The 123,673-nt window shown below is 35.0% G+C and overlaps 1 long non-coding RNA gene across 1 annotated transcript; it reads right to left on the bottom strand.

Annotated features, from left to right (window-relative positions):
• Positions 1–12,690: 12,690 nt before the first annotated feature.
• On the bottom strand, positions 12,691–81,692 carry LOC110127744 (uncharacterized). The gene is made up of 4 exons (XR_002310907.2): positions 81,486–81,692; positions 51,097–51,317; positions 35,422–35,525; positions 12,691–12,888 (listed from the first exon to the last, which is right to left on the bottom strand). It is a non-coding gene; the product is annotated as an uncharacterized lncRNA (long non-coding RNA).
• Positions 81,693–123,673: the final 41,981 nt, after the last annotated feature.

Raw genomic sequence — 123,673 nt, 5'->3', positions numbered from 1 at the left:
CCAGATGTTATTATACTCTGTTTCTTTTCTTTTGATATTTTCGAAGTAGACAATAACTAAATCTACCCCACATTTCATAGTACATCATTGTCTTTGGTCTGTGAAAGCCTAATCTTTGCTTTGTTGGAGGAGTATGTGTCAATGGTACTGGGGATAATGTTGGGAACAAAACCTTCATATTCCCTGGCCACACTCTAATGGTGGAGGCAGAAGAATGAAGATAGGTTTTTAATCTATGTCAGTAATAAATGCTACAGAGAAAAATAAACAAGACAAGTGATAAAAAATGCTGGGACAGGGCAAAAGTGGACTGTTGTCTGAAAATGATTCCCTGATAAACTAATACATGTAAGAAGAGTGGACAACTCATGAGGATATGAGCATTAAAAATAAGTAATAATAATAATATCAATAGTTTTAAAAAGGAGAAACTGATGTCTAGGAATGATAGAGTGTTAGAAGATGAAACCATAGAAATATGGGTGGGAAATCATATTGAAATATTAGACCAGTTAAGTACTTTGGCTTTCACTCTTTGAAATGGGAAAGCTTGCATGCATTCAAGCAGAGAAGAGACATGATCTGACCTTAGTCTTTCAGTAGATTATTGTGGTTGCATTGCAAAAAACAGACTAAAGGGAGGGAAAGACAGAAACAAGGACACCATTTGGATACATTTACTAAATTCCAAGTGTTGTACTGTGAAATCTGAACCAGGATTATAGGAATAGAGAAGAAGTTTCGGAGTTATTAAATACAAGGATCCTGGCCTCAGAGGACCTAGGTTCTAAACCCAATTTATAAACACAGTGTTAATATATTGGAAAAGTTACAGTCTCTCCTAGTTTCAGGATCCTTATCTATAAATGAAGTTTATATATGTAAAAATAAGTAATAGAGGTAAAGTGTAATACTCAATAGAATTAAGTTAAATAATGTATTACATTTTTTTAATAGTCGATATGGACAGGAGACAGGATGGAAAGAATGAGAAAATGAACTATGGTGGATATACTCAAAAGCACTGATTTGCACACTTTTAAATGAATGAATTTTATAGCATGTGAATTATGACTTGATAATAAAATAATAGAAAATAAATGATAATGGTTTTCTGAATATATATACTTATATGTACAGATCTTTTAGAACCATATTCATGTTTCACATACTGAAAAAAAAAAAAACCAAAAAGGAAAAGAAAACTAAAAATTGAACTCAAATAGAAGTAAATGAATCATTCAGTTATAAGTAAATAACATAACCATAACACATATAAACAGAAAGGAGAGACAAACTTAGATAAGTATGGAATAGATCATTCTGATCATCTATCTATGTGAAGCTGAAGCCAAAAAGAACAGTATGCAATTATTGTACTTCCATTAGTATATTTGTTACTCATAACTTGATTTAAGAATTGAAATTATTTTATGTATATTCTGTTGCTGCTGCTGCTGGTAAGTCACTTCAGTCGTGTCCGACTCTGTGCGACCCCATAGATGGCAGCCCACCAGGCTCTGCCATCCCTGGGATTCTCCAGGCAAGAACACTGAAGTGGGCCACCATTTCCTTCTCCATTATGTATATTCTAGGGTTTAGCAAATAAGTAAATATATTGTGTCTAAATATTTATCAAATATATTAGCGATATCAGCATGAACTCTTGTTTATACAGCTTTATATATAAAGACAGACAGCCCATGAGGTCACAGAGTCATACACAACTTAGCCACTGAACAACAATAGAGTGAAAGAGAGGTAGATTTCTGGATGTATGTTAAGAAGATTTTTAAATTAAGTAATAAATATTATTTTATATACACAATTATAATAAAAATATAGTATAATGAGAATATACTCACTAGAGGGGTAGCTCAAATGGTACAGAATCTGCCTGCAATGCAGGAGACCTGGGTTCAATCCCTGCATTGGGAAGATTCCCTGGAGAAGGATATGGCAACCACTCCAGTATTCTTGCCTGGAGAATTCCATGCACAGAGAAGCCTGGTGGGCTCCAGCCCGTGGGGATGCAATGAGTTGGACATAACTAAGCAACTAACATTCTCACACTTTCATAGCAAATATGAAGTAGATGTTACCTTTATATACAATTTGCAACATCAATAAATTATGATTTTGATGACCAACAAACATGAAAAAATGTTCAACATCACTCATTATTAGAGAAATATATATCAAAACTATAGTGAAGCATCACCTCACACCAGTCAGAATGGCCGTCAAAAAATCTACAAACAATAAATACTGGAGATGATGTGGAGAAAAGGGAACAGTTTTACACAGTTGCTGGAAATGTTAATTGATACAACCACTATGGAATACAATATGGAGATTTCTTTAAAAACTATGAATAAAACTACCATATGACCCAGAAATTCCACTACCGGGCATATACCCTGCGTACGTGAGTGCTAAGTCACTTCAGTCATGTCCAACTGTGTGTGACTCTATGGACTGTAGGCCACCAGGCTTCTCTGTGCTTGGGATTCTCCAGGCAAGAATACTGGAGCAGATTGCTGTGCCCTCTTCCAGGGAATCTTCCTGGCCCAGGGATCAAATACGAGTCTCTTGTGTCTCCTGCACTGGCAAGCAGGTTCTTTACCACCAGCATTACCTGGAAAGCCCATATGCCCTAAGAAAACCATAAATCAAAAAGACACATATACCCCAATGTTCATGGCCTCACTATTTACAATAAATAGGACATAGAAGCAACCTAGATGTCCATTGACAGATGAATGGATAAAGAAGTGTGGTACATTTATATGATGGAATATTACTCAGCCATAAAAAGGAGTGGATTGGGGTCAGTTCTACTGAGGTGGATGAACTTAGAGCCTGTTATACAGAGTGAAGTAAGTCACAAAGAGAAAAAAAAAATCATATAATAACACACATGCATGTATATGGAACCTAGAAAAATGATACTGATGAGTCTATCTGCAGGGCAGAAATAGAGAAACAGACACAGAGAACAGAGTTGTGGACACAGTGGGAGGAGAGGGTCGGGTGAATTGAGAGAGTAGCACTGAAAAATATCCATTTCCATATGTAAATTAGATAGCTCTTGGGAAGTTGCTGTGCTCAACCCAATACTCTGTTAACAACCTAGAGGGGTGGGATGGGGTGAGAGGGGTGGAAGGGAGATTCAAGAGTGGGGAAGCATATGTATACTTACACTGTTGGATGGCAGAAACCAACACAACCTTGTAATTTTCCTCCAATTAATTATGATCTAATGAAAAGCCACAAAATGTTTTCAAAGTAATGTCTATAGAATGTCATTTATTTTTATGAATATGTGGAGATCCAACTAGTCCATCCTAAAGGAAATCAGTCCTGAATATTCACTGGAAGGACTGATGCTGAAGCTGAAATCCAATACTTTGGCCGCCTGATACAGAGAACTGACTCATTTGAAAAGATCCTGATGCTGGGAAAGATTGAAGGCAGGAGGAAAAGGGGACAACAGAGAATGAGATGGTTGGATGGCATCACGGATTCAATGGACATGAGTTTGAGAAAACTCTGGGAGTTGGTGATGGACAGGGAAGCCTGGTGTGCTGCAATCCATGGGGTTGCGAAGAGTCGGACATGACTGAGCAACTGAACTGAACTGACTGGAAGAAAAGTGAAAGTGAAAATCACTCCGTCGTGTCCGACTCTTTGCGACCCCATGGACTATGGAGTCCTTGGAATTCTCCAGGCCAGATTACTGGAGTGGGTAAACTTTCCCTTCTCCAGGGGATCTTCCCAACCCAGGGATAGAACCCAGGTCTGCTCCATTGCAGGCAGATTCTTTACCACAGCTGAGCCACAAGGGAAGCCCATGAATACTGGAGTGGGTAGCCTATCCCTTCTCCAGAGGATCTTCCCAACGCAGAAATCAAATCAGGGTCTCCTGCATTGCAGGAAGATTCCTTAACAATTGAGCTATCAGGGAAGCCCCTATGTTGACATTGGTTGAAAATATGTTCTTTCCAGTTATTATTTTTTATTACTTTTAAAAATTATATAGTCAAATTTAGAATTTTAATTTTTTCCTACTGACTTTAGTTATAAAGAATCTTCATATATAAAACTTAAGAGTAAACTTTGCTTGTTTGTTTCCCTCTAGGACTTTTATAGTTTCACTTTTATATTGGATACTGGGATCTTATTACATTATTACTAATAATTCAGACCTCACGCTATTGGTGATAAGATACTAAATAAATGGAAGAAAGCAGCACAAGGAGAGAAAATGTTAATATCTTTGATCTACAGTTGAGAGCTAAAGGTGTTGTGAAAATGGATGAAGAAAAGTCAAGTGGGTAATGAGAGAAGAGTTGATATTATTTATTAATCTGAAGCAGGAAAGTATCTGCCTAGAAAACTTTTTCCTTTACTACCATCTATTGAAATTTATTTTAATCACTCATTTTCTCCAAATTTTTCTTCATTCAGTCTATTCATTCCCACTCAATAGCTGATTTTTCTCTAGAACTTTGAACCATTTGGAGGATAAAAACAACTTTTTCATTTGTTAAGTAACTACTTTCTGTACATAAAGTTTAATAGAAAGCAGACTTGTATTATAAGAAAGATGTTTTAAATACTTTGCAATTAGCTATCATATAATCATGGGGAAAAAAGACTATTACTCCAGCTATGATTGGACTCTCTGAAATTTCATCAAACTATGGCCATTGTGCCAATATCTGTGGTTCTCTTTGAATATATGCAATTACTGGTTTGTTTGATTTTTTTTTTCCCCAGAAGAGGCTAGTCTGGTTTCCTTAACAGAGGCTAGTCTGGTTTCCTGGAATCTCTACAGTCCCTTACATTAAATCCAATTACTCCACAATTGTTCTAGTGTTACCAGTGCTAAAAATAGTAAAATACAACAAAATAATTATGCAATATGTTCTAAGAAGAATAAACTATATTTTATGTATTATGTATTTTATGCTGACCACTGTGCTTCTAATAATTTAGACTAGGAACACATGAGCTATTTGGTGGTCCCATCAAAATATTAAGTCATTTTAGATTTGTGTCAACTAAACTCCCTAAGAATTTTTGATACAATCTGCTTCTTTGGCCATATGATACTTTGAAATCAATTTCATGGTTTTCATTTATAGTTATTAAATGTCACTTGTCAATGTGGTCTATCGTTCTGGTCTGTCAAAATCATTTTTGTAACAGAGCTTTGCAGTGTTTCATGTTAACAACAGCAAAAGGTTACAGTATCTAATATGCTATTAGTATGCTAAATCTAAGCCAATGATTAAAATATTCAGTATACTAAGATCAAGTTTAAAAGTCTGATCAATTTTGACTGCCTTTACAGTTTGAAAATTATCCTCATACTTCATTTTGATTGCATTACTACACACAAAACACCAGGATCACCAGGATGAATTAGGCAACATATCATTGATTTCTCATAAAGTTAAATACTCACTGAGAAAAAAAATATATATATTTATACTTTTATGTATAATTGTTGTTCTATTATCATTTATTGAAATAAATGTATTTTTCTGTATTGCCCCAATATGGTCTCAAAACATTACTGGTTTTATTCCATTAATTTCATGGTGGTTGTGATGGTTTAGTTTGTGTCTGACTCTTGCGACCCCATGGACTGTAGCCTGCCAGACTTTTCTGTACATGGGATTTCCCAGGCAAGAATACTGGAGTGGGTTGCCATTTCCTTTCTCCAGGGGATCTTGCTGACCCAAGGATTGAACACAAGACCCTTGCATCACAGGTGAATTCTTTACCTTTACCAACTGAGCCAGAAGGGAAGACACACTATTATTACAGTAACTCAAAACCTCATGAAGGTGACTAAAAAGACAGAAAAATTCTACCTAACTAAAATTAAAAACAATACAAAAACCAACCAGGAAAGAGAAAGAAATAACCTATGAAAGATAAATTGATATTGAAGATCTTAGATATCCAAATATGTCCATCAGAAATCATTAACAGTTAGCAATGTAAAACTGGACACCCTTTCTACATTATATATAATGTATTATTTCATGGATGTTGAAAGCATAACTTTAAAAAAATAAGTAGCACAATCAACTCAAAAATATAAATTTTGTTGATTATTTTAGTTCATAAATAATACTTTGTACACAGTCACATCCAATTCTTTGTCACCCTATGGACAGTAGCCCACCAGGCTCCTCTCTCCATGGGATTTTTCCAGCAAGAACACTGGAGTGGGTTACCATGCCCTCCTCCAGGGAATCTTTCCCACCCATAGATTGAACTCGAGTCTCATGCATTGCAGGCAGAATCTTTACCACTGAACCACTGGGGAAACCCAAAATACTTTATTTATCAGTTCTTTAAAATAACAGTAAAATCAGAAGGTGATACATGCAACATAAGTGCATATTACAGTTGTGGTAAATCACACTGTGACCAATTTGTATGTAATTTGATATGCTGAACATATAACACCAAGTTAGAACCAACACAGAGAACTAAGATCAAGTATAATAGTTATAATAAGATAAAATAATAAACCACCAAAAACTGACAAAAATTTCTATAGTGAAACTATAAAATCCAAATACATAGTGTACTTTTATTTTGTGGAAAATAAAATTGTTTTATTTTTATTTGTGGAAAAAATCAATAAAGTAGTAATTTCAGTATTAATATGAACAAAAAGATAATTCAAACAAGAAGATTTAAATGGAATTATGAGAGTTATAGTGAAGGGCAAAATTTACAATGAATATATGAATTCTAAGCTTTTGTAAATTTGAACAGATGGATCAAAATATATTCAATAAAATATAAATTCTAGGAATAAAGTAAATAAAACACTAAATCTTTCCTAGATAATTTTAAAAACACAGAACATGATAAAGTTTGAAGAATATATTTTAAAACATTGGTTTCATGTATATTATATAAAATTAAACATTTATACATGAACTATATAAAAATGTATATATGTAGGGGGGTTGAGGTAGAAATATTGCATTATCTAATTACAACGCAATACTATTAACTAATAACAAAAAATCAAAATCATCCCCCTAAAATAATACAACTGTACAAGCATGACCTTAAATAACTCTTGCATTAATCAAGAGCCATAGATCCAAAAAAGCAAACAGAATGTTCACAAAGCAGTATTCAGAGGAAAGTGTTTCTCATAAATTATTATTATTAAATAGAAAGTAAATTTAAATAAGTCATTGAACTATTGAAATTGAAACATAGTATAACTAATATTCTTTAGGAAGCAGATACTATATATATAAAGAATAAATTAAGTAAAAATCAGGACGAGCAAAGTAAATTTTAAAATCTAAGAAGTAATTCTATTAAAATACTTTTATTCTTTTCTTCTTAATTGAAATATAGGTGTTTTCCAACATTATATTTGCTTCAGGCATACAATGTAGTAAGGAAAAAAATACTTCTGATACGACTGAGCAACCGAAACTACAGAAATGACAAAACTATTAATATTAGGGATGGAAAATCAGTATAATAAAGTATATTCAAAGAGCAAAATGCTGTGTACATCAATATCCCATTATGTGTAGAACCTATATACCCAGACATACTTTGTAAATAAGTAAATATGTAAGATAAGTAAATAAATCTGCACCAGAGAGATTTAAAACAACTCAAGTTATTACCTCTTGAAAAACCATCCTCTTTTTATTACTTGTTATTATCCCACTACTACATTATATGCCTGAAAGTTAATATTGCCCTCAGAATTTTACTTGCCTCTGCTTTTCTTAGTCACTTTTTCTCATTTTATGTCACAGTCTATACAAATGTTAAGCTTCCTGTTTATTATTATCAATCCTCTTAGAGTTAGGGATATTCTCTCGGAGTCTTTTGTCATATATGATATATTTTATTAATGCCTATTCTATAATGCCTGACAGGTTGCATCCATACTTAATGTATTTTGTAGGTTCTACTTATATTTGAAATCTGATGGAATATTCATCATATATACCAGCACATCTTATGAATTTCATCTATTTGAAAGACTATTTTATCTTCTTCTATAGTATAATTAAACATACTCAAATAACTGAAGTCCACATTACAATGATGGTAAAGTAAAATGAGTCATGTTGTATAAGAATGGAAATAGGATGATAGGTGCAAATATATTTAATAATGTAGATTTGATAAATAATATAGTTCTTATAAAATCACTATTCAAAATTGGTGGTTGACTATAAACCTTTTTGGGGGGGGTGGGAAAGTCATCATTTCTAACTAGTGTTTCACGGGAAAATTTTTCATGTATTAAAGATCAGGTTATATAAAAAGAATAAAAGTCACCAAGCACACATTACTTTGTTATATTGTGGTTGGAAAAATTAAATCATCCTTTCTTTTCATTTAAAAAATGCTTTGCTAAGACAGTTTGATGACTGTTAAATAAAATTTGAGATTTTTGTTTATAAGCTAAAGTTAGTTAATTGCATTTATCATACTGTTTACAATTCTACTCAAGATATTGAAAAATGTTTGACTAATATGCATTGTAAAACATGACCTCAGCTAAAGTCAGTCATCCAATTGAGACATTTTTTCTTGAAATATATATATGCTATTTTAAGATCATCACATAAGCAAGCTGGCTGTTTTATCTTCTATTACAGCTTCATTTTGCCCTAGGGAATCCAGCTGCCAGAAAATATGTTATCATTACATGCATGTCAAAAAAGATAGTACACACTTCACTAAAATACACTCATTCAACACATTCATTTGGCAACCTCCAGCTGCTACATATTTAACACAAACTTGAAATTATCTGCTATACTGGGAATTGATAGCAAGATTTATTCAGTGGAAATACAAAACTAATTGGATAACATAGTTTGTAGCTTATTCCTTTAAACTCCTGTAAAAGCAACCCAATTTTCACTGGCTAAATTTTTTTTAATGAATTTATAGTACCCAATCAGAATGCTGTACTGTTAACTATAGTGATTTAAAGGCATGTGTAATTGGATTAGGAATAATACAAAAAATATTGATCCTTTCAGTTATATTTTAGGCATGGATTTAGGGGAATTTTTTATATGTAGAACCAATTTCCTTTTTATTGGTTCTTCTGGCATTCATAATTCACTCATTTTGACAAAATACTTCTTTGTGAACCTGCTCTAGAAAGCTTTTCCTTTTGTCAAGACATATTCAATTAGTTCTGGAAATTATCCTCTAGCCATGAAAATTTCAAGTCCAGTATGTCAACAATAAAATCATATCAGCAATAAAATCGTATCAACAATAAAATTATATCAACATACTTCTAAGTTCTCCTGGCTGGTCTTAACTTCAAAATAACACTACACATACCTAAAAATCTACCAGAATGACTGCTTTGTCATGAAATGGACCCTTTACAAATATGAGTGCTTTTTTAATAAAGATTTTACATATATAATATGAACATATACATGTATAAAAATTCTTTTATTTTAAAGCTGTTCAAACTATATATATATATGTATAATGTTATAATATTTTTCTAAAAAGATAGTTTTAATTTTAAAAGATTTTAATTTCCAAAGATAACTTTCAATACTGTTTGATATAGAAATCACCTGAACTCTATTCAAACTCTATAAATACCTCTAATGTCCAAAAACAATATATGGTTTTAGACCTTGTAGCATGCACGCTCAGTTGCTCAGCTGTTTCCATCTCTTTGCAACCCTATGGACTGTAGTCTGCCATGGGATTCTCCAGGCAAGATACTAGAGTGGGTTGCTATTTCCTCCTCCAGGAGATCTTCCTGACCCAGGAACTGAACCCAAATCTGTGTCTCCTTGCCCTTGGCAGGTGGATTCCTTACCACTGAGCCACCTTAGAATGTACAAAGAACTTTCATCTTTTTAGGATTTTAACTTTCACAAATATTAGTTACTAGAAACCAAACAACAATTTGGGCTTGCCAGTTGTGCACTGGTAAAGAATCCTCTTGCCAATACAGGAAACACAAGAGACACAGGTTCCATCCCGGAGTTGAGAAGATCCCCTGGGAGTCTACAAACAAAACCTTACAAAGACTCAAAAGGGAGAAATTATTTTTCTCCAAAAGTGTAATTCCATAAAAATTAAATAGAGAAATATACACAAACAAAAACTTACAAAGACTCAAAAGGGAGAAATTACTGTTCTCCAAAAGTGTAACTCCCTGAAAATTAAACAAAGTAGAGAAATATATCATCTGAATTTTTCTCTTCACAGTCAATATGTACATGATACTACAAATTGCAAATGACCTTGATGTTTTGGTTCAGGCACTCCAGGAATCATCTTGTGAAATCAGTCTTTATATTCAGAGCACATCACAATATTTGTTAAATAATCTATGTGAACAGATAAGATTATGCATACTCAAAGGTTTTATGTCATTTATATACTGCTTTCATGCTTTTAAAGGCATTAATGCCTGTCCTTTATTAAGTAAATATATCCATTTATGGTACATCTAAAAATGGAATTGGACTAAGGAGATAAACTTAGCTTGCAATATTTCTAGGTAAACTCAGAAAGGAATGCTATGTATGTTCCTTGGCAATTCTGCTTTCTGGCCCAGCTGATAAAATCCGTCCAGACTACTCTGCAGTGGATGGCTAAGGCTGAAATAACTTTATAGTACCAAACACTGGAAAGGCAGAGGTAAATCTTCATTATGGTAAAACTGAAAACTGAAACAATTTTGGAAAGTCATTTTTCTGTAGGACAGGATGATGATGTAGAAGATCATCACATAGGAAGGGTCTCCACAGCATGATGTTCTGAGAAATATCCTAATTGACATTAGTCTCCCTGAGGCAGGAGGTAGATGCCCCACCACACCCGTGGGGTAATATGATTGGAGATTCATTTCCTATGGACCAAACTTCAACAGGAGACTAGCAGGACAATGGAGGAAGAAGGCTGGGCCCTGACAAACCATACATTTCTTATTCTCAAAGTCAGGAGATCTCTCTAAGCACATATACACAGAAAAACTCCTTGGAGGTCAAAGGGGAGTGATGCTAACTAATGCCAGGCTACCCACAGACTTCTTCAGTAAAATCTATCTTGGCTGAGAGGTGTTTGCACACATGGGAGGATCCTGAGATACATCAAATATAGACCATGAACCAGGCAAATGATTGGCTGAAGGAAACACAGAAGAAGTGTCCCATAAAAGTAATTCAAATTGCCATGAGGGAGAGACTCAGCTACACTGAGTCTGCCTGTGTTTCTATCCACAGGTGCATGCTCAGTCACTTCAGTAATGTCCAACTCTTTGTGACCCTATGAACTCTAGCCCACCAGGCTCCTCTGTTCATGGAATTTTCCCAGCAGGAATACTGAAGTTGGTTGCCAATTCCTATTCCAGGGGATCTTCTCCACCAGGGATCCAAGCCACATCTACTGTGTCTTCTGCATTGCAGGCAGATAATCTTTATACTCTTAATAAATATTTGCTTCACTACTTTCCATGTTCATGGAAGTTTTTTTCTGCAAAGCTGAAGGGCCAGGGCCCTTGTCACTGACCACTGGCCAAGTGGCTAGGATCTGGTGCTTTAACCACTGCAACCTGGCCTTAATCTCTGGCTGGGAACCTAAGACACACTTCAAGAAATTGCAGGCCAAGTCCACCTAAGATTATCCCAGGCATCATTATCCAGCTGTGTGTAAAAACAACAGCAAGATTCACTTTTCAAAAAAGATATACCTGGAACATGTATTTAAAGTGAAAAGAAGAAATATGGAAAATGTAAATTATATTAATTAGATACGTTGATAGTACAAAACTTGTGTCTCCTCAGTCAACAGGAAATATTTTCAAGCAAAGTATAAATGAACTCATATGTTCTTTACTTAATCTATTATTGCAATGACTAGATATCTTGCTACTACTAAAATAATATGGTAATGTATAATACAATGGTGCAGTTTGAACTGATGACATTTTTAACATCCTGGAATCACAAATATATTCTACTCACTAAACACTGATACATGATGTTAGACATTATTGGGTGTAAATTAAAAACATCCTCACTACACATTGCTCAAACTTCATTCTGCTACATAAAAGTGGTAATATGGTATATTCATTTTTTTCTGATTTTTAAGCTTTCTACTATCCATGGAATTTAGATAATACAATAAAATCCAAAACACTATAATGTATGTTAATATTTTCTATTACTTGCGATTCACTGATAATGTCAGTGCTGTATAAACAGTTTTCTAAGAAATGATAGGATAAAGTCTCTGTCGTGCTGGGGCTCAGTTGTGTATGCCTCTTTTTAACCCTATGGACTATACCCCACCAGGCTCCTCTGTATATGGGATTCTCCAGGCCAGAATACTGGAGTGGGTTGTTGCTATTTCCTCCTCCAGGGGATCTTCCCAACCAAGGGATCAAACTCATGTTTCCTGCACTGGCAGGCAGATTCTTTACCACTAGTGCCTAAAGTCTTACTACAAGTTTCTTAAGTGCTTTCAGAATGGATGAATAAAAAAATATCACTGGGAAATATACTGCATTTATATATTTTCAAAAAATGATAGTGTAACAGTGAACTTTATGATTTTAAACAGTTTAACTTAAATTTAGAAAAGGTAACAATTGTAAAAATTTTATTAAATCCAGTTTTAAATGATGATTTGTCTCGTTGAAAAAAATGCACAGCCCAAAAGTTGAGATTTACCTTTCATTTGGCAGATAAAACTGAGGACTTAAGCTGGGACACAACCTCCCAGTTAGCTCTGAGAGATTAGTCTGAAGGGAGGAGCCAGGATAGACAGGAGCTTTTGCAACAAAGACCAGGTAGTTGAAACTTCAAAAGATTTCTGTTACAGAAAACCAGATTTGTCATGTTAATGAATTTAGCATTTCTGTATGTACCGGAGGATGGACACGTCTGGGCTCACTGACATCATTCCTTTGATGTGCACCTTCACTATCTAGGGCCAGTATCCCTTCTCATCCTGAGCCCCCTCTGGGCGGACAGTCCGGGGTGGCTGCTGTGGCTTAGGGCTTGGCTGAGGGCAGCTCTTTTGTCTCCACCCTGAATTCCCTCGGGGCTCACCACGGGGAGTGGGGGAGGGCTGTAGGGACTTGATGGCTGCAACATCCGTTTTGTTTACTGATAGAGTGCACAACATTTTTCATTCACAGTAGCCTACGACACTAACTAGAACATAATCATTTTTGCATTAACATTTCTTCATGTTACAAAATGTTCTTCACTAAACAATAAAACATATAATTAAGATTTCTCTACATAGAAAGAATAATTTTCAATTGAGCTAGTAATAATTAAGACACTCAAGGACATTTTTCTTTTCTTTTTTCAAAAAGGTAAATTTTGTTCTTCTCTCCCTATCCAGATGTAACCACATCCTCAGGCACGTATGTTCCTGTATACTAATTAGTTGCCCCAAGGTCTCTGTGAGACTTTTGACTCTATCTGCAGAGCTCTCAGACAAATTAACAACTGGGACTGCATTTTACATATAAAGGGCTGTAACCTACTTTTAAAAACTTAAGCATTCTGGTATTAATGCTGATGAACTACTTTAAAAATAATTTGTAGAAGTATCATTTACTGAAGAAACTTTTAGTTAGCTACTATGTAAAGATTTAAACACACTGGTCTGCATTTTGTTGTTTTAAGGACAGTGCAAGCCATTTGGTGAATATGTACATTTATTCTGTACAATCTTCTTTAAATATGCCTCTTATTATTATGTTTTATATTGATGAATTAGCAGATACAGATGTTTTAAAGAATCAGTTTCCTGGAACAGCATTATGAAGTGGCATAACTGGATGAAATCATCTTATATGGATTTTTAACTTGTCCTAGAATGTTATTAATCCATACTCTGTAAAGGATTCAAATATATTATGTGTAACATTACATAATCCAGGCATTGTAACATACCTTCAGTGTGTGTCCATAATATCTATAACGAAATATTATTGTGAAGCTTTAAAAATTTAATGATTTAGGATTTCCTATACTTTAAAATGTACATTAAATAATTTGAAAAACATAATTTGGCTCAGAGGGGAGAATCGGTAGTTCTTTATAAAAGTAAATATGAATAGTATAAGCAAAAGTACTGTGAGGAAAAAGCAAATGTGCACTGTATATTAGACACTATATAAACCTATTTAATGAAAAATTATTTTAGCAGAAATAGTGTTGGAGGTAAAAAAATAGGGCAATAAAAATCAAATAGGATAAACCACATGCTATTGAATTAGAGTTGGATTCATTACTATATTTAGTTATATTTACTATAAATAAACTATAAATAGTTATATATTTGTTTTCCCCCACTGTCCTAAAAATCTGTGCTTTGCCTATTTATTCCTCCTTCTCCTCTAACTCCTGAAAACTAATAATCTTTTTTACTGTCTCCATAATTGTACCTATTTTAGAATACTATATAGGAATACTGTTTGGAATCATACACTGTCTGGCATCAATTTGGGAAGGTTCTCTATCTTTACTGCTTCCATTTTTTGTGTGTGTTTCTCTTTTCCTTCCTGTTGTCTAGTTGCCCATTTTGTGTACATTACACCTTATTTGGGCTTCCCTGAGAGCTCAGTTGGTTAAGAATCTGCCTGCAATGCAGGAGACCCCGTTTCAATTCCTGGGTCAGGAAGATCTGTTGCAGAAGAGATAGGCTGCCCACTCCAGTAGTCTTGGGCTTCCCTTGTGGCCCAGCTGGTAAAGAATCCACTTGCAATGTAGGAGACCTGGGTTCGATCCCTGGGTTGGGAAGATCCCCTAGAGAAGGAAAAGGCTACCCACTCCAGTATTCTGGCCTGGAGAATTCCATGGACTATATAGTCCATGGGGTTGCAAACAATTGGATAGGACTGAGCAAATTTCACTTTCACTTTACACTTTATTTAGGTTTCTCATAGTTCTTTGTTATTCTGTTTTTTCCCAGTCTTTTTTTCTCTTTGCCTTTCATTTTGAAAGTTTCTTTTGCCATATCTTCAAGTCAATTATTCTTTCCTCAGTCTTGTGGAGTCCACTAATGAGCACATCAAAGGTATTATTCTGGAGATTCCCTGGTGTTTCAGTGGTTGAGAAACAGGACACGGGTTTGATCCCTGGTCTGGGACAATCTCACATGTGTTGGACCAACTAACCCCATGCTCTACAACTGAAGAGCCAATGCTCTAGAGCCCACAAGCTCCAACTACTTAGCCCACGTACTGTACTACTTAAGTCCGTGCACCCTAGCGCCCATGCTCTGCAGCAAGAGAAGCAACCAAAATGAGAAGCCCAGGCACCACAACTAGAGAGTAGCCCCACAGACATCAACTAGAGAAAGCACATATGCAGCAACTAAGACCAGTACAGCTAAAAATAAATGAATAAATAAATAAATCTTTTTTTAAAGTATCATTCATCTCTCTTGCAGAGATTTTGATTTCAGACATTTATTTTTGATTCTTCTGAAAAAATTTAATCACTCTTTTTACACTGATCATTTGTTCCTACATGCTGTCTGTTTTATCTATTAGACCTGTTACCATATTAATCATATATATTTTAAATTCTGAATCTCTCTTCAAACTGTGTGTTATTGCCTTTTAGTATTGTTGTTCAGTCATTAAGTCATGTCTCACTCTTTGCAACCCCATGGGCTATAACAGGGTAGTCTTTCCTGTCCTTCCCTATCTTCCAGAGTTTGCTCAAACTCATGTTCATTGAATCAGTGATGCCATCTAACTATCTTATCCTCTGCCACCCCCTTTTCCTCCTGTCTTCAATCTTTCCCAGCATCAGGGTCTTTTCCAATGAGTTGGCTCTTCATATCAGATGGCCAAATTATTGGAGCTTCAGCTTTAGCATCAGTCCTTCCAGTGAACATTCAGGGTTGATCTTCTTGAGGATTGACTGGTTTGATCTCCTTGCTGTCCAAGGGACTCTCAAGAGTCTTCTCCAACATGACATTTCAAAACCATTAATTTTTGGGTGCTCAGCTTTCTTTATGCTCCAACTATCACATTCGTAGTTGACTACTAAAAAAACCATAGTTTTGACTATACATACCTTTGTTGGCCAAGTGATATCTCTGCTTTTTAATATGCCATCTAGGTTTATCATAGCTTTTCTTTCTAGGTGCAAGTGTCTTTTTTAATTTCATGGATTCAGTCACTGTCTTCAGTGATTTTGGAGTTCAAGAAAATAAAATATACCATTGTTTCCACTTTTCCCCTATTTGCCATGAAATGATGGGTCAGGATGCCATGATCTTTGTTTTTTGATGTTGAATTTTAAGCCAGATTTTTCACTCTTCTCTTTCACCCTCATCAAGAGCTTCTTTAGCTCCTCTTCACTTGTTGCCATTTGGAGTGGTATCAACTGCGTATCTGAGGTTGTTGATTTTTCTCCCAGCAATCTTGATTCCAGTTTGTGATTCATTCAGCCCAGCATTTCACATGATGTACTCTGAATATAAGTTAAATAAGCAGGGTGATGATATATAGCCTTGACAAACTTCTTTCCCAATTTTGAACCAGTTTTTTGTTCCAGGTCCAGTTCTAACTGTTGCTTCTTGACCTGCATACAAGTTTCTGAGGAGGCAGGTAAGGTGTTCTGGTAATTCCATCTTGAAGAATTTTCCCCAGTATGTTGTGATCCACACAGTCAAAGGCTTTAACGTAGTCAATGAAGTAGATATTTTTCTGGAATTTCCTTGCTTTTTCTATGATCCAGTGGATGTCAGTAATTTGAGCTCTGGTTCCTCTGCCGCTTCTAAATCCAGCTTGTGCATCTACTAGTTGTCTGTTCACATGTTATTAAAGGAGCAGCTTGAAGGGCTGAGCACTATCCAGCGAGCATGTGCTATGAGCACAACTGTATGTTTGAACATTCTTTGGCATTGCCTTTCCTTGTGATTGGAATGAAAGTTACATTTTTCCAATCCCATGGCCATTGCTGAGTTTTCCAAATTTACTGTCATATTGCATGCAGCACTTTACCACCACCATCTTTTAGTTTTTGAAATAGGTCAGCTGGAATTCCATCACCTCCACCAGCTTTATTCATAGCAATGCTTCCCAAGGCCCACTTGACTTCACACTCCAGCATGTCTGCTCTAGGTGAGAGACAGGCCATCATGATTATCCAAGTCATTAAGACCTTTTCTGTATAGTTATTCTGTGTATTCTTGCACTTCTTCTTAATCTTTTCTGTTTCTGTTAGGACCTTGTGGTTTTTGTACTTTATTGTGCCCATCTTTGCATGAAATGTTCCCTTGATATCGCCACTTTTTTTGAAGAGATCGCTAGTCTTTCCCAATCTGTTGTTTTACTCTACTTCTTTGCATTTTTCACTTAAGAAGGCTTTCTTATCTCTCCTTACTATTCTTTGGAACTCTGTATTCAGTTGAATATAACTTTCCCTTTCTCCTTTGTCTTTTTTTCTCCTATTTTCTCAGCTATTTGTAAGGCCTCCTCAGAAAACCACTTTACCTTCTTGCATTTATTTTTATTTGGGACGGTTTTTGTCCCTGTCTTCTGTACAATGTTACAAACCTCTGTCCACTGTTCTTCAGGTATCTGCCTATCAGATCTAATCCTTTGAATCTATTTGTCACTTTCACTGTATAATCATAAGTGACTTGATTTTGGTCATACCTGAATGGCCTAGTGGTTTTCCTACTATCTTCAATACCAGAATTGAATTTTGCAATAAGGTGTTAATGATCTGAGTCACATCCAGCTCCATCCAGATCTTGTTTTTACTGACTGTATACAGCTTCTCCATCTTTGGCTGAAAAAAATATAATCAACCTGATTTTGATATTGACCATCTGGTGTCCATGTATAAAGTCATCTCTAGTGTTGTTGGAAGAGGGTATTTTCTATGACCAGTGTATTCTCTTGGCAAAACTCTGTTAGCCTCTGTTCTGCTTCACTTTGTACTCCAAGGCCAAACTTGCCTCTTACTCCAGATAGCTTCTGAGTTCCTACTTTTGATTTCCAATCTCCTATGATGAAAATGACATCTTTTTTGGTGTTCTAGAAGGTCTTTCAGGTATTCATAAAACTGTTTGACTTCAGCTTCTTCAGCATTAGTGGTGGAGCACAGACCTGGATTACTGTAATGACAAATGGTTTGCCTTGGAAATGAACCAAGATCATTCTTGGTTCATTTTTGATGTTGTACCCAAATACTTACAGTATTTTGGACTCTCGCTTACTCTAAGGGCTACTCCAGTTCTTCTAAGGGATTCTTGCCCACGATAGTAGATATGATGATCATCTGAACTGAATTCACCCATTCATGTCCATTTTAGTTCATTGATTTCTAAGATGTTGATGTTTCCTCTTGCCATCTCCTGCTTGACCACATCCAATTTACTTTGATTCATGGACCTAACATTCCAGGTTCCTTTGCAGTACTTGTTCTTTACAGAATGGGATTTTACTTTCACCACCAGACACATCAATACCTGAGCATCATTTCTGCTTTGGCCCATCCTCTTCATTCTTTCTGGAGTTATTTCTCCACTCTTCCCCGGTAGCATATTGAACACCTACCAACTTGTTGGTGTCATCTTCCAGTACTGTATCTTTTTGCCTTTTCATACTGTTCATAGGATTTTGAGGCAAAAATAATGGAGTGGCTTGCCACTCCCTTCTTCAGTGGACCACGTTTTGTCAGAACTTTCCACCATGACCATCTATCTTGAGTAGCCCTGAGTGGCATGGCTCATAGTCTCATTGAATTACACAAAGCTGTTATCCATGTGATCACTTTGGTTAGCTTCCTAGGATTGTGGTTTTTATTTTGGAGGTTGTGGGATTGTAGTTCTCGCTTCTTCTGTCTGCTCTCTGAGGAATAAGACTAAGAGGCTTGTGCAAGCTTTCTGATGGAAGAGACTAGCTGTGGGGAATATGGTTTTGCTCTGATGGGCAGGGCCATGATCAGTAAATCTTTAACCCAATTGTCTGCTGACAGGTTGGGCTGTGCTCCCTTTCTGTTAGTTGTTTGGCCTGAGGCAGCCCACTCATGAAGTCTACAGGCTTTATGGTAGGGCTAAAGGCAACCTCCAAGAGGATGTATGCCAACATGCCCCTCCCAGGACTGCTGTCTCCAGTGACCCTCTTCCTGCAGCAGGCCATTGCTGACCATGCCTCCACAGGAGACCCTAAAATACTCACAGGCAGGTCTGGCTCAGTCTCTTGTGAGGTCACTGCTCCTTTGCCCTGGGAACCAGTGCACACAAGGTTTTATCTGTGCCCTCCATTAGTCTCTGTTTCCCCTAGTCTGTGGAAGCTCTACAATCAAACCCCACTGAATATCAAAGTCAGATTCCCTGGGAATTCCCAGTCCTCTTGCAGGATCCCCAGGTTGGGAAGTCTGATGTGGGGCCTAGAACCTTTGCAAAGGTGTGGGACCTTCTTTGGTATTATTGTTCTCCAGTTTTTCAGTTATATACCTGGACAGTATGGCATTTTTATCTTAACATGATTGCACCACTCCAGTATTCTTGCCTGGAGAATCCCCATGGACAGAGATGCCTGGTGGGCTATAGCCCATGGGGTCACAAAGAGTCGTACATGACTGAATGGTTAAGTACGCGCACACACACACCCCTCCTACTGTCTCCTTGTGGCTTCTCCTTTGTCCTTGAATGTGGGATATCTTTTTATTTTTATTTTTTTCTGATGTTTTCCAACATCCGCCTGTCAATGATTGTTCATCAGCTAGATGCGATTTTGGTGTTTTAGCAGAAGATGAGCACACATCCTTCTACTCCACCATCTTGATTTCATCTATAACTGTTCCTCTTTCAATTTGGAAACCCTGGAAATTTGACTCAGCTACTTTTAAAACATTGCCAAAATCTTTTCATAGTATTCAACTTTAGTCTAACATTATTTGAAAAGCTCTCAGAAAAAAACAGTTTGGAATAATTGTAATATATTATAAAATAGCAGTTTCCAGTTTTAAGATATGCTATTATTTTAGTATTATAGTACTATACTTTTAATTATAAACTTTAATGTGTAGAAATCATGCACCTCTCACAAAAGCTATTTATCTACATAACACATAATTGTGATGTCTTTATTGCCACCATCTCTGTAAAATTTTGAGGTGACTTTGAGTGAATATTTGTAGTTGTACCATCTAAACACATAGCAGTGGAAAATGATTATACAACTAATCTTGGCTTTTGTTGCTAAATGTTTAAGTACCTCATTAAATTCTAAGCTCAAATGAGTTATGGACAAAATAAAAATGTGCTAGAATGTATGCATATCATTAATATGATAGTATTATTTTATCAAGAAATTAACCCCATTTATCTGAGAATTATATATGTATGTGTATTTCACACATTCTACAACAAAAAAGTTAAATACAATTGACTGAGTTTTTATAACTGGATAGTATAAAATGTACTGAAGCATTCAACTTGAGAGTATTTCATAGATCCTTGAGAAAAAAGCAAAGCCATTTTATGGAAAAAAAAGCTAGTTGTCACTCCTTAGGTACCTATACTGACAATCGGGAATATTATCTTCATGGTGGTAGGAAAAAAGACAGCAATGGTAGAAGAAATTAGTGATTAATATTTTGCAGCATGGCTATGTCTACAGTTATTTATAAGATTTTATTTTAAACACTACACATTTATTTTATGATGACAGCATTAAATGTGGCAGCAGAATGTTGGAGCCTACTTTTCATTCCACTTGAACATTGATCTGTGAAAAAGCTGTAGCAGCAATGTTAATCAATGCATAAAGCTAGGACTACCATTCCATAATTCACCAGGATAGAGACAAGAAATGGTGGACCCAGCGTTAATATGTGGCTGCACTCATCCAGATTGCAGTCAGTTTAATTTAAGCAGAAGCTGAGTAGATCATTTATCAGGATTGAATGTAGTTACTGTAATTCATTGCTGTGATTGTAGGGAAACAGCAGTAGTATAGATGTGTGGCTGTAACTCATTGTGACACAACCTGGCTGGATGCTTTCCATAGTTCTATTTTCAGCTAGAGCAGTCTTTTAAAATTTTCAGTGTACCATTGACTTATTTAAAAAATAAGGTCAGATAAACAAATCAGCATCTTTCAGAACATACTGAGAAGAACGAAAGTCTGTCAATTCCAATGAAAACAAAAAAATCACTTATGAAGTAAATATATTATGCTGATCATCAGTCATCCTCTTTCTTCATAAACCACTGCATTTTCATTTTAGGATAAAAAATACAAAACAAACTGTGCCCTCATGCATTCTTTGATATTTCATAGCTTCATGAAAAATTTAAACACTAATCCAGGTATGCCCATGGTATTTAATACTGAAATCCTGAACACTAAGAGTTACTTTGCTTACATCACACTGAGTTCCTTCCATCAGTTAGTGGAAGTAGTTCAAAATTATCAAATGTATATTTTCCTTCTATGCTTACTTGCTTAAATAGAAATAAAACAATGATATGATTTTGAACTGTGGGACTAATTTCAGAAACTCACTAGTACTGAATTAGTATATAAATACCCCCTTAAGAGGACTATTTTTTAAATCACCTTGGTAATCATATAAATAATAAATACAGGTACTTTGCTAGTTTAACATGCTTTGTGTGTTTTTCACATTCTGACTCATATATTCATAAAAGGGCTTATTAAGTTTCTCTTTGCAACCATAATTTTTAACTTGTATTTTAACACAAAACATAAAAATTAGAATCTTAATCATTTTAAGTGTCCAGTATCATTAGTGCAGTCACAGTCTCGTGTAATGGGATGCACATCTGAAAAGATTAAAATCATTTTCAAATCCATTTCATCTTTCTCATACATTTTAACTATTATCTTCTACATATGGACCCATAACTTTCTATCTCACTGGTCTAGATCCCTAGTCACTGTTAACTTGGATATTTATAATAGATTTCTTACAGTTTCCTCTGACTATAGCTTCACTCCTCTTCAGTTCTTCCTGTCAACAGAATATTTTTTTAAAAGAAAATCCAAGCACATACCAATTCTATTTTAAGCTCTCCATCGAGAGTTTCACTCTCCACAACCTAGACCATCTGAATTTCACCATGCTGTCTGCCTTTAGAATTCTGAATGGTTTTGCAGGCTCATTTCCAACCCTCTCCCATTCACATTTCACTTTCACCCTCACTGGTCTACCTGAGTTAGTGTGCCTTACTGTTTACAATAGTTGTCCTTAAATTTGCACAAGACTTTCACTCTGCTGGAATAGTTATTTACCCTCATTAAAACTATAGTGGTTTTCCTAACTTTTTTTTTTTTGAACACTTGACAAATCCTTCTCTCACTTAAGTACAATTTTATGTTATACAAACACATACTAGTGTATCTGCCATGTAAAATATTTGCAATTATGTCTTGGTATGACTTTGGATAGACAATTTTTTTTCTCTCATTTATTGAAAAAATACTTATTCGAAACCAGGTCCTGAGAATTCAGTTGTGCACACATTCTACTCATGCAGAGAGTTATTAAATAAACAATGAAAAGACAATGACAAATATTCTAATAGAACTTTAGGATGAACCCTGTAAAGATATTGAGGGAGGAAGTAGGTCTCTATGAGACATGTTAGATAATTTCACAGGAAAAGCAATTATATGAGTTAGAAAGATAAGTAAAACCTACATTGTTGGAGAGAAAGGGTGAAAGGAAAAAATGAATACATTTATAGAAGGGTAAACATATGGGCTTATTTGGGCACATTTGTAAATCTATAGAATGCTTGTTAACTTTGTACTCTACCCTACAAGATGGATTGTGCCATGCATACTCTGCAGAGAAAACCAGAAGTACAAGGACCATGTGAAGCTCCAGGCTCTTTTTAAGTTCAAGCTTATTGTTTTTGGACGGTTACTACTATCTGAAAACTTTATTAAGCTTCTTGTATTTGATTTGGTTGCTATTAATTCCATGTAAAAACAACTGCATATTTGCCTTGAAGGACTCCTCAGATAGAAACAGGAGGGAAAGGGTCAGGGCACAACCTTTAAAACAACGACACAGCCCTTGAGGACACAACATAAACTGGTTAGAACCAACTAAGCCCAAGATGGCAAAAGATCCCACTTCCAGAAGCTTGAGCCTCATTATACTATACTCATTGTAACACAGTAGCATGCTAAATAGCATGTCTACCAGCACCATGACCGTTCCCAGGCTGACTATAAAAGGTCAAAGAGTGGGCAGTGACCCAATTCCTAGAAATTGCCTCCCTGTCTCTAAAACAATTGGACTAATCCTCCCACTCATTAACCTATGAAATTACTCACCCCATAAAAACTAACCACTTCATATCGTGGGGCCACTCACCTTCTGAGATGGCCCACACTCTCTGTGAACTGTTTTCTCCCTTCACGGCTCTTGCCTTTTGAGACAGACTGCATTCTCTCTGTGGAATGTGTATTTAAATAAACTTACTTCTTACCTGTCATTTTTGTCTCTCACCGAATTCTTTCTGTGATGAGACAAAAAGAATCTGAGTGAGCTTCAATAAATCTTGAGACCAGGTGTGTGATCTCAATGAACAGATAGTGGGTACAAGTCTCAGTCTGGGTTCTGGCTGGGTTTAAGTCCTGGCCCATGGGAAGTCCCATCTGAGTGTGTAGTTTCAAGATGTTATATATTGTTCCTTTGACTCTTTTGAAAATATCTTTCAAAAGAATATACATATATTCATTCGAAATGAATATGTGCGTATCCTATATATAGAAAGAGAGGATATATGCATATATCCTCTCTCTCTATCTATATATATATATATATATATATATACACATAGGATATGTATCATGATTCTAATTCTAGCTAACCGTAACTCATATGGACTAGCTTTACAAAAGGAATTCAATAAATTAGAATTTTTAGAGTAGCTGCTTCATCTAAAGAAAAAAGTAATTTTCAAAGTATGTAACCTTAATCTTTTAATAGCTGAAATGTAACTGCTGATTCACATATTGATTCAAAAACTTTAATCTAACAGAGACCCAATATACAGATCCTATTCTATTTGTCAGCCTCTGATGTACTAAATAATACTGAAATTTCAGATAGTGCAAGGAAATTCTATAAATGTGGATATACAGTCAATTTGAATGGAAGGATAAAATGAACTATTTGGTGAGACTGAGGGGTTATAGAAGAAGTGTGTGGTAGTCAGTCAGTCATGTCTGACTCTTTGCGACCCCATGGACTGTAGCCCACCAGGCTTGTCAGTCTACAGAATTCTCCAGGCAAGAATACTGAAGCCGGTTGCCATTTCCTCCAGGAGTTATTCCTGACCCAGGATCAAACCTGGGTCTCCCACATTGCAGGCAGATTCTTTTACCACCTGAGCCTCCAGGCACTATAAAGTAATACTGAATGAGAAGAGAAATTAAAAAATATATAGATAACAGAAAGTGAATGATAAGAACCAATGGTAAATTGAAATGCATAAATTCTCTCAGACATTAATGCTGGAGGATCAGCATTAATGCTGAGTCCTTGTTTACCAAAGAAACCAAAGCACTGAAAAAGTCTATTTTGTATATTATGAAATGTATAACCAAAAAATAAAAAAGGAAATTGACATCAACTTAATGCCTACTATGTGCCTAAAATGTATGATTTGAAAGAAAGTACTGTAATACATTTGCATGAAACTAAAAAAATAATAGCATCTTGAAAGAAGATTCTAAAAGATTCTGTAAAATGTGTTTATGATACTTTGCCTCTAAATGAAATCATGAATGGAGCAAAAATGAAAGAAACTCTATATCTGCCACTTTAAATTTATCACTCCAAAATCTGATCATATACAAATTAATGTTTCTAATTACTTTCAAGCCCAGTTGAATTTGAAATATGCTTTTAACAAATTTATTAATCTGCTGAGACCAACTAAAATTCTTTATTGCCTTTACTTCTTAAACAAATTTATATCTTTGCTGTGAAATTAATAAATAGCCTACAGCAAGAAGAGTTTCACACTGATATCCTTGTTATATAAATTAATAATAATGAATCATCACACTAGAGTTGCTTTTCTTTTTTTTTTTTTTTAACATCTGAAGCTGAAGTGTTAACAAATGGAGCAGAACTGATAAACTTAGTGGGGAAAAGGCCCAACAAGTAGGTGTAAGCATCGGATATTTTCAAATCACCAAGAATATAGCTGGCATCAAAAGGAAATCCAATGGTTACTAAATCTTCTTACCAAGTTTTAAAAAAGTGCAGAAAGAGATGAAGTGTTCCAAGTAAAAATTTGCAGAAAATTATCCTGAGCTAACACTCTAAGAAGAAATGGAAAAGGAAGACTCTAGTTATATGTAAACTAAAACTCTTTGAAATGTTTAAGTATTCACATTACTATTTCAATATTTCACACAGCAGATCCAATAATCTAGAAACAAAATTTCAAATAGAATATATATATATATATATATATATATATATATATATATATATATATATTTAAGCCTTTTAGAGTAAAAACAAATGTGTAAAATGGTATATCAAGAAGAAATCGCCTTTCATCAGGGATGTCACTTTGACTTCTCCAGTAGAACAATTCTAGATGCAATACTAATATCCCTGGGCTATGGTAAATGAATTATCCTTAACAACATCAGATAGTATAACTCATTTAATCTATCTTATTCCACCTGACAGCCGTTCAGCCTAAATTAATCTTCATGCTAAAGAGACCCTCTGGAGTGGCAAGTTTTGCTCTCCTACAGAACCACCCATCTCTGTCTTCCATCTAGATTCATGTAGTATTTTCTTAGAGAAATGTTCAAAGTTGCTGATCCTTAAGAAAACATAATGCTGCTGGAATACGGAGAAAAAGTCAACCAGAAGATTGCAGCCTGCCTTCTCACTTTTTCCTATGCTAAGTATAAAAAAATGGACATTTTAGAGTGTCACAGAATGAAGAAATTTTGCTAATTTCCCTCCCCAGGAAGTCTTCCTGCTTGGCAAAGGACAGAGAAGAGATTATATGTGGCAGGAGGTTATTAGACCTAGAAAAGATAGAGCAGAAACATGTAACAGAAATGAACAATGTGATAATCACAACGTAATAAAAATTGTATTCTATGTACCCCATGGGTTGTCCATGACTCAAATCATGGTAGTCATAAGTCAGAGAAATAGTCATAGCTAACAGGCAACAAATTAATGAACAACATCTTCTAGTCATGTAATGAGACCTTATGTTTTTTCTCATCTCTTTTCTTAGTACCACTATTTTAAGAAAGATTTATCTAAGAACCAGATGACAACCCATCTTTTTCTGTCTCCTGGTCACAACTCTAGTTTTGATTAGGGCAAAGAAAAATAAGTTTGGAGTTAGATGTGAAATAGACATATTAAAAAGGCAAATAAGTGTATGCAAGTGTCATAAAGTAACCAGAAAATTATGGAATCTAGATAAGAAGTGGTAAACAGAACCGCTATCAAGAGGTGAAGTAAACACGGGCGTTTTAACAACAATCTTTGAAAAAGTTAGTTTTTTTCTTGTGTACATTATACGTCTCAACAATGTATCAATTTAAATAATACATATGCGTGGGTTCAGTCATGTCCGATTGTTTGCAGTCCCATGCAATGTGGCTCACCAGGCTCCTCAGTCCATGGAATTTTTCTCGAAAGAATATTGGAGTGGGTTGCCATTCCCTACTCCAGGGGATCTTCCTGATCCTGGGATGGGATCCGCATCTCATGCATCTCCTGCATTGGCGGGTGAATTCGTTACCACTAGCACCACCAAATATGTGTGTGTGTGTGTGTGTGTGTGTGTGTGTGTGTGTGTGTGTGTTTGTGCGCGCACGCGCACTTAGTCACTAAGTCACTCTTTCCCAACCTCATGGACTGTAGCACGGCCAGGCTCCTCTGTCCATGGGATTTTTCAGTCAAGAATATATGTATATACTATCAGTACTGGGAAAGCTCTTCCAGAAGTTTTGTTATGCTATATATACCGGTTTAAGGAGCTACTGGGCTTGACTTTTCACTATCCTAAAGAGAATGTAAATTGTAAATAAAACATAGCAACTAATTTGTGCAACATTATTTTTGTGGCAAACATAAAAGTTTTATTTTTAAAACCTCTAGTTATTCAGGTGAATAATACAAATCAGTAAACCTTTTACTAACTTACAGCACTATTCTTAAAGTGCAAAGATAATATGGTTGGGGCGGAAGATTTACTTTGTATGCACTGTTTTAGCCTTTTCAAATTCACCAAAACTGCATGCATCTCACAAAGTTTCATTTTGAATCATCTGGCAAATGTTTCTGAACCTCCCATATAATTGAATGATTCAGAAATTTCTCAGAGATTCTTAGCATGATTCATTATTCCACTTCTAACCTTCTTGGATTTAATATGGAGCTTAAGATAGCCATTTCTATTTTTTTTCCACATTTATTACCATAATAACCAGTGAAGAGGCAAGTATATGCTTTACCATCTAGTTTATCTATAGCAATAACTTACAAAAACATAAAAATGGTTTTTCTCATGATACTCACTCTTGCTTAAATAATATCTTGGATAAAAGATAAGAGTCAAATTAATGATAACCTGTGTCTTTGTTCACCTTTTTTTTCCAGTATTTTGGATAGTATAGAGTTTAGAGCAATTCCAAATAGGGATTTTAGACTGATTATAAAATGAGAACTTATGGAGTCTTAAAAATAAGTGATCTATGAAATAACAATCAACATTTTAATGAAGTGTTTGGCTTTTAATTTCTCTCTTTTGAGATACTAGGATTGAACATGCCATGAATTTATATCAGTGTAGTGCCGAAGTATGCTAGTTAGCTCTTCCTAGACAATTTGCCATTTTCACTTAGACAAAGAATATAAGCAAGGATGAAGCACAAGCTGGAATCAAGGTTGCCAGGAGAAATATCAATAACCTCAGATATGCAGATGACACCACCCTTATGGCAGAAAGTAAAGAACTAAAGAACCTCTTGATGAAAGTGAAAGAGGAGAGTGAAAATTTGGCTTAAAATTCAACATTCAAATAACTAAGATCATCACATTCAGTCCCATCACTTCGTGGTAAATAGATGGGGAAACAATGGAAACAATGACAGACTATTTTCTTGGGCTCCAAAATCACTGCAAATGGTGACTGCAGCCATGAAATTAAAAGACACTTTCTCTTTGGAAGAAAAATTATGACCAACATAGATAGCATTTTAAGAAGCAGAGACATTACTTTGAGTAACTAGTGGGCCTAATTTATCACCTTGCTTGAACAGTTTATACAGTTTGAAGGACTGCTAAGTACATTATTCTTAACTTCTTCAGCCAATGGAAATAGAAGATATAGTTGAGTACCATTCATTATTGTAAACACAGTGCCTACAGATGAGACACACAAACCATGTAGTCTTACTCTGTTTATTCTCCTTTCTGGCATAATCAGTATTCTGTACATGCAAATAAGAACCAGAAGCATATACTTTAACTCCAAGATCTGAGCTGCAGTGACAGCTGCAAGATTGTTCTTCTTATAGAAATACGTCCTAAATAGATTTAGAAGCAGATTGAACCTTAAGATAGGCATATGACTAATTAAATGAAAATACATAATTCTCTTTCCTTTGAAAATTTACATTAATTAGTAAAGAACTGCAAGATATTAGAAGAAAAACTCCAAATCACTCAAAGTACAAACAAGGAATCCTTATAGTATTAAGACTTAAAATTATTTACACAATTTTATTGATTTGAAATCAATAATGATCATGTGAATTCCACTCTAACAACTGAGAAATTTTATTGGTTGCATCCCTTGTTAAATAAGATAAAAAAAATTCACAATGAAAATAAGTCTTTCCAGTGGTGCAGGATGTACAAGCAAAGGTTTTATTTTAGGAAATATTTGCTCAAAGTAAATCAAGATATGTTAATATTCACTTTTCAACCAAGTAATTCAAATTATTCATATTTATAAATATCTGTATTTATTGATTTTTTTCCTTTTCGACTGATGCTTGCTTTTGTGGCCCAAACTTTTAAAAACTGTTTCAATATTATTCATGACAAATAACTCAAGATTGTTTAAACTTTAATTCTTTGTAATCATTATAATAAATAAATAATACATTTGTGTTTGAAGTGAGTCTAATACTGACATAGTTTTGTGTTTATTATAAATAAAATTGAGAATCTAAATATCTAATAAATCACTAAGGGAATGAGAAGTAAATAATCTTAGTATTATTGTTGTTCAATCACTACACCCTGTCAGACTCTTTGTGACCCTATGGACCTCAGCACACCAGGCTCCTGTGTCCTCCACTGTCACTGGAAATTTGCTCAAATTCATGTCCATTGAGTCAGTGATGCTATCTAACCATCTCATCCTCTGTTGCCTCCTTCTTCTTTTGCTTTCAGTCTTTCCCAGCATCAAGGTCTTTTCCAATGAGTCAGCTCTTTGCATCAGGTGGCCAGAGTATTGGACCCTCAGCATCAGTCCTTCCATGAATATTCAGGGTTGATTTCCTTTAGGATCGAATGATTTGATCTCCTTGCAGTCTAAGGGACTCAAAGTATATATAGTAACTTTTATTTAATATTTTGAAATACTTCAATTATATGTAGTGAATAGTTTTTCTAAAATACTGATTTTTATGTAAACTTAAGGACAATTTTTTGTAAATGAAAGAGAAATTTGTTGAAACAAATACAAGAGTATAAAGTTAAATGTTCTTGTAAACTCAATGGTTTTTCTGCTTTGGAATTTCTTTTTCTTGTAATTTGAATTGTTTCTGTCTTCAGACATGCTAAAATGCATCTAAAGAATTAATATATCACCCAACAATTTATTGGATACCTACTGCATTGATTTTGTTTTGTCACTATAACAAATTGCCAGAATTTTAGTGGCTCAAAGCAGCCACTAAAACAAATTTACTATCTAAAAATTTTGGAAGGAAGGTGCCTGAAAATGGATTTCACTCGGCTTAAATCACGAGTGGGCATGCTGTGTTTCTCTCTGGAGCATCTTGGAAAGAAAACACTCCTTCCTTTCCTTTGCTTCTAGAGGAGGGTCCCCTTCCAGCCATAGTAAATGATCCGTGCTTCCATCGTCAAATCTTCTCTGCCTGATGATCTGCTTCCCTTTTAAAAGGACCCTTGTGATTACACTGGGCCCATCCACATATTCCCAAATAATTGTTCCAGCTAAAGATCCTAAACTTAGTCAATGTTTCCCATATTAAAAATTCCTGAAGATTAGGATATAGATATCTTTGGAGAGTCATTAATCTATGCACCTACTGTAAAGAATACTTGATACATAAGTGAAAACAAAAGTGAAGTAGTCCATAGAACTTGAATGTCAGAGAACACTGCAAATATTGAAAGTGGAATATTAGTAATGAGAGTAAGATACATGGGTTAAATTTCCAAATATATTCAGAATTCAGATCTTGATGTTACTTTAAATCATTTTTAAATATTTTATCTTCAGAGCTATTTGTGATCTTAAGAAAGAACCCCAAGATTTGTGAATATTGCCCTCACCGTAAAGTGGAGAATGGGGTGAAGACATGGCAGAGCTAATACTGTTACAGCTATAGATGGTTGATTTAGTACATGCAAGTGTTCACTGTAAAATGAACAAGCTTGCTAATTTTTTAGAGGAAAAAAATTCAAGAAATGTTAAAAATGAAAGCATTATGTAATATACATTTTAGGGAGTGTGAAACTAAATAGCACAATTATCTGAAGAGGTGCCAGATATTATTAAGGGCCAGATAGTAGTCAATAGCATTACCTTGGATCATCACTTGTTATAAAGCTTTCTTTAATAGTATCTATCAGCTTGGGTTTAAGACAGGGTCAGGCATTGTCATGCAGCTATGTTAAAAATAATCTTGCAAAGAAATTTATAATGTATACATAAAAATGGCTGAAGTAAATAGACTCTGCAAACTTAGCTGAGTGCAAGGAAGCCAAGACAGATAGGTTCCTATGGATACAAAAAAAAAAAAAAAAAAAACAAGTAGAGAAGGAAGAGCATCAGTTCCAGTGAGACTTGAGATATTTGCATTAGGAATAATCACCAAGGAATCTGAATTAGTAGGAGCTGTCCTCACAGAACATAGTTTTCAACTCATATTCTGAATGGCATAAGATTGTCAATTTAAACATTATATTATGAGGTCAAAGAATGGGATAGAAAAGAGAGTGTAAAGAGTAAATAAAGATATTAAACTAAGAAGCTGGATGCTTAAAGTTTCAATATCTAGTGGAGAAATACGTTGCCATTTATATCACCCTCACTAGTTCTAGGCATAATACAATAAATAAAGCTTTTTTTTTATTACATCAACTTTTCTGGACTAACCTTCTTTCATTCTCATTCTGAATGCTCACTCAATCCCTTTCCCTGCCCACATTGAAAAATCTATTTTATGATTTGAAATATTTGCATTTATATTTATTTTTATATCTAAGATTTAAGAAATGCTTATACTCATAGTTAGATGCCTCCTTTTTCCCCAAGTAGCTAATTTAAGATATCTCTATTAAAGCATATTCAAGGAAGTAGTTGACCTTTTAGTAAAACATCTAAAACACACTTTGGCCTGTAGGTTCCCCTGCTTTTCTTTGATCTTTCACCCACAGATTTTCTCACTTATCCCTCTTTATTAGGAAAAATGGAAGACAAAAATAATAGGTGGATAAGTAGAAACTATTCAAAAAATGTCAGCAAATCTAGTTTTTTTACCGACCAGGAACACAGAGAAGGAGTACGTCTCCTGTAGAGGATAGGGTTATTGGATAAGGGAGAGGATTCATGGAGGTCAGTTAAGAATAGGCAGTAAATCCAAACAGATAGAGTTAAGGAGGTTTCATCAATCAGCATGTATAAAGTAAATGGAAGATGATTTGCTAGCACAATAAAGACTATAGGATGTCAGAGGAAGATTTGTTATTTTAGTTACAAAAATGTCACAGAGAAATAGGACCTGAGTGCTACATGGAAGGAAAGCTCCACTGAGTGGGTTTTGTGTGTCGGGAATGGCATGTACCATGATTATATCTTGGTATATGCTGCGTTATTTTTTATTTTCACTGATTGATACATTACAGAAGGTGAAAGATTAAAAACTTCTCCATCATAGTATATGAATCTACATTTTGAAATTGTTCATATATTTCACAATTTTGTGAGTATCTTCTCAAGTTATTATATTATTTTTACGTGAATTTTGCTTACTTTGTGCCAGAATATGATCTGTTACCAAAATCTATCTTACCTTTATATTTTATAAAAAAACACTTATTTAAAAATATATTTGGAAAATTTACAGGTATTATTTTGGTTTTATACCTTTAATTTCATGTAGGTCAGGTCATTGATGATTAATCATAATAAAATAAGATTAGGAAAGTATGATGATGATAAAGAACTTATCTGATGTTTCCTAGGTAGTTAAACCAAGAATAAGTACTAAAATCCTAGATCATTTGAAATTAATGTGGACATCTTCAGGATTAGAGTCATTTTTTTCCTACACGGAGTTATTCTTTTTTTTTTTTTTAAACAGTTACTCCTCACTATTGGAAGTATCTCTGAGCCCCAAGCCCCAAAGACTTTAGCTCAAGTTCTAGAGCTGTCATTTAGTAGTTTTCTAAGGTTAAATTAGTTATTTTCTCAGAGGCCCATTTTCTTTATTTATAAAAAATCAACAGTGATGATTTTTATAACAGTGATGATATTTATAAAAAATCAACAGCAGCCATCATGGAAGTGAAAAGCACAACCATCATACTTCACAATATATTAAAATAAGACATAAAACATCTAAGAAAATTGATATTCATATCTACACAAAATGCATGCTTTCTCTGGAGGCAAATAACTGGTAATCATGGGACTTGTTAGTGAGCAAAACATAACAAAACTGAAAGCTGGTTATAGAATTTTCTCAGTGTAACATATTTGTCTACAACAAATAGGATCATTTACCACTTTGACCAGATACATTATTTTATTCAGTTTATCTCTTCAGGTATGCAGATAGTTGATAAAAAACAAATCCACTATTTGGGTGAACTTAAATAATCTGTCTCTCTCAATATGTGTTTATATATATATATATATACACACACACACACACACACACACACACATATATACATAAATACATGTACATATATATTTTTTCATTTCCACAGTTACCTGAGGACTTGACAGTAATACTTGACACTTTCATATAAAAAAATGTGGGTAATTTTAAAATAGGAAATCCCTAGTTAAATTAATGGAGAGCCATAAAATATTAACAAAGTACACTTGAAAGAAAGGTCCAAACATGAAGTGCTAAATTTAGTACCTGGAAAGGGTTATAAAATGTTAGAAGTTTCAATATAAATATTTAGATATAAGACCACACTTAGGAACCAGATTCAGAGATCACCTAGTTCATAAATTCCAATTATAGAGCACAGATATAGCTTCTAGAGCATTATAGTACATTTCAGAACATCTTGATTTCTGAAGGCAGACTACTAATGTGTTTTGAGGAAAGAGGAAATAAAGGAAAAAATGTACATAGTAGCCTTTAGTTGCAAATAAGACAATAATATGAATGCATAGCTTGACATTAATAACAAGAACTAGACATCATTCAAGATTGAAATTTGGGTCAACTGAAAAATGCCCAAGGTATGGTTTTTCCCTTATCCAGCCAGGCTATTTCTATAAACACTCAGCATATGTCCCTAAGTTGCTTATAAATGATGACCATAAGATATAGTTAGTATATTCCAAACTGTAAGAGAATAAGGAGTTTCCAAGAGCATGGGGAAAAAATCTGTCTGTGAAAATTGAAGCCATCTCTGCAGCTGCTAAGTTGCTTCAGTCGTGTCCGACTCTGTGCGACCCCATAGAAGGCAGTCCACCAGGCTCCTCTGTCCATGGGTTTCTCTAGGCAAGAATACTAGAGTGGGTTGTCATTTCCTTCTCCAAAGCATGCATGCATGCTAAGGAAGTGATCTCTAATCTGATAGAATTGTTACTCTTTCAGCCTTGATTACCATACAGAGTAATAATTCTACATGGGTAATCTGTAAACCATAGATTCATAAAATTGTCATTATTTTCTATCTCCCTTGTCCTAGAAAACTAGGCTTCTTCTGACTGTATCTCTTGGCATCTTTCTGTCAAAATATCATTGTGACATCTGTGAAAATCAATGTGAGAACTAGAAATGAAATAAAATGTAATGAGCAAACAGATTTGCAGAGACATAACAAAAGATTAAAATAAATAGTAGCACCAGAATATATGAAGACAGAACAATGTTTTTTATTGGGCCTTCAGAATTTGGTGTTTGGTAATGGAAGAAGAAATTTTTTCACTGGAGCATTTTTCACTCTGATTTGAGTCACTAATCCTGATACTAACCTATATGATGTACTGTGAATTATGCAAACTTTGTTTCTCTGGTTATTTTTGTTGGTTCTATGAAAATAACAGGGATACTTACAGTCTTGCAGAAGAAAAATGAACAGAAAAATTAACATAGTATTTCCAAAAAATTGACTTTTGGAACATATTCTGCTTGACAATTATGAGTTAAAAATACAAAGATGCTAGTTATTAGTTTTATTATGATTTATGGCACAATTAACTGGCTATTAGAAATCTGGATCATTGGAATCCTGTGATACATGGCATCTGTCTTTAGGCTTTGTAAAAATTGGAATTTCACTCCAAATGTTATTGTGGCAAAAGATATAAAATGACAGAAGTCCTCATGTGTCTATCTAGTATGTTCTGTGACCGACCTATCCTAGCTCTTAGCTCAAGAGTGTTAAGCCAGATGGCAAGTGCTCTCACAGTTTTTTAAGTACTTGATCTGTGTCCACCAAATGTGCAGCTTTGGTTTCCAGGATTCCCTTTAGCAATAGATTGATAATTCCCTCCACAGATTTCCTTATAACATGGATGCCCTAGTGGCTTTTCATAGTCTGACCTGTGTCTACTTAAGTTTTCATTTTGATGATTAATATATCTACATTTTTCATCTTAATTTCACCGGGTATCCCATCAGTTTACGCAGCAGACTTATTGGAGGACTTATGAGTCCCCTAGCTGCTGCCCCTTGTTGTGGGCATCGGAATTCCTTCTTGAGTTCCTAAATGGCTGCCACTCACTGCAGAGTCTTGTTATGGCTACTTTGAAAATTCTCTGGGGCCCCAGCACCTTTCTGGGAACAATTTCTTTTAAACAACATTTGCTTGGATCGGAGAGCTGCACACAAAGGAGTGAAAGTCAAATCCAACAGTGACTTACCCAGAAAACAGTGAACTGAAAGGGTTCAGAAGGCACCTTGGCTGTGAGCATGCTCCTGCAGGCAATTAGCAGTTATCTTTGAATCCCATCTTCTTGACCAAAAGCTGTTAAGGAATAATTAATAAAGACAATTTAGTTAAATAAAACTTTATTAAATACTTCCTAAACAGTACTGCAAGTTAAGGCAGAAGACTTCCCATAGAATAAAGTGTATAGAAAAAGGAAGGGAGAAATAGAAAATATCTGATGGGTTCGGACTACATAATCAGCCTTGTTTAAGGTAAGAAACAAGGTTTCTTGGTGTTTGGAGGTTGACTGACTGAATATACTGTGTTTCTGGTCTAGCAGAGCATTTATTGAAACACAGAAGTTTGGTTTGCTGACATAGGATCCTGGGCAAGAGAAATTTATTTCAACACTAGTAAGTACATTTCATTTGAGAAAAAGTTTTCCATAGGGCATTTACTCTATGTGGAATCAAGCAGGTTATTCTTATGATGTATCCTAGAATTCCAGCCAAGGCTTTGCAACAATGTCAGGTCAATCCCTGCTACCAAAGCTAGTTACTTGATTAGAGTGTTGGAAAGGTGAGTCTGGGATTGTAGTGTTTATGCATATATGGCTCAGTATATCCTGGTTGACATGGAACAACACTGGTTCCAGATCAGGAAAGGAGAAGGTCAAGGCTGCATATTGTAACCTTCCTTATTTAACTTATATGTAGAGTACATCACATGAAATGAGGGGCTGGATGAAGCACAAGCTGGAATCAAGATTGCGGATAAAAATATCCATAACCTCAGATATGCAGATGACAACACCCTTATTGCACAAAGCGAAGAAGAACTAAACAGACTTTTAATGAAAGTACAGCAGTCAGGCCTCCCTATCCACCACCAACTTCTGGAGTTTACTCAAACTCATGTCCATTGCGTCAATCATGCCATCCATCCATCTCATCCTCTGTCACCCCCTTCTCCTCCTGCCTTCAATCTTTCCCAGCATTAGGGTCTTTTCAAATGAGTCAGTTCTTCACATCAGGTGGCCAAAGTATTGGAGTTTCAGCTTCAGCATCACTCCTTCCAATGAATATTCCGGACCGATTTCCTTTAGGATGGACTGGCTGGATCTCCTTGCAATCCAAGGGATTCTCAAGAGTCTTCTCCAACACCACAGTTCAAAAGTATTAATTCTTCATTGCTCAGTTTTCTTTATAGTTTGACCCCAGATAAATAACAGAGGGAACACAGCCCAACCCATCAACAGAAAATTGGATTCAAGATGTACTGAGCATGACCTCAGCTATCAAGACCCAGTTTTCCCCCTCAGTCTGTCTCTCTCATCAAGAAGCTTCCATAAACCTCTTATCCTTCTCAATCCAGGGCAGACAGACTGAACCACAATCACAAAAAACTAACCAGTCTGGTCACATGGAACACAGCTTTGTCTAATTCAGGGAAATGATGAGTCATGCTGTGTAGGGCTACCAAAGACAAGACAGGTCACGGTGACAAAACATGGTCCACTGGAGAAGGGAATGGCAAACCACTTTAGTATTCTTTCCTTGAGAACCCCATGAACAGTATGAAAAGGCAAGAAGATAAAACACTGAAAGATGAACTCCCCAGGTTGGTAGGTGGCCAATATGCTACAGGAGATCAGTGGAGAAATAACTCCAGAAAGAATTAAGAGATGGAGACAAAGCAACAACACCACCCAGGGGTGGGTGGGACTGGTGATAGAAGCAAGGTCGGATAATGTAAAGAGCAATATTGCATAGGAACCTGGAATGTTAGGTCCATGAATCAAGGCAAATTGGAAGTGGTCAAACAGGAGACTGTGAGAGTAAACATCAATATTTTAGGAATCAGCAAACTAAAATGGAATGGAATGGGTGAATTTAACTCATATGACCATTATATCTACTACTGTGGGCAAGAATCCCTTAGAAGAAATGGAGTAGCCATCATAGTCAACAAAAGAGTCTGAAATACAGTACTTGGATGCAATCTCAAAAACAAAAAAATGATCTCTGTTCATTTCCAAGGCAAATCATTAGATATCACAGTAATCCAAGTCTATGCCCAAACCAGTAATGCTGAAGAAGCTGAAGTTGAACAGTTCTATGAAGACCTACAAGGTCTTCTAGAACTAATACCCAAAAACATGTCCTTTTCATTACAGTGGATGGAATGCAAAAGTAGAAGTCGAGAAATGCCTGGAGTAACAGGCAAATTTGGCCTTGAAGTACAGAATGAAGCAGGGCAAAGGCTAATAGAGTTTAGCCAAGAGAATGCACTGATCACAGCAAACACCCTCTTCAAACAACACAAGAGAAGACTCTACACATGGACATCACCAGATGGTCAATACTGAAATCAGACTGGTTATATTCTGTGCAGTCAAACATGGAGAAGCTCTATATAGTCAACAAAAACAAGACTGGGAATTGACTGTGTGTGGCTGAGATCATGAACTCCTTATTTCAAAATTCAGACTTAAATTGAATAAAGTAGGAAAAACCACTAGACCATTCAGGTATGACCTAAATCAAACCCCTTATGATTATACAGTGGAAGTGACAAATAGATTCAAGGGATTAGATCTGATAAACAGAGTACCTGATGAACTATGGACAGAAGTTCCTGACATTTTACAGGAAGAAGGGATCAAGACCATCCCCAAGGAAAAGAAATGCTAATTATATATATATATATATATATATATATATTAGGAGTTTGTAATATGTATAAGATATTCTGCAAAATAAAGTAACTATAAAATTATCATTTGGTCATATATTATTTCATTTATTTCTAATCTGCTTTCATTTTTGTCCATCCCATCTACATTATTACAAAAGTGTTACGTTAAAAGATGGTTTGCATCTCCATATTACTTGGGAAGTGATTTCATTGCATGTTTTATTGTATTTAAAAAGCAGTTGAAAAACATTTAGTCACTTATAAGTACTAAAGATTATGTTCGAATTGACCCCAAAATAACTAGGTCCTTTCCTAAGTGAGCCATCTTCCTTTGTGATTACTTCTCATAATGATTTTGTCTAAATTATTCAAGTTTACCCTGTTTCTTCAACTATGTTTTTATTTATATGGCTGCATCATGACCCGACAAATCGGAGACCAGTCTTCTGGGTTACTGGTTAGTTCAGATAGCCTGATGTGGTATGATGGATTTTCTGAGAATCTAATGTCTTGGCATTTGACTGTGGTATAGATCAGAAGAATCTACTGAGTCCTTACATCATCAAGGAAAGTCTCTATTTCTTAAGAAAATTACCTCTGCTGTACTGTAATCTGAATAAAGTTATTGGACAGTGGATGGCAGAGATTGTTGGTTGTGTCTGAGAATGGTTTATAGACTGAACTATATGAGTTTAGCTCATAAAAGTGCAAATCCTAAGGAACAATTCACATGAACTTTGCAGAAACATGAAACATTGCCGTAAGAGACATACACTGCTCATTATTTGGCTTTATAGATAGGATGAGAGTAATCTCATGCTCCTTCCTATTGCAACTTTGTAAACATTATAGGGTTATTTATTTATTAGGTTATTTCTGTTTGAAGTCATTATGCACTCAATTTACAGTAAAGAAAAATTTTTTAGGCTATTTAAGGTTTGCCTTGGTCAAATGAGTTTTACTCCTATTTCTAATACTTTGAACAAAATACTAATACTAGTTTGATGAACATGGGGACAGTGTTAGTACTTTCTATATGGAAGACCAACAACATGTTTTACAAAATTTTTAGTAAAATATGTCAAACTAGAATTTTATATAAAATAATAATCATATTTTCAAAAGTCATGAGCTACTCTTTCAAAGAAGGAGACATTATGTAGATAGACTTATGTGTCAAATGATGACAAAGTTCCAAACCACAAAATATTATAATTGAAAATATTCACTAGTAAAACTGACAACTTTTGATCAGATACAGAGTGTATAAACACTTATTTCAAATCTGAATTGTGTATCATTGGTTAAAATACCAAGATCCAAGACAAATTCAGAAGAAAAAGGACATGAAGAAAATGAAATCTATTTTGCATAGATTTACTTGCTCTAGTAACTACCAAAAACTCAATTTTGTGACCTGCATTGGACAAAAAGGAATCATTTGGATTTAGAGATACAACTAAAGATAAATCTTATTCCAATAAACTTTCTAGTGCATTTCCCACAAGATCATTGCTGGATTTTGTAAAGGATATTTTATGAGGATTTCAAAATGTTAAAGATTTCCAGAGTCCTTGCTGATGAAAGTAATGATATATTTTGAAACAATCTGAAAACTGGTTATCCTTTTATCAGTTTGATTCATTTTGCTTCTTTGCTTGATAGTCTCCAATGTCCTCAGGTGTATGATGCTCTGGTTAATTACTTGAGACAGAATATTGAATTTGAAAGGCCATTAACTTTGATTTTCTCTCTTTCTATTTTGACATAGTGTTTTTCACAGCATGTAGTTATACTTTAGGCTTGATCAGGTAAAATTTCCTAAATAAGTAAAACTTTTAAAATGTTTGAAACTGGATAGAAACACAGCAGTTGAAACACAGAGCCTAGAATAAGACACACCTCAACTAACATTTGCCCTGATAATCAACATCTTAGAATTGTTTTGTGGTTAGCAGGTAACACTGATCCTCTTACACTTTTAGTACTACATGTAAAATCATGATATTTAAGAGATGACACAAAATATTCCTTCCTTCCCAAAGCTTAAGACACCACAGGCCAGTGGAAAGCTAAAGCTTTCTTTTAAAATTAAGCTTCCAAAATTCTGTTTCTAAAAATGTAAAGTTATTTAATCATTAAGTTTAAAAGGTCTTTGAAGAGTATTTAGTCCCACTTAAATATTGAGTTAATTAAATATCTTAAAATATTTAAAAATACTTTCACTAACTCAATTCCATTTTAGGTATTTTAGTTTTCTGACTTAATAACAACATTTCCTGAGTACTAAATACTGCTATAAATTTTGGTAAAATAACCTTACAAGTAAGAAAATCATTAAGCCTCTTCACATATTTCAATATGTTGAGAATAAACACTAAGATTTAAGGTTCAAATGATTTTACAACTATGAATCTACTATAAATTACAAATTACTTGTAATGCTTTTCACTCTAAGCAAGTCTAACTTCATAAACATAGTTTAGGTATACAATATACAAAATATGCACAAGCAATTTCCCCAGACATTACTAATTTTTTTATTATTTAAAAAGCTTCTGTGTCTTTAAGCCTCTCGAATTTTCTGTTTTTGCATATTCTACTACCAAAATTTTGACTGAGACATGGAGCTTTACATAGTCAGAGTCATTCTTCTGAACATAAAGGAAAGAGTGTATTAATTATAGTATTTCTAGTAACTTGGTAGACTTCCCTGCTGGGTTAGTGATAAGAATCTGCCTGCCAATGCAGGAGACGCTAGCTTGAAACCTAGGTCAGGAAGATGCTCTGGAGAAGGAAATGGCAATCCACTTCAGTATACTTGCCTGGGAAATACCTTGGACTGAGGAGCCTGGTGGGCTATGGTCCATAGGGTTGCAAAAGAGTCAGACATTACTTAGGAACTAAACAATAACAATAGTAATTTGGCAAAAGATACCCAACTGGATACCTACTCAGTCAAGCTCCTGCCAAATAGTTTACTCCAGGCTGTTGATTATATACCAACTAATGTGGCTATTTTGAAGTTTATAGCTTGCTAACACATGTCATTTCTCAATGCTTAGAATGTGCCAGTTCTCACTGTCGGGTCTGTCTTGGTGGCAACATTCAGTGACAAATAGATGGCCTTTTCCGACACTCTATTGGAGGCCAGGAAAAAGCTCTAGCAAGTCACTCACCAAACACTGTCTAAGTTTAATTTTTCCTGCACTTATCACTTATAGTAATGTAATGAATAATTATATGTGTAAGATTTATACTAAAATAGAGCCTCAGATGGTAAAGAATCTCCTGCACTGCAGGAGACATGGTTGGATCCCTGGTTAGGAAAGATACCCGGGAGAAGGAAATGGCAACCCACTCCAGTGTTCTTGTCTGGGAAATCCCTTGGACAGAGGAGCCTGGTGGGCTACAGTCCAAGGGGTCGCAAAGGATCAGATGCTACTGAGTGACTAACACTAACACTTGCATTAGACAAACCAGCCCTGTATTTCATTTATTAGTACTCAGACTTTTTTATCAATCCAAGTTATTTTGACTTTATTAAATCTTATCTTCCATTGGATTTAGTTGTTTTTTTTTACCCCCCAGTTTTCCTAAGGTGGAAGTTTTGGTTACTGACTTAAGACCTGTTTCCTTTTAACAAAGGCACTTTCAGCTATAATTTTCCCTCTGAGTACTGATTTTTCTGCATCCTATAAGTGTTGGTTTATTATTTTTTAATTAATTAAAAATTATTGTCTAATTTATATCATGATTTTGTATTAAAGTTTAGTTTGAGTTGAATCTTTGACATATCATTGCAGTAGCAGGAAAGATTCATTTTTCTGGTTACTGTATAAAATCACAGCCTATTGCTAACAGTATATCTCAATCTTTTTTATGCTTCCTTTTGTTCTCTACATAGTGATATTATGCTCACAGAGCAAAATAATAAAATCTGATTTCAAAATTGCATTCCATTAAACTCATTGTTTCCTTCATGTGTAATAAGTCCTTGACTTTAACTATAAATGTTTGTTGGTTGTTTGATTTTGTTTATAAAGGCAAATGTAATCATTACCATCACACTTAAAAGCAGGAGGAGATATATCTCCCAATAACAACAGTTACATGAACCTTTAGTCTGAATTTTTCTGATCAAGCAAAAATGTCTAATTAAAATTTCATTAGTATATATTCAAATTTGCCCTTATTAATAGACCAAAAAATTGAATGACATCTCAATTAAATTTATATTTTATGTTAATTCAAGATGATGTTCTAAAAGAAATAACTTCTGATTTTAATTTCCAGATGAAGTCTTTTCTTTCATAGTATAATAAGAGAAGCCTTTCCAGAAATGTATCCAGACAAAACCTAAAACATTGTAAACATAGTTATAGACTCTAGTGTGTTGTTTAAGGCTTGATTCAATTAGACTCTCAATATAATTTTTAAATGGGTGATTGAATTCCCTTCAATTGTCCTACATCTAGTATAGTTTTATAATTTTATTTTTATTTGTCTCTTTTCCCATGCATTATAGGAATAATCCCGTAGAGGGTAGGATCTAATTAATTAGAATCTTCAGGGAGTAATACGAACATTCTGTTTAAATTCTGCTTACTTAAAGACTAATTAGAAAGACCTTTTTTTGTTTTCATGCTCTGGGGGGAAAAAAAGCAAAACAGTAAGAGAATCCTTTAATGGCTACAGAAAATATAATTTATAAATTATGTATAATAATTGATTAAGCTATGTTTTCTTTCTGGGATCATTCTTAACATTACTTTTACAGAATGAATGAGCTTAAAATTCATATATATGAATGCATATAGTCAGTTTATTAATAATTAACAAATCCAATGTGATTGAATAGCATTTTCACACTAAAATAATAGTTGAAGCAAGAGCTGAGTTAGTGAATATTTTCACTTACATAAATATTTAATTTGAATTTTTAACTTTTCAAAAGTAATTATTTTAATGCCTACTATAATTTCTGATATATAACTGGTACTCTGTGAAAAGTGAGCTTTCAAATTTTAATTTTAATAGGTCTAAGGATCTTATGATCTAACATTTCAAATGGAGGTATGTGAAAATGCCAAAACATTTCAATCCCACTGCCACAAATTTGAAGCAAGGTGTTACTTCAGTCAGTATGGACCTATGGTTGTAAATAAATGGGTCAAGTTATAAAATCAATACACAAGAAAATAATTATATTTATTAAAAACATAATGAATGACAGGGTGCTCTGATTATATGTATAGAAAATCATTTATCAATGTCATAAATATTTAGAAGCTTAAGTAATTATCTGCTTCCATGTGTCTATGTAAATTTTGTATCATCACATATTATTAAATTGTCAGCAGTTTTTAATGCACTTAGTTTGTGTAAACCTTTGGCCTCTAAATAAAAGACCCATTTCGGTAACTGTTTTTAGTTTATCTGATTAGTTGTAAGTAGTTAACTCCATATTGACCTACAAGATGCAGTTCTCAGTGATAACAACCATATTCTCTAAAAATGACATATTTTTCTTAAACTTAACACATTTTTCAGCTGTTAAGTAACATTACAATTGTCAGGGGAGTGTGTAACTTCCTTGGTTCTGTCTCGTCACAGCGAAAACTTGAAGCGACGGATGTTGAAGCCGTCAGAGAGAACATGTCTCAGTCTCAGACAGACCGTGTCACAGCTCTCAGCTCTTGGACAGCCAGGTTACAGCTCTTGGACAGATCAGTGTTACAGCTCCGTGTTACAGCTCAGTTTTATTTAGAAAACAAAAGGAAAATACATCCTCAAGGCATGCTGAGGGCATGCCAACCCAAAAGACTCGAAGAGAAGAGAGAAAGCCCCAGCCCTTTGGCTCCTCTTTTTGTATGTTTTTTCCTCCCCCTGGGCCTGGCCTATGTAAATTGGGCTAGCCAGGAGTGCTGTTTGTTCTACCTGGGGTCCTACTCCAGTCCTTGGACTTTCCTTTGTTCTATTTTTGCAGGTTTTTCCCTTCCTTGTCTTTTAGCCACTGCCATTCTACACTCCTTTTTCCTGTTCTAACTACCTAACACAATGATATCCCTGGATGTGTAATCAGAGATAAAATTTTTAAAAATTAAGTCAAAAACTAAATAGCAGGGGCAGGGTAATTAACGAAGAGGAGTCTAAAGAACAGAATTTTTCTCTTTGTGCAGCTGACAGGAGGATCTATCGGGTTGCCCTCCAAACTTACGACTACAGTTAGGTATCTTTGTCCTGAATTGGACTTGGATTTCTCGTTTAAGAAATTATGGTACTGTTTTGATTTTCAATAAATTTTTTTGTGTAATTTACTACGTAACTATTGTACTCTGTTGTTGCTTATGACAGAAGTATAATTTGAGGGTATACATATATTACTTTTATTGCCATCAAATTTTCCCATATTTTATGAGTTTGTTATGCTTAATTCTGAATGAAATCACTAGGTAACTGAAACTGCAAGGTTTTTTAACAGGTGAATATAAATAAAAACACTTGAGACATCTTCTATCTTTTGCGTTAAAAGTAAAGCGATTATAGTGATGACAGCACTGTATTGAGAACAAATGATTAAATTTTCCATTTAAAATTCTCCAGACAGAGTTTAAAGAAATACTATTAGTATGATATCAAAAAGTATATGATCATATCAGACAATAAGAAAGAACTCTTATGATATGTATATAGAAATTATGCCATAGAAATGATTCTTTAGCTTTGGCCTCTCCATTAAGAAGGAATTTATTGTCAGTTTTTGTCATTCAACTGCATAAAATAGAACTGTGAGAAAGGTGCTGGTGTTTACCATTGGTCTGAAAAATGCTGAAATGTGGAAAAATCAGGAAGACAGAGAACTAAGCTGAGAGAGAAAGTCCTAGTGAAGCTGCTTGCATTGTAGATGTTTGGCTGATGAGCAATATATACTTTTCCTCAGAGTCATATGAACATATACCAGGTCAGGAGACCCTGAATTCCAAATGGAATGAAAGTGACCATGCATGTCTCTAAGTATTGTAGCTAAGCTCTGGACACACTTCCTACATTAGCATCTGTTTATGGAGACTTCCTAAGACCCTCCAAGAGTCAACAGTGCATCCTTATGAGAGACCTAGATTTTGTATGCCTATCATATAAAGAAAAGAAATCCCTGACCAGTGTTACATTAATACAAAGAAGCAACGAAGCAGCAAATCAATAGATGATTATAGGTAGCTGTGTTAGGAAAACAAACAACAATAAGCACTTTTTTTCCCCCAGAACACTGAGGATGAGAAGACCAAGGAACAATAATGCAGCACCATATGCTTCTTTTATCACACTCAGAGCTTTTGGGATCATGTATATCAATTCTTTATGGGAAGAATAATAGAGATTAGGATATTATGTTGACATTTTAGAAAACTGGTCAACCATGTGTATAAGAATGAAACTAGAACACTTTATAACACCATACACAAAAAAAACCTCAAAATGGATTAAAGATCTAAGTATAAGACCAGAAACTATAAAACTCATAGGAAACACAGGCAGAACACTCTCAAACATAAATCACAGCAAGAACTTCTATGACCCACCTCCTAGAGTAATGGAAACAAAAACAAAAATAAACAAATGGGACCTAATTAAACTTAAAAGCTTTTGCACAATGAAGGAAACTATAAGCAAGGTGAAAAGACAGCCCTCGGAATGGGAGAAAATAATATACCTATACACACACACACACACACACACACACACACACACACACATATATATATATATACATACATATACTATACATAGGCAGATAAATTTGCATCAATAACCTCAGATGTGCAGATGACACCACCCTTATGTCAGAAAGCAAAGGGGAACTGAAGAGCCTTTTAATGAAAGTGAAAGAGGAGAGTGAAAAATTTGGCTTAAAACTCAATATTCAAGAAACTAAGATCATGGCATCCAGTCCCATCAATTCATGGTAAATAGATGGGGAAATATGGAAACAGTGACAGACTTTATTTTGGGCATCTCCAAAATCACTGCAAATGGTGACTGGAGCCATGAAATTAAAAGACGTTTGCTTCTTTGAAGAAAAGCTATGACTAACCTAGACAGAATATTAAAAAGCAGAGATATTACTCTACCAACAAAGGCCATATAGTCAAAGCTTTGGTTTTTTCCATTAGTCATGTATGGAAATGAGAGTTGGACCATAAAGAAAGCTGAGCACCAAAGAATTGATGCTTTTGAACTGTGGTGTTCGAGAAGACTCTTGAGAGTCCCTTGGACTGCAAGGAGATCAAACCAGTCTATTTTAAAGGAAATCAATCCTGAATATTGGGAGGACTGATGCTGAAGCACCAACACTTTGGGCACCTGATGTGAAGAGCTGACTCATTGGAAAGACACTGATGCTGGCAAAGATTGAAGGCAGGAGGAGGAGACAACAGATGATGAGATGGTTAGATGGCATCACCAATCAAAGGATATGAGTTTGAGCAAGATCCAGGAGTTGGTAATGAACAGGGAAGCCCCACATGCTGCCGTCCATGGAGTCGCAGAGTTGGACAGAACTGAGCAGCTGAACTGACGCACATATATACATGTATTTATACATATATTAATATATACATACTCATATATATGTGTAAGTTAACCATTTTTCTACCTGCCTACTCCTTAAAAGTTTGCTACATTTATTAGACTATATACAACATTCTGATTTAATACACATAAAATTAATGATTTTATAAACTTTTACCAATATAAATTGTATAATATAAATTTACTATATTAAGATTTACATGATAAAATAGTCATAAGAATTGAAATTATGCTATCATTTCATTGTTACTTGGATGAGAATAGCAGAAGCAATGCTCTCTAATGTAGGACGTATTTAATCTTCATTCAAACCACAAGCAGATTTGTCATGGAGACATGCAGCCAGACCAAGGGTATAAAACTCTAAAAGCTTTAAATCCTTGTAGATTTTGTCTGGTTTATCATCATCTTCAAGGTCATAATTATTCAGAAACTTGAGAAATATATTACCCAAGGGATTGATAGAAATTATATAGTCTACTCGCTTTAATACTAAAAGGTTTACTTTCTTATGAAATTAAAAACTTTCACAAAGACTAAAACCAACAGAAGAGATGTATTCAAGCAAAGTTAATAAAAATGCCCTACAGCTACGATCTGTAAGATTGGATTCCAATGGGAATTGAATGTATCACTTTATACTCTATTGCAGTACTCACATCTTTTGAATTTTTAAAGTTAAAATAAAGGCTAGCCTGAAACTTTACATTTGAATGTCAGTAGAAGACATTTTAAATCTTTTATAATAATGTGTAATTTCAGATTTCTATCTAAAATGAGAGCTTTTAAATAAAATAATTTTCAAATTATTGTTTTAACCATAATTAATGAAGAATGATACACTACTGTCTTACATTAAATTATAATTAATCCTTAAAAAAATCTCCACCATGAATTTTCCCAATTATGATAGCATAGGAAAAAATAGTAATACAAATGTGTGATTTAGAAGTTTTGTCTTGTTGGTTCACTTATTCAATCTACAAATATTTTCTGTTTGTCCACTACTTGTAGGACTGCTTAAAGTGTTATGAATATGGCAATAGAAAAAGAAATATCTTTGGTCTCACAACTGGAGATAATAAATAACATAAATTACACAGTCTATGCCACTAGGGGATGTGAATCAGACTGAAATAAGAGGCTAAAAGAAAAAACTGGGATGCGGTGAGGGCACAGTCAGTCTCATGGCCATTGAACCTGCGTAGTTACCAAGGCCAGGCATTCAGAAGGACTCTGTGTTTGGCTTAATGCTCTCCATTTACTGTCTTGAAATTCTTAACCATTTTAAACAAGGGGCCACATATTACATTTTTGCTCAGAGCTCCACAAATCATGCAGCCAGTTCTAAGTGAGGTTATTTTAGACAGAATGGTTCAGGAAAGCATATCTGAGTAGACACTTTATAATACTGAACTGTTTCATACAGCAGGAACTTCCTTAACATCTTTGAGAACATTCCAGAGGGAATAGCAAGTGAAGCATGTTGTGGAAGTTGGAGGAAAAACAGAAAGGCTAGTATGGCTGAAGGAGGGAGAACAGTGTGGGAGGGTCTTGGGTGCAGGGAGTGGGGACAGATCATGTAGGGTCTTCTGGTTCAGTGTAAGCATTTTGTGTTTTCCTGTGACTGAAATAAAAGACTTTGAAGCATCTGGAGAATAACAGGATCCATAACACTTTAGGGAAGGATTGGATTAAATGTGTAAGGAGAGTATTGCATGAATCTAGACAGGAGTTGATATGTAGAGATAAACTCTAACAGGATGAATGTGGAACCAGAAAGATGAGAGACTAACTTCAACCCTAAGGAACATAAAAAGATAGGACAGGGGACAACTCAAAGCCCAGTTTGTGCAGTCAGTTTATGGAAAGTTCTAAAACTGCCCACAACACATCTGTATTTATGACTGTTTTAGCTGTGCTTGGGATGGAATGAAAGATAAAAGATAGTTGGAATAACCCACAAGGCATCTCATACTATTTTGACTAAACCTTAGTTTCTCTCCCTGACTTCCCCCTCCCCAAAAAAGGTTTTTTTTTTTTTTTTTTTTTTATGAGTACTCCTGGAAAGTAAAAATGTAAATCTGGGAGCCTTAACTTGGATCTACATATCTAAAATCTTTGAGAGGTAGGTTGCAGATATTCATATATTTATACAAAACATTTCCAGTGCTTTTCTTCATGCAATTACTTCCATGACTTTTTGAAAACCAACAGACCACAGAAGTCAGTCTCTTTTTACAGTTCATTCCACTGAAACGTGTGTCTATTCTTATGCCCATACCACCTGCCTTGATTACTGTAGCTTTATAATATTTCATGAAATCAATATGCATAAGTCCTCAAATTTGATCTTAATTTAAACAATTTTTGACTCTTCTAGATCATCTACTAATTTAGATAAACCTTAATCTTTTTATTCAAAAAAGCCTATTAGGATATTGATGTTATTGTAATACATCTATAGAAAAATTTTCAGAGGATTGTCATAATATCACTACTTGACTTGGCTTCACAACATGTTAACAAAATACTCCATTCTGCTTTTATTTCTAAATGATTTTTAAGATTACTTCATTTTTTAACAAAAACCTGTGATAAAGGAATGCTACTCACATTATGAGACTTTCATACACGTATACTATGATACGTGTGTGTTAGTCACTCAGTTGAGTCTGACTCTTTGCAACCCCATGGACTAGAGCCCACCAGGCTCCGCTGTCCATGGAATTCTCCTGGCAAGAATACTGGAGTGAGTTGCAATTTCCTCCTCCAGGGGATCTTCCTGACCCAGGGATTGAACCCAGGTCTTCTGCATTGCAGGTAGATTCTCTACTGTCTGTGCCACCATGGAAGCCCATACTATGATATTTTGTATATTCATATATAAATATAATTAATTAAAATATGTGATATATATTATGATTCCAAATATTTTGATTATTTAACAGTCATAACCTTTTTTTAATCAATCACAGAAGCTTTTTATATGCTGCTAAACAGTGGAAATAGTACAGACTTTATTTTGGGGGGCTCCAAAATCACTGAGATGGTGACTGCAGCCAAGAAATTAAAAGACACTTACTCCTTGGAAGGAAAGTTATGACCAACCTAGACAGCACATTAAAAAGCAGAGACATTACTTTGCCAACAAAGGGCCATCTAGTCAAGGCTATGGGTTTTCCAGTAGTCACATATAGATGTGAGAGTTGGACTATAAAGAAAGCTGAGCACCAAAGAATTGATGCTTTTGAACTGTGGTGTTGGAGAAGACTTTTGAAAGTCCCTTGGACTGCAAGGAGATCCAACCAGTCCATCCTAAAGGAGATCAGTCCTGAGTGTTCACTGGAAGGACTGATGCTGAAGCTGAAACTCCAATACTTTAGCAACCTGATGTGAAGAACTGACTCATCTGAAAAGACCCTGATGCTGGGAAGGATTGAAGGCAGGAGGAAAAGGGGACGACAGAGGATGAGATGTTTGGACGGCATCACTGACTCAATGGACATGAGTTTGGATAAACTCTGGGAGTTGGTGATGGACAGGGAGGCCTGCGTGCTATGGTCCATGGGGTTGCAAATAGTTGAACACGACTGAGCAACTGAACTAAAGTGAACTGAAACTAAATTTACTAAAAAGAAACAGGTGAACTTAACAAGAGCTTAGTACCTATCCTCACTGAAGCAAATGATCAAAAAAACTGGGTTCCACTTTACAAAGATGCAACTTTGAGGAGATCACCCAGTGAATGGGGAATAATAAAACATCTGTACACTCAAAAGTGTGGAGGGAACACAAACACAATGACAACAGACTCTAAAATAACACTGAACACCCATCTCACACTTTGGCTCTTATGCTTGTTCACAGGATGAATGTATACTTTATCATCTTCTTCAATACAAGCATTCCCCCCGCCCCACCCAGTTAAGGAACCAAGCAATGGTTTTAAAGATCTGCATTACACCATATGTATGGCTTGCCACATACCATGGGAGCAAATACTTAAATATCTTGCCTTGTATATGAGGGGTTGCTTAGACTGGTTATTCCTCTTTGTCCTCTGAATTCCTGGATGTATATTTCTGATTAAAAAAAAAAACCTTAGTTCTTATGACTGCATAAGAGATTTTGAAGGTTTTTTTCCTTTTATCAGAAAATTACTTTCCACAAGCCACTCATCAATAGAAAATTACACTGAGAACGTCTAAGCTATGATATCTATAATATAAAGCCCTGTGTTGCAACCCTGAGAACACAAACCAAAATATCCAGGCTTAAGTTTGAATACTCTGCTGTGATTAGATCTTGAATAGGAGGAACAGGTTTATCCTTTGTGGCTGATCTCATTCTGACTTTGCAGTCTCTGACATCTTACCAAATTTTTCTTCACTACAGTCTTTCTGAACTTCAGTTGATCCACAAAGCTCTGTAAAACCATGCATAATACAACCTCAAGCCCTGTCCTTCTTTGGAAGTTTACAGTTTTGTCGAGGTATTTATGGCCTCCTGAGGTGAAAACAAGCTGGAGTAAGATAGGGCTAAGAAGAGATTTTAATCCTGCTGGCAGAAGCTGAGAATGGACACTCATACTTTAGTCTGAAAAAAAAGCACAGAATTACTTACAATTATTTGTGTGATGTGTTTGTGCTTTGACATTTCAATATTCTCATTCATTCATTCAGTGATAAAGGTGTATATATATGTCTCAAAAATTAAATTAGAATGTTAATAAAATTTACTCTTCTTTATGAACTGTACGGAAAAATCAAGTCTTTTGTTTGTATATAAGACTATAATGAATTGTGCACTGAAAAAAATAATCTTATTAAAATCCAATGAGGTAATTTTCAAATCGTAGAAATAATCATTTCTACAGAGTCTATTTGATTTTAAAGATTTTCTATCATTTTATCCAAACAGTTATTTTTCCCTTATAGGAGTTCAGTAAGTATCTTAAAAAGTTATTTATCTGAATTTTTATTCAAATTAATATAATGTCAGCAATAATTATCCACAGTAAATTATCTTGAAAACCTTTCAAAATAAGTAACATATTGTCTCTACCACTTTACAAACCCAAGCAAACACACTCTCTGTCAATGTATTTAAATTTAGTTAGTAGTTCTGATGGTCAACTATGAAAGAAAAGAGAGGAAGGAAGAAGGAAGTAATGGATCACCACAAGGCAATTAGTCATGATTTCAAGACACTGGCTGAATCAGTAAGTATTACATTATCACTCTATAAAATGTTTAATGAAAACAAAAAATGTTCACCAAAACGGCCTTAATTTCCCCAAGTTTAACTAAACTTCAGACAGATTTCTTTCCTTTTCTAGCCTCCTGATTTACCTCTCACATCTGCCCTTACAAAATCCAGATGGCCTGAACCACAGAGGTCCCTCTCCCTTTTTTAAGAGCATTTACCATAGAAAACTTAAAATTATAATTTATTCTCTGCTGTTTTGGGGATATAAATCTTTTATTTTCAAGCAACATTCAGTTTACTCTAATTTTCTACTTTATAATTTACAGTTAATTCCATAGTCCATGTGTCTTTGACCATCAGTAAGTTCTTCCTTTCACTCTGATTATACAGTAAACATCTTGAGGGCAAGGATCTTGTGTCATGCTTCCTTTTTGTTCTCCCTGGTTTCTTTTTCTCTTTAAAATAAAAACTATATATATACATATATATATATATTTTCAAATGTACCACATGATGTTTTGATAGACATGCACATAATGAAATGATTCTTATGGTCATACAGTCAACTTAATTAACATATTATCTTATCTTTGTGTGTGAGTATGTGATGAGAGCAGAGGAAATCTATCTTAGCAAATGTCCAGTATATAGTATGGTATTATAAACTGTAGTCATTGTGTTGTACCTTAGGTCTCTGGATTTATTCATCCTGCAAAATTATAACTTTTTACCCTTTTTAATGTGATGACAAACATCTCCCTGTTTCCCCCACCTCCCTGTCTTGGTAACCACCATTCCACCCTCTGCTTCTATGTATTCAACATTTTAAAATACTGAATATGTGAGATCCTGTAGTTCTTTATTTTTTATGTCTGCTTTGCTTGACTTAGCATCCTTTCAGGTTCATCATATTGCTGAAAATGGCAAGATCTTTCTCTTTTTTTAAGGATGAATAATATCTATAACTATCACAATTTCTTAAATACTGCATTGGTCAAAAGTTCATTCTGGTTTTTCCATAACATCTTAAGGAAGAACCTGAATAAACTTTTTGGCCAACCCAATATCTCTTAGGTACTTTGCTGGTTTCATAACCCAGGACTATCTTTCTCAAGCACCTGGGAGCCATCTCTTGAAATGTAGTTATTAAGGAAAACTGCTATATTCTTTCCTCTCTAAGAGAGGGTAGAATCCTAATTTCCATGAGTGTCTTGCTTGAAGTTGTAAAAGTATTTCTTGCCATGAAGATAAGAGAAAGTTCCTCTTTCTTTTGGTAAGAATTAGCAAACACAGATAGCCTGATATCTCATATCTCAGCCTTGTATCTCCTTACCTCAGCATTTCCTTTTTTGCTTTCTTAGACTTCCAATACCTTTTAAAACATTTTCTTAGTGTGTCTAAGTTGAAATATCTGGAATAATTGTTTTCAAAACTGCACTCTTTTTAGTAACATTATCTGTGATGACTGGAGATTTTTAAAGCAGGGAGATACATATTTATTAGATCTCTAGTTATAGTGCATTTGGTAAGACATAATATTGAAAAAGTCATCCTTAGTGATATCACAAAATCAACAGCTAATAATTTTAAGATCTTGCTACATACCAGACTTAAAGGTAATTGCTTTGCACACACTAACATAAACAATGAAAAACAACGCTAAAGGTGAGAAATACTTTTTCTTGAAAAGAAGTCTGGGAAAATACATATAGTTTTTGTCTTAGATTAAAATCAAATATGTCAAGTAAATGGTTCAAGTCAACTGTAAAATCCTTATGTTAAACTACAACAAAAAAAATTAAGTATTTCTAGGACTGAAGCTAAGGTGATTCTTGTTTTAAGTCCAATCTTTAAATAATCTTTGACTATAGAATCACCTCCTAAAATGTGACTGATATTATATTAAGAAGGATGAATGTATGTCCAGGCAATGGTACAGGCTAATCTTCGTCTTCTATTACTTGCTTCTCTGTTAATGTCTTTTAAAATTTGGAATAAGAAATCAACCTTTTACTATGTTTATCAGATATGTAGCTGAGTAACAGACTAATCAAAAACAAGCATTGTAAGTATTTTTTACTTTAAACAATATGCAAATCATATCAAATTATTTTTTTTAAATGAGTGATCAGACATATTTAGTCTATAATTTCTTAAGGAAATAAAGTTATGTATATTATAAAACTATATAAAATTGATCATTTAATTTTCAATAAGTAGCAAAAGAATGGAGAATGGATGTTAATCAGAAAGTATCTATAATTTTGAACCTCTCCCTGGTAGCTCAGCTGGTAAAGAATCTGCCTGCAAAAAAAAAAAGAAAAAGAATCTGCCTGCAATGCAGGAGATCCCAGTTGGGTTCCTGGGTTGGGAAGATCCCCTGGAGAAGGGATAGGCTACCCACTCCAGTATTCTTGGGCTTCCCTGTGGCTCATATGGTGGTGAATCCATCTGCAATGTAGGAGACCTGGGTTCAATCCCTGGGTTGGGAAGATCCCCTGGAGGATGGCATATGACAACCCACTCCAGTATTCTTGCCTGGAGAATCCTTGTGAACAGAGAAGTCTGGCAGATTACAGTCCATGAGGTCACAAAGAGTCAGACATGACTGAGCGACCAAGCACAGCACAGCACAACTATTAAACACTAGTGAATAAATAAAAATCCTTTACATGGAATTTAACTGAATTATAAAACTAATATATCTCATAAAAGCAGCATTATATGAAAGGGATTCAATTTTTTCTCAAATGCTAAATTATACACCATTTTTCATAAGTAAATAGAAAATAGCTGCTGCCTTTTGACATTTGGATAGGTTTATTTTACTTTCTTGATTGTTCTTTTTTTTATTGTTCTGCTCTCAATTGCTGCACTGCTCAATTTTATTTAACATGAAATAACCACAGCATGTAATGAATTTTAAAGCAAGATTAAAACATAAAAATCAAATAGGTTTAATGATTGTGGTCATCAAATTACTCAAGTTTTTTTTTTTCATTTCAAAACAAGGTAGCATGTTTTACATACTAAATTTACTGAGGATTATTGTGCTCATGTTTGGAAGAGATAGGTATTATTTTCCATGTAGATTTAATCTTAGCACAAGAAAAATTCCTTGAAATTTACTATCACTTTTCTCATTTAATGACTAATGATAACAGCTAAGATGTTTACTTGTTAATAGTCTTCCTGGTTAATGAGTGTTTGCAACTATTTTTAGTACATTTATCAATCATACCTTGAAAATTCAAGCTTAAACTATCTTAAAAAATTAATTTGTGAGCACAGTTAAAAAGTGTTGGCCTAGGTGTATGGATAAGAAAAACAAAAAGCTTGACACAATTATTGGCTGATAATATGGGTATAAAGTGGTAAAAAGATTCTTGTTCTGATTAATTTCATGTAAACTCTACATCACCTGATGCTTGATTCATCTGACAGAATAATTCAACTTTCACTCTTCTGTGTGGCCTTATAAAATCATGCCAAACTAAATTCATTTGTTACAATTATGTGCATCACAGTTAACAATAGATAACATAGATAACAATGAAACAGTATTGTCTACAAAGAAATTTTGTTTAACAAATGTCATTAACCCAAAGTATGGATGTTATATAAATAATGACTGAGTACAACTATTATATCTTAACAATTAGGAGTAAATACACCTAATGCCAGATATTTAATAATGAAATGGGATGATGCCATGCCTTAGTGTATATAAGAGTAGTTAGTCAATACTAATAAAGTCTGAACTGATCTTAGTCTGACTAAAAACATATGACCTAATTTTTGTAATTGTGACTTATAAGTAATTTAACCCAATAGAGAGACTGTATGTTTGTTTAAAAGCACAAGAATATTAATATATATTACACATGAAATTTAAAAATATACATATATGTATATCACATGTATACATGCCTTAGTGTATAGAAGGGTAATTGATCCATACTAAAGTCTAGATATATGGATCCACATATATGTCTATAAGTGTATATATACATATACATATATGTATACCACACATATAATATGCACACACATATGGATATAAGTGTGTATATACATATATGTATATACATATACATATATGTCTATACACATACATATACACATAAAATATGCAAGTATATATATATGTATGGAAATATATACAATACAGTGTATATGGGATGTGTGTAATACAGTGCAAACTATCCACTTATACATTTTGACTCAAAATTATATAAATTCATGTGAAGGGATTCACATTATGGGCCAGAAAGAGATAACACGGTACAAAGTCAGTCTATCTGCATGCTGCTTCAATGAGGGGAATTCCACAAGCCCTGACCTACAGTCTTTTGTAATCAAGTTATTCTGCTGGTTTAAAATGTTAAAACCAATGAGCAGTATGGAAAATAAAATAAATTTACTCAAATTAATTTCCTGAGGTGCCTATTCATTGCTCATAAGTCTTGGGGGAAAAAAAATTCGTAATATACTTAGTTCTCCAGGTCATCTTGAGAGATCAAATGTACAATCATAGTTATCCTTAAATTCTTCTTCTCTTTCATTTACCATGTTTAATTGATTCCAAGTTGACCATCCTTCTTCTTAAATATATTTTGCATTAATTCTTTCCCTCCATGATTTTCCCAAATGATTCCAAGTTTCTGGCAAGCCTCATAAATAAATCCTCCACAGGGCTAAAATATCCAATACACAGATTGTGCTTGAAATTGTGAAAGACATCTCCTTGACTACATGGTAGTATTATTTGGTGTGGCATATGAAATATGAAGGGCTTCCCAGGTGGCACCAAGTGGTAGAGAACCTGCCTGCCTATGCAGGAGAAATGAGAGACACAGGTTCAATCCCTGGGTTAGGAAGATTCCCTGGAGGAGGGCATGACAACCCACTCCAGTATTCTTGCCTGGAGAATCCCATGGATAGAGGACCCTGGCAGGCTACAGCCCACAGAGTCACAAACAGTCAGACATAACTGAAGCAACTTAGCACACATGCATGAAATAAGAAAATTTTCATGGTCTGATCCCTCACTATTCAACTCCAGCTCTGCAGTGTTTCATGTATAACATGAAATAGAAAAACATAACATAGAGTATGTTATCTGAACATTTTAAATAACTGTGATTCTTTAAGGTTACCTCTACAGACCTCATTCCACTTTCTAAACACTTTTTTCTCATTAGCTGGCAAATGAGAAGTCCTACTTTGTGAAGAGATATTGCAAATGAAACTTATTTATGAAACTCCCCCCAATTTTCTTCACCATTAGATCTACTAGACTATAACCATAATATTTTAGTTACAGTTCAGTGGCATCTTTTAAAATAATGAATTATAATAATTCCTAAATATGGTATTAAGCATCCACTTGTAATAGTCATTTCTTTCTGTGTAAGAACTTGACCTGATTCATCTTTGAATCCTTAAAATAGGGCAATAGTCACTGCAAATTTTCAGTTAAAACTCTACATTTTAGTAAAAGAAGATAGTTAGTTCTTGTAAATGTAAACTGAGCCTTAGAATATCTAATTGTATTTATCTATCTAAAGAGCATCCCTTTGTGCATACACATGTATATATATATACACATGCCAATATGATTTTATTATAACTTCAAGAATTTTTCTAGTTTTTTTAGCTTTATTTTAGATTTTTAGTTTTATTTTTTAATTAATATGGTTTCTATGTCACATATCCTGCAATTTTCTTATGTCTAAGCTTCAGCACTTCTATTTTCCTTTCAACAGTCTCAGATATTAAAATATTAGTACACATTGTATCTTCAGAAAGTGTTTTCTGTTTGTCCATTACATTTGACATTTCCTTTTCTTACCCAACACTCCACTGAGAAGCTATAACTTGCTTTCTAGTATTAAACTCATTATCATTTGTCTTAAAGAGGTTCTCTGAAATATTTCAAATGTATTTTCACATTGCTAGTAGTTTCCATGTTATCTATCTCTCAATGAGCTTCTAAAATAATGTTATATTAAACTAAATTGACTCTTTTCCCAACATAAAAACACAGATTGTATTGTTGAGTGATATAATTTTAGAGAAGAAATATCTGTGATGTCATTTCATATGTAATGAAAAGATTACCTTGAATAATAAGAAAAATCCCATCTCTATTATAGAAACTGACATTGTAGATGTTTATTTTTGTTACGAGAGATTTGTAACGCAATTTCAAAAATGATAGCAAACCTCATCAACTATGGTAAGTGAAAAGATTTTTAGTTCATTTCTCAAAAGTTTATCTCATTAGTAAAATATATACATGAAATGGTATTTCATGTATATACAGGAAAGAGAAGAAGAGGGAGACAAAGAGAGCAAAAGCCACTAAAAAGAAGCACTTAGAGGACAAAAAATATAATTCAAAATTTTAAATATTTCCTTAAGTAAGAATACAATATCTGAACAATATACATTACAATTTAGAAGTTGATTATTTTAACTGAAAGTTTGTTTTATATCATACTTTGTGGTTAAGTCAAATTGCTTCTTAAGATTAAATAAGTTGTCTGTATAGTGAAAACTATCACCTAGGCAATTTTGCCATTTAACTGTTTTAGTAACAAATATGAATGCTTTGTTCTCTGTGCATTCATGATATATTAGTGGTTAGGACTCACTGAAGTATGAAGGTATTCAACTTAAAAATTAGTCTACTTTATAAGCTATACTTCCAAAGCAGCTCTCCAATAACCTGAGAGTATGTGCCGTTGCTGTGAAGACCACTCTTGCACAAAGAGGAATGCTACCATTGACTAGAGTGTGTAGGAAGAGTTATACCACATCATTTTGTTGTTACTCTCAGCTGCCTTGGGTCACCTATGAGCAAGTAAACAAAGAAATAAAATGTATTATCAGAATTACATTCAAAGTGATTACGTTATTACGGAGATACTGTCACCTGTGAATAGTCCTCACTGGATAGCTTAAAATCTCTATTTCATAGTCTAGATGTATATGAATGTGGGTCATCCTTGAAATATGATATGACAAAAATGAGGAATGGACAAAAAACTAGGAATTATCTTAAATTTAGGTTACCTAAGGTAAACTTTTTAACAACAGAATTTAATAAATGACTTAAATGCCACAATACAACTATTTGACAGCATTTATGGCAATCCACTCCAGTATTCTTGCCTGACGAATCCCATGGACAGGGGAACCCGGCAGGTTACAGATACAGGGATGCAAAAGAGTCAAACATGACTTAAAACTAAACAACATAAGGCCTGTTTTATTCATCTGATTTCAACTTTTAACTGTTACAAAACAAATTATTAATACATATATATATATATATATATATATATATGGTCAGTTGCTTCATTTGCAATTATTTTCTCTCATTCTGAGAATTGTCTTTTAATCTTGTTTATAGTTTTCTTTTATTTTTGGTTTTATTTCCATTACTCTGAAGGTGGGTCAAGGAGAATCCTGCTGTGATTTATGTCAAAGAGTGTTCTGCCTATGTTTTCCTCTAGGAGCTTTGTAGTTTCTGGCCTTACATCTAGGTCTTTAATCCATTCTGAGTTTATTTTTGTGTGTGGTGTGTGTGAATTAGGAAGTATTCTAATTTCATTCTTTTACATGTAGCTGTCCAGTTTTCCCACCACCACTTACTAAAGAGGCTGTCTTTTCTCCATTGTATATTCTTGCCTTCTTTGTCAAAGATAAGGTGCCCATAGGTGCGTGGGTTTATCTCTGAGCTTTCTATCTTGTTCCATTGATCTATATTCTGTTTTTGTACCAGTACTGCTAAATCACTTCAGTCGTGTCCGACTCTGTGTGACCCCATCCCTGGGATTCTCCAGGCAAGAACACTGAAGTGGGTTGCCATTTCCTTCTCTAATGCATAAAAGTGAAAAGTGAAAGTGAAGTTGCTCAGTCATGTCCCACTCTTTGCGACCCCATGGACTGCAGCCCACCAGGCTCCTCCGTCCAGGGATTTTCCAGGCAAGAGTACTGGAGTGGGGTGCCATTGCCTTCTCCGGTACAGTACTGTGTTAATTGCTGTTACTTTGTATTATAGTCTGAAATTATAGTTAGGAAAACTGATTTCTCCAGCTACATTTTTCTTTCTCAAGATTGCTTTGGTTGTTAAGAGTCTTTTGTGTTTCCAAATACTGTACATTACTTTTGTTGTTCTAGTTCTGTGAAAAATGCCATTTGTAACTTGACATGGACTGCAATAAGTTTGTAGATTGTTTTGGGTAGTATAATCATTTTCATGATATTGATTGTTCCAATCCAAGAACACAATATATCTCTCTATCTGTTTATATTGTCTTTGATTTCCTTCATCAGTGTCATAGTTTTTTACATACAGTGTCTTTTACCTCCTGAGGTAGATTTATTAATGGGTATTTTATTATTTTTGTTGAGATAGTGAATGGGATTGTTTCCTTCTGTTTCTGATTTTTTGTTCTTAGTGTATAGGAATGGAAGGGATTACTGTGTATTAATTTTGTATCCAGTGATGTTACTATTAATAAATTCATTTATTAGTTTTAGTAATTTTCTGGTGGTATCTTTAGAGTTTTCTATGTATAGCATCATGTCATCTGCAAAGAGAAAGTTTTCTTCTTTTCCAATCTGGATTCCTTTTCTTTTTTTTTTTTTCTCTGACTATTGTGGCTAGGCCTTCCAAAACTATGTTCAATAAGGATGGTGAGAGTGGGCATCCCTGTCTTGTCCCTGATCTTAGAGGAAATGCTTTCTCCTCAGAATATACAAGCAGTTCACGCAGCTTAACATCAGAAAAACAAACAACCCAATCAAAAATGAGTGGAAGACCTAAGCGGACATTTCTCCCAAGATGACATAATAACAAACACATGAAAAGATGCTCAATATTGTTCATCATTACAGAAATGCAAATCAAAACTACAGTGGGGCATCACCTCACACGAGTCATAATGGCTATCACCAAAATATCTACAAACAATACATGCTGGAGAGGATATGTAGAAAAAGGAACTCTCTTGCCCTCCTGTGAGAATGTAAATGAGTATAGTCACTATGGAGAACAGTATGGAGATTCCTTTAAAAACTAGGAATAAAACTACTACATGACCCAGCAATTACACTACTGGGCATATACCCTGAGAAAACATAATTCAAAAAGATACCTGGACCACAATGTTCATTGCAGCACTATTTACAATGGCCAGGACATGGAAGCAACCTAGGTGTCCATCGACAGATGAATGGATAAAGAAATGCATTATATATAAATAATGGAATATTACTCAGCAATAAAAAGGAATAAATTTGAGTCAGCTGAACTGAGGTGGACAAACCTAGAGCCTCTTATACAGAGTGAAGTAAGTCAGAAAGATAAAAATATTGTATATTAACGCATATATAGAAAGATGGTACTGATGAACCTGTCTGCAGGGAAGGAATTGAGACGCAGATATAGAGAATGGAATTGTGACACAACAGGGGAAGGAGAGGATGGGAAAAATTGAGAGCAGCATTAAAATATATACAGTACCATGTGTAAAACAGATAGCTAGTGGGAAGCTGCTGTGTAACACAGGGAGCTCAGCCTGGTGCTCTCCGATAATCTGTTGGGAGGTGGGACGGAAGCTTAAGAGGAAGGGAGTGTATGCATACTTATGGTTGATTCACATTGTTGTATGGCAGAAATAAACACAACATTGTAAAGAAATGATCCTCCAATTAAAAATTTTAGAGGAAAACTATTTAATAAAGCCAAAATACATTGAATTTCTTAACTTTAAACTGAAATGGCTTTCTGTGAGCAATCTAACCTGAAAGAATTCAATATATTAATATATTAAAATGTTTGTTTTAAATATTCTTTTAATAAATATTTAAAACACATACATGAGTTAGGCATTTTTTTAATACTTTGTAATTATAAGGCAGTAACACTTTTGGTTTCAAGATATTGCCTATCAGGAGGTTGGAAGATACAACACAAGTTATAATATAGTGTGATGTTATAAACTATTAGTATATATAATGTGCCATCAAAGTATTGAGGAAAAGAGTTAACTTGGTTTCTTGGGGGATTCAAGAAGGATTTGGTGTTGCTGAACTGGATTTTGAAGGATGAGAAGTACTTAGTCCAGAGGAATAAAGGGGAAACCAATCTAGGTAGAAAGAAAAATACTATCATTTGTCAAATGAAAGAATAAACTTCTTTAAATACTGACAACTGATTATTTTCTAAATATGTGTCTCACTTACACAATAAGGAAACATAAGTGTATCCAATATTTAAATCTATTTGAAAAATTAAAATTTTCTAAAGAGTTCATTAAAATTATGTCTAAGATAGTTGGTCCACTAAATGTTCTATATCTATTAAACACAAAACCTATATGCAATGTTACAATGAATATGGACGAGTAAATTTGCAATATTATTAACTGAATGTAATAATTATTGAATCTAACTCAATAAATATACCAATTTTTGCCTTAAATTTTTTTTTAACTTTTAGTTTTGCTGTTGTATACCTAGTCCTAGATTCCCACAAATCAAAAATAAAGTAAAGCAAAACAAAAATAGCAGACAATGCAGAATCTGATATATTCCTTGTAAGATCTTGCTCTAATCACAGGTACTTGCTTATCAGTTCAAGGACATCCTGAGGGCTGTGTATCTTTTGTTACAAAATTTTGTAATATAATGGTATATTTTAATCCTATTATCCTAACTAGCTATGAAACTTTAATATGTACACATTCTTTGTTAATAATTTATTGTAATCTGTAGAGCTATTAGAAAATTTCATCTCATAAAATAAGGGGTTCAGTGTGCAAAGCTGTCTTTCTTTCAGGATATTTTAAGGTCCTGTCAGGACCTTAAAACTGACTGGCTTATTCACACATCTTATATAATTATTTTTACTTATGTAATAAAGGAAGAACATATTGAAGCATAAACTACCATATATTTTACAGAGGAAACAAAAATACCTATAGCATTTCACTATTTAATCAAATAAAAAGTACAGGCATATAATCAAACTCTGCATTATCAGTGCCTTACATCTATATATTGACAATTTTCTGTAGAATAGCTTTGTGAAACCATGAGGTTCTTCCAAGTTACTTTACTTGTCCTGACTGACTTCATTTTCATTATTCTTGTTTGATGCTTCCATTATTACATCTTACTGAAAAGAATCTCTTTAGCATTCTACTTGATCTTTCAATTGCCTGTATTTTCTTCAAAACATCTCTAGTTCTAATAATAACAGCATATTTCTGATCCATCTTGATTTTTCTTGCTCCAAGACATAAAATCAACAACTGTCCAAGGATTTCTGGTTTCCTTAACAGCTAAATATTTTAGGAACATAATTGGGAAAACCAATGGTGTTCCTGAGTTTGATGGTGGGCAAAACACTTTGGGCAGTTGCCATTTGTTCCCCTTAACATTATCAGAATGAGAGAGTACATATTTTAAGGTAATGTATTGACAATGAATTCTGAACACCTTTTTTTCCAGTATATAGTTGGATCAGCCCTTAAGATTGCTTCTATTTTCACACCACACGTCTCTGAGGCCTATGGAAGCTGAGATATGCATAGTAATAGGAAAAAAGGGGGAGTTCTATAAGAATAGTCCCTTTGAGAAGGAAATGGCAACCTACCCCAGTATTCTTGCTAGGGAAATCCCATGGACAGATGAGCCTAGCAGGATACAGTCTATGGGGTCACAAAAGAGTTGGACAGGACTTAGCAGCTAAACAAGAACAATAAAGTACATAAAAGTAATAGTGTCATTTCATGGGGAAAAAAAAAAAAAAACAACTTCATGAGGTTTTCACAAAGCGATAATGTGTGACTTTTTTGTTCATCTCCAAAGCATTTGGTTTTGTTTCCACACATGCATGCACACATTGGTTTGTTAGTATACTATATTTAAAGTTTTTTGTTTTTGCTCTTGTACTTTTTTTCCATGTTCAATGGAAACTGTTTGATGGGAGGATGGCAAAAACCAGATATCATTTTAAAAATTTGCTTTAGTTACTGAGATTAGCAGACATGAGATTAACTAGGCAAGGAATGAACCATTAGCATTAGTTAATGAAGCACTAGCCCAGGTAAAGTGATGTGTTGTTAGACCAGAGTGATGGCAAGGTTAACTAAGAAGCAAATTGATACAAGAGGTATTTAGAGGGAGAATCCAAAGTGATTTTTCATTTAATTGGATAAGTAGTCAGAAAGAAAAAAGGAAAAGTAGGGTAAAAAGTAGTGTATCCTTCAAGTCTGAAGCGTAAATACCACATCTAAACCTTGTTAAACTGGGTTGATTACAGTACATTTACTGAAATAGAAAACACTGGAAGAGGTGAAAGATGTTAGTTTTGTCTTTTTAACATTAATAGCCTTTAGATATGTTTAAATTAGAATTTCCATTTCTTAATGTTCACATTAAGATATACTATAATTTAACTTAGGAGGACTTCTTGAAGAAAATGAATTTTTGAAGGATATCAAGCACATAGTTTATCAGAAATGATAGGTTTTGACATTTTAAATGAAGAAAAAAGATTGTGAATACACTTTTGGAAATATTAGGTTGAGGTAGCAGTGAGATGTTCATTTGAAGGTATCTAAAAAGCAACTGAACTGAACTGAACTGAAAAGGCTCTTTATTACACAGTTCTGAATCAGAAACAAAGTCTCAGCAAAAGTTGCATATTTAGAATTATTGGTGATATTATAGGTAATAATTAACATCTTAGGAGCAAATCAGATCACCTACCCACCATTCAGAGAGCAAAGAGGATGGGCATTTAGCTTAGACACAACCTAATATTCACAAGTCTAGTAAAGGAGGACAGAGAAGCAAGAGACTTTGAGAATGAACAGCCAACAAAGTAGGAAGGAACCTGGAGGTGATTGTGCTCTAGAAGCTAATGGAAAGGTGGTTTCTCAAAAGGGAAGGAATGATCAACAGTAAAAAAAAAAAAAAAAAAAATACTATTGCAAACTACTGTAGATGTGGAATTAATTAGATTAATGACAATATGATAGCCATTGGTGATTATGCCAAAAAATGGATTTAGTAAGTTACTGGAGGCAAAGTTGAGTCTAACTTGACGTGATGAATAATTAGAATGTAAAACATTAGATATACACAGAAATTATTTTGGCTGGGAAAGATATGAAATAGTAGTTGCTAAAAGAAAACTAGGAGTAAAGGAACAATTCATTCTGTCTTTTCATTATCAACGCTGGTAACCTTGAAATATGTTCACATTAGAATTCTCATTTTGAATGCTCACATCAAGATATACTGTAATTCAATTTATGAGGACTTCTTGGGGAAATTAAACAGATAGCAATCATAGAATTTGTCAGAAGTGACAGATTTTGACTTTTTTTTTTAATTTAAACATTCAAATTTATTTTTTTATTTTATTTATTTATTTATTTATTTATTAGTTGGAGGCTAATTACTTCACAATATTGTGGTGGTTTTTGTCATACATTGACATGAATCAGTCATGGATATACATGTATTCCCCATCCCGATCCCCCCTCCCACGTCCCTCTCCACCCGATCCCTCTGGGTCTTCCCAGTGCACCAGGTCCGAGCACCTGTCTCATGCATCCAACCTGGGCTGGTGATCTGTTTCACCCTAGATAATATACATGTTTCGATGCTGTTCTCTTGAAACATCCCACCCTCGCCTTCTTCCACAGAGTCCAAAAGTCTGTTCTATATATCTGTGTCTCTTTTTCTGTTCTGCATATAGGGTTATCGTTACCATCTTTCTAAATTCCATATATATGTGTTAGTAGATTTTGACATTTTAAATGAAGGGAAAATTATAGGCAGAGTGTAAAGTGTGGTATGTTCATAAAAATAGTAAATATTTGTTTATTAGTAATATATTTTATAAATATAATAGCATAAAAGGGACATTCATAAATTACTCAGAATTATGAAAATAAGTTTAAAATTAATAAATTTTAATAACATTTTAGATTATATTATTTCAATGTATATCATTTATTTGTAAACACAGTATATTCAAGTCTGTGTGAGTAACTAGAGAATAAAGGCTTTTTTCACGAATATTTTAATCATTTCCATAAATATAATGCTGAACTGGATATGCATATTTTAACAAGTGCTATGCAATATCTTTTACTGAAATTGGTTTTATTTCCTTTACCAAGAGAAAGGTGACGAAAGGATGTGCTAAGGCAAAGGCAATGTCAAGGAAAGACAGATGATCACCAACCAGAAAACAAGTGGACATTTTCTTATTGACTTTTGTCTTTTCTGTCAGAAAAATTTCACTGAGGTTTGATACTTTCAAAATATTCAACACAATATTTTCAAAATGGTTAACACTGATACAAAACACAGTTTAAAATATGAAATGTTTTCAAGTTTCCAATTTTTATATCTCACTATTAACTTTGTTCACTCAAAATATAAAGATGATTGCCTGACTTGAATATTCTTCTGAATTGTCATTTTGCTTTAAAAATCAAACATGTTCCTCCAATTAAAACATAAATTAAGATAAGAGAAAAATAAAGTTATTTGACCAAGGAACATCAATGTGTGTATTAAGCATAGCAGATGAAAGTGAGGTAGGGAAGAACATATTTACATACTCTCCAAACACCTCCACACAAATATTTATTAATTACAAAGAAAAAAATAGGAAATTTATGGTGGAGAATCCTAGCAGGCACCATCTTACTCAAAAGATCAATGTTATCATCTGCAATTTGACTAATAAATATCACGTGCTACCCAGCAGGAGACCATCCATTAAAAGAGCACATCACTAATGTGATATCCTAAATGTGTACATCCCAAATCTGCCCATGAGGAAGAATGGGCAAACCTAAGCTAAGGCACATTCTAGAAAATGACTGCCCTGTTTTCTTGATCTTCTTCAGGAAAGTTAAGGGCATCAAACTCAAGCAAAGACTTAGTAGCTGCTCCATGTCAAGGTGGGGAGAAAGTTATGGCAAGTGGGTACAACTTATGATCCCAAACAAGGTCCTTTTGTTACAAAGAACATGTCTGGGGCATTTGGCAAAGTGGTATGGGATACCTGAGGGAAGGGTATGTAGGGATTCTTGCTACTTTTCTGTAAGTTAAATAAAATCTTTTTTTTTAAAGAAAAAAAAACAGTCAAACATATACCGTTCATTTAGTTCTCTGACAGCATATGTCAAAGATCTTGTTTCAAGATAAAATACATTCGTTTTCTCTGTTGTATGAAATATTTTGGAGTTTTAAATTTATCTGATGATTACTTAGTTGATCTCATAAAATGACACTATTTTTTAAAAACTGGTTGATTCTCTAATAAAGGTCTTTGCTACATTAGTTTCTATAAAAATAATCAATTCTATTTAAGATGTATTTTGATATTTCTTATTTTTTAATTTTCTTGTTAAATGTTTCTATGATTATTTTGGAGACAAATATTTGCCAGTTAATCTCTAATGTAAAGAATATGTTTTACATGATAAATAGGTGAAAATTTTTTATTAATTTTAATCAATCAGATTAATGAAAACAAATACAACTTAATATTAGGGCACAGAATTATAATTTGCTTAACTTGTAGCCTGTCCTTAGAATACTTAAATGTAACTTTGAAAATAAATGTCAAAGACTTGTGCAAAAGTCAACTATTTTAACATCAACTTTTCTTTCTTTCTTTCTTTTTTTTTTTTGACAGCACTACATGGCACATGGGATCTTAGCTCTCAACCAGGGATAGAACCCATGCCCCCTACATTGGAAGCATGAAGTCTTAAACCACTGCACCACTAGGTAAGTCCCTAGCACCTACTTTTTAAAATTTTAAAGCACTTACCACTCTAAAGTACCATCCATTTATCACTTATCCTCTGCATTTATTGTCTGACAATTAGTGAGAGCTTTGTCTTTCCTACCAGATCATGAGCTCTTGATCTTCAAATGGGTTCTAATGGAAAATTTTTGATTCAAGGAGGTATAGTTAGCAAGAGAAAAGTCATTTCTGGGCTAACTTGTATTTAAAATCATTCAAAATTAATGTATTATATCTAAAGGATCTGGATAACATTGTTAACTAGAATAAAATATTTTAATTTAGTATTCTGAATCACCTAAGGAGTACAGATTGAGAAAATGTATGAGTGTTTTACAACTAAGGTGATTTTGGTTTAAAAATGAGTTTGCTAGATTAAAAGGATAAAGTATAAAAATAGTGGTATGTAATTATGGGTCAACATGTAAAGGCAAGTTATGGGCGACTGAATTCCTTGACTTAAATAATTTGGCAGCAATGGAAATTTAGTGTAATTTTACTTTGGCTATATTTGTTTTGCAATATTATACTGGTTTCATTTGTATAAGAATTATTGGAATCAGAAAAACAGGTGGTAATAATAAAAGCATGATATGTTGAGGTTCCAAGTCATCGTGAATATAAAGGTTTCATAAGGTTTGATAACCCTGAATTGAGCAAGGGAATTTTAAAAAAGGAAACTATTTCATGGACAGCCAAAAGTGTTAAAGGTTTTAGTAAAAAGAAAATCCAAGAATGGTGGTGCCATTATGCTATGGAAGAACAAATAGGATCGTTGTTTACTAGAAAATATGGAAATGATATATTTCTGGATGAAAGGAAACTAAATAATCACTATCTGCTTAACAACTGACAAGCATTTAATGAGTATCTTCTTAAAATTATAACACTGTGTTGCCTCTATGGAGGACAAACTATATAAAATGCGCTCATTTTAGAGTTAGGATAAGCAGGAAAATTAAAATAGATTTAATTATTCAGTGAAGACTTATTGAGAGCCTATTTTATGTCACACTATTGGCAAGGATCTGAACATTCCTGCATATGTTCACTTCCATAAAGTGCATCAAGTTGAGTAAAGAATATAAATAAAGTAAGAATAATTATATAAAAGAGGCACAAGGACTGTTATATTAGACAAGGTAAGAAGGGCTCTAAAGGACAACATTAGGACAGAAGTAGGGTATCAAAGTTATTTCACAATTGCTATCAGGAAGAATCTAATTCATTCATTCAAAATGTTTGCCTATTATCTATCAGACATTGCATTAGAATAATATTTAACTCCCTAGTTGCCTCAGACTTTATAGAGAGTTTTCATTGTTTTAGTTGCTCCACATTCTTGTCAACATTTGATGCTGTTAGTGTTTTGGAATTTGGTTATTCCAATAGGTATATAGTGGTATCACTTTATAGTTTTAATTTGCAATCTCTTATTACTCATGTGATGCTGAACATGTTTCTATATGCTTATTTGCCATCTGTGTATCTTCAGTGAGTTGTTCGGCCACAACTTTTCACCTCTGATGTTATGCCAAAAAATTAGCTATAGATAATATATAAGTTTATAAGTGTACTTGGGTTCCAATAAGACTTTACCTACAAACACTGAAATTTGAATTTCATAAAATTTCTATGTTTCACTAAGTATGATCCTTCGTTTGATTTTTTTCCCCCATCATTTAAAAAAAAATGTAAAGACTATTCTCAGCTTTCAAATGGAACAAAAGGAGAACTGATCTCTGAGTCTTAGTGTGCTGAGTTCTGGCCTTAATCATTTATCTAGACAACAACTGGAGGCAGAAAAAAAAAAGATTTAAAAGACAGTAGAAAAGACAGTTACTCCAACAAGTGAAGTAGGTGAAAAAGTAAGAATATTTAAGAACTATAACCAGCTATAACTCTTATTATTCTAGTTTTAAAATATTTTTTACTATGCTCTATCATATGATAGGTCCATTACACACTTGATTGAGAAGTATTAATAGAATAAGCAGAATCTGTAATAGGTTTGGCTATATAAGAGAATAAGCTGGAAAGAGAAAACAAGAAAAAATACAAAGGATCTTTGGAAAACTTAAAGAATAATCAAGTGTTAATTTAGATGGTATTATTTGTAAGATCCTAGGATATATTATTAAAAAAATAAGTGGAGAGGAAGAATATACATAAGAAATACAATAGGAAGTCTCAATATTTCATGATTTATGTGATTATAAAGGATGGTAGAATTTTGTTATGCAGTAATAGGGGAAAACACTGTAGATAAAGACAATTCCATAAATAACCATGAGAGACTATTAATACGCGTGTATGTATGTTAATGTGAATTAATCTTGTTCTTCTGTTACATTACATTTTACAGTCACAGCCCTTATTTATAATTAAGGAAATAGGCTCCCTGAATGGTTGGGCATAAATTATGCTTGTATTCAGTACCATGACCAGGCATAATCCAGTAAATTATTGAGACTTAAGTAAATTCAATTATTTTAACACATTTTTGTGAAGACTCTATTATAAGGCTGGTATGTTTCTCATTATTAAGTTACAGATAGAAGTTAAGTACACAGTCTTGATATCGGAAGTTTGCAAACTATTTCTCAGAAGTCAGAAGACCTTAAAGTACAATGTGATTGATACTAAATGAAGAACATGAATAAAATGCAACATGGTCAAAGAAGAAGGAAACAACAGTTCTGATCTAAACCGGGCAGGGGAAGGAAGGAGAAAAGTGAACCTGTTGGGCTAGTGATGATACAATGTCTGGAAGTTATTTAATATTAAAAGTAAATATGGACTTCCCTGGTGGTCCAGTGGTTAAGAATCCACCTGCCAATGAAGCAGACACAAGTTTGAGCCCTGGTCCAGGAAGATTCCACATGGTCCGGAGCAACTGAGCCCATGTGCCCCAGCTACTGAGGCCTGCACACTCTAGAGCCTTCATGCTTCAACTACTGAAGCCCAGGCATCCTAGAGCTCTTGCCCTGCAACAAGAGAAGCCACCACAGTGAGAAGACCATGCACCACAACTGGAGAAAGCCCCCAGGCAACAACGAAGACCCAGTACAGCCAGAAATGATAAATAAGAAAGCCACTAGATTTTCCAAAGCATTTTGTCTCAGCTCTACTTTGTAATTACATTCATTACCTAGAGAGGAAAGTCATTTTATGTGTAGGTCAATTAAATGGCATTAAAACTTTAATTTGATACCTCTACTTACAGGATAAGAGATGAATTTCTCCTGATTCTTTAACCCTTAAGTTATCATTTTACTGAAGAAAAATTATTGCCTTTGTGGCAATTCTTTTTCTATTCACTACATGGGAGAAACATGTGATGCTCCACATAATTATGCCAACACATACTTCAAAGATTATGCTATAGTTCAGTTCTATAGCTTGTATAATTGCTTCCAATTTTAAACTGCTTAAGGCCAATTAAATGAATGATTATTACAATTTTATTCTTTCAATTAACCTTTTGTAAACTTTCAAATATCTAAATTTCTCTTTATAAAGCCTGATGATAGTAGGCCAATGTTAGCTAATTCTAACATAAGTTATGGGGAGAGTCTAAAAAATGTATTTGTGAAATAATGTGTGTGTGTATACACACACACACACACACATATACCTACTTCAATGATAACTAGGATTAAAGTGCTATCATATTGTATTTCATAGATGTTTGTTTTGTCTTTTTTACAAAAATATATCTTTTCTTGCTATGGTAATTCAAGTAGGCAATTCAAACCTAAATGAAAATGTGCATTTGCAGTTAAAGAAAATGAAGTCCATCCAAATTCTACTGCAGTGTGAAGTAGGTGGATGAACTGCAAGCTATTTAAACTTTTAAGCTATTTAAACTTTCGAATTACTTTCTGTGTGTGTGTGTGTGTGTGTGTGTGTGTGTATGTGTGTGTGTGTAGAGGGTGGATAATATTTCCTTAGTGTATGGTTAAGACTGAAACTGTATATATAATAAAGTCATAATCATTTGCTTCTTTAAAATATTTAAGCCCTGATATTTGGCTCCTGTCCTGTGAATTTGTTGATAGAAACGAATGCTATACCTTCCACAGACTTCATAATACCTTCTGCCTTCTAACTCCATCCAGCTTATATAGTTTTAAACATCTATATTAAGTATATATATACACACACATATTTATATAATACAATATTTATACATATATATAATATCTTACAAATCACATGATTTAAATTAAAATTGTTTTTAAAAGTTCTAAACATTTTCAACAGAAAAGGGGTTAAAATATATATCCACACACACACATATATATACACACACATACATCCCTAAATTGAATGATATTTCAATTTTGACATGTTATATTTGCTTTCTTTCATTTATCCCAAATCACAATCCGAAAAAAAGAAATTATGACCATTTCAATTCTTATTAAAAATGTATTTTTTATACTTTTTTCTTGTGAAAAATAAGTTTCTAATGATTAGATACACTTCCCACTAAACAATGGCCAAAAATATGATCTTATACTTTGATTTTTCTCATAATTCATGTTTACAGTCTAAGGTTGAGTGCACAGCTTTCAAAGTAATCAGAAAGATGTAGTTAGATATTTGGAAAAATCTCAGACATAAGTGATCTGTTCACTACCAGAAACTGAGTATTGGAAATGTGAAAATTAAAAACATACTTTTGAACAGAATTGTTGAATAATAAACTCTAAAAATATATAAACTGTATAAGCAGTAAATAGAATTTTAAAATATGCAAGATTTAAAACTGTAGCAGTTATATAGTGGCATCACAATAGAAACATCAAAATGTATGTGCCTGAAAGTACAAGATAACAGAGTAAATCCAGAGCTAAAGAGTTACTTCTGAGAAAAATTAAGATGAACAAACCATTTTAAAAGTTAGCCAAACCAAAAGTTAGCCAAAAAAAAAAGGATAAAAAGTAGCAGAAAAAACAGACTCATCAAATGCAGATAGCTAGCAAATATTTACTAGAATAATGGAGGCTTTGCGCTTTAGTGATGTAGCTCCAGATTCTGTAGTTTATAGAAACATAGGGCTTCCCTGGCAGCTCAGCTGGTAAAGAATCCGCCTGCAATGCAGGAAACCTCGGTTTGATTTCTGGGTGGGGAAGGTCCCCTGGAGAAGGGAAAGGCTACCCAATCCAGTATTCTGGCCTAGAGAATTCCATGGACTCCATATCCATGGGGTCGCAAAGAGTCAGAGTTGGACACGAGTGAGCGACTTTCACTTTCAAAGGAGGTTCACTGAACAGACTATATCTTGAAAACTTAGTACCATTAACTCAGAATTAAGGAGAATGAGGAGGAGCATCACAGGGAGGAGAGGAACTGATCTAAAAGAAGACCTACTCTAATCACCTCTTGTGCCAATACAGATTAGAAGATCAATATTCTGTGTTTGCCAGCATGATAAAACATACAGAACAATGACAGAAGGATCATAAAAGCTCCAAGTTAATTAGATTGGTCAAAGACAGCATTTAACTAAAGTGCCAAACATAAATAGATGGAAGATAGGTAGGTAGATAGGTAAAGGAACGCTGCTATGCACCTACAAGGTTCAGGACAGCCCCTTCTCAACAAAGATTTATCTGCTCCTGTATATCAACAGTGCTGAGACCGAGAGATCAGTCTATGTTTCTAGTCAATGTTTTTAGTCATTAGTCAGGTTATAATACACATCTTTATTAGTTTGCTGCATAACAAAGAATCATCGTTTAGAGAGTTCTTATACACACACACACACACACACACACACACACATTTATTATCTTGTCATTTCTGCAAGTAATGCAGAGACCCGCTTAGGGTCTCAATAGGAGGAAATCAAGTTGTCATGTAGATTACATTCCCATCTTAAGTTTCCAAGCTTGTTCACATTATTGGCAAAATTCAGTTCCAAGAGGCTATAGAACTGAGGTATTTTCTTGCCAGCAGTCAATTTGGGTTTCTCTCAACTACCAACAGCTGCCTTCACTACATAGCCAGATGGCCCTATCACAAGAAAGCTTATTTCTTGTGGACTAACAGGAGACTCCCATTTCAGTATGCTATGAAGACATCATATAACATCATTTAATCATGCGAACAACTATCTCATCACTTTTGTTACACAAGGTAAAGGAATGACGTGAGCCACGGTCCCATCATATTCACAAGTCCTGCTCACCCTCAAGAGAAGGATATCAAAACAAGGTGGTAGGAATGTAGGGGCTGGGAATCTTGGGAACTACCTTAGAATTTTGCATACCACAGCTTAATGTGTGGACCCACAGTTCTTCTCTCGCTAAAATGCAAAATACTGTCATCTCTTTCCGAAGTTCTCAAGAGTAGAATTCTGTACAGTATCAGCCCAAAGCCCCAATAATCTCCTTCTATTGAACCAAATCTCATCAGGTCATCAGTGCAAAGTCCAAAATCTAAATCAGATCTAGATGTGTGTAAACTCCAGGCTGTAAATTGATAAAGTGTAGCTGATATATTACAAGTTCTCACTCTGTGGAACTGTGAACCTGAAGAAACATGTTATCTACCTGAAGCTGTCCCAGTAAATGGTGGAAAACTGACTTTTTCTTAATTAGGTTTTAAAGCCTGGAAATAATGTTTCATTAGCTCTTGACTCTATCCTCTATGTTGTCTTTACTTGCAAAAGTAAAGTTAGAACATGTTTCCAATAAACTGGAGTGTCTGACAGGCTTTTGCATTTTATATTCTCTCTGTCTTTCACTTCAAGCTAACAGTGTTTCTGTCAATATAATTTTCTCAAGAACCTTATGTGTCTTGCTTGCATTTTATTGAAATTCTTCACATTAGAGAAAATCCACACCCACAGATAACTTTAAGATAATCATTTCTCAAAAATCAGTTGAACTTATATGCTTGGTTTTATTTGGAGGCTGTCTATTCTATTCCATTGATTTATGTGTCCATTTTTATGCTCATTCTATGCTGTTTGGATTACTATAGCATTATTATATAAAATGTTGTACACCTTAAATATATAGATTTTTACTAAAAACAAATGAAATGGCCGAGATAAAATATTCTGAAGCTTCCTAGAGCCTTCAGGTTTGGTTGAGAAAATCTTTGAATTTCACCCTTAATCTCCCAAAGGGCCACTTTGATTAAATCCTCTGAAGTTTTGAACTAATGTTATATAGTAGCAAAAAAAGCATAATAACAAACTGTATGTTTCTTTTTTTTCCTCTCTGCCCCTTTTAGCACCATTTCTGCCTTAAAACATCATCTGGGAGGTTGAAAGTTTTCAAAATTACCCAGTCCAGGTTCTATTTTGTTTCATGGTTATTCCATCAGTTTATTTCTCTACTTTCACATTTTATTAAAAGCAGCAGGAATAAACCATGCATCTTCAGCACTAAACTTGAAAACTCTCTCAACTAATTATCTATGTCCTTTGTATACAAGTTCTGCTTTCCACATAATCGCAGGACATATTTTCACTAAGGTCGCTATCACTACATCACAAGGATCTAATAATCCCTTAAGTCTCTAATAATGGATTGCTCATTTTCACCTCATCCCTAACCAACAGCATCTTTAAAGTTCATATTTCTACCAACAGTATATACAAGGCAATTTAGATTTAGTCTATTCTGCTTCTCAAATTTCTTTCAGTATGTACCTTCTTCCTGCTTCCAGTTCCACTTAAGACATTGCTAGGTAATCGTTATGGCAGCTTCCTACTGCTATATACCACAAACTTCACTGCCTAAAACAACATCAGTGTATTATCTTGCACTTTCTGGAGGCTAGAAATCTGGGTGTGGTATAACTGGGTTCTCTTCTTAGGGTCTCAGATGGTGTTAGCCAGACTGAATTCTCCTCTGGAACTCAGGTCCTCTTCAAACTTATTTAGGTTTTTCACAGAATTCAGTTACATTTGGCTCTAAGGCTCTACTTTCTTGCTAGCTTGAGGTTTCTGTCAGCATCTGGAGACCACACTTTGGTCCTAGCCATGATCCTTCTTACAACATGGCAGCTTTCTTCTTCAAAGTCAAAGGAGAGACTTATTCCTGTTTACTCAGAGGAGTTATATACAGTATTGCAATCATGGGCGTGGCTACTCAATAACCAATTCCACATATGTAGCCCATTCAAGAGAAGACTATCCATCATATTGATAGGTCCTGCCCATACTCAGGAGAAGGCAATGGCACCCCACTCCAGTACTCTTGCCTGGAGAATCCCATGGATGGAGGAACCTGGTAGGCTGCAGTCCATGGGGTCGCTAAGAGTCAGTCGTGACTGAGCGACGTCACTTTCACGTTTCACTTTCATGCATTGGAGAAGGAAATGGCAACCCACTCCAGTGTTCTTGCCTGGAGAATCCCAGGGACGGGGGAGCCTGGTGGCCTGCCGTCTATGGGGTCACACAGAGTCGGACATGACTGAAGTGACTTAGCAGCAGCAGTAGCAGCCTATACTCAGAAAGGAGAGATTTTATAGAGCACATAAAATGAAGGATAGGAAACCTGGATGCCATCTTGGAATTTTGTCTATTGCAACATCTTAAACTTTTTAGTTTACCTTCAATTAATTGTAGTACTTAAACTCTAGAGTAAGAACCTTGCACTAGTAATGTGTTTGTATTATTGTATCATTGGTGGAAGCATTTCAGTATTGGCTATATTACAAATTCCACTGTGCACTGTTATTTTTGCTTAACTGTCAATTGCATTTTAAAGACATTTAAACAATAAGAACCATAAACAGTTTATATGTTTCCACATATTTCTGACTTTTGCTACACTTCACTTCTTTATCTGCATCAGATATCTATCTGGTATCTTTTCTCTTCCTAACCTTCCTTGTTGCGCAGGTGTTCACTTCAGTAATTCTTTCAAGATTTGTCTGCTGAAGAAGGCTTTCCTATTACCTTTGTATTTGAAAGATATCTCTGGTGTGTAGGATACAAATAGCCCAGGTTTTGTTTTCTATCAACATTTTACATGTGTTTTCTGCCTTGCACCATTTCTGAGGAGAGTTCTGCTTTGATCCTCATCTTTGTTCCCTTTGGTGTAATTTGTCTTTATCTTCTGGCTATCTTTAACATATTCTCTTCATCATTCATTTAAGCAATCTGATTTTGAATTACCTTGGTAATAGTTCTCTTCAACATTTTTGTGTTTTTTTATTAATATTCTTGGTTATATAAATTTATAGTTCTTACCTATTTGGAAAATTCTTAGACAATGTTATTTCAATGTTTTTTTGCTGTTATCTTTCTTTCTCATTGAATTCCTTCGGGGACTCCAATCATATTTGAAACATTTAAGTACATTTAAGTATTTCAGTCTACTTAAAATTTCCCAGAGTATACTAGAACATTTTTTCAATTCTATTTTTTATTCCCAGTTCCAAATTTGATCATTTATTTTGTCTTCACATTAACTAACTGGACTTCTTTCCTACAATGTCTAATCTGCTGCCAATAAATTTCTGTGCATTTGTCATTTTAGAAACTATATACTTCATCCATAGAATTTCAATTTGGTTATTCTGAAAATATCTATTTCGCTACTTCGTGTAATAAATCTGTATTTCTCTACCATTTTTAACATTTAAAATAGTTATATTAACGTTTAATATCCTTATTTACTAATTCTATTTTCTGTGTTAATTCCGGATCTATTTCTATTGTTTTTTAATCTTCATTATGGGTTATATTTTCAAGCTTATTTGCATGCATGTAACATTTTATTAGATGGAAAAAACTGAATTTTCTCTTGTTGGGTTGTGAAATTTATTCCTTTAAATTTTCTTTAGTTTGTTCTGGGACTCAATTAAATTACTTGGAAACAGTTTGAAATTTTGAAGTCATATTCTTAATGATGTTAGGCAGAACCAGAATAGACTTTAATTCAGAGCATGCAGTGAACAGGAAAATGAAACTTAGGTGTGTCCATTGATTCACAGGAGCTCTTTGATGCAGGATGTTACTTATCTCCTAGATTCTATCACTCAACTGTGTGTGTGTTTGTGTGAGTGAGGGGATGTATACCATCCCTTTTCCTAGTTCCAAATTCAAGCTGATCTTCAGACCCAAAGGGATGGTATATGTCGCATTATGGAAGCTGATATCACCCTCTTCTTATCCACTTTTGACTGTTTTTATGTATAGAAAAATGAATTGCAAAATTATGCTTCAGTATATATACATTATTTTAAATTTCCTAAGTCTATAGATACAGGGATAAACATGTAATAAATAAAATGTAAATTTTTTATATTAATCACATTATAAATTGTCAGATAATAGACCATATTCAGTTCAGTTCAGTTCAGTTCAGTTGCTCAGTCATGTCCAACTCTTTGAGACCCCATGGATTGCAGCACGCCAGGCTTCGCTGTCCATCACCAAGTCTCAGAGCCTATTAAACTTATATCCATAGAGTAGGTGATGCCATCCAACCATATTATAGACCATATTATCATCACAAAATTGTTTCAGTATAAGGCATTAACACAAGAAAGACAGGGGTAAACTGTGCAATTATTCATCAGATTAGTAAAATATTCATATCTTGAGTTTTAATAAGTTAATTAGTTTAGTATGATATTTCAACATTATCATTATTTCTTAGACAGTGGAAATATGAGGCCTAAAATAAAACTTTGAAAAGCTACTTAATATATTCAAAAGGTTAAAACCATTAGTGTAGATGTTAAACATTGCTTAGTTTTCCTAATTTTTATATTTTAAGTAAACTCTCCATTGTTCCTTAGTACCTGTATCAATAGCCTTGAATTATAAAGTTTCTACACATTACTTTGATTCCAGTTAGTAACTGGAATAAGTGAAGAAACTTATAATTAAAGAGTCCTACTGCTATTAGTGACTTTCCAGGTGGTGCTAGTTGTAAAGGACTTGCCTGACAATGCATGAAACACAAATGATGAGGGTTTGATCTCTGAGTCTGGAAGATCCCCTGGAGAAGGAAATGACAACCAATCCAGTACTCTTGCTTGGAGAACACCATGGACAGAGGAACCTGGCAGGCTACAGATCATGGGGCTGAAAAGAGCTGGACAGGACTGAAGTGACAGCATGCGTGCACTGTTATTAATAAATTTTCAGTCTCTTTAAATAAAACAATGTTCTTGATTTTAGGCATTGCATGCCTTTATCTATGATTTAGACTCAAAGTGTTTGATTATTTATCTTATCAATGTATATTTACTAAATGTATTAATGAACATTTTTTTAAGATGCTAAACTTTAGACTCTGCTTGAAAAGATATTCATGTTTGAAAGCATCTGATTTTCCTTTTATGTAATAATTAATTCTTCAAACTCCATAGAAGAAAATAGTGTCCAGTGAATAATAAAATATTCCAGCTTTCAAACAAAGTAGTCTGACAGTATACTTTCATAGAAACAACTGAATATATTCAAAATTTATTACTCTCATGAAAATTAAATGTTTCAATAGCACCAACTATTTTAAGACATTATATAATGTGGAATTTTTCACAGTAAGTTTGACTGCAGGAGATTATGCCTAGTTTCTTACCCTTTTTATACAGTCAATATCTGTGGTGCTCACTTCATACACAGAAACTTATCTTTTATTCATATTTCTACTCCAAGATCAACTATATATACTTTTTAATATGTCAATATATGTTTATTTTTGTCCATATTTAAAAAGATATGATGCAAATAGCTGAAAATGCATATATTTTAATTGATCACACTTTGTTGTAATCAAGAAAATATATTAATGGAAGACTTCTTTAATAACATTTAAAATTTGTTCTTAAATAGAAAAAATAAAATAAATATAATTTATTATCCATATTTACTGATTAAATGTGTCAAATAAGTAGAATTTAGAATTCATTGTTTTATGTGATATCAAAGTTATTTCAAATTCTATTTAAAAGTGAGATTTTTATCTTTTGTTCTTTTTTTGAGTTTGATTACCTTCCATTTCTTAAGACTCTTAAAAATTCTGATATTGAAAATGAGAGAAAGTGACCTGACCTGCTCAGTCAGGTCCAACTGTTTGCGACCCCATGGACTGTAGCCCACCAGGCTCGCTGTCCATGGAAATCTCCAGGCATAAATACTGGAGTGTGTTGCCTTCCCTTCTCCAAGGGATCTTACCCACCCAGGGATCTAACCCAGGTTTTCCTCATTGGAGGCAGATTCTTTAACATTTGAAAGAAAGGGCGCTATACATTGTATGATACCAATCAGTTCACTTCTCAAACAATGCTTATATAATGCACTGACTAAAAATATTTACTCTACAGTAGCTAAATATAAATGGTTTTGAATGAATCAGTTTACTCTCTGCTTCCCTTGTGGCTCAGCTGGTAAAGAATTCAGCTGCAATGCAGGAGACCTGGGTTTGATCCCTAGGTTGGGAAGATCCCCTGGAGAAGGAAAAGGCTACCCACTCCAGTATTCTGGCCTGGAGAATTCCATGGACTACACAGTCCATGAGGTCGCAAAGAGTTGGACACAACTGAGCGACTTTCACTTAAGCTCACTTAAGCTTATCATTTCCTAAGGACTGAAGATATTTCTACACATATCAAAGGAATAATTGTACCTGTTTCACTTGTCTGTGAATTATAACAGACCTTATAGACAGCTGATGTAAACACATTCACTTTCATGCAGTTTAGGTACATGCTAAATTGTAAACTATATTATGATTGGCCATTGTGGAATTTCTAACAATGTAGCTCACTTTAAAAATACTGTACTATGACATAAAAGCATATTTTATTTTACTTTTGTTATTAACATAGCCTACTTTAATGCAATATCCAGGTATTTATAGCCTGTATAATATTAGAAATGTAATTCTCATTCTAGCAATGAAATTACTCAAATGGTCATTTCAAAGGTAAAGTTCTACTGTAACTGAAATAAATTTGATGGTAAATCTCAAGCCCTCCTATTGTGAAATATTCATGCAACATATTTATGATCATAGTCATAGCTTAAAGTTATATATTAATGCTTGAAATTATGAATTAGAAGAATGCATAATTACTTATTACATAAAAATATATTTCTGACTCTTGTACCACTCAGGAAATCTTGGTATCATGGAAACACATGTTTACTTATTTCTGGTTACTGTGTTTAGTTGCTAAGTCATGTCTGATCCTTTTGTGACCCACCTCCCACCCGCCCCACTTCACTCCACTGTAGCTATCCAGCCACCCCTGTCCATGGGATTTCCCAGGCAAGAATACTGGGGTGGGTTGCCATTTCCTCCTCCAGGGGATCTTCCTGACCCAGGGATTGAACCTGCATCTCCTGTATTGGCAAGCAGATTTTTTTTTTTTTTTTTTAACAGCTAAGCCACCTAGGAAACACTTAAACCCAGTGCAAAACACTATATAGGCATGCAAATACATATTAATATTACACATGTATTTTAACATTATGTAGTAACAATTCATTACCTTTGGCCAAAAGAAGCGACTTTGCAGCAGCAGCAGCAGTGGGTTTCTTAAGGGAACAAAACTATAAGAGTCTTTCTCCTACTCTTTCAAAATTTTAAACCTCTAGGAAATGAAAATGTTTCCCTAGATACTGTGAAAACCCACCTGTTCTGGCACCCACAAAGCCCCCTGGGGTCCACAGGAAAAACAAGAGAACCTGGGTGATAAGGTCTTACCTATTCCTCTGCGGTTAGTCTAGTTTCATTTGCCTGTCATGGACAGTGAGCAGAGGCCTCACACCTAACACATGGGATTGGTGTTCCCAGCAAAGAACCACTTCGAGCAATAGGGCACTCCGGCCAGCAGCCTGGTGGAGATATGCTGCACAAGGCACCTAGCTCAAGATGGCGATGCCGACTCCACGCCAACGCTGTGCGCAAGGATTCCGCCCCTCACGTCAGCCTGAAGCTGCGTGCGCAGCGACCTGTGCCCTGACCCCCTGACTCGCGAGAACTCTGCCCTGTCCTCCCTGACAGGAACACGGAAGAGCAGCCAGACCACCGGCACGTCAGGGAGAGCTGTGCTCTAGAGTGGGAGTTGGTACCTCTCCATTCCTTGAGGAAAGAATAGAGCTTCCTTTTGCTTCTGAACTGAACTCCATCACCTGCTACTGGCTCAAAAGACAGAGGACACAAGGAGGCTTATTTGGGACTGACTCAGGAGGTAACAGTGATAGGTATGGTATTTTATAAATGCTTAAAAGAAAACCATCTTGTAGAAACAGAAAATTTTTATAACCCTCTCTTGCTAAATTCAGCATTTTATCCACAAATGTTTCTGAATGAAATAGATTTTCTATGACAATCCTGGTTGCTCTTCAGCTTGATGAAATTCAAAGGATACCAAATGAAAAATACTTTGTATAATGATTGAAGTTGTGCTGGTCACTGTTTGTCATTCCGCAGATAAGCCTTCTGGTAAGCTTTTCACTTTAACTCTTAGGAAAAAGTTGTACTGGAAACAAAGAAACTCATGACTTTACAACAGGCTTCTCTGATAGCTCAGTTGGTAAAGAATCCACTTGCAATGCAGGAGACCCCGGTTTGATTCCTGGGTTGGGAAGATCCACTGGAGTAAGGGATAGTCTTCCCACTCCAGTATTCTTGGGCTTCCCTTGTAGATCAGCTGGTAAAGAATACGCATGCAATGAGAGAGAACTGGCTTCAATCCCTGGGTTGGGAAAATGCCCCAGAGAAGGGAAAGTCTGCCCACTCCAGTATTCTGGCCTGGACTTACAGTCCTTGGGGTCGCACTGAATTGGACACGACTGAGCAACTTTCACTTTCACTCCTAGGTTATGGAGTAAAACAGTTGAATCTCTAAGACCAGAATGCCAGATTGCACTGTTTCACTTAACATCAACAACCAGTGATTTTATGTTACCTTGATATATGTATGCCTGATGCTGTGAAAGTGCTGCACTCAACATGCCAGCAAATTTGGAAAACTCAGCAGTGGCCACAGGACTGGAAAAGGTCAGTTTTCATTCCAATCCCAAAGAAAGGCAGTGCCAAAGAATGCTTAAACTACCGCACAATTGCATTCATCTCACACGCTAGTAAAGTAATGCTTAAAATTCTCCAAGCTAGGCTTCAGCAATACATGAACCGTTAAGTTCCAGATGTTCAAGCTAGTTTTAGAAAAGGCAGAGGAACCAAAGATCAAATTACCAACATCCAATGGATCGTTGAAAAAGCAAGAGAGTTCTAGAAAAACATCTATTTCTGCTTCGTTGACTATGCCAAAGCCTTTGACTGTGTGTATCACAATAAACTGTGGAAAATCCTGAAGGAGATGGGAATACCAGACCACCTGACCTGCCTCTTGAGAAATCTGTATGCAGGTCAGGAAGTAACAGTTAGAACTGGACATGGAACAACAGACTGGTTCCAAATAGGAAAAGGAGTACGTCAAGGCTGTATATTGTCACCCTGCTTATTTAACTTATATACAGAGTACATCATGAGAAACACTGGGCTGGAGGAAGCACAGGCTGGAATCAAGATTGCCAGGAGAAATATCAATAACATCAGATATGCAGATGACACCACCCTTATGGTAGAAAGTGAAGAAGAGCTAAGATTCTTGATGAAAGTGAAAGAGGAGAGTGAAAAAGTTGGCTTAAAGCTCAACATTCAGAAATCTAAGATCATGGCAGCCGGTTCCATCACTTCATGGCAAATAGATGGAAAAACAGTGTCAGACCTTATTTTTCTGGACTCCAAAATCACTGCAGATGGTGACTGCAGCCATGATATTAAAAGATGCCTACTCATTGGAAGGAAGGTTATGACCAACCTAGACAGCTTATTGAAAAGCAGAGACATTACTTTATCATCAAAGGTCTGTCTAGTCAAGGCTATGGTTTTTCCAGTGGTCATGTATGGATGTGAGAGTTGGACCTTGGAGAAAGCTGAGTGCCAAAGAACTGATGGCTTTTGAACTGTGGTGTTGGAGAAGACTCTTAGAGTCCCTTGGACTGCAAGGAGATCCAACCAGTCCATCCTAAAAGAAATCAGTCCTGAATATTCATCAGAAGGGCTGATGGTGAAGCTGAAACTCCAATATTTTGGCCACCTGATGCGAAGAGCTGACTCATTTGAAAAGACCCTGATACTAGGAAAGATTGGGGGCAGGAGGAGAAGGGGACAACAGAGGATGAGATGGCTAGATGGCATCACCGACTCAATGGACATGGGTTTGGGTGAACTCCGGGAGTTGGTGATGGACAGGGAGGCCTGGTGTGCTGTGGTTCATGGGGTCGCAGAGTCAGACACCACTGAGCGACTGAACTGAACTAAACTGAATGCAGAATCATGGTGGTCTAGGCTATTACAACAAATTCCATAGGCTTGTCAGTGTTTAGTTCAAGATAGTAAAGAAATGAGGAAAATGCCTAAATTTCAAAAATTTTCTGCAACTTCAACTCTTAAGGTCACCTTGCCATCTGTGTGTATGTGTGTTTCAGTCACTCAGTCCTGTCCAACTCTTTGCAACTTCATCGACTACTCCTCTGTCTATGGGATTCTCCAGGCAAGAATACTGGAGAGGGTTGTCATTTCTTCCTCCAGGGGTTCTTTCCAACCCAGGAACTACCTCAGCCACTTTCCTATTCCAAACTATCTGAAGGTCTTTCAGTCTTTCTCCCCTTACTTTTTCCTTTGTGTTTATTGTTGCTATCACATTGGTTGCTTGGGTTGTTGTTCCTGGAATCCATGTTTACCTTTACTTTTATGATTTATCTTTGTTTGTATAGAACTCTGGAGCCAGAAATCTATCCTAATTCTTAATTTTGGCAGATACTGTTTGGAAATACTACATCGAGTTCTTTAGCATATCTGGTGTGTGATTCCACTTGAATACCTGACCCAGCAAATCCTTGTTCAGTGTAAATCTCAGTTGTGCCTTGACTTTGCCAACTGCCAGCTTAGTTGGCAACATTTCCTGGGCTGCTAATGCAGTGACTGACCATCTAAGCATTTGCTCTTTGACTTCCAAAATTCTCTCTTCCATTTATTCCCTTTTTGTCTTTTTTGCTTGCTTTCAGGTTCACACCTTTAAAAAATCATTTTAGTGAAGTTTTGGGAGAGTGTGATAAAAATGAGTACAGTATGTTTAATTTTACCCTTTAAAATCAGAAGTCAGCAGTGCATTTTATGCATTTATTCTGAGGGAGACAACTATTTTTCAGGTAGTATTATAATGGGGAATTTATTTCACCTTAGAAATGAATGCAAATGCATATCTGAAAGGCAGAATGGAAATCCAGCATGCAATAAATAAGATTTTCAAATTAAAAGCAACAGGGGGGTTTAAAAATACTGCAGTACTTACTGAGGTGAGCATGCTTTTTATTGCTCCCTTGAATGTTCATACTTATTAATAGTTTTATCATGGAATTCTTTGGTTCTCATTTAGTTTGTGTTATAATTGATTTCTCATTCAAGCAGTACACAATATTCATTCACACCTTGTTATGAATCTGTCAAATTAGCACCTATTAAGTGGAGCACAGATTGCTGGATGGTGAGCCATGGTTCAATAACAGACTGCAAGAAAAATTGAAATGGAGATGCTTATTACAAATCCTGGAGGAAGTGGTCTCACAGGGCCACATAGGGTAGTCACGGCAAGGTACAAATAGAGAGTCAGCACCTGGGGCACATGCTTTCAATAGAGTTCTCCTGTGAAGTGCTTTGGAATTCCCAGGTTAGGGCCAGAATGGAAGATTCAAACCATAGGAGTGGAGTTTGGTTAAGCCTCATGGAGGTCTTATTTAATGACACATAAAGGGAGGGTGTTAGGAGACTGGGGAGCTTGTTGATCACAAGGCCTGTTGAGGAAGTCCCATCAGGGATTCATAGTTGCTATGACTCTGCCACTGGGCTGCTATCTAAAGCATGTGCTTGCATGAGAGAGCTAATGTCAGTTTAAGGTCCCCCAAGCAGTTTGGCCAAACAGAATGGATGCCAGGGCAGCAATGCTGGTGAAGCAGCTTAGCTAAATTCTTCATACACCAGCTGGAAGAAAAGGTGACTGCTGTTTTTGTCTAAGGCAGATCCAGGGATTGTCAACCTCTGTGTAAATCCATAAGATCAGTACTGTTGCTCACTTACTCATTTCTTAATCAGAAATATTCAATTTCCATAGTTCTTAAAGAAGGTTAATCCTAGTTTTGACTGATAGTTTAATGAAATTGCACTATAAGGATTTTTATTTTATCATTATAATTGCATTATGATTGCATTAGAAGGATTCACATATCTACAAACACAGATATTTGGTTATGTGATTTAAAAAATAATAATATAAATAAAATTATTTTTAGACAATTTATAAAGGATAACTTTTATAAAAGATTATATAATTCAATTAAACCATGTTTGAAGATTATTTCTAATATTTGAATTTCCTATATTTCCTTTGATTTTTCAAAACATAAGATTTCTTCATAATTGTTTTTGCTTGCAGTATTTTTTCCCTGTGACTTCTTTTCCTCTTAAATTAGGTCAGTGGATGGAAGGAAGAAAGAAGACTTCCATCCCCATCACAAAAATGCAATTATAACAGGGTCAGATGGAAAGTTAGTCAGAGATGTCCCAGTTTCTTGACTAAAAAAATTGGTTCTTTATACAATAGCACAATTTTCCTTAGAGGATTCATCAACAAAGAAGGATAGCTCTCCTTTTTGAGACTTTCTATTTAACATTTGTAAGGTCATATTTTCTATCAACCAACAAGAGATCCAATAGTAATTGTTTTGTCACTCAAAAAAATGAAATTTCTAAAACTATTTGGCAACACATAGCCACAGGGTTATCATAGCAAATTAAAGCCATTTCTGTTCAAGTACAAGTACACCCAGTCATTCAATGACAAATCTGCTTTATATCCAAATGGGACTACTCTTTTTAAAAAGTTTACTTCATATAATCTTGTTTTCATTACAGTGACTGAATCATTTTACTCTACCATCAATTTTTTTAATTAAAAATAGTTCATGAAAACTTATATTTACACAAATTAATATTAAAGTATTATTAATAATAATGCAATTACTTATTTAACTGATAATAAATATAAATACAATTCACTTAAATAATTCCAATTATAAAATATGAATTCCTAGTAAAATAATGAATGCATTATCCATAGAGATAAAGTTATTAAATTTAATCTAATTTAATACCAACATTGAGACTCAAACTTTCTTAATTGCTTGATAATATATTGTTATTTTTCCTGAAAAAACTTTACTTATCTGAGTATATAAGGAGCCCATCAAATAAAGGGATCATTCTCTCTAGAGAATATCTTTGATAAAATTTGTCCTGATATTTTATCATAGCAAATTTGCAGACAAAGGAGAGAAGATAAATGATTATAACTTAAAATAGCTGAATTTTAAGATGGTTTGCTCTACAAGATTTTTGTGACAATAGCTGACAGACTAGGCACCAGCATATATTTTAACCATAGAATCTCCACTTTAATACCTGTGTTTATTAGAATTCCAAAAAATTTCCTCAAAGTAGGGCACTGCTCCTTAAGGAAATATAAAACCACTGCTTTTATGTTATGCTATCCTTAATTCACTGCTACATAATGAAAATGTTAACTGTTTATCATGACTACATATTTTATTTTGATCTATATTTGTATAAATGCTACAGAAGCTATAAAAAACCAATTCATAATTGGCTAATCAAAATGTTGCATAGATATTTGAGTAGCTTGCACTCTTAAATATGCCATATCACTAAACTGCAAGAAAAAGCATGAGATTTTTATGAGTACAGAGGTAACTTTGCTAATTGTGTTTCTAAAGCAGTTTATAGGAAATATGTGGAAACTAAAGTATGCATAAAATCATTTTTCATTGATCAAAATGTGTATTATTATCAACACAAGTAAGCACCAAAGACCAAAACACAGCCATTTCTAAACTACTTTCCATAAAACTATGTGAATAAAGATAGTCTCCTCTTAATTTAGTAACAGGAAGAGACACTTGAAGAAAAAAATTATTTAGAAACTTTTCTGTTCCTTCTTGTTATGGCTGAAATGTTTATTTTTGTGTGTAAGCACAGCATCATAATACTTTAACATTAGATAAACACTTAGGTTGAACATGATATAAACAACCTAATATTCCCCAAATAACCAATTTTTGATATAATGTATTCAACTGTCTACTGAAGAAAACTCCAAAAGTAACCTATTATTGTCTTCTAGCAACTAGTTGACAGAAATATGCATTATTTGCTCTAGGATATGTTTGTACCTGAAAAATCTGTCAAAAGTCTTTCATCCTCTTACTTAAATGTATAAATTATCTTTAGAGTAAAAAGACCAAGTTTCTGCTTTCTCATGACTTGCTTGATATAGTCAAGTTTATGCTTCATTTTAATAATGAATCTCTGAACACTGCTAGCATCCACAATTTGGTTAAATACACATTAAGAGACCTAGCACTCTTTGAATTACTGTATATGCTAAATTAATTTGCATTTTTTATGAAACACTTATGTGCCCTTCTTATGACCCAGGTATTTTTAACTGCTTGCAAATATTGACTTATTTAATTCATTTGCTCTTCTCAACAACCCTATGAGTATTAAGAGTAGAAATAATTCAATGAATTTCTAAAAGTAAATAATACTAAAAAAACACCAGGAACAATGATAATTTCTGACTCTTACTTGAATCAGTGTCAACAAACTCAGCAAATTCCATAGAAATAAATATTTCCCTGGTGGCTCAGACAGTAAAAAATCTGCCTGCAATGCAGGAGACCTGGTTCAGTCCCTGGGTTGGGAAGATCCCCTGGAGGAGGGCATGGCAATCCATTGCAGTATTCTTGCCTGGAGAATCCCATGGAGAGGGGGGCCTGGTGGGCTACAGTCCATGGGGTCACAGAGTCAGACACAGCTGAGCAAGTAGGCAGATAGCAAGCGGTAGAGTCTTTGTGGCAACTAAACTAAAGTCTGCTTTAGTTACCACACTGCAGACTAAAGCAGCTGTAAAAATATGGAAATAGATGGGCATGGCTCCAATAAAACATTTTTAAAAATGAAGTATCGGACTGGATTGATCCAGTGGGTAATAGTTCGGCACTCCTAACTTAGAAGTATTGGATATAATTCAGGTCATATGATTATTAGGGAAACTGGTAATGCTTGGTACTAAACACTCCAAACCCTGTTCCCTTAAGGCATTCTCCTTTTTTGTTGTTGTTCACTCAATAAGTCACGTCCAGCTCTCAGCAACTCCATGGACTGCAGCGCGCCAGGTTGCCCTGTCCTTCACTATCTCCCGGAGTTTGCTCAAACTCATGTCCAATGAGTCAGTGATGCTATCGAACCACCTTATTCTCTGTCACCCTCTTCTCCTGCTCTCAATCTTGCTCAGCATCAAGGTCTTTTCCAATGAGTTGGCTCTCTGCATCAGGTGCCAGAGTACTGGAGCTACAATTTCAGCATCAATCCTTCCAATGAAAATTCAGGGTTGATTTCTCTTAGGATTGACTGGTTTGATCCCTTTGTAGCCCAAGGGACTCTCAAGAATCTTCCCCAGCACAATTTGAAAGCATCCGTTTTTCAGTGCTCAGCCTTCTTTATGGTCCAACTCTGCTCCTCTTTGGGGAACTATAAAAGCAATCTGTACTCAGTAAAGAAAAAAAAAAAAGAAAGGAAATGTGTAAAAGAGAAAACAAAATCATATATGGTGCCACAGCTGAATATAATATTTAAGTCATTTTATTTTTGTAATATGTGAATCTAAAACAAACACTATCTATTTGCAGTATATGAAAAAAATGAAAGAAATGAAAGCTCATTTTGAGAAGAAGTGGTAGTTATGTTAACAATAAAGCATTTCCAGAGATCATACCTCTGATTATACACAATTATTTTGTCAGGATGTTTGCTGGGCTAAGACTAAGTCATTGATAAAAGTACAAATATCACCACAAATCTTTTTCTAATCTTGAATCTTAAAAACATAATAACTCAAAATTGTAACAGCAGGGCTGTAACACTGCTTTTACATATAAAAGAGATCACATTGTCTCCTTATTGATGAGTAATTTATGACTTCTGATATATCTGGCTAGCAGAAAGGAACTGAACAGCATGGCCCTGGTAGAAAGAATTAAATGCATCAGTATACTTATTATGCCAAGCAAATGGAGCAATTTACAGATTGGGAGCAGTGGAAAGTGTTGTCATTCTGGGCAAGAGTAACATCTATCATTTCATACAGAAATAGAACACTCTGTTCAGCTTGTTCCAGCCTTGGCTTTCAATTCCCAAGATAAATCTTAACCCAGAACAAGTCAGTGATAGGATATAGCAGAGAACATAATAGAGAGCTGACAATGCAGTGATTAGTTAATTAACCTGGGTACTCAGAGACTATTTCATAGGAGAGAACATACAAAGAAAAAAAAAAAAACACCTGAATATATAGATGCTTCCTATATTAGTAATGATTCAAATTCTGAATATAAAAAATAACTGGTGAGTTACATCAAGAAAAGTAAAAAATTTATACCATCCCTGAATATGGCATTTTAATTGTGAATACTTTGGGTCAGATTTTTAAAAAGTTACATAATCCAATTTACTGGTGAAAAAAATGAAAAAAAAATAGATTGCTCGTTTGACTCAATAACTTCTATGTGACCAAGTAATAAATTCCCCTAGGTTTTAATAAAGCTTTGTTAACTCAGCTAACAAAGATACCCTCAAATTGGTTTGTAATTAATTGTTTACTTGCCTTTGTCCCTTGGAAGAACTTGAGCTACCTGGAGATACAAATTATATGTTTGTATTTGTATACTTCATATCACAGTTGGCATGCACCAAGTATTCAGTAAGTAATTCTTAAATTACCTCAATTGAATATAACTTTTTCTTGTTGTTTTACGGGTAGTATAGCGGAATATACGGAGAAGGCAATGGCACCCCACTCCAGTACTCTTGCCTGGAAAATCCCATGGATGGAGGAGCCTGGTAGGCTGTGGTCCATGGGGTCGCTAAGAGTCGGGCACGACTGAGCGACTTCACTTTCACTTTTCACTTTCACACATTGGAGAAGAAAATGGCAACTCACTCCAGTGCTCTTGCCTGGAGAATCCCAGGGACGGGGGAGCCTGGTGGGCTGCCGTCTACGGGATCACAGAGAGTCGGACACGACTGGTGTGACTTAGCAGCAGCAGAATATACACAAATCATTCTTTTCTTTCCCTTTCTAATTCCAACTTATTTTTAAAAGTTTACCAGTCTTGATTATAAGTCCTTGACATTCAGATATGTAAATTATGAAATTTCAGGACCAAGATAAATTCCTACTATCTGCATGATGAATAATATAAAATACAAATATTTTATTTAGGCTTTTCCTCAAGGAAAATAGTGTTTTATTTTAAAACATTAAATTCATCTGAAAAAAAATGTATTCTAAAAGTCAAAGAGCAAGATTGTAAGTTTGAGGAAATGATTCACTGAAACAGATGCATGAACCACAGGATGCATAGATTGACCATTTGTTACAATAGTATAACATTTTAGAGATCATTGTGCTGAGTTTAATGTACATTCCAATAAATAAAGGAGCTCATATATTTCTTGTTACTAACATAAACAGTACAACTGTCTTTTGTTAATTTTAAACATATAGAGGATAATGGAGAGAAGTGACTTTTTAATTGACTGATGAGACCTCAGATAATCATACTTGATGGTGGCATCATTCAAAAATACCCCCAATAGAGAACATGAACAGACATTTTTTCCAAGGAAAATATACAAATAGCTAACAGGTACATGATAAAATGCTCACCATCACTAATCATCAGGGAAATACAAATCCAAATCAAATGGCCTATCATTTTGCATCACACCCATTAGAATGGCTATAATCAAAATGAAAAGTTACAGCAAGTGTGGGCAAGGATATAGAGGAAAGAAAAAATGTGTGCATTGTTGGTGAGAATGTAAATTGGTGCAACAACCATGAAAAATATAGAAGTTTTTAAAAAAAAATTATTCCGACATATGATGAAAGAAATGCTGTCATTTGCAGCAACATAGATAAATCTTGAGGGCATTAGACAGTGTTGTCAGTCAGAAAGAGGAAGTGTATGTGATCTCTCTCTTTTTTTTTTTCATTTATTTTTATTAGTTGGAGGCTAATTACTTTACAGTATTGTAGTGGGTTTTGTCATACATTGACATGAATCAGCCATGGATTTACATGTATTCCCCATCCCAATCCCCCTCCCACCTCTCTACCCGATCCCTCTGAGTCTTCCCAGTGCACTAGGCCCGAGCCCTTGTCTCATGCATCCAACCTGCGCTGGTGATCTCTCATTTACAGGGAACGTAAAAAGTAGCCAGACTCATAGAAACAGAGTCAATGACTGGGTATCAGGGACTGGGAGGTGAAGGAAATGGAGAAATATTGGTCAAAGAATAGAGGCTTCCAGTTATAAGAAAAATGAGATTTATGGCTTAATCAATAGCATGGTGATTATAGTTAATAATACTGTATTATATACTTGAAAGTTGCTGAGAGTATATCTTAAATATTCCTACCACACACATAAAATAATGTAATTATGTGAGGTGATCTTTAATTAACACTGTTGTGGTAATCATTTAACTATACAAATTTGTATCAAATCACCTTAAACTTATACAATGTTATATGCAATTACTCTCAGCAAAACTGTGGCAGGAGGAGTCACCGGAAACATGCGACACAGAGAAAATGCATAATGCCGTGAAATGATTTCAGTGTTATTTTTTAGTTTTGTTTGATGATTATCTAATACTTTTGGTTGGCTCACAATCAAGACAGACAAATGTATATAAATAAATAAATGATTTAAACACACATCGTGTGCAAGAAAAGCCATTATCAAAAATCAAAATGAATTTTTTGAATATCAGCAAGCAAAACAATTTTGTGCCTATTTTATGATCTTTTCTGAAAATATTTTCATAGGCAGTATGAAGACATGAAATAAGCATAGACCATAAGTAATGAATTGGAGTCAACTCTGCTTTCCACTACTTGCTATATATATAAACTTAGGCATATTGTATTATTTAATATCTCTGAGCCTGTGATCCCTAATATGTGAAAATTCAAAATAAAACATTTCCTTTCTTTCTTATGTTGCAATATTTAGGAAATGTATCACAAAACATGATGTATAAGCTTGCTAAAATTGTAGCCACTATTAGTTTTAAAATATTTTATTGATACCTTCATAACCAAAGATAGCAGGCAGATATTATCAAAATCAAACTACTTGGTCTTACAATCCAATTTATGACTCAAAAATTCCTGAAAATACTCTGGTACTAAAGTAAATGTAGGTTATTGGGCCATAAAAGCATAAAAATATGTGAGATAAGGTGCTAAAATATAGTGAATATCAGATATGGATGCCTAATTGATAAAGGAAAAAGAAAGTATAAAAATTTTGTGAACCTGAAGTAGAGGACCAGCTGATGGAAATCTAACTCACAGTTACAACAATTAAGGAAAAATGATGACATAATTGCATAATTACATTTGAGAAATTATGTAAGGGTAGTAGAATTTGTTGGGAACAAGGCATAAGGAATAGGATAACCCCAATATAATGAGCTCCCTGAAAAGGGGATTTTCTTAAGGAAAAAGGGTAAGATATATGGAAAACATAAAGCAAATAAATGAGTTATTAAGTGGGCTTTTTCAGGGTTGGGTCAGATCCATTATACTTTATCTGTTTATCTATGTTTCTATCTATCTAAAGTAATGGATACATTCAGATGCCAAGTTTAGAACTATTCAATAGAATAAAACAATAAAAAATTAAGCATATTGAATACCATCTCAAGTTTTTATTTTCTATGCATTAGTTTTACTATGTTCAAATGATTGTAATCTAACTTGAGACTTTTATTTGTATCAAATAAAATATATGAAGCATATTTTTGTCTGTATCAACTCTGATAGGATAAAAGCACAAATGTAATAGTTTTGCATCCTCAAAAAATGAAGGGTAGATTTTTATTTTCTGTTTCTCCATGTGAAAGAGAAAAGAACTGCTAGCGGCTTTTATACCATAGTTTCAGATGACCATTGAACATCCTCTATCACTTAATTTATTGTCATTGCTTCTGGCCTAGTTCTGTCATTGACTTGAAAGACTTTTCATAGAAATGACACTAACGCTCTTTTACACTGAGTGCTGGCAGATCACATAGGAATTTCATCTGGAAAGTTTTTAGCAACTTTTGAATTGTTTGTAGATTTGCAAGTGTGTTCACTATGTGCTATCCTTAAAGTCTGGGAGGAATAAGAGATTAATCACAGTTGGAATAAAAACCAATATAGTAATATAAATTATTTAAAATGATGTTAATATAAATATGATATTAATAATATTAATAAATACTATAAATTATTAAAATAAATAATAAAATTAACATAAACTTTTTCTTGCCTGGAAAATTCCATGAGCAGAGGAGCTTGGTGGGCTACAGTCCATGGGGCTGCAGACGCACTGTGATTGAGCACACACACCCCCAGAGAAAAATATTTAGCTTTGAACCTGGAGGACTAGTTGTACAACAATCTCAGTGAATTCCATCATGCGATTCAACTAAATATACCTTGCCTTCTATAGAAGCTCCAACCATTCACAATCATCTCCATTCAAAATTCATCAACAAATGGGTTGTTTCCACGTAACATCAACCATGTAATTGGATCAGCTGTTCTTTTGCTAACTGCCCTCTTAACTAATGACTATTTCTTCTGTTCACTTCATCAGTTCTTTCATAGTTCCACTATGAATCTTGTCATCAAATAAATCAAATTCTCTTTAATACTATGCTTTGAAATGTCTCACTGTTTATACCATTCCTTTTGGGTCACTTTGTCAGCTCTGTTATCAGGTTCCTTTTTTCAGATCACTTTATCAAATTGTACCACTAGATCTCACAAGAATCATAACATATGTTTTTATTGATTCCAACACCTTTTTTTCCCCCCAAATTAATGTTACACTCTTTTTTCCTCTATGTCCAGACTAAAATTGGTAATATAATAACAGTTATTTGACTGAAATTATATGAATTCACTTGTCTCCCTTTTCCTCAGTCACCACTGAAACTCAGCCTGTAGATAAACTCTATAATTTACTTTGTCTACGTGGTTATTAAGATAAAACATCAAAGAAAGCAATCAAATATGTTAAAATTTAAAGTAGTAACTTCAGACTTCAATTTGGACTTCATGCTTCTTTTTTTTTTGGCTACAATGTATTGCATGTGGAACTTCCCCCACCAGGGATCAAACCTGTGTCCCTCTGCAGTGGAAGTTGCATGGGAACTGTTATTTCCCCACACTGGGGCTTGCTATTAAGCTTTGTTAGGCAATAACAGAGAAGAATTTAATCTAGGCTAAGTCTAAATAGTCTACTCAATAAGCCTTGAATTATATACCACTCTACGTTGGCTGAGAGGAATAGGTGCTATTCATAGTCTTTTGCAAATGCATAAGGTGGTTCTTTAATCATTTTAGATGTTCTTCTCTTGGTCTTGGGTGATTTCTTCACATGATTGTATAATAAGTACTTTACTAACTTCTGGAGGGTGACCTTATATGGATCTCCAGATTTCTCTCTTTGTACAAATTTCTTCTTTTTATTACTCTGCTTTGTGACTTTATACACCTTAGTCACCCCAGACCTTTATCTAATCTGATTGGTACTTGTCTCGGCTCATCTAACATCCCGCATCCTGTGCCATGGTCAGCAAATTCTCTCAGAGCATCGGTGCCTGTCCAATCATAGGGATCACCTTATTTGTTTCATTACTCTTTGTTAACCAGAGAACAATGCCATGAATAGTGTGTAATCATATATTTTGTCCAGATTTTTGTTCATATCGGTCAGGAGGATATTAATAAATTTAATCCCTTTTAGCACATGTTGGCCTGAAGTGGTACTCTAAGTCCTTTAAATCCATCACTTTAGGGTTGCAGCACATGTATTTCACTGTTTTATGTGTTGTTTAAATGACATATGTGTGCTGTGCTTAGTCCCTCAGTTGTGTCCGACTCTTTGCGACCCCACGGGCTGTAGCCCACCAGTCTCCTTGCCCATGGGGATTCCCAGGCAAGAATACTGGAGTGGGTTGCTATGCCCTCCTTTTAAATTACATATATGCCTTACTAAATTTTAAACTTAGTTAGATAACTTCACTAGATATCTATGGATTCTAATCAATAGGTTACACATATTTGGTGCCTGTAAACAGTCTCAACCTGAGCCTCTCTTTTGCTTCCAGAATTGAAACAAACTTATGCATGAGAGAAAAATGAGTAAGTATTATTCAGGTTAAAGAACTAAAGAACACAAAATGGTTTCATAAGGACAATTTAAAGTGTAGTTGAAATATCATTGATGTAACTTTTGGAATTAAGTAGAACTCTGCAAGAGTTGGTAAATAATGAGTTCATTTCCATTTCAAAAGAAACAACCCTTAATACAGCCAAATTGTGAAAAGACAGTCTCATGCTGACAAAGATGTTTTATACAGTGCATCTTTCTTGTCATCAGGATCAAATAAACCCAGTTGGTGTGTGGTACAGTTATTCTTTAATTTCTGAGTTTCCCAGTAGTAATAGTATGAGGGAAGTGCTGAAAGCAAGTGCTCATGGAGTGTTCTCTTATCAGTTCAGTTCAGTTGCTCAGTCATGTCCAATGCTTTGCGACCCCATGGACTGCAGCACACCAGGCTTCCCTGTCCACCACCAACTCCCAGAGCTTGCTCAAACTCATATCCATTGAGTTGATGATGCCATCCAACCATCTCATCCTTTGTTGTCTCCTTCTCCTGCCTTCAATCTTTCCCAGCATCAAAATCTTTCCAATGAGTCAATTCTTTGCATCAGGTGGCCAAAGTATTGGAGCTTCAGCTTCAGCATCAGTCCTTCCAATGAATATTCAAGACTGATTTCCTAAATTGGCCATCTTTTTTTAAATCCTGGGGCTTCCCTTGTAGCTCAGTTGGTAAAGAATCTGCCTGCAGTGTAGGAGACCCGGGTTCGATCCCTGGGTTGGAAGATACCTGAAGAAGGAAATGGCAACCCACTCCAGTATCCTTGCCTGGAAAATCTCATGGACAGAGGAGCCTGGTGGGCTGCAGTCTATGGGCTCGCAAAGAGTCGGGCATGACTTAGTGACTAACACTTACTTACTTACTTTTAAATCTTCAAGTCTACTGCCTGAAATGTACTAAATCAATTTCTTAGTTGACTAATCTACATAAACTATTTCTCTGAACAGCACTGTTTACTGGGTACTTAATGAAGTAGGTACTGAAGATACAGAAGCAGATGATAGCTCCAGCCTTGGGGAACACATCATACTTTTGCTGATACATATGCATAAATAACTGAGACACTCTATAGTAACGGCCATAATAGACATGTGTGCAGTGGATAATGGGAAAAAGATGAATGAACAATAAATTCATCCTAGAGTAACGGTGCCTGTTTTTCAATACCTAAAACTGCCTTAGACAGTTTCATTTCCTAATATACAAGTTGGTTGAGGTTCAGTGAGTTTTCCCTGGCTAATATTCAGTTCCACAGTGAGAAATAGTAATTTTAGCATCTTTCTGAAGTTTACCTTTCTATCAGAGGTGAAGGCTAAACTTATGTAGAGATTTGATCATTGTATGGATACAAAGTTATACAAAGATGTCCATTGGTTGCTCTTTGTAGTAGGCTCTTAAAAAAATGTGACTATTAACTTGTGTAAAAAATGGGATTGTTTGGTATAAATATATTTGTAGCATTTATTTGTATTATTGTAATAACATTGGAGCAGTTTATGCCATTAAAAAGCAAGTATAATTGAAAACATGTTTACATCATGCCTTCTAAATGAAACTTGGAGCTATTTTATATATGCTAACTCACTTCAGTTTTGTCTGACACTGTGCAACCCTTTGGACTGTAGCCTGTCAGGCTCCTCTTTCCATGGGATTCTCCAGGGATCAAACATTTCCTGCATCGGCAAGGAGGTTCTTCACCAGCAGTGCCAAATATTGGGTACTAGGAGAAGGAAATGGCAACCCACTCCAGTATTCTTGCCTGGAGAATCCCAGGGACAGAGGAGCCTGGTGGGCTGCTGTCTGTGGGGTCACACAGAGTCGGACACGACTGAAGCGACTTAGCAGCAGCAGCTAAACCAAGGTGCTAAGCTTCTTATCCCTCTCCCTTCCTCTCTCTCTACCTCCCTCTCTCTCACACACACACATTATATCCATGCTGATGATGCTAATTTAAGTGACTTAAGCCACTTAAGAGGAGTTAATATGTAAGTCAAAGAACCCGTACTTACTAATGAGCAAGTGACCTATACTTGAACAACTTGATACTTCTGGTTAATGTTTGAAAATATAAGAAGTTAATTCACTTAGCTAAAAAACAGTGAGTGAGGGAGATAAAATAGGTATAGTGTACACAGCATATACTTTATAATCCACTCTATATATCACTGGGAAATAAAGACGCAAATTGGTCAAGCTGCTGACCTGACATCTCTGTTCTACTTCTGCCACTTACCTTGGCTTCTTTCCAAGCCAACCCACATTCTGAAACATTCTTCTATATTTTTGCTTTTTTATATTATGCTATGTATGCAAACCCGGGAGCCATAGGCTGCTAGTGAAAGTGATTCCCTCATTATTGTCCTTTCATTCTTTTTATGAGAGTAATCAAGCTCTTCACCTGAAGCAATAACATGTATCAGCTGGAGGTCTCTCTATGCCATGCATTGAATTCAAATAATTTATTCCTTAGATACCCTACAGGATCAATAATTTTTTTTTCTGATTTAAAAGAAATCAAGACAGTAGGGAAAGAGAGAAAAAGGAGTCGAAAGAAACAAAATGAAGTAAAAACAAGGAGCAAAAATAAAAATACAAGGCAAAATCAGCTCCAAGTATCTTCTCATTTTGCTTAAACATAAGCTAAACCTTAGTACTATTTTTTTTCAGATTTTGATATTATTATCTATGCAGTTACTTTCATAACATATGCACTACTTTCCTCTCTGCTTATTGTAAAATGAATCTATGTTTCTTAGAATACAATGGCAATAACTAATAATTAACTGAAAATTTACTTTTATATTGGGAAAAATACTTTATAAATATTGCCTGATTGAAACTTTGGGGGAAATAGAAAGAGGTAAATATTATATTATTGATCAAAAATTGGACATAATATATGGGTAAATTATAAAAACTATGCAATGTAGGCCATGGGTGTAACCCAGTGCTACAGAATCCCAAGTTATTTGAACAACCATGTTGCATGGTAAAGAATCCATCTGCTAGTGCAGGAGATGGAACAGATGCAAGTTCAATCCCTGGGTCAGGAAGATTCCCTGAAATAGGAAATGGCAATCCACTCCAATATTCTTGCCTGAAAAATTCCATGAACACAGGAGCCTATATTTAAACATTACATTCATGTCATCTATATGGTTTCCAATTAATTATCTGTCATGTATTAAGAATTTATAATGGTCACACATATTGTTGAGAATAGTTATTTGTCCCTACTGTATATTAAATGCTTTTGTAACTTTGTAACCTCAAAGAAAGACAAAGTAGATGTCAGGTTGATCTCAAGGAGCATATGGTTTAGCAAGAGAAAAAAAATCACAAATGCTTTAATTTGTCAAGAGTCAAGTAGTGTAAAGTATAATGACTGTTTATGGATTTGGTATAATTAGTAAAGGGATGCCTGAATTAGTAAAGCTTCAAGTGAAATTAAATAGGGAGTATAAGTAAACTGGTGAAAAGAAAATTAAAAGCATTTCAAAGTGGGGAAATACACAGTTATCAGAGCTGGACAGAGCTTAACATGTAAGGAATCAGAGGACCAACTGAGAAATTGTCCTGCCAGATGATACTAAGTACACATTTTATTAAAACAAACTGGTTTACAGCTTAGTACACGATACATCGAAAAGTCTTTAAGAAGCAATAAATAATTTTTAAAGATATTATTTTAATGCAAAATATTTTACATTTAGGCAGTAATGTACTTTTTAACTGGATCTCATGGGAAGAGATTCATAGCAAAACAGCAAAGATTTCACCTAGGTGAAATTAAAAAAAATAACCAAGATATGTGTGATTTTATTTTCAATAAATTTCTATCATCAGAAGGGAAAACATTTGAGTAAATAGAAATTACTATGTGTATGTGCAAAGTCAGTATAGATAAACATCATTTTGTCATGAACAATGCCACTCTGTTTTTAAGTGTTCTGTCAGGTAGAGAGTGATTCAACCATTTTATCCTGGGTAGGAAAGGGTTGAATTTTAATTTCACATTTGTAGTTTCCTTCTCTGAATGATTCTGGCACCTCATTATAATTGTAGTTTCCTTCTCTGAATGATTCTGGCACCTCACTATAAATACATTTTGTCTCTAAATATCAAAATTCATTTACAGAATGTCACAGATCTTTGTCTCCATGAAATTGTGAAACACTAGCCAAAATTATATTAAAGGAAAAGGGAGACTTCTTAATCATGAAGCTTCTGTTTAAAATGGAGATACATGAACTTATAAAACATTTTAATAAAGTTGGTTTTAAACAATTTACTTAATATCTCTAAGCATTAGCTACTTTACCTGTAAAACCAGGTGCTAACAATACCCAATCCATATGTGTTCTACAAGAATTTATGATGCTATATGCAAAAGCACATCAGTTCAGTTCAGTCACTCAGTAGTGTGTGACTCTTTGCGACCCATGAATCGCAGCACGCCAGGCCTCCCTGTCCATCACCAACTCCCGGACTCTACTCAAACTCATGCCCATCGAGTCGGTGATGCCATCCAGCCATCTCATCCTCTGTCGTCCCCTTCTCCTCCTGCCTCCAATCCCTCCCAGCATCAGGGTCTTTTCCAATGAGTCAACTCTTTGCATGATGTGGCCAAAGTACTGGAATTTCAGCTTCAGCATCAGTCCTTCCAATGAACACCCAGGACTGATCTCCTTTAGGATGGACTGGTTGGATCTCCTTGCAGTCCAAGGGACTCTCAAGAGTCTTCTCCAACACCACAGTTCAAAAGCATCAATTTTTCAGCACTCAGCTTTCTTCACAGTCCAACTCTCACATCCATACATGACCACTGGAAAAACCATAGCCTTGACTAGACGGACCTTTGTTGGCAAAGTAATGTCTCTGCTTTCTAATATGCTGTCTAGGTTGGTCATAACTTTCCTTCCAAGGAGCAAGCGTCTTTTACTTTCATGGCTGCAATCACCATCTGCAGTAATTTTGGAGCCCAAAAAAATAAAGTCTGACACTGTTTACACTGTTTCTCCATCTATTTCCCATGAGGAGATGGGACCAGATGCCATGATCTTAGATTTCTGAATGTTGAGCTTTAAGCCAACTTTTTCTCTCTCCTCTTTCACTTTCATCAAGAGGCTTTTTAGTTCCTCTTCACTTTCTGCCACAAGGGTGGTGTCATCCAGATATCTGAGGTTATTGATATTTCTCCCGGCAGTCTTGATTCCAGCCTGTGCTTCATCCAGCCTGGCATTTCTCATGATGTACTCTGCATATAAGTTAAATAAGCAGGGTGACAATATACAGCCTTGATGTAGAACTTTTTCCTATTTGGAACCAGTCTGTTGTTCCATGTCCAGTTCTAACTGTTGCTTCCTGATCTGCATATAGGTTTCTCAAGAGGTGGGTCAGGTAGTCTGGTATTCCAGTCTGTTTCAGAATTTTCCACAGTTTATTGTGATGCACACAGTCAAAGGCTTTGGCATAGTCAATAAAGCAGAAATAGATGTTTTTCTGGAACTCTCTTGCTTTTTTGATGATCCAGTGGATGTTGGCAATTTAATCTCTGGTTCCTCTGCCTTTTCTAAAACCAGCTTGAACATCTGGAAGTTCACGGTTCACGTATTGCTGAAGCCTGGCTTGGAGAATTTTGAGCATTACTTTACTAGCATGTGAGATGAGTGCAATTGTGTGGTAGTTTGAGCATTCTTTGGGATTTCCTTTCTTAGGGATTGGAATGAAAACAGACCTTTTCCAGTCCTGTGGCCACTGCTGAGTTTTCCAAATTTGCTGGCATATTGAGTGCAGCACCTTCACAGCATCATCTTTTAGGATTTGAAATAGCTCAACTGAAATTCCATCACCTCCACTAGCTTTGTTTGTAGTGATGCTTCCTAAGGCCCACTTGACTTCACATTCCAGGATGTCTGACTCTAGGTGAGTGATCACACCATCGTGATTATCTGGGTCGTGAAGATCTGTTTTGTACAGTTCTTCTGTGTATAGGCATGCCTAAATCATTTTGCCAGATAAGCAAATCCAAATCTGACTTAAAACTTTTTCTTAGAAAATGTTAAAGAACAATATCTGAAAAAATATATTTGAGAAATGAGTAAACAATCTTCAGAATTATTTTTAGTATGTTATACATAAAGTCAATAACTGATTTAAGAAAGTTGTTTAGTTGCTAAGTTGCTGTTTTGCAACCCCATAGACTATATCTAGCCTGTCAGGCTCCTCTGTCCATGGGATTTCCCAGGCAAGAATACTGGAGTGGGTTGCCACTTCCTTCTCCAGGGGATCTTCCTCACCCCGGGATCAAAACCACATGTCCTGCATTAGCAGGTGTGTTCTATACCACTGAGCCATCAGTGAAGCCCAAGAAAGAAATAGGTAATTTTATTTGCTCTAACCTGTGGATTATAGCCCAGACACAGTCTTTCAGAAAGCTCTGAAGACTGTTGCACTCATTAGAGGTAGAAGTGCAGTGACATATGTTTTTGAGACAAAGGGTTGTATATCAAGTGACATACCTCCAGTTTACACAATCCAGATCTTCATGTGTAAAATGAGTAGTGGGTAATCATGACCCTTTGTAAGATTGCAAAGGAGTGCTATTCCTATGGAAATCTAGTTAATGGAGGTGCAGAATGCACAGTAAAGGGAAAAAGGAGGCCCAAATGGGTAGAGAAAAATTGAGGTTTATATTTTTTCTTATTTTACCATAAATTATGAATCCTATTTCATCAGTTAGATAGCCATTTACTGTGCATATATTATATATATATATATATATATTTTTTTTTTTTTTTTCTTTCATGTAGTTAAAAATGAGCTCTGACTCCAGGGAGCTACAGTCAAAGACAGACAGAGGTGTAAAGTCTCTTGGATGAGGTAGAAAGTGATTATAGTCATTTCTCTTTTCCAAGGAACTAACAGTAGAATTCATGAGACTGCTCCTGGAGTTATGTCAGCATTTCTGATCCAGTACTGATGCAGGACTCCTCTGTTCCGTCTTATTTTTCAAACCCTTACCCACACGCAAGTCATCTCATCTGCTGTGCCTCTGCACTTATTCTCCAATAAGTCATGTTCTTTATAAAACACATGAAATAGGGGAAGAGGTATTGCCTGTTTTCTGGAGAAGAGTGATTGTCTTCCCAACTGTGATAACACATGGTTGGTTGGCTGATTTAGTTGCTTAGTCGTGTCTGACTCTTTGCGACCCCATGGACTGTGGCCTGCCAGGCTCCTCTGTCCATGGGATTCTCCAGGCAAGAATACTGGAGTGGGTTGCCATGTCCTCTTCCAGGTGACCTAGACCTAGGGATTGAACCTGCATCTCCTGCGTCTCCTGCATTAGCAGGCAGATTCTTTACTTCTGAGCCACCAAGGAAGCTCTGCAATACCACCAATCCCCCGAAAAAGAGAAAAAATCAAGGTAAGTTTGTATTACATAATTTGCTTTTCACAAAGACTCTTGTTTATAAAAAGCCTCCCTTTTTGAAGGGCAATGTAATACCTGACTTTAAAGCTCAAATGTTCAAATGATTCTTTTAATACAATTAATAATTAAAAATTATAAATAGATCTATATGAAGTTTTTTTTTACAGATTTTATTTACATAAAATTCTAATTCTGTGACTAATTTTTCTGATAATGTTTTAGAAAGTTCTCAGAATTTTTTTTTCTAAAAGCCAAAGCAAGTGACTGAAGTTTATTACAAAATATGGACCTGCCTTAGGTTAGGAAATATATACAAACTTAAAATCATCCTCTATATTTTTTATTACAGTGGATTCCAAAGGCATTCATGTAAAAACCACTTTAGCTGTACTGAACAACATTTATTGAATTGTGAATAGCTTGTTTCTTTTCCTTCTGAACATCATTTAACTCTTTCCCACTCAATCCTAAATCTAGACAGAGAGAGGTTTGGCATACACCTTCGAATTAAGGAAATTGTAGTTAATAAACTGCTTAACCAAATGGAAGCTACATCATCAGCCATGGCATTAAAGTTAAATTGACTGAACGTTCCAGGCAGTAATATACCCTACATTGCCTATTTTCAAGGTTTATTTCAAAATATATATTCCCAATTACAAATTCAGAAACCAAAGTCACTATAATTACAGCAATTAAGTTATAAATTACATTTGCAAAGATTCATTTGCTTGCTTAGGTATTTATTCATTCATTCTTCAAACATTTGTGCATAATGCAAAAAAAAATCAGAGTAAAATCTATTGTAATAAATAATGTGTGTGGTGTAAGAGGGGCAATAGACCATTTATAACAAAAGTGAGGGACTTGGGTTTTTTCTTTCATTTAAATTATATATTATAGCTTTACTTCTAAGAAAAAAAAAGAAAACATATATACACACACATATATGAAAATTGCATTATAAACTCTAAGTCTATGAACAGATTAATCATTTTATAATTATTGTATCTATTAACATAAGAAGTAAATATAGATGTTGACAGTTGCAGGGAGAGGAGATGGTTGTTATTCAGGGCTTAATATATTGGAATATATTAGAATTAAAAGGTCATATAGTTATTATACAGCCTATGGTATTATCCCTTCATCGCTTTATGAACATTAACCTGACTCTAATAACAATCATATAATATTTTAATACATTTTCATACATACATATGTTTTTAATACATCTTACTTTTGGTTTGTTTAAAGCAAATTTTCCCCATGGACATCAATTCAATTGGGAAGGAGTTCAGTGTGTTGATGCTGTGTGAATTTTAAAAAAATGCCAAACATGCTATGGAAAATATGTATAGACTTGCTTTAGCCATTGCCAAAGGCTTTCTGTGCCTGCCTTCCTCCTAACCTCACTGAAACACTCTCCTTCTGCTCCTTTTCTCTTTGCTTCTAGTTAGCATACTTGCTGTAACTTTTACGGCCTGCAGTTACTAAGGAACACTTCAGCCAATTCTTTCAACTGTTGACTCACTTCCTCACCTGAAAATAAATGCAGTTGTTTTCATTTTCCTTCAGAAGCAGCTTTATAAACTCAAATTTCTGTTTTTCTGATTCGCAACATGTCATTCATGCTTTTCAAGCTTCTTCATTTTTTTCTCCATCTTCTACTCTCTGGTTTCCCTTGTGCTACACACAGCCTATAATCTACTCCCTTATTTTTTTTTTTTTTTAATAAAAAAAATGGTATTAACACCACTGGAAGTTAGAATTTATGGTTATTAAAATTTAATTTTTCATTGTAATTATTTTTTATTGTTTCACCCAACTTTCCTCATTTGACACCTGAAAGTCTTTTTCATTCAACCTTTTCCTAAAAGCCATCTCGGTTTGAAGCACTTGTAATACAAATTCTAAATAGTTCACCACATAGATTGGCGGTTCTCCTTGCTTCCCAATGCAACTCCCAAGTCTTTACCCTCCCCACTTCTGGTAAATAACCCTACTGTCCAGAAGTTTAGTTCACCTGCAGTATTAAACTACTCTCCCTCCAACTTTGTCATCTTCTCCTATCCTGGTTACTTCCCACATCCACTGAGGAGTATTTAGATCACTCTTTTCTTTACTATACCAACTGTTGACATTACCAAGAAACATCAGTTATTTATCACACAAAACACAGTGGGATATGGATTTCTTTATCTCTTTTCCAGTAATACCTTTATTAATTAGCCCACCTCAATTTAGAAACACAATGGATCTCACCATTACTTACATTAAACATAAACTCTCAAGGGATCATACTCTGTTATTACTTCTTTTCATATATTTATATATTATCTGCTTATAAATATTTTCCCAAAATTTGGTATTGCCTGCACCTATATAAATATATTTTTAACAGCATTTTTCAAACTTTAGCATGTTTGGAACTACCTGGAAAACTTCTGAAAACAAACTGATGGGCTTAATCCTCAAGTTTTTAATTGAATGAAAGTATGTTGCGTGCCTGCGTGCTAAGTCGCTTCAGTCATGTCAGACTCTTTGTGACCCCATGGACTGTAGCCCGCGAGGCACTTCTGTCCATTGGATTCTCCAGGCAAGCATACTGGAGAAGGTTGTCATTTCCTTCTCCAGGATATCTTACCTACCCAGAGATTGAATGTGGGTGTCTCACGTTCCATGTGTGTTCTTTACCCCGCGTCACCAGAAAGCCCTTTAATAGAGTGAAAGCATGAAAGTGTTAGTTGCTCAGTCGTGTCCGACTCTTTGCCACCCATGGGCTGTAGCCCACCAGGTTCCTCTGTCCATGGGATTCTCCAGGCAAGAGTACTGGAGAGGGTTGCCATCCCCTTCTCCAAGGGATCTTCCAGACCCAGGCATGGAACCCAGGTCTCCTGCATTGCAGGCAGATTCTTTACCATCTGAGCCACCAGGGAAGCACCTTTAATAGCGTAAGTACAGTCAAATGTCTCTAGGAAAGCTCTCTTCTGTCCTCTTCAATGTACTCTGTGTTAGCATCCATGCCCAACACTGTTGTGAAGGGACTCTTGCTAACATTAATATTGACTGCATAATGTTGAGTGTAATCATACTTCTCTTCTTGGTTATCAATTACTTGAAATTTCTTTACCTTTCAAAAGAATTGAGAACATCCACATCAGAAGGTCATCTTTTTCACTGACTTCAATGACAATATCCTTTTCAGCCACTTTCATTTTTAAATAATTTGCAGTTATAGTTGACCCTTGAATAGCACAGGTTTGTGTGGGTGTACTTACATAAAGGTTTTATTCAATAAATATATACTATAGTACTACATGATCCACTGTTGGTTGAATCTGAGAATACTGAATAAAGGGTATGGAAGGCAAGCTATAAAGTTGTAATGCAATTTTTCACTGCCTGGAGTGATGGCAGCCCACCTCCTGTATTGTTCAAGAGTCAACTGTAATTGTATGTCAGGTGAAGTTTACTTTTGAAATTGTTCTAGCCTGTCACTTGAGTGTTTCTCTTACATGATTACTCTGGGGAAATACCTTCTGTAGACTATATTTTTAAATAAGATAAAAATTTAGAAAATGTAGAGAAAGAAACTGGGAATTCTTATGAAAGGTGAAAGTAATTATATGCTTTGAGACTATAAAATTTTAAACAGACCTACCACAGTGAAATGGTGCATCATTTAGTAGGTGCACATTTTAACATTATTCATATGTTTAAATTAAAAAACAATGGTAATTAAAGCATGTTGTCAAGACATCCTAGTACTTCAACTATTTCCCAATTATAACCATTGTTCTATAAGTGCAGTCATAAAAATATATATATATTTGCATTTTAAATATGCAGTTCTAAAAATAAATGATATATATTTTATATGGTTCAGATATGTTATAAATATCAAATTCCATAGACCTAGAAGCAAATTCCTTCCTCCACTGAAAATATTGTTGTTGTTGTTCAGTCTCAAAATCATGTCTGACTCTTCGCAACACCAGGGACTGCAGCGTACCAGGTATCCCTGTCCTTCACCATCTCCTGGAGTTAGCTCAAACTCATGCCCATTGAGTTGATGATGCCATCCAACCATCTCATCCTCTGTCATCCCCTTCTCCTCCTGCCCTCAGTCTTTTCCAGCATCAGGGTCTTTTTGAAAGAGTCCGCTCTTCACATCAGGTGGCCAAAGTATTGGAGCTTCAGCTTCAGTCCTTCTAATGAATATTCAGGGTTGATTTCCTTTAGGATTGACTGGTTTGAACTTCTTGCAGTACAACAGACTCTCAAGAGTCTTCTCCAACACCACAGTTCAAAAGAATCAATTCTTCAGTGCTCAGCTTTCCTTATAGTTCAACTCTCACACCCATAAATAACTACTGGAAAAACAACAGCTTTACCGAGATGTACCTTTGTTGGCAAAGTAATGTCTCTGCTTTTTAGTATGCTGTCTAGGTCGGTCATAGCTTTTCTTCCAAAGAACAAGCATCTTTTAATATCATGGCTGCAGTCACCATCTGCAGTGATTTTGGAGCCCCAAAATACAGTCTTTCACTGTTTCCATTGCTTCCCCATCTATTTGCCATGAAGTGATGGGACTGGATGTCATGTTCTTAGTTTTCTGAGTGTTGAGTTTTAAGCCAGTTTTTTTTTCACTCTCTTCTTTCACTTTCATCAAGAGGCTCTTTAGTTCTTTGCTTTCTGCCATAAGGGTGGTGTCATCTACATATCTGAAGTTATTGATATTTCTCCCAGCAATCTTGATTCCAGCTTGTGCTTCATCCAGTCCCACATTTCATGTGATATACTCTGCATAAATTAAATAAGCAGAGTGACAATATATAGCCTTGATGTACTCCTTTCCCAATTTGGAACCAGTCTGTTGTTCCACATCTGGTTCTAACTGTTGTTTGCTGACCTGCATACAGGTTTCTCAAGAGGCAAGTCAGGTGGTCTAGTATTCCCATTTCAGAATTTTCCACAGTTTATTGTGATCCACACAATCAAAGGCTTTGGCTTAGTCAATAAAGCAGAAGTAGATGCTTTTCTGGAACTCTCTTGCTTTTTTGATGATCTAGTAGATGTTGGCAATTTGACCTCTGGTTCCTCTGCCTTTTCTAGATCCAATTTGAACATCTGGAAGTTCATGGTTCATGTACTGTTGAAGCCTGACTTGGAGAATTTTGAGCATTTCTTTGCTAGGATGTGAAATGATTGCTATTGTGTTTGAACATTATTTGGCATTGCCTTTCTTTGGGATTGGAATGAAAACTTACCTCTTTCAGTCCTGTGGCCACTGCTGAGTTTTCCAAATTTGCTGGCATATTGAGTGCAGCACTTTCACAGCATCATCTTTTAGGATTTGAAATAGCTCAACTGGAATTCCATCACCTCCACTAGCTTTGTTTGTAGTGATGCTTCCTAAGGCCTACTTGGATTTGCATTCCAAGATGTCTGGCTCTAGGTGAGTGATCACACCATCGTGGTTTTCTGGGTCATGAAGATCTTTTTTGTATAGTTATTCTGTGTATTCTTGCCACCTCTTCTTAATATCTTCTGCTTCTGTTAGGTCCATACAATACCATTTCCTTGTTATCAAATAATCTTTACTCATACTTAGCCTTATGTTTACAGTCACTTAGTACTGCATTGTGTTCATAATCTACAGCTTATCTACCCTCCAATGAGGAATTCTTAGGTTTTTTTCTGCCCTGGGAATGATTCATGTTGTGCTGTAGTCTATACTTCTTCATATATATCCTAGTTCATGGATTCCTAAAGGTAAACCCACATAGAATTGGGATTGTTGGAACAGAGTATTTGTTCTCTCACTTTTTCCAGGTATTAGCAAATTTCATTTTAAAATAGAATTTGTACTACTTCAAAAAAAATAGTGAAATCATATGGTGTTTAATTTTACCTCCAGAAAGTTTTAATTTCTTGATAAATAGTGAGATTGAACACTTGTTAATATACTTATTTTACAGTCAAGTCTCCATATATGTGAATTACACTTTATTTTGAAAGTATATAGTTAACTGCATAGTTTTATACAATTGATTTTGTAAGATTGAACCTCTCCAACCAATGGCAAAATACCTGACAAAAGCAAACTTTCTTGTTTAGAAATTCAGTCTAGCAACTAAGAGTCAATGTCTCTCTTACTCTCACAGTCTCTCTCTTTATATATGATTATGTATACATATTGTTTCAGAGAAGGCAATGGCACCCCACTCCAGTACTCTTGCCTGGAATATCCCATGGTTGGAGGAGCCTGGTAGGCTGCAGTCCATGAGTTCCCGAAGAGTCGGACACGACTGAGCAAGTTCACTTTCATTTTTCGCTTTCATGCATTGGAGAAGGAAATGGCAACCCACTCCAGTGTTCTTGCCTGGAGAATCCCAGAGATGGCAGAGCCTGGTGGGCTGCCATCTATGGGGTTGCAGAGAGTCTGACATGACTGAAGCGACTTAGCAGCAACAGCAGCGGCAGCAGCATACATATTGTTTATTACACAAGTACAAAATGAAAAAATATGAACAAGTTAGATTAAAAATAAAGAAGAATAGGGTTTTGTATGATTTTAAAGATATATAAAAAACAGAGATCAAATACATTTAATTAAATTGCTAAAAGTGAGCATTGAAATTGAGTCACTAAGTTCATCCTTAAATTGAATCATTAAGTTCAGTTGATCAATTGCTTGATTATATAAATGGTGTCACCAAGAAGTAGTTTTTTAAATCATATTATAAGTAAGATGTGAAAGATTTTATTGTGAAATTCTAAACCAAAACCAAGAAGTTTGACACTGTACTACAGATATGTTAATGTTATGGGATAGAAATTTAATTTGAATCACTAAATGTTGAATTAAACACATGCTTGCCTAGTAGGATACAAAATTCAATCAATAAAAAATATAATACAGCTGCAACAATTAAATTTCTACTGTCACTTTATTTATGTAGGAACATATTTTTAACACAACTGAAAAAAGTACTCCATATAGCATTTGCATAAACATAATATAAATGACATTGTGCAAACAAATATAATTTGTAAACCAAATACATAACAACAAAGTGAATATTGTTAGTAGTGATGAATGTATCATTGTAAATTTGTAATTGTGAAAATGTAGTTGCTTTGGGTACATAACTTAAACTCTCTAAGAAACAATCTTCTCATATTTCAAAGGATTTACAAGGAGCAACTAACAGGATTTGTGACTTAAATTTAGAAACAGATATAGTTGAGAGAGAAACATTCTTGGGGATAACAATAAAAAAGCCATGTAAGTGTCTTTACACTCAACATCTATTTATTTAATGGAATTCAAACCACTAAGAAGAAATATTTATAAATAAAATGAGTAATCACTGATAACCCAGTGTCCCATTGATGCAATTTACTTTTTATCTGGTTTACTGTTAATAAAATTCTGATGATTCAATAAAATAACTACAGTTTAAAATCCATTTTTCTTCCCTGGTGGCTCACAAGGTAAGGAGTCTGCTTGCAATGTGAGAGACCTGAGTTCTATCCCTGGGTCCAGAAGATCCCCTGGAGAAGGAAACGGCAGCCCACTCCACTATTCGCCTGGAAAATTCCATGGACAGAGGAGCCTGGTGAACTAGTCTATAGGGTCGCAAAGAGTCAGATACAACTGAGCGACTAACACTAAAATCCATTTTACTGTGGCTCTATTGGAATAAAAAGAAAGATGTAATATGAGTACTTCACTTTATCTGACCACATTAGCTGGAAACATTTAAGCAAATGTTGACTACTAGTGACAAGAGATAAAAGCAGTTCAGTTCACTTGCTCAGTTATGTCTGATTCTTTGAGACCCCATGGATTGCAGCACACCAGGCTTCCCTGTCCATCACAATTCCTGAGACTTGCTCAAACTCATGTCCATCAAGTCAGTGATGCCATCTCATCCTTGTCATCCCCTTCTGTGTCTGCCTTCATCTTCTGCAGCATCAGGGTCTTTTCTAGTGAGTCAGCACCTTGCATCAGGTGGCCAAAGTATTGGAGTTTCAGCTTCAGCATCACTCCTTCCAATGAATACTCACAGCTAATTTCCTTTAGGATTGACTGGTTTGATATCCTTGCCATCCAAGGGACTCTCAAGATTATTCTCCAACACCACAGTTCAAAAGCATCAATTCTTCAGTGCTCAGCCTTCTTTATAGTCCAACTCTCATATCCATATAGTCCTGTATGGAAAAACCTGTATATCCTGTATGTACTGGAATGTCCTGTATGTACTGGAAAAACCATAGCTTTGACTAGAGAGACCTTTGTCGGCAAAGTAATGGCTCTGCTCTTTAAAATGCTGTCTAAGTTTGTCATAGCTTTTCTTCCAAGCAGCAAGCATCTTTTAATTTCTTGGCTGCAGTTACTATCTGAAGTGATTTTGGAGCCCAGGAAAATAAAGTCTGTCACTGTTTCCATTGCTTCCCCATCTATTTGCCATGAAGTGATGGGACTGGATGTCATAATCTTAGTATTCTGAATGTTGAGTTTTAAGCCGGCTTTTTCACTCTCAGACTTTCACTTTCATCAGAGGCTCTTTAGTTCTTCTTCACTTTTCTGCCATAAGGTTGGTATCATCTGCATATCTGAGTTAATTCATATTTCTCCTGGCAATCTTGATTCCAGCTTGTGCTTCATCCAGCCTGGCACTCCACATGATGTACTCTACATATAAGTTAAATGAGCAGGGTGACAATATACAGCCTTCATGTACTCCTTTCCTGATTTGGAACCAGTCCATTGTTCCAAGTCTAGGTCTAATTGTTGCTTCTTCACCTGCATACAGATTTCTCAGGAGGCAGGTAATGTGGTCTGATATTCCCATCTCTTGAAGAATTTTCCACAGTTTTTTGTTGTTATACACACATCAAAAGCTTTGGCATAGTCAATAAAGCAGAAGTAGATGCTTTTCTGGAGCTCTTGCTTTTTTGATGATCCAGTAGATGTTGGCAATTTGACCTCTAGTTCCTCTGCCTTTTCTAAATCCAGCTTGAACATCAGGAGGTTCTTGGTTCATGTACTGTTAAAGCCTAGCTTGGAGAATTTTGAGCATTACTTTGCTAGGGTGTGAAATGATTGCTATTGTGTGGTAGTTTGAACATTCTTTGGCATTGCTTTTCTTTGGGATTGGAATGAAAACAGACCTTTTCCAATCCTGTGGCCACTGCTGAGTTTTCCAAATTTTCTGGCATATTGAGTGCAGCACTTTCACAACATCATCTTTTAGGATTTTAAATAGCTCAGCTGGAATTCCATCACTTCCACTAGCTTTGTTCTTTGTGTTGCTTACTAAGACCCACTTGATTTTGCATTCCAGGATGTCTGGCGCTAGGTGAGTGATCAAGCCATCATGTTTATCTGGTCATGAAGATCTTTTTTGTATAGTTCTTCTGTGTACTCTTGCCACCTCTTCTTAATCTCTTCTGCTTCTGTTAAACCCATACCGTTTCTCTCCTTTATTGTGCTCTTTGCTTGAAATGTTCCCTTGGTATCTCTGATTTTCCTGAAGAGATCTCTAGTCTTTCCCATTCTGTTGTTTTCCTCTATTTCTTTGCATTGATCACTGAGGAAGGCTTTCTTATCTCTTCTTGTTATTCTTTGGAACTCTGTGTTCAAATGGGTTTATCTTTCCCTTTCTCCTTTGCCTTTAGCTTCTCTTCTTTTCTCAGATATTTGTAAGGCCTCCTCAGACAACCATTTTGCCTTTTTTGCATTTCTTTTCCTTGGGGATGCTCTTAATCACTGCCTCCTGTACAATGTCACAAACCGTCATCCATAGTTATCAAGAGATAAAATAAATCCTGTCAAATGCACTCTTGCTTCATGTACCCACATCCTAAACTTCAGAAGGAACTTGTATTTATGGTTACTTTTTATCAGTGAGACAGATATATTCACATTGCTCTCTATCATTTAGATTAGCATTTTTGTTTGTTGCTTAGCTATGTAGGACTCTTTGCAACCACGTGGACTGTAGCCTGCCAAGCTCCTCCAACCATGGGATTTCCCAGGCACTGGAGTGTGTTGCCATTTCCTTCTCTGGTGTGTTGCAATTTCCTTCTCCAGGGGATCTTCCTGAACCAGGGATTGAACCCAGGTCTTCCACATTGCAGGCAGATTCTTTAGCGTCTGAGCCACCAGGGAAGCCCTCTGTTACTCAGGGGTGTGAGACAAAACTAGGCTGAAGTGAAAAGTCATGTATTCCTGCTTTCTTCAAATGAGAAGCAAATAGGTTTATTGAAAACTTAACCTCTCCTTATTCATAATGTCTTAGCTTTCTATATATCAATTAACACAGTTGTATACTAACTTTTAATATTTATCATTATGCATTGATCTGTATGCACCAAGAGACCATGATTTTCATGAAAGACTATGATTTCTCTGAGACCTTTCAGAAAATTACCCTTTATTTCTATAGTAGAATAAATTAAGGGTTTATTTTGGATTTGCATAAAACTTAAGGCTTAGCAATTAAAAAAAAATAAATTAAGAGTGTAGTATGACCAGATGACTATTTCCTCAGAAAATGTTTAAACGTAGATTGTATTCAGATGTCATGTTTTGTATTATTGTGTGTGTTGAATCTCTTGGTCATGTCCAACTCTTTGTGAGCCCATGGACTGTAGCCCAGCAGGTTTCTCTGTCCACGGGGATTCTCCAGGCAAGAATATTGGAGTGGGTTTCCATGTCCTCTTCCAGGGGATCTTCTCAACCTTAGTGATTGAACCCAGGTCTTCTGCATTGCAGTTGAATTCTTTACTGTTTGAGCCACCTTAATTTAATTATGTTTTAGCTTTATGAAACCTTTATTAAGGCTTTCCTGGTGGCTCAGAGGGTAAAGCATCTGCCTACAATGATGATAACCCGGGTTCAATCCCTGTCTCAGTAAGATCCTCTGGAGAAGGAAATGGAAACCCACTCTAGTACTTTTGCCTGGAAAATCCCATGGGTGGAGGAGACTTGTAGGCTACAGTCTGTGGGGTCACAAAGATTTGGACACAACTGAGTGACTTCACTTTATGAAAGCAAGGACTATCTAATATATCTTTCTTAAGTTTCAGTCAGTTCAGTTCAGTTGAGTCACTCAGTCGTGTCTGACTCTTTGCAACCCCATGAATCACAGCATGCCAGGCCTCCCTGTCCATCACCAACTCCCGGAGTTTACTCAAACTCATGCCCATCGTGTCGGTGATGCATCCAGCCATCTCATCCTCTATTATCCCCTTGTCCTCCTGCCCCCTGTCCTCCTATTTGAGAAAATAGTTTTTCTCAAATACAAATATGGAATTAATTGCTGGATTTTATTAATAAGAATAGAAGAAATTTTGTTTATTAAAGGACATTTAAATTTTCCCTTGATAGATAGTATTAGTGGTTTATTAATTAACAACTGTTAATTATAGAAAATAATTGATATTTTGCATGAAAAATGTTTAAATTATATATAAAATACATTCAACAGAATAGCCAAAACAGGTCAAAATTTCTGAGAAAATACTATTTCAATTAATGCAAAACCTATTTATCTCTTTCAAAGGAAAACAGTTATGATTGCCTTAAAAATAACTTAGGGATCTAGAACATAATTTCTCTAATAACAGTTCCTTAGCATCTTAACATCAGGGGCTAACAAGCCTGACAACATAGTGAAAAACTAAGCTGCTTTGAAAATTCACAGAAAGAGGAGGCTAATAAAATAAATTGTATTTTTAAAGAAAATCATTTATCTGACCAAATCTTATTGATTGTTTTAAGGCATTTGGATTGAAATTGTAACCTTTTAATCCTTTGTTCTTTATCTTTTTCTTTTAAATCTAACAAAAACTAAAGTGATTGAAATAAACACCTACTTCTGTCTCTTAAAAAGAATTTAATCTAAGTTGCACAATGATATCTCACTAATTCCTTAAAACTTAAATATTTTAAAGAAAATGTAGCCAGAATGAAACAAAGGCATGACCTAAAGCATGGCCCAAGCTGGACTCAAGATTGCCAGAAGAAATATCAATAACCTCAGATATGCAGATGACACCACCCTTATGGCAGAAAAGTGAAGAACTAAAGAGCCTCTTGATGAAAGTGAAAGAAGAGAGTGAAAAATTTGGCTTAAAGCTCAACATTCAGAAAACTAAGATCATGGTATCCAATCCCATCACTTCATGGGAAATAGATGGGGAGACAGTGGGAACAATGGCTGACTTTATTTTTCTGGGCTCCAAAATCACTGTGGATGGTGACTGCAGCCATGAAATTAAAAGACACTTGCTCCTTGGAAGGAAAGTTATGACCAACCTAGACAGCATATTAAAAAGCAGAGACATCACTTTGCCAACAAAGGTCTGCCTAGTCAAGGCTATGGTTTTTCCAGTAGTTATGTATGGATGTGAGAGTTGGACTATAAAGAAAGCTGAACTCTGAAGAATTGATGCTTTTGAACTGTGGTGTTGGAGAAGACTCTTGAGAGTCCCTTGGACTGCAAGGAGATCCAACCAGTCCATCATAAAGGAGATCAATCCTGGGTGTTCATTGGAGGGACTGATGTTGAAGCTGAAACTCCAATACTTTGGGCACCTGATGCAGAGAGCTGACTCATTTGAAAAGACCCTGAATATGGGAAGGAATGAGGACAGGAGGAGAAGGGGATGACAGAGGATGAGATGGTTGGATGGCATCACTGACACAATGGACATGGGTTTGAGTGGACTCCGGGAGTTTGTGATGGACAGGGAGGCCTGGCGTGCTGCTGTTCATGGAGTCGCAGAATGGGACACGACTGAGCAACTGAACTGCACTGAACTGACTGTAACCATGTAATGAATTTAGGGAGTATATATTTTTATGTACTGCAAAAATATTTAATTCAATGACTAATCTGGTTGTAGACATGTCACCTATAAAACTTACACCATCCAATAAAATGCATAGGTTTTAGCAATGCCTATAGAATTTTACTCACAGTACTAAATATATTAAGGTGTGATTGATATACTTCAAGCATAATATTTGTTTTAAAGATATTGATTAATATATTTTGCCAGCAATTTTCTGAATCTCAGTAGTTTCTATTGTGCAAAAAATAGTTGAGAGGTATCTTTTGACTTATTCAGTGTTGCTTCTTGCATTCAAGACAGAAGCGCCACCTTAGGTACAATAAACTGAAAAAGAGGCTATGAGGAAGCATGCAAAACATACATCAAACAAGGACTTTTATTCGGAATATAGAAGGAACACTTCTAACTCAAAAATAAAAAGACAAAAATAAACCAATTAAAATATGGAAATGCAATGAATAGATAATTTTCCAAAGTAAATATATGAGTGGATGGGAAAGCACATACAAATATACTCAACATCTTTAGCCCATCAATGAAATTCATCTCAAAATTGTAATTGAAAAGTGTTCTTTACATCTATTAGGATGATGGTCATAATAATCATCACCAAATTACAACAATAATATAGCAAGTGTTAGTGAGAATGTGATAAAATCAGAATCCTCGTGCACTGATGGCAAAAAATGTATATTGAAATGCAACCACTTTGTTAAATAGTCTGGTTATTTCTCCAAATGTTAAGGATAGAGTTACTACGCAGCCCAGCAATTTGACTTCTAGGTTATTTACTCAAGAAAAATGAAAACTATATTTACACAAAAATCTATTCATGAATGTTCAAAGGTGCATTATCCATAGCAGTAAAAATATGGAAACAACCCAAATGCTCATCAAGTGATGAAGGGATAAATCAAATCTGGCATAAGCATATGATGAAATATTATTCAGCAGTAAAAATACAAATCAAATGCAGATATATGCAACTACATGAATGAACCTTGAAAATATTATGCTATTAAAAACATCATTCAAATAAGGCAGCATATTATATAATTCCATTTGCATGAAATCTCAGGATAAGCAAATCTATGGAAAATATTGCTCTTTCCTAGAACTGGGGGTGTAGTGGAAATGGGTATGAATTGCTAATGGATAGAGTGTTTCTGTTTGGAGAGATTAAAACATTCTAAGGTTGATTGTATTCATGGTTGCATAACTATATAAATACACTAAAGCTCATTGTCTTGTACAGTTTAAATAGATGAATTGTATAGAATCTGACTTACATTTCAACAAAGAGTGTAAATTTTTGAACAATTTGATATACAGTGACCATATTCAATACCTAAACTGAAAGCTGTAGAACACAAAATGAAAGGAAGTATAATGTCATATTAGGTAAGATTGTTGCCAGTAAATAATTAAATTTATTCACTTACAAATACAATATCATTAAGAATACTATGTATATCATATACATATGATATATATATATATATATAATCTGCATGTGTGTTTACACATGAAAACACATGTATACCTATGTTTGCTTTGGGGAAAATTGTTTGCAGTGACCCACAGAGAAAGTGAATGAACAAGTCTTAAGGTACACATTCTTTCCATTTCTAAATGCACGGTTTTGTAGTATATTTAACCAATTAACTCTTTAGATATGTTTACATAAGCTAATGCAATTGTGATAATTAGTCAATTTTTTCAAGTGAAATTTGTGACTCAGAGTGTATTTAAGTAGTATCTCAAAAGGTACAAGGTCAGAAGAAAGCTATGATTAAATTTAGTTAAGTCTTATTCCTAATCTTATGAGCTTTCTGGCTCTCTTAATTGCACAGATAAATTAATTGAGAAAAATATTAATAACTAAAAATAATATTGAAATTTATTAAAATAATTATAATTAAAATAATTAATAAAATAATTCTTTTATTGAACATTTATGATTTTGTAAATTATTCATCCAGATTGATTGAAAATCATATGCTTCTGCTTCTTGTTATTTATGTCATCTTTATCAAAGTTCAAAATCAAATCAGTAAAGACACTTATTTGTTCTCAATTTAATATTCCCTCAAAAAAATAAAAATTTTAAATACCCTAAATTGGTTATTTTAAAATCCTTTCTCAATGATTAAAAGCAAGCAAACAAACATACAAAAATAAGCTATTAGCACTGTAATTTCTCAAGGATTAAATGGTCAAAATAGAATTTTTATTTATTCAGCTTATGACTAACTCCAACATAGCTCTTTTGATGCCCTCTTAAAAAAAAGGAAGGGATTGTATTATTTTGATAATGTTTAACTTTATTTTGCTGAAGCATCAATGTTATTTTTAACTTTAATTCCTTAAAGCTTCTGATTTGTAAAGAAACAGATAAGATAAATTTCTCCCTACCTAATACATATGAATGTTTCAGATTTTAAACTTTATATTTCAAAAGTCATGACTTTAAATAACTAGATATAGGAAGACCAGACCTTCTAATTAGACTTGAATAACATTAATACTTAATTTATGGGCATGCAATTTCTTCAGATTGAACTAAACTGGCATTAAGGACATTGTCCAACCACTGTGAATAAGTTTTCAAAAATGACATCTTAATTTTCATGAGTTAATTTTAATTTTCACAATATTTTTCTGTGTATCTAAGATTTCAGGATCATTCACTTGATATTTCAACCAACTTTGGTTTGGCAGTATTTTGGTAATAACAGACAAATTCACAAGTTTTATGTAATTGTATGCAAAATAGATAGGAATATAGGCATAATATATGCTCAAAACTACAAGCAACTCTGTTTCTTTTTGTATTTGAAGTGACATTTTACATTTGCTAATAATATTTAGATAGAAAAAATCAAAAGTGATTCTACTTTAAAAACAGTGAATAGTATTTATGTCACTTTTATTTTAAATAGTTTACACATCCATGTGTGTTCATTATCATCATTTATTAACGTGTTTTCATTTTAAGAGTTATAGCAGTGTATAACACAAAAAATCTTGATGTTAATGGTGAAAGTCTCTCAGTCGTGTCCAACTCTTTGCGACCCCATGGACTATACAGTCCATGGAATTCTCCAGGCCAGAATACTGGAGTGGGTAGCCTTTCCCTTTTCCAGGGTATCTTCCCAACCCAGGGATCAAATCCAGGTCTCCCCATTTTAAAGGTGAATTCTTTACCAGCTAAGCCACCAGGGTAGTCCAAGAATACTGGAGTGGGTAGCCTATCCCTTCTCCAGGGGATCTTCCCAACCCAGGAATTGAACCAAAGTCCCCTGCATTGCAGGTGCATTCTTTACCAACTGAGCTACCAGGGAAGCCACTTGATGTTAAGTAAGCTTATATTCCAACTGGGCAAGTCAATCTACAGAGAAGTTTCAGTAGATAATATATGAACCATATTTCAACTAAGAAGAAAGTGATTGGCATTCAGGCCATTTCGAATAGTTTGAAAGAGGCATCTTCTCTAAAGATGTGAAGTAGGCTAGAGCCTTCAATAATAGTCATTGAAGATGTATAACTAGAAACATGAAGTAAATATCACCAAAATTTAGCATTATTTTAATTCCTGAAAGACTGGCAAAATGTCTGTTATACTTGGACCAAGGGGAAAGTGGTGAGAAATAAAGAAAGTGATACTCACTGAGATTTGGTCATTTGAGACTTTAAGCGTCATGGTCACAGCTACGTAACTCAGATGGTACAGCATCTGCCTGCAATGCAGGAGACCCAGGTTTGATCCCTGGGTCGGGAAGATCCCCTGGAGAAGGAAATGGCTCCTTAATGGCTTAAGGAAATGGCTCCACTCCAGTATCCTTGCCTGGAAAATTCCATGGACAGAGGAGCCTGGCAGGCTATCGTCCAAGGGGTCATAAGAGTTGGACATGACTGAGTGAAAAACACACACAGGTAATTCTATAATCAGTGGAAACTATGGAAACATTTTAAGGAAAGTAATGCCATGTATGGTCTGAGATGCGTTTACTAATTGCACTTGCAGGGAAGTATGTTCAAAGAGGAATATTGAAGACATGAAAATAAAATATTTTATAAAATCCTAGGAGAGTCTTATGATCATTCAGAGCAGTGTGATGAAGTAGACTTGATAAAAATTGCTTCATATCTAAGGGCAGAATTAAGGGGAAGAACTCATAATAAAATGTTCAAGGGAAACAAATGTAAGGTGATTTATTTATATTTAACCCAAGTTAAATATATTTTCATTTACTAATATTGAAGGATAAAAAAATGGAGTTTTGGAAAGGTATAGGAAACATGGTTAGTCTAAAATGTTTATTAGGAGAAAATTATAGTGATGTGGTATTTGAATATTACTTAGTTTTTATTTAAATAAATGTGTGGAATATAGATAATAAAGGCCATATAAAGTTTCATAAGATTAATGACATAAAACCTCTTTTTGAAAATATTTATGGAAAGCAGCAAGAAGAGAAATCAACAGAAAAGTTATATGATACATAAGAAATAACTCTAAAAATGACTCAGTAATATTTATATTTTAAAAAATTCTAAAATCAGATTACATACAATATATGCAGTACACACCAGAGAAGACAATGGCACCCCACTCCAGTACTCTTGCCTGGAAAATCCCATGGAAGGAGGAGCCTGGTGGGCTGCAATTCATGGCATCGTGAAGAGTCAGACAGGACTGAGTGATTTCACTTTCACTTTTCACTTTCATGCATTGGAGAAGGAAATGGCAACCCACTGCAGTGTTCTTACCTGGAGAATCCCAGGGACGGCGGAGCCTGGTGGGCTGCTGTCTATGGGGTTGCACAGAGTCGGACACGACTGAAGCGACTTAGCAGCAGCAGCAGCAGCAGTACACACACATAATTAAATGTATGCACATACATACATGTACTAAAATTTGTATACAGAAGACACCAAAATAGGTAAGATTTTAGGTGTTCCTGTGAAAGTATTTATGGTCATAGAGGGGAAAACAAGTAAGTCAAAATAGTTCTTAAGGTTAATCTTCAATTAAAAAATAAAAATACAATGTTCCCAACCAAAATAAGTATAGTACAAATAGAAAAAAACAAAGAATAACAAAGCATGGTAAATAAAAAAACACAATAAGATGCCAAATTCAATCCTAAATTTTTGTGAGTGAATGACTGTGTGAGCCAGCTTAATCATCTCTATCAGAAAGAACACACTACATATTCCAATTCCTCCTAATCACATGATATATTTATCAAAAGCAAGTAATTTGATGTTATTAGCAATGATCAGGTAGACAGAAGTATGGCTAATTATTATGAAGTATATATATTCTTGGGCTTTGCTGGTGGCTCAGACGTTAAAGGACCTGCCTGAAATGCAGGAGACCTGGGTTTGATCCCTGGGTTGAGGCGATCCCCTGGAGAAGAGAATGGCTCTTAGGGGTTTCCCAAGTGGTGCTAGTGGTAGAGACCCACCTACCAATGCAGGACACTCAAGAGAAGCTGGTTTGATCCCTGGGTCAGTAAGATCCCCTGGAGTAGGAAATAGCAACCTACTCTAGTAGTCTTGCATGGAAATTCCTAAGGATAGAGGAGCCTGGTGGGCTACAGTCCATGGGGCTGCAAAGAGCTGGATGTGACTGAGCCTCTGTGCAGGTTATATTCTTAAGGATATGCTGACAAGCAAAGGCATTTGTGTTTTAAAGAGCAAATGTTGAGAAACAAAGATATTTGGTTTTTCATTCCATAAGTATCATTATGTCTTTGGGGAAAATACAAATATTTCACTTAGGATATTGCAATTATCCATGAATAAGATAATGAGCAAAGTATTTGAGACAGAGGTAAAATATATATTGAGGATAATTTAAGGAGCAATCGACACTATGTGCAGTCTGATTAAATGCTGGCAGTATAATGGAAGGGAGATGATTAATTATTCATGTTTCTTCTTTGGACTATATAACATGACATTAAATAGATTAGAGTTTCCAGGAAACCCCTAAAAATGGGTGAGAGAGGCAATTTCTCACTGCTGAGAAATTAAAATTCAGTTTGAGGCATGTTGTGAAGCAAACAAGTATAGATATCCAATATAAATGTAGTATTTATGTCTTGATCTCAGAACAGAGATCACAGCTTGTGATTCAGATTTGAGAGTTATAGAAGTTAACATTTGTTTGCCCAGATGTTTTTGTTCCTATATCTTTGATAATAGACCTTTATGATGGGAAATGTTCTCCTCTTAATGCACAGATCCACACCTTCACGCCACACATGTATATGACAAATTCCAGACCAATTTAACTATTTCTGCTAGAAACTAGGGCTTAAGTGTTGTAAGTCGCTCCTTTAACTTCTTGGGAAAATAAATTAAAGTTTCTGTTGCTTAAATCTACAAACTGCCTTTCCCACAAATCTTATAAAGGTCTGTGGCTAAGGTCTTCCTTTAATTCTAGAAACTATTTTCATTTCTTTTTGTTATTACTGCTGGTTTCTGAAGCTGGAAAACAGAAAATCCAATAAATTATTGAAATTGGTTCCAAAAAGTGAGCTATAGGTATTATTCCCTGTGGAATGATGTGCTTGGAATTAAACACTGAGCTGCATTTCAGTGAATGACAATGAGCTTCTGGTTCATATTTTCAAAATGTTAAAAGAATAGCTTATTTTAGGAAGTTGAGAAACAGTTGCTCAAACAATGATTGTGGTCATATGGGGCCATGAGTTTACTGAAGGAGATGCTCTGAGCCACAAGATAGTTTCTATCATAGAATAGCTTCAAAATTAGCATATGTATTGAAGCCACGCTTTAAGGTAGCTAACTTGATGTTACTGAAAAACACAGTGAGAAATGTACACATTCACATATCAGGTGGAGAGCCTGGCTCCAGGTTAAAAATCTGGAATTTTTCGGGTCTAACTGTAGGCAATGATACGGACTTCACCTAGCAGTGTTATGACTGCCCCACATCCTGTCTAGTGGGCAGCCAGTGCATCGCAAGTGTCTGAGGGGAATTACTGTCAAGAAGGCAAGGCCCCTAGCCAGCCATTCTCTTGGCTTATTTGCATTCCTAGCCCAGGCACCTTTATTGCTAGGCTTCTTTTTGTGCAGTCTTAGGGGGAAGTCTTCTTCAAGTACCTCTTCT

This window comes from Odocoileus virginianus, chromosome 8 (assembly GCF_023699985.2).
Source record: "Odocoileus virginianus isolate 20LAN1187 ecotype Illinois chromosome 8, Ovbor_1.2, whole genome shotgun sequence".
NCBI lineage: Eukaryota > Metazoa > Chordata > Mammalia > Artiodactyla > Cervidae > Odocoileus > Odocoileus virginianus.
This window is presented reverse-complemented; position numbering and strand designations above follow the sequence as displayed.